This window comes from Cyanistes caeruleus, chromosome 6, assembly GCF_971803275.1.
Source record: "Cyanistes caeruleus chromosome 6, bCyaCae1.hap1.1, whole genome shotgun sequence".
NCBI classification, from domain to species: Eukaryota; Metazoa; Chordata; class Aves; order Passeriformes; family Paridae; genus Cyanistes; species Cyanistes caeruleus.
Window position 1 is genome coordinate 40,865,506 of NC_141706.1, and position 144,179 is coordinate 41,009,684.

At 35.3% G+C, this 144,179-nt stretch overlaps 1 long non-coding RNA gene across 1 annotated transcript; it reads right to left on the bottom strand.

Moving 5' to 3' along the window:
• Positions 1–26,080: 26,080 nt before the first annotated feature.
• Positions 26,081–89,504, bottom strand: LOC111930351 (uncharacterized). The gene is made up of 5 exons (XR_002865140.2): positions 87,457–89,504; positions 84,135–84,306; positions 78,104–78,254; positions 50,746–50,930; positions 26,081–31,012 (listed from the first exon to the last, which is right to left on the bottom strand). It is a non-coding gene; the product is annotated as an uncharacterized LOC111930351 (long non-coding RNA).
• Positions 89,505–144,179: the final 54,675 nt, after the last annotated feature.

Below are 144,179 nucleotides of genomic sequence, written 5' to 3' on the forward strand. Positions count from 1 at the left end.
TTGATCTTATGACTGTCATCTGCTTTGCCATCACAAAATAAAATTACTGCTGGTTAACACTAAAAGTATTTGACACCAAAATAGAGTTTAGGACTAGTCAAGGGATAAGTTTATTTTAGTAAATTTTTCCTGTGTATTTCCTTGTATAATGTTCAAACAGTGCCAATATAATCCTCCAAGGCTTTTAAAATATAATTTTGGGCATTTAGAAACAAAAGAGTTATGAAACTGCCCCACTCATAGTTTGCCCTTTTCTCTCTTAATTCTGGACAGATCGCAGAGGATTTTGTAGCAGGCATTGCAACCTTGTTGATTCTGGAAAAAATTAAAACATCAGTCTACAACTGTTTTAGCTGTACAACTAATAAACTTAACCAAAGGCATTCTCTTTCCTCTTGTTTCTATTTCCCCGGGCTTATGCTTATGTTTCTATATGTGACATATACTGAAAGTGAAAGAGCAAAATAAGCTGTGTAATGGAAGTATTGACTGGAAATCGGGGTGGGCATTTCTAAAGACACATTTGTATTTTGCCTATTTATGGCTTGCTTTTGGGGGCTTTGTGCTGGTGTTTGTGCTAGTTTGGAACTTTTATTTGTTCATAAAGGGCTTTCAACAGAGGAGTAAGGCACTGAGTGAACTGTCTCCCATCTGAGCTTTACCAGGCATACTCCAGGTAATGAGCAATTAGTAACCACTATGCTCCTTCCTCCACTGCTCCTGAAAAGCGAAAGAACAGGAAGTTCCTTCTTTCAAAAAAGATCTCCTACACAGGGCTGAAATTTGAAATAACATATACATCCAGCCCAAAAAGTCTAAATAAAGTAATCATTTGCTCAAAATCCGTGTTTGAAAAATGAGTCATAAAGCCATTCATTTTTATTAATTGCAGTGATAGAACTAAAGTTGTGAGCTTGTTGTTAAAAGCACACAGAGTTCAGTGCAGACATGGCATACTTTAATTTTTTACCCTGCCAAACCTGAAGCAATTGATAACTTCTGTATCTCATTCAGCTGGGAAGCTTAAGGGGTAAAACTTTGTAGAGTTCTTCCACGCTCCTTACAGGTTTCATAGACAAAGGTATGAACCAGCAGGATGGGCACAGCACAAGAGGCTTTGCCGAAACACAGCAAAACCCAGCCCTGATGCATTCACCAAAAGACACAGAAATGAGACCCTAAATCAGCTCTTTACTCTTATCCTGGTCTAACATACTTCACAGCAAAATTTCTTTGAAGATTATGCAAGCAGACATCTGTGAAACGACTTCATCTGGTGCAGAAATGGCAGGGGTACGATGTCCTGATGTTTCATCTGAATGGATGTTGCAGACAAAACACTTGCCAGGATACACTCTGCTTTAAGAGCAATGAAAAGGCAATAACAGAATCTTTAGGAAAATGTTATACATGTAGAGATTGTTTGAATCCAGGGTTCATATGACCCAACTCAAGACACCTGTCACGGTAGAGACATACAACTCTTTTCAATTTAAAACAACATTTGAAACTGAAAAGAGGGAAGCAAAATTTATAACAATTTTTTTCTACCTACAAAAGGTCCTTTTTTATATTAAGTTTTTATCACAGAGGAAAACAAATTATGTAAATTTGTTTGCTCAAACCACTCGTTTAGCCTCTAAACCAATAAACTGGAAGATAATATTGTTTACAAAGTGGGAAAAACCTGTCAGAAAACAGGACTGAAATATACTTGGCTGTATCAAATATTATCATGAAAATATAATGTTTAAAATTTAAACAATACATTCATTTAATTTTTTTGTTAAAAAGCAGAGAAATAAACCCTCCAGTTAGGTAAAATAGAGGCATACAGAACACTCATCCAAATCTCAGTGAAACTTTGAACACTTTCTCTTTAAAAATCATTCATGAAAATGAAGAACTAAAAGAAAATTGATTAATTTAAAAAGTATGTATTGTTCATTAAAATAGGTGGTAGAAAGCAGAAGGTGGTCTACTTCTATAAAATTCATAGTTATTAAGAATTATTTTAATAACAGCAAATATTCAGCTGTAATACTCTGAATGGAGTGCTAGAAGACACCAAGGATTCTCTTCCCAGAAGGATATATATTCTAAATATCTGACATATTTACAATCCAGTTAATCCCCAAGACAAAGAAGGCCATCATGAACCTTCAGGTTCAGGTTTGCTCTTCAGTACGATTTATCAGTCCTTCGCTCATCCAAGACTCACAGCAGACTCTGTCAGAAATAAAAAACTACATCCAAAACTTTCTTGAGATTGCTGGGAGAATTTCAACAAGTAGTCCCAGGAGAGTTCAGGATCCTTCTCCAGGCAAATGCTACAAATAATTTTGCCAAATAAATATGTGGTTAAATGATTCTTTTAAAATTGTCTCAACTTTTTAACGATATACAGGAAATAAGGCAGGCATAGCATAGAAAGGAGTAAATAGGACTTTAAAGCCTTTTTCATTGATTCACAACAGATGAATTTTATTGGGAAAAAAAAGATACTTAGTGTATTCTGATATTCTAGAAAAGCTAAATGCATGGAGGAAAACCAAGACAGAAGAGACTTGTGAGATAGAAGTCTGACTGAAATGTCAGTGTGTTGCCACCATTATTTTCATACTGAATCCAAAATACAGCACTAGACCAGAAAGAAGAAATTAACTTTATTCTAGCCAAAAGCAGGATGATGTTTTATATACAAAGTTGTGATATTAATTTTATTGTACTAATTTTGCCATATAATGTGTTCAAAAACAATACAGCAGTCTGGTTCAGAGTCTCTACTAAATTTGTATTCTAATTGGATATCATCCACTTAAAGTTTGATATTGTCATAGTGGAGGTTCAGTGCTCTTTCATAGAAAGAAAATTACAGAGCAAATTTTTTCTTAGCTGATTTTCACTCAGCTACTTCACATGTTTGAATTGGTTTGGTTTAGTTTTAAGGGAAGATGAAAATAGGCTTTTGTTTCCTACTAGAAAAAATGGTTCTAAGATGAAAGAACATCAAGGGGATAGCAAAGTGCTGAAAATAAGTTCAATTTTAGCTGCTTCTAGTCGAATTTCTCCTTCTCTTTTCCCTGTGAGGTAGAAATGAATCAGATGCAATGATAGAATGTAACAGAGGTATACAATAGTCCCTTTTCAAGTGGAAGCCACTGTATCAGTAATCACTGTATGATTCCTGGGACAGTAAAAATATGAAGAGAGGCCAGAAACTCAATTCAGAATTGTTTTATTTCTCTTTGGATCATATTTACAAGCACTTTTTCTCCTTTCTTTTCCCTTGAAGAAAAAAATAAAAGGGGTTGTTTGGAGGGTTTTTTGTTGGGTTTTTTGTTTGTTTGTTTTTTAAGTTATTATTCTATTTTGTTCTATTTCACTTGCCCCAGTCTTTGAGCCAGGAAGAGGGAGTTACTACATTGGTGAGACTGTCTGCCATGTGGATCCATATGCTCTCGGAGAGGTAGCAGAAAATCCTGTGTGTCTATGATGGGCTCCAGCTTGAGACCTGTGCCTTGCTCTTACAGAGTTAGTATTTTCAGATTTTCAGGGCCTGGATGTGTAGGCTTCCTTCCCATTAAGATTTGGATTACCCCAAGGGTAATCATGAGGCTGTAACTTTTCCTAGGAATGGGCTTCCTTCCTTGGTACACTCATCTATTGCCACTTTTATCATCTTTATTTGTAATCCGCAACAAAGCACTACTCTCAAATGAACGAAGATGTTTGTCTTAAAGATACCCATGAAATATGGATGCTAAATCTGAGCCAGAGTGCCTGTAGTTATTGCAGGCCACATAGCTCTCAGGCCTGACTGAAGCCTAGCCTGGGAAATTCATGAGAAGGAATTAAAACAATTCTCAGAGATACTAAACAGCCTTGCAGGTGTTGTTTTGCAACCTGTTGTTTCTCCTTGCAGGAGAAAGTCAGGTGGGCAGTGTGCCCCTGACCAATGATAGTGATGTAGTACTTTGTTAACCAATAAGAGTTTCCTTTCTGTACTTTTCCACGTATCTGTCTATAAGACAGGGCTGAAACAATAAACTAAGAATTCTCGTGTCGTGACTCCCATGAGAGTGCATGGTCGTTCCTTTCTAGCCGTTCCCAATCGGAGCGACAATGAAAGGCTATTTATCTTGGGATACTTATTGAAACTAAGTATTCTGCAAATCATATGGGCAGAGATTAAGTTACCCATATTTAGACAGTTATATATTTTTAAGTGAATACTAAATCACACAGAAAATTTCTGAAGTAAGAGTACTCAAAGCTCCATTTAAATTAAGGTATTTTTTGTCATTAATGTTATCTGTTTCAAATTACTAGGTTGTCATGTAATGAATTAATGCAAAATCAAGGGGAATGTTTTAATTTATATTGGACTGTATGTTGACAATTGGTGTGTTGAATCTCCTAAAATATTAAATAAGTGAAGCATATGACCATAAAAACAGCAAATAAGACTTTATAGAGGACATCCTGTTTTTCATAACCATACACAAAATTTGCAATGTGTCATATTAAAATTGTCATATGATAAAAATCCATGGACTTGAGAACTCCAAAATGTTAAAAATTGCCTCAAACATCCTATTCACATTCCTAGTGCATACAAATATTTTATTTTGAAGCGTAGAAAAGAAGTCTCTTCAAATATGCACATTTTCTCTGTGAGAATTTTGGTTTTGTGAAGATATGGGAAAATGTTGGCAACAATGCCATCTCTATCTTACCTCTCTTCTCAGTAGTCACTGGCTGAATGTCAATCCATTGGTGAATATCAATTTAGTGGCTCAGGTGATTTTTTTAAAATAATTTAATCATAAATTCATCCATCCCATGCTTCCTCAACATAAGAAGGAATAGAAATGGGAAAGAAATTCTTACAAAAGGACCTTTCAAGGAACATTATAAAGACCGTTTTCCACTTTTCTTCAGAACAAGTGATTTCAACGTTGAGGCAAATCAGTTTGGTCTAACTTTGATACATTCATATCATTCTGATACATTTTGGCTGTAGCAGCATGTTTGAAAGGGGTAGAAATACATATTTTACAATTTTGCATGAGACTGAAGCCCTGGAAATTCTAACTCTTCCATTTTTAATTTAAGGAGGATAAGCATAATGTTAGGTTTTTTTTTAGTGTTAGGTCTGTCTGGTGAATGTTAGCCAGCCAATTTGGCTGGCTGGCCCTTCTCAGAGTTATGAAACACTCAGTGCAGCAAAGAATCCTCCTGGTTGCCTGGTGCTACACTGTGTTGACTTGGTAGATGCCTGGGTGGTTGAAATCTCCTGTGCAGATGAGGCACAAATGGACAGCAGAAGTCCTCTGGCTGCCAGCCTTCATCCTTTGCATCCTGTTGAGAAGGTGGTTGGTAACAAGCACTCACAGCAGCAATGCCAGTGCTTTTCCCCCCCTCTTTAACAGCTGTGTCTGGCTTTATACTGGAACTCTGTGTGGTCCAAAAGGTACTTACATGGAAGATAAATACCTTTTTAGCAGTGAAACCTGACTTTTTTTGGTATTTCACTTCATCATTCATTACCATTGCATACAGTATTGTCTACACAAGTCAGCATTATGAATTGGATTATTGTAACATTAGATGCCTTTCCATGATTTGCTAAGATCAATATTTTGTAATATTTGTTTTGTGAAAGCTGTTTGAAATAAAAATAAATGCCTAGAACAACAGAAAAAAAAATGACTTTTGAACTCTTTCATTAGTTTAGGGGGCTGCAAGTAAGACTGAACTGACAGTAGGTTAGAAATTGAAAGATGGAATTGTATTGGAAGGAATTCATTGACTGTGATGTCAGTTCACTAAGAAAAATCAGACAAAACATTTTTTCCCCTGAGGGTAACATGAAAGTCAATGGTTCAAGAAAGAAAAAATTAAATGTTTTAACATTTCTATATCACCATATTTAAGGAGAGGTGGAATTTTCCAGTTTACATATTAAATTTTTTTATCTCATTTAGGACTTAGCTGCAGACAACTCTTCACTAAAACAGAATGGTTTTCTAAACTATATGGCCAAACAACATCACAAAGTGTTTCCTAGATATCTTGTCTGATGTTATTATCAGAAATTATGTATCAAAAAAATAAGAGCTTCATGCAATCTATTTACATGGAATCAAAGATTCACATAATAACTTAGGCTGAGAGGGATCTCAGGTTTTCTCCTTCAACCCACATCTCTGAGCAGGTGTGAAGTAGATCAGATTTTTTAATGTCTTTAACAACAGTATACTTGTTCCAATCACTGACTACTCTCATTGCATTTTCCTCCCTTGATATCTAATTAGATTTTTACTGCCATAGATACAGAACTTTTTTTTTTTTGTAGTTTTAAGTTCTTCTAAACTGAAGGAATCAAAACTCTTGACACAGTATTTCCATTGTAGCCTGGATGTCCGAGTCAGTATTTTCACTTCTCCATTTGGCCTCCTAGTTTCACAGATGTCAGAATCATAGGGGGGAAAGATTAAACATGTGTGCATTTTGAGAGGTTAATACAAATATATAAATGATGTGAGTCTTCTCTGCTTATTATCCAATTGAGCTCAACAAGTATGTTCAAATAATAAAGCAGAGCTAACCCTACACATATTGCTTAGGGACAATGGGAAGGCTTTTCACTTCATTGTCTCACCAGCTGCAGACAAAGCCTTGTCATTTCTGTCTGTCACGCATTTTCTTTGCCATTTTTGAAATCACACTTCAGCTTCATCTCCATCTGGGGCAGAAGAAGGGCTGCTGTAATATTGCAAGAAAAAGTGCTTTTTTAGTATTTTTAGCATGATTGGATGATGAGAGCTCTGAAAATGCTGTGACATAAACTGGTCTTTTGATGGTTATAGAGAAAGTTTGCAGGTGCAATAGGCTGACCAACTGCACAGCAAAAAGCAGCTTAGGATGACAAGTACTACATTAGCACAACTCATATGGGAAATGACATTTTTCTAACAGAGATAGATATGCCCTGCATGCTGCAGCCAAGTAGGGATTCTTCAGATCTGTTCTTTGGCTCTTTGAATATGTATTCAATTTTATACATGTCATTAGCACATTTTGTGTAAAAACAGGAGAAATGGTAAATCAAATTATGCCCCAAAATACAAATGTAGATCAAGATTTTGGCTGTGTATATGAAATTCAGAAGTTAAACTTACACAAAATGAATGGGAGATGATTACTCAGTGTTAATTACACTGAATTAAATTGTCCTTAGATCAGGCTAATAGTGATATTAAGGTAATATTTTACTTTTATGAATTAGTAAACATCAATCTTATAATATTATTGCACATCTGAACTTCTGGTAATTTGCCAGATTTATATGAGGAACATACATTTTCTTTACCTCACCCCTTTCAACTCATCATAGAATTGGAAGCAGTGAAAGAATTTCTGCTATTCTTTAACCTGGACATGGTTATTTATCAGGAAGGTCAGGAACTGAACTATATTTATCTCAAAATATAGTTGCTGATTGTAGTGGAAATGAAAAAACTTGTGATTCTGTAGATATTTGCTGGGTTCCTGAAATGAATCTGTTGGATTTCCTAAGAACATATCTAAGCTCTACAGCAAGTGTTTTGAATCAATTTTTTTGTTAAACTCTTTCTTGATCTACTAGAGAAAAGTAACTGCGCATTGAAAATCAAACCAACATCTCTCTTAACATAAATGTATGATTTTATTATTTTATTTTAAATTATAAGTCTAGAAAAAAATTAAAACAAATGTCTCAGAAAAGTAGTAATTGGACAATGGAATAGCAACATGGACAACAGAAAACCAACAAAAACTTTGTTCTGAAATATTTTCAAACACTTCTGAAAAAGATCATTCCTTAAGTCTTTCATAGAAAATACTTCAACTAAAATTTAACAAAAACCCAAATATTCAGAAATACCATTGAATACTAACTCAACAAAAGATTTACCATAGTTCTAAATTATCTGATTTTCCACAAACTCAAGATGATGGCCATATCTTTAAATAGATGTCACCTTTGTCAGTCATATGTCTTGACAAAGACTAGAGGCTCTAATACTGCCAGCTTTCCACTAAACAATGAAACAAAGACACAATTTTATCTTTAAATTAGTACAAGAAGATCATGTTCATTGTTAGTATGCAACAATATAGAGACACCTAAATTCTCATTTTTATATGATCAAGAACAGCTCATAGCTAGCTACTCTATAATTAGCTGACTTTATTTTGACTGATCCTGGACTGTATCTTTAAAGTTTTTATAAATAAAACCTATTTCATGATAGATTGAAGTGTACCAAAACCTTACTATTTTATAGTATTTTAATTTTGAAAGAAGTATCTGAGGGTTGCTACATTGATGAACAATAATGTCTAAAATATCAAAATAAATATCACCCTGGAAAATGCATAGTGAGAACTACAGGAAAGTAAAGACTGCAGCCCTTAAGGCTCAACAAACACAAATTACTTACAATTCATAAAACTGATAGAATTACCTAAAATCCATTTTCAAAAGTGAATTATCAATGACAATAATTATTATTATTATTATTATTTACTCTCACTTTTAGTACTTTTAAAATCTCAAAACTCTCCATTTTGGCTAAATTCATTCTCAGAAAAATCTTTTTGAGAAACAAATCTCATGAAGCAATTCCCCATTATTATCAAATATCAAGAATCCTTTTACTACACACTCAAAATGTTGGAAGAAAACAAAGTTTCTTAGGATTTTTCAGTGTTTTAGAAAATCTGGTGAGCTGCTTCATGGTTTTGCTCAACTCTGTTTACATTTGGAGAATAATGCCATAGAACAGTCATGTTTATGTAAGACACAGGGTTTTCTTCTTATGCACTCAAATTTAAAGCAGTGATCATCTTTGTCAGGAAAGATCAGTAAAGTCACGCATTATTAATTCCAGATCCAGTCCTTGCATATCAATATATTAACCAAAAAAAAATAAAAACCACAAATTTATCCTGTCATAAATTAGGTAATATGTTTCATGAAGTTTACCATAGTTTTATCAGCCTGGATCTGAAAACATTTTCCTTTCTTACCCTTAAGCTTTTTAACAATTCTGTGGCTGCTGAATTTGTGCAGTGCCTAGAACTGTTATCACCATAGCCACTAAAATGTGAATGAAAAAATGAGAAATAAAATATATAAATGTTTAAAAAACAGGTCAGTTAAAAAATTCTCAAGATCATAAAATAAAAGCTAGTCAGAGAATAAGAAACAAGATCTGAATTCTAGAGAGAGAAAAGAATATACTTAAAAAACTTTTAAATCATTATGTGAATTAAATTTTCTCCCTAACAGGTCCAGACAGTCAAAACACATTGCAAGCTTCAAAATAAAATAACATGTGAGAAAATATGCTACCTTTAAAAGCATAATCAAGAATAAATGACATATGTACGCTGTAAACGGCGCTGTGGCAGATGGACGACAGTTCAACTGCACACTTAGTATAAACTACAAGAAAATTCTAGAGTGTCTCTCATATCATATTTTTAAATTGCTTCAATACAGGTTTTTTTTCATATGCCAAGTCTTTTATCTTTCATGCTCAGTTGGTAGTAATACAGCACTATATTCTTTTAGCAGTGTACCATCAGTTGACATCATAAATACGGACAGCAGAACACAACTTGCTTACCTTCTTCCCAAGACAAATTAAGTCCAACAGTTAGTGTTAAATAATAAGAACTATTATTTCAGTTTCCTGCAGGATTTTGTAATCTAGTATATCAGCTTTGCACAGAAAAGACAAAATCATTAGCTATTACTAACTAAACCCTAAACAATCAGACCCTGATGGTCTGAAACATTGAATTCTAGCCATCGATTTAGTTGTTGCTCTTATGTCAACAGCCATCTCTTGCACTATGGATAGATTTCTTTAACATCTAGGTTTATTTTTAAACTCAGCTTTGTTTGTAATGGAAACCCACCACCTTTAGCTGTTGAAAAATAAGAAAATGTTCAGCACTGTTTATGATTTTGTTAATAACTGCAACTACTGGTTGCTTGTAGATTAATTGGTTTATATGTTGCCATGTAAAATATATTCTCACACTTCCTAAACTGATAAATGGCTCAGAGTGTGGTTTATTACATTTTCAGTTCAGGCTAGTTTTGTGGTTTGAATCAGTAAGCTATAATGAATTCAGAGCATAAATGAAACAAACTTACAGAAATAACTAAATGCTATGTTGATAAAAAAGATCAAAAATAAGGTTAGGAAGAAGTAAAAAATTATATGGGGCAAGTGAATTAGTGTACAGTTCTGAGAAAGAATAAGATGCAGTAACAGTCCAATTTGGTTAACTTTATTAGTAAATTTGGGTTGGAGACTAAATGATAGACCATAAACATGTGGATTAGATTCCTTTGCCAGAAGCATAATATAAAGCTTTCTAAAACTGCAGATTTAATAGTTCCCTTCAAAACTTGTTGACTTCTAGACGGAATGTTTTGACAATTATATCCCTCTTCCAATGAGTTGTCCAACTAGACCTATCTTGTCACATTGTTACTGTGTTCCCACCTAAGAGTCCTACCATGTCTGCTGTCATTTCCCTGAGGTATAGCAGTATATTCTGCTGGGGCAGAATGAACGGGAGCAGAAATGACTGGAGCAAGGAACACTGACTGAGGAGGGGAGGCTAATATATATTTTGCCCAAGAAATAATGTGAGACAACCACTAGCAGTCTAATGTTCACAAATCAAACAGGTGCTTGCAACCACTTGAAATGTTTTTCTTCATTCTCTTGGAAATCATTCACTAATTCAGACAGTTTTCTTGAACTATGCAGGAGGGTGTCTATATCCTGCAGATTATAAACCAACCATAAAGTCAAAGATTGATTAGTCAGTGTATTTCAAGCAGAAAATGCGAAAACTTCACTTGGCAACAGAACTCAGCTGTGATTGTGAGGGCCTTGGCAGGTTTGAGCAGGGGTCTTTTTCAGTTATTCTGCCTTTAGAAGGACTCTTGTCATCACATGCCAGATGGTCACAGGCATTGAGAGTCTGTGTATGACCACTCTTGCCCAAAAGCTTTTAGAGTGGGGTTATTTTTGGTATATTGAGACAAGTTGTAACTTCCAAGAGATGCTTTTCAGCAAATATTTCGTCAGGCATTCCCATTACAACTGAAAAAACCCATATTCAAAAACTAGATAAGGGTAATGTAGAATTGTCTGTCATTCCTCCCTCTCAGCTTTTTGGAGCCTTCATTCTTTTATTTTTTCTGATAAAAACTGTCAGCTCCTTGGTGGCATCCATTCCAGGGTGACTTTAGAGAGGGAGGTGACTGGTGTGATAAGAGAGAACTTAAAGTTTTTACTGTTCCTTCTGCTTGAAGAAAAACCTTAATTTCAGGAAGACCCCTTTTGTGTACTGGTTAGATGTCCACAGAATCTGTCATGTTAGGAATTGTCTTGGGAGGAAGGGTGGAGTAAAGAAGACAGCTGAGGTCTCCTAAAGCCAGCTTTTTCTTTAGCTACTATATCAGTCACCTATTGTGTGGTGTAGGCTCATAGGGTCTTTAAAGAGCAGTCACAGACAACAAATATGTACCCTCATCCACTATATATATTTATTTAGGAACAAATCTAATATTCCATTTGACAAGTGTTAGCAAGTTAATCTGTCTCAGCATCTTAAAAATTCTCTGCTCTTGTTGTTGACTTTTGGCATCCAGGAGGCAGAAAATAGCTGCTGAGTCCTACTAACTCAGCTCAGTGTTTGTGGAAGGTCAGTATGACATAGATATCTACAGTCTTTCCATGAGGCAAGTGTCTAAAGATAAATGTACATTGAGGAGAAGTACATCTCTAAAAAAGATGTTTTAGAGACTTTTGGGATGGGTCACATAAACAGCAGCTGTATCCAATGGTCATGAATCCTTCTTTCTGACCTTAGAAATGGGCTTGGCCATTATTCATAAGCTTTTCAATACATGTTGGTACCCAGACTATTTAGCCTATTCTCTCTCACTTCAAAACTGAAAAGCAAGCTTTGATTTTGTTTGAGAATGGACAGCCTGCAGACTAAAATTAAACCATATTACATCTCGCTTTCTTTCCTGCTGGGAGGAATTAGTCATGAATGACAAATTAAATGTAAATTAGTGTTTCTTAACAGACAAGTGAGTCTTTTTATTTTGCACCATAACATGGTCTAGCCTTACATTTGCCTCAAATAACTGGTCGGTAGTAATATAATCAGATTAAATTTGTATGCTTAATTTTATATACTATTGTTGTTCCTGCTGCTGGTGTTGTCTCAGAGACAAATCACTATTCCAGGGAACACTGGAAGACTATCAGCCTCCTAGGACATAAACTGTCCACTAATTTTTCCCAGCTATTTCAGAAAAGAAGTAGCAAAAAGAACAATTTTGGGAAAACTCACAGTACAAAGGAAGGCAGCTTGTTCCTTTTTCATCAGTTTAATTGACTTTTACCCTGAAGAAAGCACTTTCATATCATGTCTATAAATCTTTGTGTTTGATGTAAGAATAAATATTACAACTAATCATTAACATAGTTCCGCCCTTCTTGAAATTCTATCCTGCTGTCAGTGATAGCTCCTACAGAAAATAAGAACTCAATTACCAATGCAATTGCTATCAATCAGACCCCTGAAGAACAAACTGAAGTTTGGACTCCAACAATTTCACAATGAAATATGTCCACTGTTCTTCTGTAACAATATGATCAAATAGGTTTATAGGTCCAGTTGGGGGTTGACAACTCACTATTGGGGTGGTTTTATGGGAAATTCCAACCTCCAAGTTACTCCATCTCCACCTGGTACAACATTAAGGATTAATAATTTTTCATTAATTTTTGAGCTACTGGTAAAAAGAAGTTGAAGCCTGCATCTGTTTCTAGAGCTTTTCTTTTCATAGTGGTAGCAGCAGCACACACCCTCCACTGATGTGGAGAATATATGAAGTGCTAGCAGAAAGGAATATCACTCATACAGGTGTATAGCAGGGCTGGATATAAATGCAGCTTGGTAATGGCTGCCTATTGCCAGGACCAGAGTGTCTTCCTGGGTTTTGTGAGCCAAGTTTTACTTACTGCTCCAGTGTCTGAGAGAAACAAAGTAGGAGAACACAATATAGAACTCTGTTGAGAAGCCTTGGACTTTGACTCAATCTCTTAATCTGCTAATTATTTTTTCACAGAATTGCATTATAGGTTAGGGATCTCTGAAAATCATTACTTAGCCTAGTCATCTTGCTCAGTGGAGGGCAAACTAGAGCAGATTTCTCAGGATCATATCCAATTAGGTTTCAAAACTCTCCAGGAATATACACTCACCAACCTTTCTCAGCAACCTACTGCAGACTATAATCACCTTCATACTTGCTTCAGTATGTCAACATCTGTGTTGTACTGTAGTGTCACCAATTCTGAGCAAGGGAGAATAAACTTCCCTGCAGGGAAGTAATGCTCTTCCCAATTTAAGCCAGGGTAACACAGGACTTCTTTGTGCAATAGTATCCTCAGCTCCCTTTCTGCAAAATTGATTTCCAGACTCCAAAATATTCATATTGGCCCATTTGTTGGTTTTCTGAGGTCTCACTGAACAGCAGCACCCCCATCTAGTGTTTCGGTCCTCTCAATTTTGCATCACCTGCAAACCTTCAGAGAGTGTGTTCTGTTCCACCATCCACGTCATTAATGAAGTCGTTAAAGGATATTGATACCAGGATGAAACCTTGAGGTAAGCCATTAGTGACTGTCTTTCTGCAGTCATTTAGTCCTGGCAGTTCAGCCATTTCTCAAACCACTTCATTGCTCATTTGTCTAAGCCATTTTTCATCATTGTCAACAAGGTTGTTATGAGCAAGTGTTGAAAACTGCTCAAGTTAAGATAAACCTCTACTGCTCTTCTCTTGTCCACTGACAAGTTATCTCATCAAAAGGTATCAGGAAGGTCAAGAATGATTTCTTGGTCAATCAGTGCTGCCAACTCCTAATCATGTTCCTGTCCTTCATTTGTTTGTAAACGGCTTTCAGAAGGATTTGCTCCATCACCTTCCTAGGGATCAAGGTTAGGCTGGCTGCTCTGTACCTCTGGTTCACTCTTTTTTCCCTTTCTCACAGTCCCCAGGAACCTCCACCTTCTGACAGAACCTTTTCATGATAATCAAGAATCACCTGGAAATGACATCAGCAAATTCTCTCAGCCCTCATTACTGTATCCCATCATTTCCCACAGACTTATGCTCAGTTGCTTTAAATGTTCACCAGATGCTTATCTACATAGCATAAACCTTCCTTGCTCAAGACTTTCCCAGAGATCTGGGATTCCTGCAGGTAACTCTAACCAGTAAAGATCTATATGAAGAAGGCATCTTTCATATCAGATTTCACTAGTTCATTACATTCAGCAGTGGAGACACTATTTTCTTAATCTCTGTTTGACTGCTGAATTACCCTTCTTGCTGCTCTTCACACTGCTTTCAAGCCTTGGCTGGAGGTGGGCTTTTGCTTTCCCAGTCGCATCCCTGCACACTTGGGAAATGTTTCCATATTCCTGACTGTGTTTCAACCAATGGTATCAGTTTTCATGTGTCCTGGTTTTGTCAGCAGCTCCATCTATCCTATCATCTTTCTTGACTTTCTGATCATTGAAACAGACCATTCTTGAGTTTGGGGGAGATGAGCACTGAAAAATCTATCAGTAATTCTAAACCTATCTTCTCTGCAAAACTGCCTGCTGTGGCATTCTTCAAAGCAGGTCTCTGCATAGGCCAAATTCTGCTGTCCTGAATTCCAAGACTATGATCCTATTTTTTTCCTGATTTCCTCATCTCAGGGTACTGCACTTTAGCATTGCATGGTGTACTGGATCTGGCTTGGATAGTTATTTGTCTTCAGTGCAGTCTGATCGATTCTAAGCCCCTCCAGGACATCAGAGTGGTTGAAGTCCTCTATGAGGATCAGGGCCCATGACGAATGCGCTTCTATTCAGTTATGACTGCAAGTTTTCCTAGTTCATTTGGAATATTGACTGGAAGTCATGTAACTTGCAAATATTTGTTGTTTAATGAGATACCTCTTGGAAGTGTATTAGTAAAAAATTGGAAAAATGCATGCATGAAACCCATAATTACTTGAAGTCTAGTGACCAATTGCACTGGCAAGTTACATATATAACAAACAACATAAACAAGTTGATGTTTGCAGGAATGCTGTTATAATTGTAGAAATCAGCTTTTCCTTTGTGATGACAGTATTTCTGTAGGTACCCAAAAGAAGCTTTTCCTCCTAATATAAGAAAAGGACAAGAGAGAAAATGTTTCTTTTATTTTCTTTCTCCTTCTTGCTTTTTAAACACATAATTCTATGATTGGCTGAAATTCTTTCAAAATCCTATTCAGATTGCAGGAGACATGTCTACCAAAGTTAATATTTCCCTCAGAGTCTAATACCGGAGAGCCTCAGGCAATGCTGTGTAACCCCCTGAAGCTTCTTGTTACCAGGCTGTGTATTATGCAAACTTACATTTTCATAGTTGAGTTAACAAGTCAAAGAGACATTGGTACCTTGCATCTAGTTTTGCACTCCATTTGAATATCTTTAACTGTTTCATTTGAGACTTTAAGCTCTTTGTATGCAATTCTATTTGCAAGTATTTGGCCCCCAGGTTTCTCCTTGAATCCGTCCTCCACTGTCTCTTTCTGCTCTTGTTTCCAGTGACATTTTCTACACCATAGCTCCCAGCTATCCCTCAACCACAAAGGTAGTTGAAGCAGCTTCCAAAAATACCAGCTCCCAGGAGCAGCCCTTCTGCGCTTAGAGCATAAAACAAGTCTCCATTCTGTGTAATAAATGAATTCATGATTCTCAATTCCCAGCTGACATTAATAGCAGCAAGGAGCAAGAAGCGAGTTAATGTTAATTTCTGCAGGTAATGCGTGGAAGCAGATAGGAGAAGCTTGAAAGGTCAGCATCTGCTGTCATGTAGGAAAGCTGCAATATTTGATTGGCTAGTAAATGTCAACACCATGTTCAAAAATCTACATGCTATCCTTTTCAATTTAATCTTAGCTTGCAGCCCAACTAGAAATCATGCAGCATGTTTCAAAAACCCTTGAGTTAGAAAACGGGGTTGTATGATTGCCTTCCCATGGCAATAAGGCACTTGTAAATTACAAACTTGTCATTTAATCAGAATAGTAGGTAGTACAACGCCTGTGACTTTTTATATCAATTTTTAGGGAATGCTGAAGAATCCATAGTGATTATATACCATAAAGAACTGCAGTTCCAACTGTTGCCATGGTATTATGCACTCCTCTCTTTTAAAAGCAGTGACTAGAATGTAAAACAGATGATGAATCTAATTGATTGTCCCCTGTAACTCAGAGATGCTTTATTTTTGTCTCTGCTTTGTTCTGTTTTGTCTCACGATATATCAGACACCGAACTGCATTGTTTAGTACATTGATGGCATTAATTTAGAGGAAAACAGATGTACTTTCTAAAGCAGAAATATGATGACCAGCCCTAAACAAACGAGAATGAAAATGTTATATTCTTTGTCTAGATGGCAAATAGCAGTGGCTGATGGAAAACCTATCCTCAGCTTATGTTTATGTAAAACCTTCTGTAAAGAATAAGGCAGTATTGTACTAAAGGAAGCTAGAAATAGAGGAAAGGAGAGAGTGCATGTGTCCACATACAGATAGCATGGGTGATTATGCACAGCTTCAGCAGTAAAATGTGGCTGCAAGCTCTTGACTCTGAACGTAGCTTAAATTACTGTGCTAAGTGTCATACTGTATTATTTGTAAGGTTGCACAATAAAGATGATTTGGGGTACAGGAAGTTTCGTGTTCTCTGAGGAAATGCCATGTCTTGTTATACCTGTCTTTTCTGGACTTTGCTCTATATCACCTAACACTGACATGTTTTTACAGTTCTATGGCTTGCTTCAAATGTACCATGACTTAACTTGCTCGACCCATTTGACATAGCGGTAAGAAGGAGAGCTAAAGAAGAGCTACATTGTGTTCTTAGCAAACCAGAGATAAATAGTGATGTGAGCCAATGGCAGAGGGAATAGAAGAGAGGACTGGCAAATCTCGTAAGTGCTTGGTGGTACCATCTCCACAGTATGCCTTCATGGGGGAAACTACATGGTTTCAAACTTCCCAGAAAGTGACAATAAGCTGGGGAATGGAGTGTACTGATGTAAGAGAGTTACAAACCAAACTTCCAGAAGTTTCTGAGAGCTCTTGAAAATTTTATCCAAATTGTCTCGAAAAAAGGCCACTGAAGTACCTGATGTGACAACTTTCATTTTTTAGTATCAATTTAATGAGAGACCTCCAATAGACAGCTGTGCACAAATCAATCCAGATAAGCCCAAGATGCTGTTACTTTTGTGTATTGCTTAGGTAAAGGAACTATGTCTTGGATTTCTATACATATTCACAGCGTCCTACAGTTGGTGTATCTTTCAAAGCAGAGATGCAATTGAGAATGAAATCATGCAGCAGTTATTATCAGTTCAAAGACTTGCATAAAAAAAAAAAAAAAGATACTCTCAAACCTGAAGATAAAAATCTCAGATGTTTGATTTTAAAGGAAACCTGCTACATATATTTGTATTTTTCTTATCATAAGCATATGGAAATAAAAAACAAGAAAATCACAGCCATACCATTTGGGAATTCCAGAAAGCAGGAGTATAATTAAATTTCCACCTTTTTCTTCATTCCTTCATTGCACACTGCTACTCCATGTGATATATGACATATGTTTTTAAAAATATGTGAAAAGTCAAACAAGTCAAACAAGTTATCAAGGCTTTTAAACACAGATGATTTTCAAAATTTCCTATCTTTTTAAAATAAATGCTTATAGAATGACAAGTATTCCAATATTAATACAAGATTATCTATTGTGAGAGTAAATAATGAAGACCAAGTGAGAATTAAATACACATTTTTGTGGTCACATTCTTGAGGAAAATAAATAGTCTTCCACACACCCCTGACTCCTCTTTCTGAGGTCATCCTGAAGCAAAGTATTCCCCACCAGTGATATTGTTTTGCATATCTTGTCATCAATACATCAGTGTACCTGAAAGAGCTATTCAGGTCCCATAAAGTGTTTCTTCACAGAGACTGCCCACCTATGGCAATGCCAGTGAAGTTCTTGAAGGGATTACAAAAGTTATGCTGCAACATGTAACTGATATATTGGTTAACATAGAAACAGAATTTCCTTATGTCCTTAGACATTGTTTTACTTTTCCTTTATCTTAATGGCACTGCATTTCCTATGGCCTCACTGAAAAACACCAAAAGAGTAGGACTAAGTCTTTGGCACAAGCTTCTTATGCTGCCATTTCTTTTGCCTCCCATTGATCTACTAATACTTGCCAAGTCAGTCATGCATGGTTACACTAATAGCTCCTCTCATCACTTGTCCACCGTATCTCAACCACAATCACTGAAGCGAAGAATCTTAATCTACCTTTTAAATATAATTAGAGCAGTAATTTGTATACAGATCTACTCATTATTGATTTTCTTTAAAACTCCCTCTCCCCCAAAGTTATGTGTGGTAGAAATGGTGCATCTGCCCACACCTACATTTAGATTGTTAACAATTCTTTTGGACATCTGTTATACTGCTACTGAACAGTTGTGGTTTCTTTAAGAAGGCACAAGGGACCCAACCTGCACCACCTCAGTCTTGACTATTTTGGGGGGAAATACACCTCTGGGAGCTATTTTTATATATGCTGCCATATTGACACAAACTTATGCTCACCATTCTATCACTTCTTTCCCATTATGTTATTGATCAGTCTGTGCTTTTATTCGCTACTGGAACACTATGTTACATTTTTGTTTCATCACTTCCCAATCAGACATGCTGAATATTAAAATGCCACAATTGCAAAGCCCCTTAGTCAAAAAAGATATGTGTCTGAACAACAAGTAGGATGAGAACTGCACATCAGAAAACTAATCTGGGCTAGGAGGCACCAGTAGAAATTTTTATGATAATGTGTCAAAGAAACAAAAAGTAACCAACCGTATTTTTCTGTGGGTAACATCACATATTCACAAGCAACAGGGTTTGCTGAAAGTCCAATAAAAAAAAAGAGTTTAAACTGAAATCAATCAGACCAGAAGCTACTTTAATCTAAGAGAGGTGAGGTATGCTGCTCTCAATTGTAAAGTGTGATGAAGCAAAACACTGCAGAATTTCTTTTCTCAATTCTCAAACAAATTCTCTGTAATATATATTCTGAAAAATAGTTAAGAGCTCAAGAGATTTTGCATTTTTTTTCTTGCTGGTTACACTATGTAAGTAAACAGTGCAGTGATTTCTGTAGAAGAATCAGTATGAGCATCACTGTTGATTTGTAGGATAGATTTCTATATCTAATAATTGACTGCTTGTTTTCACCACAAAAGACTCTGAAGCCCCTGTTCAACGTTGATAAAAATGGAAAGAATACAGAGGGGGGAAAATAACACTTTCTGTATGTTATTCCTAGCGTAGCCATACTCTGATCTGAAGAAAACATTTAAATAAAAGCTAGCCAACTGGAAATTCATCTATCAGATACAAATGTTTAACACTTGGAAGCCTCTATTCTTATGTTTGGAGATGGGAAGGAAACAGCCTTAGCAGACTTGATAAATGATGATGGGCAGACATCCATTCTTGTCTTTCACAGCTTTTCTGCAACATTAACTCTCTCAACACTAAAATTACTTTTTTTCTGCCTGACAGAAATGCCAGGAATCAAGTGAATTACTTACATGATTTAGGGCCTTCCCGAGGAATGTACGCAAAATGTATACCAAGAAAACTCCAGCTTCAGATATTTCTCATTTGACAAGGTTCCATGGGGAACAGTTCTCTCTCCTGCCTGATGTTTTTCTAAAAGTTTTAAAAGAGCTATTTAGGTAAAATGCTGAAAGGTATAAATTCTGGTAAAATGCATATAAAACACAGCTGCCTATAGTTTTCATCATGCATGACTGTTTGACTACTAATATTATGATTTAATGCCCAAATAAGATGAGTTATACTTGATTAAAACTTATCTATTGAAAGACAAAATTGTTACAGGCTTAAAAGTTAGGATTACTGAATTTTCTGCCTAATTTACTGCCAGAGGTGTTTAAAAGAAGAGTACACCACTACAGTAGAGTATCTCTTGACTCAAAATAGCTCTTTTTACTTTAGTGGGGTGTTGGAGGCTCTGGTAAATTAAAACTCAGGCTTACAATGTCTGTTCCTTCTGCAAGAAAGTACCAAAGATGTACACCCAATATTCTCTGCAGCATCAGATGCAATGGAAATTGATATGAGACCAGACAGATTATTCTGAGGGACGATACAATGAGGGTTCATATTTTAGACTGCCAATTTTGAATTTCACAGATGACTTTAGCACAGAGTAAATATTAAAGAGACATTTTAATTATGTAATGTGCATGTTATTTTGTTCATTCTCTTGAGTATTCTTGGGTAAAATGTACAGATTTTACTCATCTTTTATTTGATGGTCAATTCTTGAAGTGTATAAAGACTGCTGAAATAAATCTGTAACTGAGGTAAATTGGTGAAAGTCAGCTATAACTAAAGCTTCATGTGACTTTAACCCCTCTTTCGTGATCTCATATAAATTACCACTCAGAAATAACTCAATATATTACTACTACACATAAATACATGCAATCATTCAAAACTAAAAGTATGTAGTGAAATATTGTGGAAAAAAATCATTAAAGCGGCTGAGCAAAAATATCAAGGCATTTTCAGCTATCTGTCTTCAGTTCCCAAATGCTTGACCTTTTAGCTTTGTCTGCTAAATTATAGATATTTGCACTACCTGGGCATTAATATTTTTAACTCTGACTTTTGCCATACCTGACTGGTGTAGATGTACTTTAAATATCTCATTCCTGTCTTTAATCCATATTTATTGGAAGCACAAGAATACCACATTTTAGCTATATATCTTTAATTGTCTGTTCACCTTTTTGATCTGCCTGATTAAGCACTGGGAGTTAAGTGACATTGCAATACTTAACTTCTGTTCCATTTGTGAGAGTAATTCCATTAAGTTGTGAGAGACTTATGCCAAGGACTCCTGCAAGTGGAGGCAAAGAATTTTCAAGTGGAAGTAAACGACAGACTTTACTCCATTCCAGAAAAGAATTAACAGTACAGCCATTTTATTTTGCAAATTAATTAGAAACCATTCTTCCAGCACATTTCAACTTTCAGAACACTGTTACAGTCCATGTTTAACAGCAATCTTAGAGGCCAAGCCATCTTCTGTTCCAGAAGGAGTTACATGAAATCCTGACGGAATATAGAAATGTCTTCAAGGGAAGGAAAGAATATAGCTAGAAAATGATTAATTCTGCCAGTGTCTTCCCTACAGAATGTTAAATTAGAATCTGTGTGAAACACTGTGTATATCAAAATTCTTTCTGTACCTGGTGGTTTTCACCATGTGTCCATGTGAAACCTCAATATGCCTCAAGCCATTTTATTCATATAAATAACTCATATTTGTATGGCACCTTTCAGCTGTGAAAGCAGAATTGCAATCCCTGGTGGATGAATGAGTTATAAAACTGCCAGTATAGGATTATAAATGAAAGCATGCATTATGTCTCTGTAAAAATAATAAGTATATAAAAAAATCTTAATTAGTCATGATGAATCACCATAGATATCACCCATGATGGGATAAAGGATTTTGAGTCACAGTTTATTTTTTCTATTTCCATAAGCAACTAGTTCTTTTTCTAGTTTGTTAAGAAAATATTGACCAATATTTTTATTGGAAAACTAGCCAAGTTCATATTTTGTGGTGTCCTCTATAGATGTTGTTTAACTTAGTTGTAGAAAAGTCATCTTAGAATGTCTCTATATGCGAGGAGCTCTTCTGTAGTTTCTTAACTAAATTTAAAAAAATTTTAGTTTGCCTTTTTCTGCTATACACCATGTATTTACAGAAAACAGCACAAATAAAGAGCCTCCCTCTGTCCAATATGTTGCTTAGTAGTGGGGAAATTTTGTATACAGATATGTTTTAAGTTGAAAGGAAAAAAAAAAAAACCAAGGGAAATCTTATCTCCCCTTTCTACCACCTTACTGTTTTTTTTCCTGATCATTCTCACCATATAGAAAGGGGATTTTGTTTGGCTTTCCTTTCATAAATCCTACAGCCAAGAGAGGATTAAAATTTCAAATAAAATATGCTTTCTTTTTAATTGTGGCTGCAGCACTTACACCAAGAGATTGTACTATGACAAGTTTAAAAGTGAAACTGACTTTAACTAAAATGGGACTGACATTCAATTTTCATTGCCTGAGATAAGAGAAGACCTGCATGAGGAAGAAGGAGGAAATTGCATTTTCAGGTTCTGTTAGCTTGAATAGATGAAATAGCTATTAGAGACAAAATAAGAAGGAAATTTTCTTGTTTATAATGCAAAATAGATTTAACAGTGTCTATTGAAGAAACAATTAAACTTGATGCTGTTCTTGAAATTCAGTATCAGGACCAACTGGTAAGTCAGTTTCTAGGTACGTGTAGTAAAATAGAATGAATCTCTGAGCACTACCAACTGAAGTAATAAAATTAATTTTTGTTAATACTTATTAGGTACTCTTAGAGTTCAGTGATGAACTACAGTAATAAAAGTTCTTAAAAACACAATACAATGCTGTTTGCACCAGATTTCAGAAGAATTTTCTCCTCCTATAGACTAGGGCCTAATTATATGGCATTCAGTATCATCTGAGAAGTTGCATTGAATTCAACCCACTTTTTAGAGCTAGAGTTGAACAAGCTTCCTCTCTCAACCCTGTATTTTGTCAACAATAGAAACATTTTACATGATCCAGTTTATTTAATTAAAGGTGTTTTTCTGGGGAAAAGACCTACAAAAATTGGAAACACCTTTTACTTGGAGCTTCTTTCTTTCTTAAATAATTAGAATTGCACAAATACTCTTTCTCAACAGAATACTTCACTAGCAGATAAAAGAAAATTAAGGATTCTATTTTTGGTGAACAGAAGATTACACTAATCTGTTTAGATAATCCTACAGTATCAGTGAGAGGCTATAACCACTTCCATTATCCTCTCACATTGTTGTGTGGAATTCCATTGAAAGGTACTAGAAACTGGCAAAAAAACCCCAAAGAAAGGCCTTTACACAGAGAATGTTATTTAATTTAAACACCAAGAAAACAAACAGTAAAGGAAAAGCATAGAAGGCAAAGTCTTACCCATTAATAAAGCACCAGAGGCTACCAGTGCTGCCATGAAATCCAGCCTCTACAAAGCAGCAAGCAAGGCAGTGTAATCATTTGCTTCATACACTTGGTGAGGCAGAGGGGTGAGAAGTCCCTGAGCCCGTGTCCTGCTCTGGAGCAGGAGGAGCACAGCTCTCACTGGAGCAGCATCCTTGCTCTCCTGCTGCCTTCCAACACCAGTAAATGGCAGTCTGTAATATATTAGTAAGTTGAGGGACAAACACAGGACACATAACACATTGTCATGCAAGAAGCAGGTCCTTCCTTCCCATTGCATAAGAAATTTCCTTCTTTTTCACTGAGGTATTTTTTTTTGTTTCCCATGAGAATAACCATAGGGAAATACTATACCTGTGCCCAGTCATTGTCAGTACAACTGTGGTAGCTATACCTCAGCACAATAACTTCTACTTTTTGTAATACTTTTTTTAAAGAAAATATGCTGAGAACATTCAGATCTTCAACATAATTTCCCAACGTAGAAAAAGATCTTTTTTCCCTTCTTCTTTTTTCTTTCTTTTTTCTTTCTTTTTTCTTTTCACCCTAAGAAAATGCTGAAAACAATTAGGCCAAATTTTAGATTTGTCTGATATTCTTCTGTTTTCAAGGAAACAACATGGTCTATGTGTAACTATTTGACTATGTATATTTTAAGAGACTTATTTTATTGCAGAATGATTTATCAAAATAGAGGGTTTATTTTTGATTTTTTTATTTTTTTTATAAATACATTAAAGAAATATAAGGTCACATAAGGTTATATATTTGCACTAACACTATAGAAAAAAAGAAAATGGATATAAATATGCACAAAATATTTCAGGATATATAGCCTTTTATATACTTTGGATCACAGAGAAAAAATCTTCTTAAAGTACACCCTGTTTCCTAAACTAACATTAAAGAACTGATCATACTGGGTGTGAAGCACTTTTCCATTTGACAGATTCAGAAAAGTGTGCCTTGAGGAAAACTGAGCTGTGTTGTGAGGAGATCTTTGAAAGCCACATTCCAACTGCTGAGCTGCAGCCTTAGACACATCTTGTGTTTCATGGAAGTGACGGGTATGAATTCCTGTCCTGACTAAGTAGCTATGATTTCATCTGATGTGGATGTACACCGACTCTGCTCACTGTCTCTTGAAATCAGAGCACTTAGAAAGCTATTTATCATCCATTTAAGGAACTTCAAAAACTTTTGAAGCACAACAGTGCAGAGTATTTCCTGTACAGCAAAGTAAATACTTTGGACATACTGAATAATAATTAATCTGATAGACCACTGGGTTAGAGGAAATTCTAGAGAACACTTTGTGTGTATTGCAATGATCCTGCAAGAGTGACCACACACTTAAAACTGTACAAGCAAACTAAAACAATTTTAAAAGGCATTCTTTCCCATAATAAGTAAAATTTATTCCATTGATTAAGATTTTTATTAACACTATTTTCAGTATTGAACTTAGCTTGAAAAGTCTGGATAACAAAAGTTTGTCGTGACAAACCATGACAAAAGTTTGGATACTGAGATCAAATTGTCCTAGGCAGTGTTACACCTTCCATTATATTAATACCTGGAATGGGCAAAAAATCCTCTGCTGTTTAAGAAAATGGGCTGCTTAACTTGTACTATAAAAATACTTCCAGTACCCATCTTTCTCAAAATAATGAATTTGAACCTTCCCACCTAGGGCTATTAGACAGTCCAAACTAGGACTATTTCAATTGGAAATAATTAAGAAAGCACCAGTTTTCTCACTTACTCTGGAATACTCTCAACTGCTTTGTTTTGATATAGAAAACACAGCAAAGAGTTAATAGAAAAAAATTACCCATTAAGAAAAATAATTTAATTGGACTTTTAAGATGTCTTTGAAAAAATACTTCACAGGAGATTATTAAGAAAACAGGAACCATAGAATAAATTATAAAACTTCTGTTTCATATTATAAAATGGCTCAGAGATAGGAAACCAAAGAATAGATATAAGTGTTCATTTTCAATGTGGAAGAAGGTTAATAAAGAGATGCCCCTGAATTCTTTCTAACCATAGTGGTACTTGACACATTTATTACACACTTATTAATGTCTTGAATAAAAAGATAAATAGAAAGATGGACTGAAATCTCTTTCTGAAAATGATGTAGGTCAAGAATTGAAAAAACAACAAAGAATCTCATGCATAAACAAGACAGACAATTAGCTTTCATATCAATAAAGAAAATTCCTAAAGCAGAAGCAAAGGTGAGTGTTGGATTTAGCTACTTTATATTAATTTATCCATATTGACACCTCCTAAATCAACATCAATCACTAAGAAAAATAATAGATTCATGATGGGCAATTTATTTAAGAAACACTTTATGTGCAATGTATTTAATTCTTCAGTGTACCTAGGAAAAAATAAAAATGCAAAGCAAATAAAACGCTAATTTCTATTGAAGAAGAATAGAACATTGAAAATGTGTTACCACATTTTTGTGAATTGCTGGCTGCCATTAGAAAAGCTCTGGAGATGATACAAAAGAACATGAAAATGAGATATGGGGGAAGATTTAACAGTTAGAACTATACTTTTGTGATGTAAATTATACAGATATTTTGTTGTAAAATTATTGTAAATAATGGACAAGTTGAACAACTCATAATAATTCATACTACCAGGAGAAATTTCACCCAAGCAAGCAAAAAAGACAACAAATTTAAAATTCATACCAACAAAGTATTTGTTTATTCATACACTAACATATATACATCTAAATTGCCTATTGTTACATTACACTGGTTATTGTGATTAGGTCATAAAAACAATTCCAAACTCTTTTAGTTACACTAGAAAGATTTTCACAAAGCACAAAAAAAATCTTTTTAAGAGTATAATGAACTCGTGGAATGTGTTGCTGTGGAGACTGTGGAATCTCCATCACTGGGCGTTGTACAAGCATCTGTCAAAAATATCCCACTGTTCTTCTCTGCAGGTGTAAGAAAATTAAATCACCTTCTGAGTTTTCCTCCAGCTGTATCATACGATTAATTTGGTCTGCTCTTTTGGCACTAGAAACCAAACAACACAAGAAATCAAAAATCTCTTAGAGTCAACAACCATAGACTCTGTTAGTGTAGTAGAGTCTAGGCACACAGAGAGCTCTCTTAAAATAATCAGATAATAGATTTTTTTAATCTCAGCAAAAAAGAGATTAAAGTCTTGGGGGGTAGGTGATTAACTTTATATGACTAGAAAATTTGAGAAGCAGAAGATGTTTCAGGAGAAGGAATTTCATATGTTTATTGATGAATTATTGCAAGAGTATTTAATGAAATGTTTTTCACTATCTCAGTAAGCTTCATCTTATTATACCCACTAAAGAGACAAAAATTGGTTTTATAAATTAAATCCAGCTAAATTCAATGAGAATTTGTTTGGCAAACAGAATGAACTAAATTTCCCTGCAATGCAGAGGTATTTTTATTCTTTCGCATCAGACCAAAATTTTTCTGTTAATACTGAAAATATTTAAACAAACACTCCACACGTGCAGTCAACAGTGTTCCATTTTAAACAGACTTCTATGTGAAATTTCACATTTACTCTTTACAAATACTCAAGAAAGTACGTATTTTAATTAAGGTCAAAATGTTACCATTTCCATCAGTGAACACACTGTAGTAGATATTTTTGGATCTGAAATCTCAAGTGATTTTTAAAAAGCTGCTATGATTCAGCTTGAATTTCTATTTGCATGTTTGCCTGAAGGGCTTCTGGATATTCTTAATATGGATAATTCATAGGTTTTGTTTTCTGGATGTTTACTCAGTTACTCATGAGAGTTCAGTTATTTGGAATACTTATGGTCAATGTCATCTCTGTTAACACTAAGGTCCAAGTGAAGGTGAGTAGTTTGAGAGGAGTTTGAATAGTTGCATCTCAGAAGGTCTGGATGAAAGTCCAAAACTGGGATACCAAACCAAATCTTGAAATACAAATCATCTTTCTCTGTTTTTGTCTTGGTCAGATATGTTGAAAATGAGTGTAGTAAATAGATGAATAGATTACTATGAATCAAAATATCTTTTTAAAGAGCTCTCCAAAAAGTGAAAAGAAACTGTTGGAAAAACAGTAGAAAAATTAAAATAAATTAAATTAAATAACAATAACTTATTTTTTTCCTGGAATAGGTCATTACAGAAATGGTAATTACAGACCATTTGGTTATGCAAAGAATTAAATCCTGCTTGGTTGTAGTTTATTTGTTTTACAGTGAAACTTTATTTTCTCAGTTGGTGTTCAGTTTATTTTTTCTCCTACAGTAAACACGCACCACTGGAAAATTAGGTGGAAATGCGAAAATTTTTAATATAAGGACTCTAAAATCTAGGAAGATGAGTACATACTTAACCAACTGAATAAATGACAATTTCAGAAGGCAAAAACCTTGTTTTCTGACTAACACATTATACAATACCAGGAAAAAAAAGCTGTATCATATAGACAGTTCAGATCCTTCTGGATCAAATTCTTCTCTAGAGAACTACAACTGATGTCAGTGGATTTGTGCCAAGGTTGAATTTGACCCAATATTATTTTCAAACTGAGATTAGAGAGCAAGTGAACCAGCAAAAGACAATTAAGTCAGTGATGCACTTACTATCTTGAGTACGCAAGCAATCTGAAAGCCAGCATAATGCAGTTCTTATTCACCAGGCATGCAAATAAATCAACTTTAATGTCAATAAAGTCAGTAATGACAGATTTTATCACTAAGTTATAACTAAGCAATAATGATTGGGAAAAAGGCAAGTAGCTCACAGCAGCTGAAGTGATTTTTTATTTTGTCCTAGGTGAAGCCAAGGGTAACTGAAAGGACTGGCCTTTACTCCCTCTATTATTAACTGCAAATCATTCTTGTCATGTTAGAAGGCAGATCACTTTTTTCTTCCCAAGTATTACTCACTGTTGTGGTGTGCCTCACACTAAGACCTCCTTCAGAGGTCCTGAAGTCCATTTCCAATTAGTCTCTGCATATTAGTGAGATGCAGTTTAATTTTAAGAGGGTCAGAAAAAAGACACATTTTTATTTATTCTGTAAATATAGTTAGTGATTTAATTCATCCATCAGCAGATACCAGAGAACAAAAAATTATGATTTAATGCTTTACAAGGAGCAGCCCTATGCTGCATACTGTTAGACATATACAGCATTCCATTTGTAGTGGCTGCATTTCAGTGAGAAATAAAATTAGAGATGATAAGAGCCTTATTTCAAAAGTTTCTAAACTATATGATTGAAGGGCATAATAAAAATGCCAGATATTGTTTTCCTTGATGTGTAGAAGGAGGTCCTCAGCATATAAATATTTTTAAAACAGTATTATATTAAGTAGGCAGATGAGTAATTGAAACTCACACAGACATTTTAAAAGCAAACAAACTTTTTCAGCTCTTTGCAATGCAGTTTATATGAGTTGGTACAATCATTTTTCTGTCTCTGCATCTTAACCAAAATGTTACACATTTTTGTTATGCATGTAGTTGTTCTCCCCATGGGAGATGTTTAACAATGGTCAATTACTATGATTCAGTAGTTTTGGCTGACATTCAACAAATGTCTGAGCAGCTAATAACGCATTTAGTTCTGTTAGTCCACCCATCTGTCCATCACATCTGCCTGTCCTCATAAAGGCTGTCATTAAGCAGCATAGCATTTCTCTAACATCCTCTCACTATTCACTTGCTTTCCGAATGCCTGGAAGGTAAACAATGTGTGCTCACAATTATATCTTTTCATAAGCTAAAGATAAATATACACTTCCTTATAAATAAGCAACAAACAAAGCATTTCTCTTATTATTTTATTAGTGGCACTTTAATCCATCAAATTTATATGATTATTAGTCAACATTCAATTAAAATAGCTTGAAAACATGAGAAGACAACTTTCTCTTGTCCATAAAATTTTACAGCTACTCACCAGTAACATAACATCCAAAAACACTGTTTCAAGAAAAATAACAATTATTAAGCTTGGCATTTGGTATCTATTCTCGACCTCACATTGTGGATGTCTGTTACAGTCCTGTGGTGGTTACTAACTGCTTCTACAAACTATTTTAGCACCTCTGCAGCTTTTCCCATATGGGAGAGTCAGAGGGATATGGCTTATAAAAACAAAGATGCTGTTGTATTGGTGTGTATTCTTGCTCATGCTACATTTGAAATTATCATTATTCCTAAAGATTCAAATTCATCTTTTACTGCACACCAGTAGGAAAATTCTGACTATTAATCACAATTCTACTGATTCTTAATTAACGTGTTAGTTTTTTAGGAGGTTGAAAAGACAATAATATTGTGAGATTACTTTATAGTTAGGAGTTTTCTTCTCATTCTTTCTTTTTTCCTTTGTACTCATGATTGGCCAGCCTGGTCAATCGTTCTTTCGAGTTCAGAGATGTTCTCCGTTTATCTTGATTATTGAAACTTCTTGGTTTAGATTTAGCCTTAGAATAAAATACAAGTGTTATCACTAAATACAAAATCTTTAGATTTGATTAGAATAGAGAAAACACAGAACTGTCAGCATTTGATGAGAAGAGTGTCAGAAGAACTGAGGAGATGAAAAATATATAACCTGTACCTGAGTAGACCTTGTTACATTCACTTACAGAGTGTGCAAAGCTTTGCAAATGCTTAGTTAAGGTACTTGACCTAATTATAAAGACCTCCTCAGTTTGTAAAGCTAGACAAGGGGAAAAAAAGCCAGCCCATGAAGAAGGTGTATATATCCAAGAGGCTGAGCAGCACTACTGCCTATCCCTGGTACAGTTAGAATGAGGAACACCACGTGGAGAGTGGCAGCCATCCACAACAGCGAATCAGCAATTCTAAGGTAGAAGCCATCACTTACTAATAGTTCTTAGCAACTGCTAATAGTAACTACTTCTTAGTTCTTAGTAACTACAATAGTAACTACTCTGTTCCCCTCTCCCTGCCCTTCTTTAATTTGTTTTTGTTTCCCCTTGGCTGAAATGTAGTGTGCTTTTAGCAGTTCAGTTGAAGGACTTGAGAAAACCTTGACTGTTTACTTCCAAGCTTATTCCCGATATCTGCAGCAAAGGTGAGCTATGACAACCACAAATTTCTTGTTGGGATGTTCTCACCCTAGCATGAAACAACTCTTACAATACATCATTTTCAAACATAGACTTGGTACTCTGAAAAAGTCTTCAAGGAAGACCTTATGGTTTGCACCATTCCAAAGGCCATTTGCCTTTTCTCCTCGTTTACAGAAGAAACCTGTTAAAGGAGAAGGAGGAGCAGCTTCAGAAAAGACATGATAACAGCCACAGCACTGGTGACAGTCCAGTCTTTGAGTCCTACTAATATATATTAGGTATTGAATGTCAGATTGAGTAAACTGGCACTGAAAACAAAAGCCAGTATGTCCTCTGTTCCTTTTTACCATTTGTGCCATGGGTACATGGAAGAGAGGGAGGCAGGTAGTGAGGAGCTCATTCCTTCTGCCATAGCATGGTGCAGTTGTCATGTTGGTCACCATGGAGAAGACAGATGAACGCCTTCACATGGGTTACATTTTGCATTGGTCTCCCAAAAATACCTGGTATTATGAAGCCAGTAATAACCTCCTGAAAGTAAAAAATGGTAATGTACATTTATTCAGTTTGAAAAAGAAAAAATTTCTAATTACTTGGAAAGTTTTCTGTCACTTTCAGTCAGCAGATAAAAAGAACCCCCCAAAAAAATGTCAGATAAATGCAGATATTTTTATCTAAAGATAAAAATAAACTCAAACCAGAAAAAAACCAGCTCTTTTAGTATGCCTTTTCTTTCAGATATTTTTCTCTTTCACTCAGTTAAACTTTTTTTGATGATCTGGTAAGATTCTGAGTGTTTTCATCTTAAGAAGGTAAGGTTTGATGTCAGTAGGAGCAGGGCACAAGAAATAACTTTTTCATTAGTAGTTGACCATTGTAACTTCTGACTACAATCCAATTGGAGTGTTCATTTTATTGTTGATTTTATGTAAAGGAAGAAGTAAATATAAATGCAAATGCATAAAAATATACATAAAATTATGTCTCTAAATAAAACAAAAATTTAAAATAATATAACAATGGACATATAAAATCACTTATCCTTACATTAAAAAACCCCCATAAATATGTGTAAGCTATTAAAAATATATCTATAAAAGTAACCATCCACAAAGAATATTTGAGAACCAGAGAAATGTCTGGATGCCTTGGCCCTCCTTTCAGTTGAAAAGCAGTTACGTAATTTAAAATGCTACTCTTCTTTTTCAGAGCAATGGAAGGCTTTGCTGAGCCTTTTATAGGACACATGACACAGAGAAAATTTTTCCCAGCTCGGGCTCAGAGGGATATCTGGAGCCACTGGAGTCAAAGTGCAAAGCACAAATACAAAAACATTCTTTTGCATCAGCTACTTTCTCTTCCTTTTTTGTCCTTCTTTATTCAGATGGAGCTGCTTGTTCAGTCTTCCAAGTTCAGTCATGCTGTTTGATTTTCTTTTTGAAGGAGAAAAAGACTCTGGCACCAGAATCACTGGTATTTTTTGTGTCAATGTAAATGAGGGTAGAAGTCAGCTTAAGCATCCAGTTGGGGCATTTCCCTGAATAGGAGCAACTTGGGGTGACACAGAACTGCCAAAATGTAACAATTCCCTACCCTTCATCTCTGACATGAAGAACAGGCACAGTGAAGAGGACATGATCAAAGCATTCAGCCTTCATTGATCACCCACAGAAATCTGTTTAAAGCAAAACGATCCAGAGCCACAATATTTCATCTCAAGAACCAAGCTGAGTGTAAGGCAGCCACCTCTTTGGTGATTTTGCTTATTTGGCAAGATTTTACTTCTTTCTTAATTAATGTAAAGATTAACCTACAATGGCTACTAGTTAGAACCTCTTGACTAAAATGAAGCTGCAATGTCATGCTCACTGTGCACTCTTTGCATACATCCTTATGATTCTAAAATTCTTGCTGTTTCAAAAAGTTTTTCAAATTTTGCAGGTGTTTGATAAAATGAATTTCATTTCCTCAGTTGTGGTCATGTCAGCTCAGCTTCCTTGTTATCACCTAACTATAAACACAAAAGGTCATATACCTCATACAGAGTGGGACCTGCATGGCTGTTCTATTCTGAGTTATAAATTTAACATTACAACTTTTCAAAAAGAAAAATATCCAGAAAAGCACACTTAAAATACTGATTAAATTCAATGATACATACATTTTTCTTAAAATGTCACTCTACACATACTTGAAAAGAAACTCAAAAACATTACATGACTTCAAGATTGCCCTTGCAACCTTCATCAGCATCAAGTTTACAAGTACAAATGCAAGATCTCCCAAACATTCTCACCAAGAAAACTTAATTCCTCAGAGGAATTATGTTTACATTGTCCATTCCACCTGGAAAGCACTCAGAAATAATGCTGATGGCTGGCACTGTACAAGGGGAAAAAAAGTAGAGAATCTGCTGTGCATTAAATTTTGAGTTCTATTTTGTGAGGAGAGAAGGGAAGGGGAAGGGGAAGGGGAAGGGGAAGGGGAAGGGGAAGGGGAAGGGGAAGGGGAAGGGGAAGGGGAAGGGGAAGGGGAAGGGGAAGGGGAAGGGGAAGGGGAAGGGGAAGGGGAAGGGGAAGGGGAAGGGGAAGTTCACCAGAGCTTTTCTTGAGAAATTATAGCACATTTTCCTGCCCTAGTCTATCTAGAGCATATAGTTGGGTACCTAATGCTTATGTTTTGCATTAGTTTAACCACAGCTTCCAGATTTTGAAACCATTTGCATACTTCTAGTTAGGTATGTTGTAGATGTTCATCAGTGGACTATTACTTCCCTGTTCTCTTGTTCTGGAAAGTGCTCCATGACTGTGACAGCATGAACAATGAAAATAATTGCTACTGGATTTTATCCTGTGCTTGCTGAATATAACTCAAAAATTTGCTTTTGAAAACCATTGCCAATAAAAATTTGACACCCCTAATTTCCTTCAAAACTTGGTTTTGAAGTATTTGGGATGGTCTTATACAAATAATATACTAAAAACTAACTTACAAGTTGTTTAACTATTGAAAAACACTGAATATCCTAAGGCAACACAATGTTTTCTCATCTTTTTCATCTTTTGATCATGTATTGTCATCTTTAGCTTGCAGCAGTTGCTCACTCTTGAAGAACATACTGAATAGAGAAATAATTCTGGGGGTTTTTTCCTTGTTTGAGGTAAGCAATCAAGAAGCTTCATTCAAGAAGCTTCACTTGTATTTTAGTTACCTAATAGTAATCTCAAGAGTTCTTCCACGGTTGTAAATGTGGAACATTCACCTAATCATTAGATATGTACCTGTCTGATTTCAGCCTGGACGGGGTTAATTTTTGGCAGTAGCTGGGAGGGGCATGGCTGAATGGACATGGCCAGGGTCCAGATGTTTTTCTATACCCTATATATATATATATCACTGCAGGTGTGGGAGGGAAGGGACTGGCTTCCACAGAGAAGGATGTTCCTTTTGGGTGGAATTGTCTGGGATTTTATTTGATGTGTTAATTCTTTCTTTGCTTTATAGCTCTTTATAGATCTTGTTATCAATATTGTTGCTGTTATTCTTCTTTTTTTTATGTCATTGTTATTTCAAGTGAATTGTTCTTATCTCAACCCCTGATCCATGCTTGTTGTGTCTCCCATTGGAGGTGGAGATGGGAGCCACAGGTGGTCTTTTTAGTGGGAGTGCTAAACTGGAGAAGGCCACTCCTAACCACAACAGTATTGCACAGACTTTATAAAGTTTGTAATGAGTAAGAGTTTTGAAAATATTACTTTTCTTGTTATTGAAAATGCTATTATTATTATTTTATATAGAATGTATGTTTTATTTAGAACTGAACAACACATTTTTTTTATTTTAAAAATAGGTATTCATTTAAATTAGAAGTAAAAAACAAGCCAAAAACAGACCACTTGGCATTTCAGACTCATTTGTTATTTTATTTCCATAATGTTTGTTGATTATGATAATTGATCACTCCAAAATTTCAAAGATATAATTAATTGGTAAAAGTAAGTTCATTGCCTTTTATGTGAAATATTTTAATTAACAAAGAACATTTAAATAAATTACCATAATATTGAAGGTCACACAAATATTAGCTGCAGTTGTGCTCGCTGTTGCATAGATACATATTTCTATATAAAGACAGAAGGAATAAAATTAATTTTATTAAAATGAGATTAATATATTTCATTTGGAGTTTCGCTTCAAGCATCCTATTGTCCCTGGCCTTTTAGCTAAGATTAAATCTAATGTCAGTTTAATACTATATATGACAATGTAATTTAATCTGCTTAGTACTTTGGCAAAGCTGGAGCAACAACTTAATTTGGTCTGTCCTTTCTTCAAATACTGTAACTCTATTTTCTGTAAAATCAAGCAAATGTGATAGGAAAGTGACCTACCAAGAATTACCACAATGACTGCTGACATCTATTGTACACAATAGCACTAACACAGATATTTTTCTCGCCACCGTTTTCTTATCAAAATTTGTGGGAATTCACCCAGTGCTTTCTTGGGCATCTGGTAATAAAACTTCTTCAGGCAGACTAAAGAGAGAACTTCGTATCTGTAATTTCCCAGGTGGTGGCAGAGCCATTACTGTTGGCAGCTGAAAAGATGTAAGGATGATTACTTTCTTCTTCACTGTGTATTTAAATGAAAACTTAGTTGTTATAGCACTTTGTATGGAGCTGAACCATCAAGTTAAACATCTTTTTAGAAAGATCTCTTGCAAACAATTTAGGAAAAGCATTGGTTGTGGGGTTCCTAGATCAAAATTTAAAAATTGTGTATAGTAAAAGCAAAATACTAGAGATCATTTTGTCTAACATCTATTCTATACATATTAAATACTAGACTTTCAAATCAAGATTAGAATCAATTTCAGCTAAAGTTGTGACCTTCTGTAGCTGAAGAAAAAAGTGTTAGGTTGATGACAAGATTAATGATATTTACATGGCAAATGACAGAACTAAAGCTAGAGTACTGATTAAAGATAATTAGTCAGTGTAATGCCATTTTGAACCTATGCAAAATTGTATAAAATCAACAAATAGTCAGAATTTGGTTATGTTCTGAATTCATAAGCAGTAAGGACATATTTGCAAAGGTTCTGTCATTTGTACTTATTTGTTTTCTTATGAAGATCATTTTTTCTTCTGCTCTTTCAGTAGGTCCTGAGTGTTGCTATGAATTCTGCTATAGTTCTGGAGAGAAAATATTTATAAAAATCACCCTTGTATAATATATCCCCTTGAAAAAGCAAATCAAACTGTTCATCAACTCTAGAACAAATAAAGCAACATTTTTACATGCATTAGTAACCTGGCTTTGAATTTCTTACGCAAGAGTCTAGGTCTAATTGAAACTTTTTTCATGGTATCTGTGCTACTTTTTGCTAGGATGTCTGAAAAATTTTCTTCTGACAGGAAATTGACATGGTCTGTCTAATCTGCTTGCCCACATATTACCAAAAATTAATAAGAATGTTATTACCTTTGACTCTATAATCACCCTGCTAAAAAATTCAGAAAATACCTCATTAAGTTCAAAAGGAAAGGGCTCATCCATAGAAAAAGTGAGTTTTTCTTTGCTTAGTTTCCACAAGAAGTCAGGTTATAAAATAATGAGGAACTTTCAAAAGTACTTTCTGTTCTAATTTGATCATTTCCTCACAGAAATCAAAGGGAATTAACACATACCTAAATACACAAAGGCTTTGTAGCTGTGACAATGAAAGTATATAAAAGTATCAAAATATTCAGGGAGAAAGTGTTTTAATTGGCAAACCATTAGTGTCAGGAAAAGACACATTTTCAGTCACATTAGCCCTCCTGTGAAACACCCCCCTGGCTGCATTTGCCAACAGATAAACCAAATAGAAGGAGAAGGTGTCACTCCTTCTTTCATGCTTTCATACTTTCATACAGTTTTTCTTACATTCATACTTTGTGATCTGTTTCTGTGTCACTTAAACGTCTGCAAACATGTCATTCATATGAAGGGGATTAATGGAAATCCTAGCTCTGTTAAGTCTTTCAGCCAGAGAGCTAAACAACTATTCTAGAGGTTTTTGACTAAAATGCTTCAAAAACAACAGTTTTATATATTATCAAGTAGAAATCCTCAGCCTAAGGAGCGAACACTGCTTTGGAGGTAAACTGAATTTTTCACCTGGCTCATTGCACACATTACCCTGATCTTTCGGATTCCTAACAGTGCCATTAAAGACATATTTAACTCTTTCTGATCAAGAAAAAGAAAACATACTGTAATCCTTCACTGAACAGACATTTCCAGGCTATAACAATGATAAAAAAGGCAGAATATTAAAATTAAACTATTAAATTTCATTAATCTTTTATAAATCAGATGGGCTTAACAGCAAGAAAAAAAGAAAAGCAGTCATTAAGACAAAACAAAGCCCTATATAATTTATACTTTGGAATAAGCCTGGTTTGTACAGGTGCCAAACAGAATTTACTCAGACTACAGAAACATCAACACAAATACTAAATGGAAGAAAATTCAATGCATTGTTAGCTCATTAGTCTCACAGCAAATTAATGATTCTAGTAACTGCAGAATTAGAAATATGAATTTGTGGACAATCTTTGTTGACCTCATATTAATTTACAAAATGAGACAAGAAAATATAGAGAAAATTTTGCTCCCCAAAGTTACTTTGCATAATATACAGAGTAAATTGCATCTGTAAAAATAAAGAAAAGTATCTGTCTATCATTTATAAAAGGCAGAGCTACAAACCAAAACCCATTATTAACCATTAAGTCAGAACTATTAAATCCTGGAAATTACTACCTTCACATGAAACATTTCTCTTTCAGTGGGGTTAAACCAATAAAATCATACCTTCCTGGGCTGGGGAGAAAATGTGTATTGTATTTTCAATTTTTACAGTAATAAGAGATTAGGTAGGAAAACATATCTTCATATCAGGAGATATGTCACTGCAGCTGGACCTTTCAAAGTCTCTTTAGAGCAGGCTTCCTTGATCTCCGTGAGGAGCAGAGACCTGAGGAGAATGGTATAGCTAAAGGGGCTTGATCTTGCAAGCTCTCTAAGCCTTACTGTAAGAAGTACAAAAAGTCAAATAATCACCACTGAAAACTTCAGATGGATTGTGAACCCTTTTTCATACCAGTAAGCAATCAGATGTGATGTTAGAGCCAGTGTTGGCTCCTGTCCGAGAAAACATTTCAGTATGTGCTGAGTTTGAAGTCAGTGGGGCTTAAATATGCCCAGCAGGATTTCCCTGAACAGAGACAGACCCTTAATAAAAAAATGATTCTCGGTGAAAGGAGATTCACAATCTGGTCTTATTGCTTACTAGTTTTTCAGAGTAAGAAACTTGCATAAATTGTGGGAAACTAGGACATTATTGATCATCCAAATATTCCTCTGGTAAATTTTAAAAACTGAGGAGAAAAAGCAACCTTTTATAGTAGAGGGATAGATACAATCTGCACTACATACAGGGCTTACAGTGACTCTGTATATATAAATAGGAGCCATTTTTAGAGTTTTTAGGCATTTCTACTGTCAACAGTAAGATGTGTTCTTGATTGTGCTGCAGAAAATGGGAGTAAGGGCAGCTGCGCAGTGCAGCCTCTGAAAGAAATGCTTTCAAAGTTTCCTTTGAAAGGGCTGCTTCTCAAAGGCAGCTGCTCAGTGCCTCATGATGCATTCCAGGCACAGCCTCGTTGCTTGGCCCATCACCCCGCTGCACCTGCTCCTCTCAGCTCACTTCACCTGAGTAGATTGTGACAAGAGTAACAAAGCGCTGCGCTCCAGCCTCCTACAGAAAGCTCAGCCATGCTTTCCCTGCCTCCTAAGCTGTGCCACTGCAGAGCCAAGCTCCTGGTTATACACTGTATTCGCTCAGAGCATCAGGTGCAAGCTGGCTGTCTGCCTTCATTCCTCCCTGCTGCAATTTCTCTCCTACTCCTGTATGAGAAGGGCCTTGTCACTGCTCAGAATTTCAGTACAGCGCCTGAGATCTTTCTTCCATTGCACGTCTCAGAGGATGCTATTAATATCCCACTAATTTCAGACAGCTTTACATTTGGCAAAAGTACTACCAGGCAAATTACAAGTATATTGGTAAATGAAAACATTTATCATCAAGATCTATTGAAAGATGTCCACAATATTCATTTGCTGCAGTCACTGGACTTATCACCCTGTGCACCTCCATCAGATTTACGTAAGATGAAGTCTAGACTCCTCTTTCAAAATCCCTGCTTTTATTCAGGCCACACAGTGTCATCTCTGCATAGCAGGTGCCAGAGGCTAGAACATTTACCCTGGGATTTCCAAAGTATCAGTAATTTCTATCCTGTCACCTGATAATTACTATTTCACTTTTTGTTGTGTCCAGAATGATAGTATGGATTCCAAATGTTTCAAAATAAAATTCCCAAAGTTTCAAATTCCATATGTTTCAAAATAAAAAGTATCAAATTAAATAAGAACAGCAGAAACTAGAAATTTGTAACTCATTATAAATCAAAGTTGAAACATGCAGTTTTGCTGTGTTTTGCATTACTTTTGGCACTTGCAGTTCTCTTTTCCAAATAATCTTCAAGATTTGATCTAAGGAAGGGGTTTTTTTTGTTTTTATCAGAAGGATTTAATCTTTCAGAGATGATTCCCATTGGTTATGTTATTATTATTATTATTATTGGTTATGTTGCTGATACAACTCAAGCAATTAGAGTGCAAGGATTGCAAAAGTTCAAAAAGAAGATGGTTTACATGGATTTAGAACATTTATGATTTATTATTTTATTAGCTGAAAAGCTATAAAGGAACTTCTAATCTGATATAAAATTCAGCTTGCATAAACCATGTTTCCATAGGATTTGCTATATTGACCACATATCACATACAGATGTACTTCAGTTTGCCTCCATTCTTGCACAATTTTATGTGTAAATTTTTCTACAGTTTGAATAAACTAAAACAACACTTGAAACAGTAAAGACTGATTTATTTTAAAATACCCATGCAACTGATTTTGCAGGGCTCCATCCCTTGTCCAGAGAAGAGCTGAGTTCTGTTCAGAATAATTTGGGCAGTAAGCAAACTGTGTACACAGATTGAGACAGTGGAGATTTAAATGGTAAATAAGTCATATATTGTGCAAATTCACACACTTCTAAGAAGAATTATTCTCCAGGTTGCAGTTCAGAATCTCTCTGATGAAAAATACATGTATTGCAACAATCAGAAAAGGATCACACTGTGCCTTTAAAATTTCCTGTCCCTTTCAGGATTTTACAGGGGAGGTTCAGGCAAGTCTGGTGTATTTTTTTCAGCAAGGAACCAAGAAGATTCTCCTAGATCCTTTCTGTATCAAGAAATAACACTGGAGCTTTTGTTGGAACTTCAAATCACTAGACTGGAGTGCCTGAACTTTCCAGTATCTGAAGCAAATAAACAATCTCTGTAACTATTTTTCTGCAGGACTTCATAATTTTTTCAGAATGTCATGGCAAATCTGCTATGATATTTTACTGTGTCTCTCAAAGGAAAACTAAAACCTGGGGACCCATGAGAAGAAAAAAAGTTAGGGGGGAGTATTCTATCTGGAACTACACAGGAGGCACAAAAAAAAGATTGAGATTATTTTCTCACAGAAATCTAAGATTCTAGAAAAATGCACCCTGGACCTTGCTCTATCCATTGGCTGCTTCTACTATCCAGATACAGAGCTTTTATTTATGGAGATATAAAAATAATGAAATTCATACCTCTGGAAAGAAAGTTGCAGAAAGAAAGAATTAAAAATCACTATAAAAATCAGGTAGTAGCAGTACTCAGTTATAATCCTTTCTCTAGAGAGTCCTCAGTGTTGAGAGTAGCTGCGGTAGTGTCTTAGAGCAAACAAGATTTTCAGGCTTCCAAAATGAGTGCTTTATTTTTCATTATCAAGATCTTCCTCTTATTTTTCTGCAGGAGCCTGAGTGTATATTTCAAAAATATCACGGTTTTGTTATTCAGCACTTATTCTGGCAAAACTACAATGGATTGGCCATTCATTTCAAAAATATTTCATTATGCAATTTGTGAGAACTCAGAGGATCACATTCAACAGTCAGAGGCATCTGGTTGGAACAGGTGTTGCAGAAAATTACAATCCTACCTTGATTAAAACTGTTGGGGTTTTTTACCACCACCCTCCAGTTATGCATGACAAGTATCCAAATGATAAAATGTATAGAGTCAGAAGTAACAATCTGAGGTATTGTCAGGAGAAATATCAGGAATAACTTCAAGCTTGTGAACCAAAAGAATTTGCTTTTCAGGGAGTAAAATTTTCACAAAAATCTTCCTCTACTCATGGATTTTCTGGAAAATGAAGGTTTGTTTCTAACAGCTTGGTTTCACTGTTCATTTTCAAAACAGCTTTCACATGAAGAAAAATTTTGAACATGCAATAAAAATTACTCAATATCGAAGACATTGTAACAGTTGAGTAAGGGAGATTAAAGCCTAGTTTAATGCAGTCTAAAGCCTTTATTTTTTTCTCAATGATACAAGCAGTAAAAACATGAAGCTCAAGTATGGAGTTGAAGCTTGAATATTCTGATCTTCCCCCAGTCTTAAGGTGACGAGATACACTGGCTGCCTCATTTGGTATTGGTTTGGACCAACTTAAGGCTTCATAAAGGAAACTGATCTTAGGAAAATTCAGAGGTCCCATTCAGTGAAATCAAATACCTTTCAAAAGCTTCACTGTATTGTCATAAAGCAATCTGTGGGCTCCCTGCCATCAAAGGAGAAAACAGTTTTCATGACAACTGATATCTAATGCCTATGGGGGGTTTTCTCAGTTTTTTCTTAGATTGGGAAGGGTAGAGAAATGAGTTACCCACAGAAGTAGGACTCTGCTTCTGTCCACACACTTTGTAGCATTGCAAATAAAACCAGAAATGAAGCTTTAGCAGCTGTAAATCCCAGCAGGAAAGTTCTGAAAGGAGAAGGTGTAGCAGTAGCACACATCAGGGCAAAAAGTGACTCTGTTAAGGGGCACTGAGACACCCACTTGATGGCCTGAGAGGGAGCCCTGAGAGTTGCTCCTGGAGAGATTCTGGTTGGTTACAAGAGGAAAATTTTCACAAAGACAACAATCAGCCACTGGAATAATCTCCCAAGGGAGTGATGAGTTCCCTGACACTTTTAAGTTAGCCAGACAGTGCTGGACCATCTTGTCTAGACCATCTTTTCAGAGAGAAAGTCTGGAACAAAGCAGGTATTCTGTGATTTTTAGATAGTGAAAGTAAAATAAAGACCAGTTTGTTTCATACATGATCTGTCTTTACTTTTTATAGATTACTAAATATGAGGGAGCAACTAGGTTTTTTTAGTGAAAGTCTGCATTTTCCGACCGAATTGAAAAAAATGCAGGAAAACACGGTGTTCAAGGAGGACAGCAATTGCTATTTCCATCCCCAGGAAAAAAATGAACAGGAAAAACTAGATAGTGCAGATAAAATTTCAAAAGCCAGCAAGATGAATGCACTGTAATACATTTTACAGTTTCACAGCACTTCACAGTACCACAAAATCACCTAGACTGTAAAAGACTTTGGAGATCATCAAGTCCATCTAATCCTTCAGCTCCAGTACTGGAGTTTTGTAGAGCTGCAGCTTGTCCCTGAGCCAACCCCTTTGACTTTAACTTGTTTTCTTCTTTCACAAAAGAAGACAAGGTTCAGATGGCTTATGGCCTGGTTTTCAATGGTTTCAAAGACTTGCAATTCCAACTGAAATCATGAGAATTGAACTGTCTTGATCAGCAAAATGAGACCAGAGGTTGAATTACTGTTTGTATCATCTGTCCATAATATAGCATTGATAGAAAAGAATCCACCCCACCCCCTCAGTCAGACAAAAGTCAAATAAAATTGAGCATAAAGTGTACTGAATATAAAGTGAGTGAGGAGCATCAAGCAGTGGGGGTTTTCTCCCTCCTAGCACAAGACAATTATGCAAGATAAGCTTCTTGACAGTCAATATTTGACCTGTATTTGTAGATTTAACTCTGATACCTATGATTACACACTCTTGGCATATTTTCATTTCAATTTTATTTATTTATTTATTTTAGGGGTTAACAGCTTTATTGGCACCATGCACAGTAGTTATCCAGATGGTCATCTGTTGTAAGGTCAAGCAAAATAAACAAAAGGACTTTTATGCATTCCTTCCATGAAAGCTAAATGGTGCCATTACTATTGTCTCTATTCTGATATTTTTATATATATATATATATTTATATTATATATATATATATTTAGATATATACATTTATTTATATATTTTTGCAGTATTATAAAAGACCATAAAACTGAGTTACTTCTGGGGAAGTTTAATTTATCCTGAAATTTCAGAATAAATTACAGAATCAAAAAATTTTCTGTGTTTCAGAGGACCCCCAAGGATCATCAAGTCCAATCCAGAAGTGAAAGGTTAGGACTGGGATTGAACCCACAACCCTGGTGTTATTAGCACCCAGCTCTAACCAACTGAACGAGTCTCAGGGTCAATGGACAAATGTGCTTTTTACTGCTGGAAAAGCTCTGATCTAATTATACATTATATTTTGGTACTGTATAATCCTATGAAACAGAAAAACAAGGTCTTGCACACTTTAATTCTACTGAAGTAATTTGCTCATATTATTAGCTTTACAAAATGATGTGATGTTGTACTGATAACATACTACTCATTCACCCTGATAGAAAGCAGACATTTTAAAACCCCATTACCTATTTTGGCTGTCGAAAGTAAAAATTAATAGAATAATGTTCTATCAATGTACAGATTATTTCTTTAATCATGAAGAAGCAGAGAGAGCAGAGGAACTTTCTTAATTACTCTTTATCTGGCTATATCAAGATCTTAGAATTATCATCTATACTTGGGCCCATTTCCAAGAGCCTTTTTGAAGAAATAATTATATAATTATTTCAGATAAGAGAAGTAATTTATGAGATGTGAAGTATTCCATTTTCCAAGACTTGAAGTACTGAAGGCAATTCTGTCTTACTAAAAAATGTGCACTCTCATGAGAAGTAAAGGAAAATAAAGAACTTCCTCTTCCCATTTTTCTCAGCTAACAGGTGTAGGGGGCTGAAAAACTGCTTCTACTGTTGTAAATGTTTGTTTTTCTAACATGAGGAAAAATAACTGTATGACAAAACACCTAATCTAAAAGTCATTGTCACATATAATCTACACTTTGCAAAAGGCAAGCTGTCCTCGCATGCTGGGTGTTGACATGGAATCAGAGATTAGTTCTATTAAGTACAGGAAATAAAGCATGTAATTCCATCTCAGCTTAATGTCACCTATATCCAACACTCTGTGATACAATTATCCTTCATTACTCTCAGCCTCTTTGCTTTCTCTCTCTGCTAATTATTCACATTTTTGAGACCAGGGAGCGAGACCTTTTAGGAAGCTGATCCAGCTCAAAACTAACCACCAAAAGTAAATTATTAGTACCAAAGAAAAGGATACTTCTATTTTATGATGACTTACCATAACAACAACAGAATTCAGTCAATATTTAAATTGAGCAGGTTCTGTGATATGATTCATAAGTGTCAAATCAAAATGTACATATTTTTCATTTGACTAGCAGCAGAAGTGACACTGATCAGCATTTGTGCAAACACACCAATATTCTTTAGCTGTACCCTTTGGTTGTACTTAAATTGCTGCAGATTAAGCACAGAAATTAGGAAATATGGTCACAGCTATTCTGGTAAACAACTTTTAAGATAAAATAAGGACTAGTGACAACACCACAGTCAAGTTTGAAGTGCTTATTCATGTCTTGAATATATCTTCTAAACAATGGTTCTCAGAACTTAGAATAAAATCAAAATTTTATTGAGCCATAGGACAATTTACTGGGACTGTTTGTTGAATTGTTTAGTATCAAAACTCTATTGTAAATTAACTTTCAAAATTCAGAAAAATACCTTTTTTACAATGATATGAAAGTGTTTATCTTAAAGATAAACTGGTTATCAGAGTTAAGGCCTATATTTACTTTAGAATATTATTTATTAATCTATTTTTCCCTTTAATAATTTTCTAACTTTATTTTGTAGATGAAGCAGTAGAAGCAACTTTTTTTACTATTCTTTGGGTTTCAGTAAGGTTTGGGTTGTTTTCAGTATTACATCTTTCATTTTAACTTTCCTGTTTTCCAGAGAATTTGAACTAAAATAGAAAAAAAATCTTTTATTGCTTCTCTTTAAGTAAAGGTATATTTATAATAAAAAAATCTGCATTGCATGTAGAATAAATTTCAGGTAAAGGACCCTATGCTCTTACTAGTCAGGTATGATTCCAAAATGGAAGCACAAAAGATTAACTAAAAAAATCCAAAGACTTTCCATTTTAAGATGAACTGTAAATTGCTTTGAAGCTTTATGAGCATGAAGTATGCTTCTTTGCCTTTAATCTGTGTTTGAAAGCACCATAAAGAGCAATTAGAATTGATATTTACCTTCTCTGAAACAATATGTAGTTTTAGATGTATTTAATAAGTCCTTTATGGAATTTTTTTATCAATTTAGCAACTAATATATCTCAGGAGCTCTAGTAAAATATTTATTCATGCTAAATTTTTAAACATCATTTAGTGACTGATTCAATAAAAAATATGCCAACCACTTTTTCAAATAAGAAACAGAATTTAAGTGGGCTTTAATATTTTCTGCTTACATATATGTGCATCCAGCAGATGTTGTTCACACATTTCTTACACACTTTTCAGTCATTTATATTTAGTGTCTTATGTAATTAAAAGGATGACAATTTCTATTGTAGAATTATTTTTAAGGAAATACTAAAATGTTCTATGTTCTTATTTAAATTATATATTATATATATGCAATTGGACATAGATGAATAAACAAAAGAATTCTATGCTGCTAACAGTTCCTCAAAGACATTCTCCCTGGAACTGGGATAAATGTCCAGTTAAAGACATGCTGTTTTCTTCTATGTACAAACATAATGGTCATTGAATCATTTATATATACATGTTATAGCAAGGACTGAAGTCTTATTTCAAAACAAATTAAAAAGCCACACAGCAGATAAATCTGAAAAATACCATTATCTCTTCCTTCCTGAACTAAGCCCCACCATCAAGAAACTGAGATGGTTTTTTTGCGGTTTTTTCTGAGGGGGACACAGATTCCTGAAGAGTCATTTCCTCCCAAAATCAATGCAGTACTTGTACCACACATACTGGAAAAAGGATTTTGATGCTGTAGCTGGAAAGAAAGTCACACGGTACCAAATGCATCAAACTCTATAGTTTCACTTCATTTTTGCCATCATGTTTGCCAAGTTTCATGATGGCAAGTGTTCTTGTCAAGCATTTTGCTTCAATTCTAGCCTTGAAAATACAGAAGCCTTCTGCAAAAATAAACGAAGTCACCTTGCTCACTGCAGCCTCACAGACTTTCCATTTGATATCCATACAATAAGACTCTTCAATTTGCCTACTGGCATCCAGCTACCTCTGATCTCTTTCCCTCCCATTTTATACCATAACAACAAATTACCATAGATAAAAGGACTCCAGCTGGTAGTAGTAAAAACTGACTAGGCAAGTTTTAGGTGATGGACATTCTGAATAGCAAACTCTTCCCTAGGCATTATACACACTCTCTCTCTATCCAAAAGATGGGACTGCAGAATTTAGTATCAGGAGCAACTTTTTTGGCTTGAGATCTTTTCCTTTTGTGGCTCAAAGCCAGAGTTGCAAGCCATAACATTCCTTTCAACAGGCCTATGAGTTTTTAAAGGTGCCATTTTCCAATTACAAATGTCTCCCGTCCTTTACACAACTCTGAAAGTTTATTGTCTCAGCTTTTGTGACACAAGGCATATGAAGGGAATCTTGTCAGGGTTGATATTTAGATGTGTTTCTCTCAGGAGCACGTTCTCATCCTTTACATTAGGTATGTTTAATTAGATTTAGAGAATCCATTAGGTTAAAATCAGAAGGAACCATTTTCATGATCTCATCTGATTTAATATATATAGCAGAGATCCCTAAATTTCTCCACTCTACCTTGCACCTCACTAACACCTATCTTCTACAAAGGTTGAGAGACTTGAACTGAAACCCTCAAGAGACACTGAATTCAGCATTCTCTTTATTAGTTTGTTCCAGGAGTTAATTAACTGTTCTCTACTCATTTTTAGTTTTGATATGTCCGGCACTTTCTATTGAACATTTTTATTTGTTCTCCTGTTAGACCACATGGTCCTTTGGTATTCATCTTTCTCCCTCCACACTTATACAGTGTGATCACACCAGTTCTCAAAACTCTTCAATAAACTACACAGAATTATCTTTTTGTTTCTTGATGTGAATTTTTTTTTTTTAAATCTCTGTACTGGTTTCCACTTTGAAATGCAAAAACAATTAGTATTTTACATAGTAGTACAATGTAAAGCATTTTAATACTATTTTACCCATCTACAGGGATAAATGTTCCTATCCCTACTCACTAGTCTCGGATATAATAATCGGATATTACATTTTTGCTTTGTGTTATGGAATTATTTTGAGAGCTGTTGCTGAATTATCTACCCATTATGAGCTGGGACACTTTCTGAGCCATTATCTCAGGCTGCAGTAGATGTAGCCATTTCTAATGGTTAGGTATATAATTTTAGATTTTTTTGTTAAACATTTTTTCTAATTAGTTTAGTCTGCAATATTTTTCATTTAATTTTGTATACCTTGTTTTTTCTTTTCATTTCCACACTTGCCATTGAGTCAATTCTTAAGATGGTCATAGAAGTTATCATTGAGTTTTATATAGAAACACATTTAGGTTGCATTTGGAAAGATACCATTTTTATATCTATCAGCTAATTCTTAATCCATTCCATTTTTTTCTTTTACTAATACAGTAATAGTGATACCAGAAGAAAAGTGCTCTTTCTTCCTATTAATGATGAGATGATAAAAACATAATCAGAAACTTCACAAGAGATTCAGAATTGTATCTGGAAGTATTCAGTGCCTACAGTAAAGCATGGAATGGATTAAAAGGGCTGCAATGAAAAACTGCTGCTTGCTTTTGTGGCCAGCAAACACCTGGTTACCCATGTGAGCACAGAGCTGCCTAATATTACTTGACTTTAAAGTTATATTCTCTCTATAAATTCCACTTTTGGCACAAGCTTAATATTGTACCAGTATAAGCAGCTGAGTATTTCTTATACCTAAGCCTCCAGGAGATGTAGAAATAAGTGTGGATTAACCTCACTGGACTTCAGATGTCTGCTGTACAGATGTTTCATCCAAGCCAGTCACTCACTGTTTCAAGAGCAAAATAGATAAGTTTAGAGAACAGTTTTCCAGTTCACTACAGAAGCCTAGACATAGGATGAGATGCTCTTTTCTGTTCAGTAATGAAGAGACTGGATGATTCTGTCAATAGGCATCTACATTTGGTTATGAGGAATCCATATTTAGCTGCTACATAGCCTTGAGAGCTGTGATGCAATTCTCATATTCTCAGTGTTTTATTGTTTACCATAGGGGGATGAAAATATTTATTTAAAAAAGATTCTCTTATCTGCTTTCGATATTAGCTCAAAATCTAGAGGATTGCACTCACAGAAGCATGTGAAGTTGTTTCAGTCCCATCCTCAGTCTGACAGAAGTATCTCTTTATATCTAAGAATTTTCCCTCAAAATGAAAGGAGCTCAGAATTGTGATTTCTTCCAGACTTAGATTTCTTGGACAGTAGTTTGGATTTTGATAGTATCATATATTTCCTCTCTGTTACCCAGCTCCTGACAATCAAGCAACTGGACATATGGATATATCCTCATGCAATACAGGATGGCAATGATACATGATGCCTCGTACATGCAAATCTCCAACTTGAAAGTAATTCAAAAAGGTAATTAGAGTTAAACAAAGGAAAAATTTTGTCAATCAAACAGATAAAAACACACACACAAATCCAATTCACCACAGTTCCAAACTTAATTGTGCAAGCTGTTAAAACACTTGCAAAATATTGGTAAACTAAACTCCATTTTACTTTTTATAGCCTCTGCTTTGCTGTGCACATGCTTGTTAGTTCATTTACATAGAAATGAGTCTCAGAGACATAAAGCTTTTCATTTTCACTGAATACAACTTACAAGCATTATGCATGCTGAATTGGAAAGAGAAAGACTTCTGAAAAAAAGAAAAGTTATATAGCTCTGTGATATATTGAAACAGAATTTTCAATTAAACCTGGAAATTTCTGGGTGATTGTGTGTTTCTGCTATACCTAAGCTGACATCTTATTGAAACGATAGTGTTTCCGTACTGTGATTTGCAGAGTCCGTCAAGTTATTACATTATTAAAAATATAGAGATGGAAGCCTAACTTCTGTAAAAGGAGTGAGTTCTATGGAAAAGATATGCTCATATATTGTCCCCAAGAAAACATCCCAACATACCTTAATCTTCCCTAGGAAGAACTAAGTCATTCCTGTGTGACAAGGAAGACGGCTGATAAAGGGTATCCTTCTGAGGCTGTCCTGACTAATGGAATCCATGAGCAACACAGAACAGAGTACAGTCATAGAATCAGACAGTAGTTTGACTTGGAAGAGACTTTTTAAGATCACATAGTCCAGCCCTGCTGCAGCAAGCAGGGATATCTTCAACTGGATCAGGTTGCTTAGAGCCCAGTCAAATCTGACCTTGAATGTTTCCTGGGTGGGACATCTAATAACTCTCTGGGCAGCCTGTGACTGTGTCTCACCACCCACATCAAAATAAAACTTCTTTCTTATATCTAATATCTAATATATAATATCTAATATCATCTAATATCTAACCTAAATCTACCCTCTTTTTTGTTTAAAACTGTTACCCCTTGTCATATCGCAATAGATCCTGCTAAAAAGTGCCAGTCTTTCTTACAAGGCCTCCTTTAGGTACTGGATGGATGCAATGAGATCACCCCAAAGCCTTCTCTTCTCCAAGTTGAACACTGACTCTCAGCCTTTTCCCACTGAGGAAGAGGATTCTCTATCCCTCTGATCATCTTCAAGGCCCTCCTCTGGACTCTCTCCAGCAGCTCCATGTCCTTGCTGTGCTGGCACCCCAGAGCTGGTGCAGCCCTGCAGGTGGGGTCTCAGCAGAGCAGAGCAGAGGGGCAGAATCCCCTCCCTGCCCTGCTGCCCACGCTGCTCTGGATGCAGCCCAGGACACCTTTGGCTCTCTGGGCTGGCAGTGCCCATGGCTGGGTCATGCCCAGCCTCTCACCCAGCAGCACCCCCAAGTCCTGCTGGGCAGGGCTGCTCTGATCTGTCCATCCCCAGCCTGTGCTGGTACCGGGTGCTGCCCTGACCCAGGTGCAGCACCAGCACTTGGGCTTGTTAAAAGCTCTTGTAGTTGACAGATTGAAATCTTTTCCCATCTTTTAGTTGTGATTCCGCCCCCCCCCCCAGCTTCTCTTTCTCCTAATTGTTTACCTGGTGTCAAGTTACCATGGTTACTGAAGTTTCTCTCCTCAGCTCCACTGCGAGAGGCCGGATAGAGCAAAGACAGGACCCGGCTGGCATTTCCAGATGCTTGAAGTTTCTTTAGCCCAGGAGACCCTTCTTTCCAACACGGAAGTTTGTAACTCTGTTTTTCCTGTCCCAGAGTGCCTCTGAGCTATGGAAACTGGTAGGACATTCTTACCTTCCCTTTCTTTCCCTCCTGCCTTGCCAGGAAACCTCCCCCCTCTGCCCCTCTGTGGAGAATACTCCTACACCTTTGTGGGCATTTGAAGAAGTTGATGTCTGTTATTTCTTATCTTGGTGTGTGTAACCTTGATTTGTAGAAAGTTAATAAGATGTACTAACTGAGAAAAATAATTGGTTCTCTCTCTGATGTTCCCTCCCTCCGAGAAACCCTGTTGAAAAGAGACCCCCAGATGCCAAATCCTTTGTCTTTTGCCCTTTGGATTCCCCTTCACAGAAATAAACTGTGGAATGCAAACCAGAGAGAGAGAGTCCCCCCCTGATTTCTTTACTCGCTCTATAGACTTGAATTCCTGAAGAAAATCAGTGAACCCCACAAACATTTGCTGGCTCGAACCCAGAGTGAAGAGAAACCTCATCACTGAGCTAGCCGGGTCACTCTTGAGAAGATCGAGTCAAAAACCCATGAGATTCCCACAGGCACACTTCTTGAACTTACCTAGGTCCCTCTTGAATTCCATCCCTCTAGTGTATCAACCACACCACTCAGCTTGGTGTCCTCAGGTTTGAGTTGGGGACAAAAGCCTTTTTTTTGCTGTCCTATTGGAAGTTCCATGGCTTTACTCTTTTATTCTATGTCTGCTTAGACAGCTTATAAAACCATTTGACAAGTTTTACTGATGCCTGTAAGAGACCAATATAAGAGAAGAAATACGTGAGCAGGAATTTCTAGTAATCATCTGGTAATGCAGATAGAAACTCAACATTGCTCTGGCATCCTTATGTAAGTAAACCAAAGGAAACACAAACAACAAGTTAAATCAATAAAATTTGGAATTCTTCTAATATTAGCAATATTATTTTTGAATACTTGCCTCTAAAATATTTCTCTTTGGTGAGAGTGGTAACTATATGTGATGGATAGATTACAAAAAATAGATTAAGAGCCAATAAACATCAAAGGCTGAAGAAAGGAAATGTTCAGTCACATATATACTTTTTCTTGTTATATTTGTCAGGTCAAGTCAGATCAATTGAACACGAGTTTAAATATCTTTAAAATATTATATATATAATTTTTGTATGTTCCAAGTTAGAATATATTTTAATGATGAATTGCATGCATAGATATGTAGTCTATGTGTGACTGGTTTTCTTCGGGGATAAAACAAGTTTATTTTTTTTTAACAAATTTCTATTTCAAATCATTTTAAAATATTTTCTAGAATTTTTAGGATAAACTTCCTTCTTTTAAAACACAAATGTAGAATTATATATCTCATTTTACATAAATCCAGTACTTTAAACTTATACTTGCATTGCAAATATATTCAGTATGACTACAGACATTGAATTACATAGTTATCATGTACTATGTAATATTATAATATTATAATTTTAATAATATTAATAATATAATAATTATATTACTGTAATAATGCGATACATTATTATATCACATATGATATAATAATCATAGTTATTCATAGTATGTATGAATACTGCTTTTTATCACAATGTATTTTCAAGAAAGGTAGTTTTAGAACCTTGCCAGTTATAAGTTTTTATGAATAAGAATAGTAGAAGTTTACCTAGATGCTAAGAATTTTCCTTTTTTTACTGAGCTGGAATCAGACTTTGTGATGATGTTATTTTATGTTATTCTGTGGTCACAATTCTAAAATGATTCCTAAATTCAAGTCAATTCAAGATTTATCCAATTCACTTTGGATACAACCTCACCCTATAAACTGTCAAAGAGAGTGCTGTAAATGATAGCATGATGGCTTCCATAAGTGAGCAAAATAACGAAGTATAAAATACTGTAAATAATTAATGCTTATGCTATGTATGGCTATGTCTATCTGCCTTACTAATTTTGTCATTTTCATCTAACTTAATATGCAGCTTCTTGCAGTAGTAAAAATATAAATAATTATATATATATATAAATATATATATATAAAAAAAATATGCTGCCTGATAAACTGATATAATAGCTACCAAGATTTTGACGTCTTATGTCATTGAAATAAGACATGTATTGTAACATGAGCAGGCATCTTTGCATGTATAATACATTACTGACCCTGCACTATTAGCATTATCAGCATAGGTATCTGTTGGATCTTTCTAGCAAAACACAGGTACACACCTCCTAGGGTAGGTAATACTCAAGGATGATAACTGGACAGAAGAGTGATGAGTTTCTAACCACCTTATATACCACTTTAGACATCTAGTGGATGTGACTCAGCTGAATCAAGAGTTTCTATTCCTGCTGTCACCTAAAGGAAAAATTTCAAAGAGTATTAGATTGGTATTTTCTCTCCTCTAGTATTTTCTTATGTAAACAAAACCCTCTGCTCTGTTCTGATTTCTGTCTCCAGACAGCAGCAGTTATTAGTCATTCTAGAGCCAGATGTTTATTGGGTGTAAATCAGCATAAGGTTTTATAGAAACATAGTGATCTAAGCAACCTGAGGTTTTTGCTGCCCTTGAGCTATGTCTCAGAGTTATACTAGAATAAGAATCAGAAAACAGCAGAGAGTCAAAAACCATAGTGGGAAAGAGAAAGACCAAAAAGTGTTTGGCTAACTCACAAAGATTCTGTCTTTGTAAATTCTGGAGATATAAACAGTGGCTAAAACAGACCTCTTTTTCTTTAATTTACACAATATATTTATTATCCTTAAGCCATTCATAAAGAGATGCCTTACAGACTCATGTAGGGAGTGAGAAGGAAAGATACCTATGTCATTTTCACAGCATTTTTTTAAAATAAGATTTTCCATATACAGTATGTAAAACATTAACACTTTTTCAGCACACAAGACACGAACAGGGTCCTGAACTTGCTGTAGCACTTAGAAAGCATTTTAGAAAAGCAGAAAATTTTAATTATTAAAAGGTTACATGGGTGGTTCTGCTCTGTTTGTCCATAACACTCTCAATATGGCGTAATTGTCTCTGCATTCCAACACCCAGCAGCAGCAGCAAACTGTGCTGCTACCACACTAAACCAGGATGTTTTCCAGCAGTCAGCTAATTGGAAAATTGTAATAAAGTGTAAAGCATGTATTACAGCCCCATATGATTCCAGCTTATGCCAGCACTTCCCTTGCTTCTTCCTGATTTGTTGTAGTTCTCCTTCCATAGTCTCTTGGATTCATAAACTGATCTCACACATACCAGCATTTTAGTCTGTTTAAACATCCTTTTATGTGAAATTAACACAGTATTTCATGGCAATCACCTTTCTTTTTATGTGCTTTACTATTTAAGTAGTTTCCAGTGATTACAGAATGCCCAATCATAATGCTAAAGGGTTGAATCACATAGCCTATAATTTATAGGAGCTACATTATCATGTGGAAAAAATTACTCAATACTCCACACTGTTACTGTTATTATGACTGCCCTCACAATAGCTGCTTAGTTGCAATTCTTTAACTCTGAAAGCTTAAATTTAAGCATCATCATTCCAGCATTCCCTGGTGAAGTAAGTGAGTATCCAAATGAAGAATTCTCAAGTCACAGCTAAAGAAGTAGTTATCCTTTCAGGATAAAATACAGTAACTGCTTTATAGCACTCAGCAGGAATCTGTGTAGGCAAAATGCAGAATAATGGAACAAAATAATGAGCCAGAGATGAAATTTATCCAGAACTGAATTTAATATCTTCCCCTGACAGAGAGAGACAAAGCTGTACCTCACCACACATTACATACCTTTTTTATGGTATGACTTCACACGGACTCATGGGAAGGTGCTACTTACCGTGTTACCAAATCTACTTCCATCTGCAACTGGTTGTTACTCAAATTTCTAAACTCAAAGTGCAGTGCTGGCCCAGCCGTGGCCTTTCTAATTTATAAAATCTGAAGAGACTACACTATATGGCTGTACTGCAGCAGTAGCTTGTTGACTTTACTACTCAATAACTGAGTCAATTGTTTTCCGTATCTTTCCATTTTCTTTGAATTAATCCATCTTGCTTAGATTCAGTAAATAGCCTGTTTCATCCAGCCCTTTCCACACTACTCCAGAGATCTGCACTTCTGAAATTCAGGTGAAACATTTTTCAGCTGCTTATACATTATCTCCAAGAGCAGCTCCTTCACCTTTGTTCACATCCTTATCTAATTGCACTGACCTTGAAAGCCCAGGCAGGTCGATCTGCTTAATCAAGAATTGGCAAATATTATAAACAACACAAACCCCAAATGTTCTAAATCTATCCCATTGACATCTTATTCACCTTCCTGTACTGAAGAGCACTGGAGCTTGAAAATAGCCCTGAAGAAATTCCACCACTGATAGGAAGTTGGTGTTACTACTATTCATTTTGTCATGTTGTATAGAACAACAATATTGATTTGTGTGCCATGATTATGAAAAAAGGCTGCCTTTTACTGAGAATGTACTTGAAATTTTTGACAAAAAAAGAAGAAAAGACATTTCCTCACTCCTGCTGGGAATGCTCCACTGCAACTTTAAAGCAAACTTAACATCTTCATGTCATGAACATTTTGATATATTTTGCATTTCCAATTGCAAGGAGGTTTCAGAATAATTTGCTAAGGCAGGCATTACCATCATTTTTGAAGAAATTGGCTTGACAACCTGTAAGGCACATGGAAGGAGGGTAAGACCAAATCTCATTCATTCCATTCAGTCATCTTCCATGGCCTAATTATTCTGGATCTACTAAAGTCTAATTTAGGTTTAGTGCAATAGTATACATAATATCACCATACTGAGAAATCTATAGTACAGAGTAATAAAAAAATATAGAGTGCAATGTAACACTTGCTTTTAATACAGAAACATGAGCACCATATAACTCACGGTTTATGCTTTTCCATGTACAGACTTTTGTTGGGGAGCAGTCTGAAGAGACATAATTTTCACTTAGTGCTAATTTAATGGAAGCTGAACATGTTTATGCCAATTTTGAATTAAGTTCTCCATTTCTATTTTAAAGCAATTAGCATGCTTTTGTGCTATTCTATTACTTGCAAAATCAATCAAATAAGCTTTCCATTATTTTCCTTTTTCTTAAGTCAGAGACATTCTCCACAAGGAAACAAAGACAGGTTCAGTCTCTTTCGTTTTGCCTTTATTTCATAGGCAGTTCTTTGTTCATGGGAAACTTCTTTTGTGTTTTTTTTATGGAAAATGGACATGGTTTTGCTCTGAGGAGCAATGAACCCTGGTTCCTTACAGGCAGTCAATAATTGCCTTCTACAAAAGGGAAGAACAATACCTCCCATCACTCTTTACAGACATTATTAAAAATAATAGCTATGTTTTCCATTAGTTATTTTTATTATGGTAAATTACCACACGTAGCTGGAAAATCTCATTTAATTTGGAGAAAGAATTGTTCAACATAGACATTTCACAGTATCCTTTATCTGATGACTGTCAAAACCAGTACCTAAGTGGCTAGGTTGGACTAAAATACAGTCACCTAAAACCAAAGCCCTAAATTCTGACTGATCAGCACCTTGGATTCAACCTTACTATTCTCCATTTTCCTAATGGTACATGAGCAAAAATAGGTCAATTTTGGTCAAGTCAAATTCTTACCTATTAATCTACAGTTTGGAGTTTCCTCTGCTTATGTCCCTGTGTGGTTTAACCTGGGAGCTGCTGCTCTCAGAGGAAACCTAATCAGTAGAGTCCATTACCGTATGAAGGTGCTGCTGCTGTTTTCTTCTTAAACTTGATGATTGGCACATATAGTAACTACTTATTGACTAGGTGACACACTATATTGAAGCTTAATCTTCACTCACTTTCCATTGCCTAAAATTATCCAAGGATGTCTCTAAGCTTAGAGGGGTTCTGTTGCTTTAGAGGAATATAACAGTGGCTGTTGTCTCAGTTTAAAAGACTGATGAGCTCTAAAACAGAGATGATGTCAGACTTCTCCTGGACTTCTAATCTTTATACCAGAAAATCCCATGTGTCTTGCCCATTGTCTCAAAAACCACAGATCTTGCAGATGTGCCTTAACAGCAAGTCTTTATAAAGAAGAGTGAAAAGAATTTTTTCTGACCAAGACCGTAAGATCAACCTTCTCTGGAATTTTAAGGGACCCTCCTGTCACCAAGACTACCCCTATGTGCACAGTTAATAATGTGAAACTCTCTGAATATTGTGGATACTTTGAAATGCCATTCTGAAATACCTTATTCACCTCCCCTACTAGGATCCCAGGAACTTTAGAGCAATTTCTAGATTTTTACCATGGAGACTAAACCTCTAAAAGCTATAAACCATTTAGCATCGTGACTAATGCAATCACCTATGTCATTTAGTCCACGGGCTTTGCCTGTCCAAGGGACCGTGTATTCTTGAGCACCATCTAGCGGGATTCTCATGGTTTACAGATGCACAGATTTAAAACTCTAACGTCACAGCTCTTTGCTACATTAGAAAGGATTTAAACCATCAACCCGTACTTTGGCTAAATTTTCACTGCTGTTAGAGAGCCTCGGGCTTTCTTTTTCTCCTGAGTGCGAAAGGGAGTAAAGAACTCCGAGCTATTATGATAATTTGCTGGTCTGTTTCCAGGATACCTGTTTAACTAAGAGATGTTTTGCCTGGTTTTCTGGGGCTTTTTTTAGGAAAAATTAAAAACGGTTTTCAGGTTTCTGAAAACACACACAAAAAAAAAAAAACCCACAAAAATAAGAGACAGTATAAGTTGGAAACTTTGTGCCTGGAAGTGGAATCTAAGAGAAAGAAAACTGTTTCCTGAGAAATCATCAATTGAAATCCGTCAACTGAGTTTACAGTAGGAATAAAAATCTTCTGAACACATAATAAACCCAGCATTTTAAACTGATCTAAAACTTAATTTATACACATTTCCAGCCACTTTCCCATTTCCAGATACTTTTCCACAGAAAAATATAAGTTAATATCTTAACAAAAGTCTTGTTTACAGAAACAATGAAGTAGGATACAGCATCTGTTTACTTTCTGGTTGTTCTTAAAGACTTGTTCTTCTGCACCATTCCTTTCATTGTATTTGAGGCTTCCTTGCAATGGGACAGCCTGGTTTTAGCATCTCAAAATGGCTTAGAATTGAGGGAAAATATATGTGAAAAATACTTGTAACTGACATGACAAATGAGAGAAATAAAATTCTTTTCTGTAGTTTTTTCATAGGCAAATTTTGAGCAGGAATATATTAGTAGTTTACAAAATTTAGTGGTGTGGGCAAAATTTAGCCTTTTCATAAATAAGCTAAATCTTGTTCCTCTATTTACTCTTAAGTATTCATGGTATCCAAGAAAACAAGTTTAGAATATGTTCTAATAGGAAATCGCTTAAAATATCCCTTTATTCCCTGAGAAAAATGTGGAAATAACACATTTAAACTCAACTGTTTTAGCACATTTAAAGTTTGCTGTAGGATTTTCCTAAAATTATCTCTAAACAAAGAAAACCTCCAAAACCTCTTGCTTTTTGACTTTATTTAGTCTTTGTTTTGGAAGAGAATAATATGGCCTGGAGTTCATCAGAACTTGCCATCATAACATGCTTAGATGATGAATTATAACAAGATTAAAATTAGAGTTTTAGTACTCTTATTGTATATCCAGATACAGTAATTTACCTGTATTAATGAATAGAAGACCTTTCATGACCCTCAAGCATGTATTTATTTCTTTTTTTTCCAAGCAGAAAAAGGGATATCATAATTTCTCTCTGAAATATAATGTAAAACTTCCATGTAGGGGAACCCATCTATACAGAAAGGGGACACCATGCACTATATTTTGCATAAAGGGCAAAAGTCAAAAGAAAAATATATTTTTTTCTGCAAAGTTCTTCTTTATTGGAGAACTATTTCCTTAGAACCTGAAAATATGATGAGAAAATAAGAGAGATGCTCTCTAGCAATCAATAGTAAAATTACAACCAGTGTCAATGTCATCATTTCCCTGCATTTTTTAGCATAAAATAATAGCATAAGCTCATTGAAATTTTCCTGTGTCAAAACTATAGGTGTTTATAAGGGACAGATGCACTGTGGCACACTGACGGATAAATGTCAGGATTTTGGTTATTTATTCACATGTCTGCAAGAGGATTACATGTACACAGAAACAGCTTGCCCAGTTGATGTAATTTATCACATTATTTATTACCAGCCACAATTTTTTTTTTTGTTTTGTTTTACCTCTTTAGTGTTTGGAGGTGTATTTTTGATAAGGCAAACTAAATTTTAACAGCCAGTGAAATTTTCCGGCCTTGAACCTGTTAAAAATGGTGAGGATATGAGTTTTAGTTCAGCACTCTTAGCCTTATTAAAAACTGGTTGCATTTGACAAATCTTGGCTCTTTTGGGGGCTTATCTGAGAATATATCTGTTCTGCTTGTGTTAGGTGTTTGCTGTTTGCTGGAAAAGTCAAAGGTTCACATTATCCAACATTCAGCCATTATCCATTATCCAGGCTTTTATTTTGGCATATCCCAGTTTCCAGAGATCAGACACAAAGCCCTTAAGGTGCTAACTGAGAAGTTAGCAGCACCTCCAGAACTCACCATCCTGAGCAGTTAGTCTGAGCCAGTGGTCTCACTCTACTGCTTCAATTTTATCATGGCTTGTCTTGTTCTCTGCTACTTAACAAAACGAGTCAGCCTATGTGGAAGACAGAATGCTTTATTTTTTGTCATGAAATAAGAACTAAGGAGTGCTCCTTTAAACACTCAGGCAACTGAAAAATTTAATTAACTTATTAACTTTTAAAATTAAACTAAAATAACTGTATTTAATCTATGAATCTTAGAGCTACAGGATATCGTGGAAATCAAAAACATGCATAAGTCTAAGAAGTCATTTGTAAAACTTCAGGAAGTTGTCAAGAATTGGTAGATATTGAGCCTGAGAAGATTAAGAGACTGTGTTTGTTTATAGCATCCTTGAAAAGATCACATATTTTAAGCAGGGGAAAAAATGTCTTTTCATTTTCCTGATATTGATTCAAACAAGAGCTGTTATTAGTGGAAGAAACATTTGGCCATTTGGTATATGATCCATATGGAAGCTTTGTTCTTCCCTATAAATGGTTTTGATGTTTCAACAGTAGGACATCAGAGCAGCAGTGATCTGAGTAATTTCTATTGTACAGTAATGGCATCTGTCATTATTCACATCTGCTTTGGAAAGGAGATTATTTCTGTTAGTCATTTTAGTCATTTTAATCCACATATTAAATATTAAAAGTAATCATTAAAAAGCTTATCTAGTTGAGATTGATCCTTTATTAATATTCTCACGACTCAATCCATCCCCAATGCTAGATAAATTAATCATTCCTTCCTAGTTTTCATGTATCAGAATAATCTCCTTCAAGATTTCCTGACTATACAGCTTCAGGGTAATCAGCTTTACCCAGATTCCTTTTTACTCTATTTCAACTTCTGCAAGGCAAAAGGACTGAAATTCAATATATTTGTTTTGGAACAGTTGTTACTAAAAATTTTTTGTGCCACTAATATTATCATTCCTTTGTGTGTCCAAAGATGATGTTATTTTGAAGCCTGGAGTACACTAATTAACAAGCACAAAAAAATGGTGGCATCTTCAGTAAATACCTGTATGCAGAGTTTGATGGAAAAGGTGATGGATTCCTCATTATTTCCTACAGAAAATATTAATCCCATGATATTTGTTATAAGAGAACATTTTTCATTTTTAGAATGCAGGCTAGTTAACACTGAACTCTCTCCCATGTTAAATAGCTGGTTCCAGCAACATCAAATGAGCCTCACTACATAGCAGGCTTCAGGTGCTTCAAGCTCCCTGCCACAGAGGCAGAAAAGCCTAAACTCTGTTCTGTATCTTGAACTAGAACTCCAGCAGTTCCAATAGAGTGACCTGGAAGTTAAAAAGTCTTTGTCTTCTTAAAAAAAATTTAAAGAGTAAAAAAAAAAAATACAATTTCTGAACAGCAGACTCAGGCAATCACAATTCCAGGAAACATACTTTCAGAACAGAAATACTTGTTTCAATGATAGCTAAACAATGCTTCTTATCCTGTGTTACTTTGTAGGATCTTTTTGTCACTTGGTTTTGATTTAGAATGGGTCCAGATTTTGACATCTCAATGTTTTTGAGAAATAGAATTCTCAAGTTCAAGCCAATTCTATTAGCAGTTCAAAATTACTAACCTCAGCATGTTCAGAAAGTGGAAGAGTGGAAGAGAGAGAAAAGTTGCTTCAGGAAAACCTAGGAAAAGCTGACATGCAGTGCAAGAAACAAATAGGCATGAAAAAGACGTTTTGCTTCAGTGTCTATTTTCAGGGGAAAAAAATCTCAGAAAGGGTCCAGAAAGTTAGAATAGTTTTATTCAATATGGACAACCCCTGTATGTAAGAGCATTAGTATTCTCTGATGAATATGTCACATTATGGACTCTGAATACATAATATTTGAGTCCTTTTGATCACTGACTCTCTCCTGAAGATGGAAAGTCTTGTAGCAGTGATGAGTGGAATCTGAAGGTTTATCTGTTTTGAGTACCAATATGATACTGGAAATATTAATTTCTGACTCCTGTGACGTAAGTATAGATACAGACCTGCATGTTGACCCTTCCATATTCATTGATGGGAATATTCCTTTCTTACCATAAGTAGTTCCACTGGCTTTAGTAAGACTCACGTGGCCTAATTCAATGCATTAAAGCTTAGAAATCTAAAATATCTATAGACATGAAAAATTAACCAATAAAACACCTCTGTCTGCTGCTTCTTTTATAACATCTACAAATTCTGAGCTTATTAAATTTAAATGAGCCTAAAGCTTTTAGCTACACTGTTCATTTTTTTTCTATGTGTGCCTTTGTGCCACAGCAGGAGTGTTGCATGCCTTTGCAATATTAATATTTCTAAACATCTGGCATCTCCTATATGACTTCACAGATTATCTGTAGAGGAAGCCAAATGAAAAAAAAAAAAAAAAAAAAAGTGAAACTCTAGTTTTAAACAAGTTTCCAGAAATAAATCTCTGCTAGCAGCATTCTCTGAAATGTAACAGTTTCAATAATGTGCCTCTTTCCATTGGAGGTGTTTTAAAAAGGTGAATTAAATTAATTGAAGAGACAAACTCCAGCAGTGTGAAATGATCCAGCAAAGAACATATAACCCTGTATAATCTTTATTTTCACCTCACAAGATTACGATTTATGTTTATAAATTTTCAGCCAGACTTGGAGGAGAGATTTTCAAATTAAACTCACAGAGACACATATACACATATGCATTCAGCTCTGCCTTTGGGGATTTACACAGAAAAATGGCATTGAACAGCACACTGTAACCGTGTCACCTTGTAGTTATTGGGAGTTTTAAACCCATTAAACCAAAAGGGAGATAGTTCTTATTGCTGACCAAAAGAAAAAAAAAAATAAAAATAGGAGAAAGACCTGTTTCAGAAACTGTTTTGTACTAAGTATTTAAATTGCATGTTTATTATAAGATGTAAAATGGACCTTTATATTGTGCTGTGAATATTTGATTCCAGCACAGGAAACCTAAGCACACTAAAAGTAATTATAAATGCCCCAAGTAAATGTTTATCTCCATTCTGTATTTTAATTAGTTTAGTGCTTTGTTTTTACTGCTTTTCATGAAAACTGTTCAATGGCACATTGATTGAAAACATTATTCAATTCCCAGCGTCCATTGCTTTCAGCATGATTATATTTAGAAACCAGCTCATATCACCCCATTGGATTACGACTTGTTTAATTTCCTAAGTATTAATTTTCAAAATATTATAGAAACTAAGGGCTTTGGTATTAACATTTATAAACTTAATAATTTTCATGCTCACTATAATCAAGATAAAACTTGTAAGACAGAAGCATATCTTGGCTTTTGCACATACAACAATAATTATTCTTGATACTGTATATATGTGGGTTTGACTTTCAGTAATTTCTTTTGTTTTGTTCAATGTATTTTTTCTTTTTGAAAGCAGTCTTTGCCCTTGATCTAGTCTTCTTCAGGTAAAGTAGGTAAACCTCAGCTGCATCTCTGCTGATTCCTGTGTTGCCTCCATTCGTCACCTCTTTATGTAGATGCAGACATTTGGAAAATTCATCTTTCCTTTCACAGGTAATTTCCAAAGCATAAAAGGTCTAGAAGAAGAATGGTTGTAAATGATGGGACAGTGTGAAACAGTACACCAGAAGTGAGCACAACCAGATGGATTAATCACAGCACAGAAATTCTAGCCTGCTGGAGAATTTCCCCCATAGTCAACTTTGGAAGTGTTTTAAAAACCACCAACTAGTAGAACTTGCTTTTTCAAGGAGAGGAGGAAAGAAATATTACCTAATGAGTCCAGTAGAGCTGTATTTTATCTCTGTCTCACATCTGCATGGGGGAAGTGAGGTGTACAGATGGTGCATTGATCAAACCATTTTAATTCCATATTTTTCATTAATATATTGAATTTTAAATTATTTAGTTCAAGTAGAGACATTATAAATTTATGACTTGTATCAATCAAGTAGAATTATGGACAAATCCCATACAGTTAAGCACCAGTTTTGCAGTTAAAGCACAGACTCAGTAGATCCAATTTCACACAAATGTGAGTGAGAAAAAACAGCAATCCTTTCCAAATTTGAGCATTTATCTTTCATAGATGAAATTGAATTTGATGAGGTTTTACAAGTAAATTGGTGGCTAATTTACCATCATAGTAATGATGAAATTTGTTTCCTTGCAGAAATTCAATGGGGTTTTTTTTTGGTTGGTATTTTTGGATTTTGAACCAGATAGTAATATTACAGTGGTTTTGGGTAGAATATCTATGGATGTATACACTTTGATATGTACTTATACAGATCCCAGATCCCAGATACATGTTTTGAACAACGGAGAAAATAAGCAGGAACTTAATGTTTCTTTGAACATAAAAGATAGGAGATTTAGTCCAAAAGTAGCAGAATTAAAACAGGGTGTGATAATTCCTTGTATAAGCTGCAGCTATCATACAGAGCTCATTGCTACATCTTACCTGCTATAAGCAGCACAAGTCCTCACAGAGGATGAAAACAGATTCATGGAAGAATTTTCTATACAATATCCACCAAATAACCACCTATCAAATAGGTCTATCAAGAACTATGTAAATATTATATCCAGTATAAAAAGTCCTGGATTACTAGAAGCTGGAGGTGAGGTTTCAGTCTGTTCTTGTCCTGTATTCACAGGCTCCCTAGTGACTTCTGCTAGAGCTAGAGAACTGGAATAAGATGAACACTTTGGTGTAGCCCAAGTTAACCAATATGGTTTTCTTTATACAGATTTAATTACTAGAATGTTGTTGAAATGGCAAGCTTCTTTTGAAGAAGGGATAAGGTGAAGATTTGATTAAATAATCAGATAATAAGTGTTGTATAACAACATTTGCTTTTGATATTCTTTTTAATAAAAATTTCCTTTTAAATTAGGCTGAAGAGTAGCACTTTCATCAGGCAATTCCACATTGAAAGGTCTGTTACGTATGATTTCCATATTTCCTTATTTTTGTGAGGTAAATACATGCTTTCTTCTGTGTGATGCTCCTTTCTTCAGACTCTTTTTTTCCTTTCATTGCACTCAAGAAGGCTAAAGAAGACTAAAGACTAAAGGGCAGATTAACTTTCTCTAACAACTACCCTAAAAATCAGTTCCTCTCAATTGTTTTCAGCTGTAGAAAATACAGAAAACACCTTTTGAAAGAGATGGCTCCATTCTACTTGTTTAATTCATAAATCTTTTCAGACGGAGGTCACCAGGAAAACAAAAAATACAAAAACAAAACAAAACAAAAAACCAAAAAAAAAGCAAGAGGAAAGAAAAAAATGGAAGGGTAGTCAAAAACTAAATTTTTTAAGGGTGAGAAATGGTTACAACTTTTTTTAAAATCCCAGGTTGTCAAAGTTAGAACAGTTACATTACACCAGAGGCATGCAGCAGAATAGGAATCTTCCCAGAGGCCTACCTACATCCTGCCAACCTAACATCTGTAGATCTGACAGTTCACATCCTTTGCCACATCATTTTTTGGGCTATTCTTGGGACTCTTTAATATCACGTGGTTTTTAGTTGTATGCATTACTCACAAAGTGTACCTGTGTTATTTAAAATACAAATAAATAAGTAAATAAATAAAATAAATTTTTTAAAAAGGCAGCTACGTATTCAAACCAGTTTGGGGTTTTTTTAAGCAAAGTAGCACACGCTAAAAACCAGCAACTGAGCATCTCGGGCCCAGGTATGGCATTCTGTTGGGAGCACAAAGCAAAGGGAGGGGTGGATGCCAGGCATGCACAAGGTGTGCAGGGCTCCTGGAGCTACAGGCAGGAAGTTTCCTGGGGGAACAGCAAGGTTGCATTCATCTCCCTGTCCAGCTAACACCAGAGAGGGGTGGGCAGCTCTCACTTGGCACTGTAGATGCTCCTGGTGTCCCAGAGGCTTTGCTCAGGGCTGCATTTTACACAGAGAGCTGTGAATACAAAGGTGGCACCACGAGTCTCTAGCCCAGCCTGGAGTGACTCAAAGGTCAAGGACTTCCACCCACACCCATGTCAGGATTTGGCTGCTCAGCCTGAGGTCTCAGGGCTCTCCTGCACCCCACACTGTGGTGGAGAGCAGCATGCATGACTTTCAGGGACTCCAGACTACTTTGGTGGGTGGCATAAACAGGAGAGAACAAGCTCTTCATGGCAATCTCCAAGTGCAGAGCCCAGAGGACACCAGGCATGGGAAGAAGAGCCATCACATCTGCTGAAGCAGGCACACAGGGAGCCTTGCAATGCAGAGCCTGGACTGCCTCGTGACTTGTATCAGTGCTGATTTCAAGAACTTCATTATTTCTAAATATACAATATGTTTCTGGGGTAAAGCAAACATGTAGATTAATTTTCCTCTAAACAGAAAAAAACTGATTTTTTTCTGTTTGTTGTCTTCTTCCTAGAGTAATCCTTTTAGACAAGTTGACTACATGAGGTGGTCTTTTTAACTCTGCAGGTGCAGATTTTCACTATACAAACCAGTAACTGAGAAATCATCAAAATAAGAGACGTGGGAAATGTAGTTGTGGAAAACTTGGAATATTTTCAAACTTAGAGTTTGCAGGTGGGTAGCCTCTCTGAAAATTTTAATACCCAAACACTCATTTCTTATACTTGGAGACTTACTTTTCCTTTATAAGTCCCAACAGGAAAGGAAGGCTATTCACAAATAGATGCTGTTTGTTAGAAAAAATGTGCTGTGAATGTACTATCTTAATTTAAAATAACCTGATTTAGATCAACCTACTTAATGAAGAATACTCAGAGGTCACTAAAACTTTGATTTTCCAGTTATCCTATTTTATAGCTAGTGCTTCAGAAGCCATCAAAACTATAAGGAGATAGATGAATCAGATTGTTTTTATTGGTCTACTGTGTACATTTTAATATAGGTAACAAGAGTATCCACTAAATCAGACTTTGGAGGAATTTGCACTATCCCATGGCATAGCTTTAACCTTGACACTACTAGAAAGATCACCAGTTTGATAATTAATCAATACATATTTTCATCTGAACAATATACCTCATTAAAATTTACTTTTTTTAAGAACTTAAAACTATATTATGTTGATAATAGATTTCTCTATAGGTCTTTGAATCTACTGCAGTATTTTTATTAAGAGTTGTGAAAGGCTGTAATTAGCAGCTAGGTCACAATAAAAAGACTGGGATTTTCTGTATAATTAATTTTGTATTTTATTTTTGAAAAATAAATTAAAATATTTTTGAAGATACATAAATAAAATTAGATTCCCATGACTGATGAATCGTTTTCATGCACTATTAGAAAGGTTTCATTTGTTCTTAGAAAGTCTATATAAGTTAAGTCTCCAAGTGATGCATATGCCAATTACTGAAATTAAAGACTGGAGCATTGAAAAAACTCAGTCGGAAAATTATTTAATGTTTTCCATGGACCTGACACTTACTGAACACCATAAATGTCCTTTTGATTGTTGCAGAAATCTTTGAACATGAAATAATGTAGACCAGAACGGACAGACACACGTGTGTGTAAACACAGTGGATATAAGATATTTTTCTATTATAGAATCAAATTTGACAGCCTCAGAACTAATAGTCTCATCACCAAAATATAAGATTTGCTTTTAAAAAACGTTTGCTCAATACTGAAGATTTCCTGCATTCTAGTGGTTTAGTTTCCTATGTTTACATGTAAACTTGTCCACAACAGTCACTGCCTCAAAACATACTGTGACATTAGCTCTAACTGCACTGTAAATGCTAGAAAATATTGATAATGTGTGTATATATCTCTAAGTTATATTCTCATTTTGATGTCATTTTTGTCTCAGGAAAGGTTATGTGAGCACCTGTGGATCTTACAGGAGGGAAAGGCCAGGTTGCCAATTTGTATTAGGCTCCAGTCCATTATTTGACTATTATAAACACAGTGATAAAGTGTAGCAGAGTAGTTGACAGAAAAGACTCAGTCAGGCACGAGAGATGTGACACTGATTATGTGGATGGTTAAGTTTAGGCTTATCACTAATACAGAATCTAAATATTGCCAGTGAAGTACATAATATAAACACATAATAACACGTCTAAAGGGTTATAAGCAGGTTCAGCTGGAAACACATAGGTTTACAGTCTTTGGCCTTGCAGGATGCACAACTACAAAGCAGGAAAACACCTGTGTAGCTCTGTTAGGATTTTATCTCCGTATGTGAACAGACCTCAGCGCTTTTATTCACCTGTCTAAAAGTGAGTATTCCCCATCTGGCTGGACATACCCTGCAGAAGTCCCTGCTGGGAAAGAGTATGGGGTGAGACACTCAGAAGCTGCTTGACACCTTGAGGGATTAGCTGGCCGAGTGTCCAGCAGCACTTGAAGGCTGATGGGTAACAAAGTCAACCATCACAGGTCACCCATCTCTGGAACACATCAATTGTGTGAGCATCCAGATGGCTCCTCCTGCAATTCCCACCTGGTGCTCTCACTCTAGGACAAACCACATTGCCCACCAGAGACAATTTCAATGGAGGGGGGGGAATGTGTGCCAAGACCCAACTATCATCGCTATCACACAGAAATTCAAGAGAGCAAAAACACTTTCCACTCCATACAAAGAAATGGGAGTGGGACTGCACCTACTGTCCCACACAGATTGGTGCATGGGTTAGTGGCAGGAATGGCAATTTATGCATTTTTGTTTACCAGGGGTACGGTTTGTGAATTATGAGCACACATCATGCAAGATCAGACCTCTGACTAGTGACAGGTTATGAGTGAATTCTGCAACATATATTCTTCTGGAAGTGCTTTAACAAGGAAATCTTGTTACCAGGTGGGAAGGCAGGATAACATACTGTATAAACCTACAGGACACAATAATCTTAGCTACTGATGCAAAAGATGAAATCAGAGTTACCTTAAAGGTATTAGCCTTAAAGTTTAGTTTGCAACCTCAAGGTTACTGCTCTCCTCCAAATAAAATTCTACAAAAAGGTGAGCTTAGTAAGGTAGCTTAAATGAAGAAATAAAACTCCACTCGTCTGTGGTGCAAATAAGCTGCCCATGTTACCCAAGTAAAATGAGTCCCCTGCCATGCCCAATACCAAATGACAGCTGTAAACAAAGCTGAGGGAGGACTTTTGGAAGAGTAACCCAAGCAAAACATCAGAGAAAAATTAGGAGTGAATAGTGCCATGCAGACACCACTGGTGATGGCATGAATGGTGGATATGAAAAGCTACCAAAAGGTTTGTCATAAGCTGACACTGACAGCTAAAAATCTGCTGCAGACTTGAAAGGGGTCTTTCATATTACCAAAAACAAGTACTGAAGAAGAGAGTGAGAATTTATAGTGCAGGATGTGAAATGTACTACTTTTAAAATATTAAAAATCCAACATTCGTGGTGGGTGGTCATTCTATATATGAAATTACACTAACCACTACCTCTAATTTACTAGTATTGGTAAATACTAGTGCTGAAATCACTAAAATACTAGTATTGCACAGAAAAAGGCTTATTCTACTAGAATTTTCTGCAGAATATATAGATCTCCAAGGAAATTCTAGAAGATACATGATCTCTGCATGAGTTATTTCCTAAGGTAGCTTCAAACACTATGATGGCATATAATATTGTGCATTTGGACTTCTAAGAGTAAAGGGATGTATGACAGCATAAATATCCCAGCACCAATTTATGCTTATCAGAATCCTGTTTCAGTGAGGACCAAAGACTGAGGAGGTATAATCAGTTAAAGGCACTTAGTAGGAAAATAATCTGGTGGAAAAGTTAGATTAGCTACGCTGGAAACTACCTCCACATTGTCTCAGAGCCTCTGAGGAGAACAGAGGTTAGAAACTGTGGATTGCACATTCACTTGACTTAAGAGGAACAGCCCTAAAGGCAAAGAGAAAAGGTAATATGTGGTCTTATACTATGCTAACATGCTCTCCAGTACTTTTGGCAGTACTTTTACAGATGTGATCAAGTGAACCACTGAATTGTCATGAAACCAGGCAGTATTTCTGTGGGACAATCCTACATCAGATTTCCCCCAATGACTCAGGTAGTTGTGTGAGTCATGGTGAATTTTAATGTGCCAAAGAAGAGGCTAATTAAATAATCACCTTGGACTTCTTCAATTACATTTGTAAAAAATGCCCAGTGGAGTTGTGGCTGTGAGCTTTAATTTGTAGAGAGTTCAGAAAAGCTCCTCACATTCACACAATAGATGTCAAACAAAAATATGTCCATAGTTGGATTTGATCCCTGGCTATCATTTTAGCAAACTTGCACCTGAGGATTCAAGTAAAGCTGCTTTTTATGATTCACTATTGATTGTCCCAAAAGTTTAGAATGCCCTTTCATTTATGAATGTATCTGTGTCTTTGGATAAATTATAAGGTTAAGTAACAAAGGAGATAATTTCCTTCTTGTTGAAGGAAGGGGAAAGAAAAAAGGGAAAAAAATTAAGTTATTCAGTGGTTTTGGTTTTTGTTTGTTTGTTTGTTTTTTGGGGTTTTTTTAAGAGTTACAATTAAGCTTGCAGGAAGCCTTCATCACCTTTTCAGTAAATATGATAGGTGCAAGCAGCTAAAATTTCAAGTCTGAAAACTTGAAAATCCCTGTTAAGCTGGAGAAACATTACTGTTTGTAGGCATGATGATTTGAAGTATCTCTAACAGTTTATTTTCTGGCTTATTTGTTAGACAAGGGTGTGTGTTTCATTCACTTGGCTTCACATATCTGTCTATCTAAGGAACGTAAATGGTTAAATCAGAGCTTTGCAAAACAGCTTAAAATAGTTTTTTCTTAAGAAAACCAGCTGGAACTTACATAGGGGAAAGTCTACAGCAATATTATAAAGTGAGAAAGAGTCTGAAAAGATGTCTTAGAGCCTAAAAGAAGCAATAACTGGAATCCCCTGGGGAAATTTTTAATAGGTGCTGGAAGATACTAGTTGTTTAACATAAACAGCTATGTTTTCAGCAGAATGAGTTACAAACAGTTATAATACCATGTTGTTAGGATGTTGTTTGCCCAGCCTTACTGGCTCAGCATAAGTAGCTGGTTTAAATGAAACTTTGAAGCTGAACCTGTCTCTGGAGATGGTTTTTGTCTGGCATGGAGTTAATTTTCTGAATAATTTTCCTAGTAGCTGGTACAATGCTATGTTTTGTCTTTAGTACAAGAACACTGATAACACACTGGTGTTTTGATTGTTGCTAGGTAATGGTTATCCTAAATCTAGAGCATTTTTTTGTTTCCCGTGCTCTGCCAGAGAGCAGGGGCATCAGGAGTGCAGACAGGAGAGACTATTGGAGACTACAGCAGCCAGCAGAAGCTGCAGCTCCTCAAGATAAGAGCAGCCTACCTGCACAGACATAGGGAAAGAACCCAATAAAGTGGAAGGAAACCACCGTGGGACCACGAGGTCATGAGCAAGGCATGTGAGGGTCAGGTGTAGAAGTCATAAGGATATAATTGCCCAGGGACTTCTTTGTTCCAGGACACATGGAAGTAGTTGATAATAAGGAACTCAGAATACTGACTGTATGTACAAGAGATAATTATAGACTATGTCTGTAATGTTCTTTGCAAAGTAAACTCAGATATTGATTCCCCACTGAAAGATTTCTATTGCAAGTGGAATTTCCCCAACAGTATAGTTCAAATCTTATGAAACTTCCTCCAAAATAGACTTGACTAGGCATCACACAGACTAGCACAGATGATAACTTTCATATCACTATTTCTAGCAAAGGCATCTGAGATAGATCTTAAAATACTGAAAAAGGTCAGCAATTTTTTGACTCAAGAATGCATAAACTAAAAGCTGTCTAGAACTACACCAGAAAGAAACAGTCACCTACTGTGACCCATCACAGAATAAGAAAGGTAAAAATTGGTAAATGCTTGTTCAGCCCTTTAATGAGTTCTCTAAACACAGGATGAACTATAAAGTACAAACAACTTCCCAGAAGGCATGAAGAGCAATATTAAACAAGAAATAGAAACAGGCCCTGGATTAATTGTATTGTTCTCTGTACAAGCACATGAGTAAATATGACAAGAATGTAAACAAAAGTTTATTTGAGAGTTCATAGCATATGAAGAACATTGAGTATTCTGTTAAAATTGGTCCCATTAGATTAAAAAACATGATTAACCATCTGCAGTCTGGGAGTTGCAAGCAGAATCACACAAAGACCTGATGTTTATTAAGACAAAAAGGTACTATTGTTTATTTCTCTGTTTATATCTGTTTTAAGATCTATTAATTAATAGGTGTTGTCATTAAAAAATACTAAACCTTTTTCAAAACAAACCCAAAACACACACACAGAAGAAACCCACAGGAAAAAAAATCCACAACTGCAGAAGACAAGCTGCTTATCTATCTTTCAACATCTGGCAATACGTACATGTTGGCAATATATTTATGGAGTATTCTTTTTCAATTTTTTTTAAGTAATAATGAAGACCTAGTGCTTCAGTCTCTATTAATATTTAAATTATATTAAAGTCCACATCTGTGGGGTAAAAATTCTAAAATTCAAACCAAGCGGCTACAAGAATTCACATTCAGTAAGTGCAAGAAAAAGATAAAAAATTTTTAGAAGTGTTGTGTCTGACACAGGTCCCTCTGACAGGTCTAGGCATATAGCATGTTAAATCTAAAAGCTGCTGGAGTATAGCTAAATGCTGTTATCCAAGCTGTCATAACTGTATTGCAGTTTAAAGATATTTCTTGACAAGAAAATTGAGAAAGCTGTCTGGCTAGTAAATCAAAACCTTCCTCCTCTTTCAGTGGCCAATGAACAGATGCAGTTTAGGTCACAGATGGTGTTTTTCACCTTTTGGTCACCATGCACATTTTCAGCACAAGTACTTGCTTTCTTTATCACTAGGAGCGAAAAGTACCACTATCCACAAAGCACTGTTATTTCAGAAGGCAAAAAGCTGCTGAGCAGATAAGGTTCAGAAGTGCAGATTGTTTTTTAATGACCTCATAATTTAAGATGGTAGTGCATTTTTCTGTGGAACATATTATTATATATATGGTTATCTTCCTTTGGGAAGATAATAAAGAAAAAAAAAAGAAAATACCCCCAAAAACAAAAGATATATTGAGATGAATGCCAAAAGGAAAAAAAAAAAAAAAAAAAAAAGACACAATATGCAAGCATTTGTTGGTTTGAGATACTAAGTTAAAGCTTCCAAGTGGGTTCAACACTGCCCTTATAATGGCCACTTATTTCTCTCATTTTACCTTTACAACCTACAAGTCTGGTTAGCTTCTCTCCTGTGCTGCCTGCAAGGGGCCTCTGCTTCACACAGGAGTGTGTCAGAAGGGTTAGTACAGGCTGCTCTGGCCAGCATCCTCCCTGGTCAGGGCCTGGATCAGCCTTTCCAGGGTCCCTTATCAGGGCAGCACAGAACCAGCATCAGCTCCAAAGGCTATCTCTGATCTGAATGTGAGTTTTCAAAGATGTAAAACTCTGGACTAAGTATCAAGAAGTGTTCATCACTGTGGCACTGTTTTCATAAAAGTGTCTCCAGAACGCTTAACTTAAATGGATTTGCCATTTCTTTTTTTTTCACACTTTTTCAGATCAGTGCTCACTGCTGAAGTTGAACAAATTCATTTTCTTTCTTATTGCAAAGAGTAACTGGTTGAGAACATGTTATTTAAACCAAATGATGTTTTGGGCAAACTTTGCATAAGGTGTCCATAAGAAAATGTAAAAAAGAACCCTGAGGAAGTCAAAAGTTGGTAGCTATACATGACTATACTATACTATACCAGTGGGATTCTGCAACAGTCTGTGGAAGCAAATGCTTGATTTTTCCAAAAGTGATCTCAGAGTCAGGGGAGCTCAACAAGTTTATGAAAAGATTCTTCATTAACAGCCAACTGAGTTCAATGACTTGACAAGTATTTTCTGAACCTATACTTCTTTAAGAGAGAAAAGCTTGCTAGACAAAATTCCAATTTAAATTTAAACAAATCTAGAGCAAATTTCATTAACTAAGTCTCTCATTCTGTGCAAGGAATTAATTAAAGCTATTTTTGTTAAAAGTAATTCAAGTAATTACTTCACAAATCTTGTGAAGCAAGAGGAAGATGAAGATCACTGATGAGCTATCAGGTGCATCTTATTCCCAATTCAAAATTATGAAGGAATGAAATAACCTAAATATTCATTTACCATACTGGAAGATAAGTACTGGAAGTGTATACACTGTTGAAAACACTATTGGTTCTGATTCTCCTATACATAATCGCTTATGCACATTCATTTTTTAACTGAACTTGTAAATTTTAGTCTGTATTAGTATTCTGTAAATTTCCATGAAAAAATGGGAGTGTGCTGAACATAGAGAAAAATTCTTTGAATGTTTTGTTCATCACAGTTCAAATAGCCAATACTTGGACTGTAAGTAGTTTAACTACAAAGAATGAATACCCTGTGAGAGAAGTGGGAGGTATTTTATTCTTCTGGAAGATGAAAGGATGAACTCTGTCAAGAATTCTTTTCTTAGTTTTGCCACCAACATCCTGCAGGAACTCTTGACAAAATTCTCCAGAATTTTATGGTCAAATCTTCAATTCCTACATCCTAGATCCCTAGAACCATCTAACTACTGGACTCATGTATACAGACAGATTACTTCATTTTAGTCTTTGCAGAATTAGAAACAAGTCTTTTGCTTCCAGATCTTCAAAGAACTTTTGACACCTAATTTCCATAAAAATCAATTAATGACACTAAGACTAAAATAAATAGCTGCTTTCTGGTGACTTTGAGATAAATCCTCAATCACATACTCAGATATTTTAAAAACCTAATAAATTAAGACATTATTATAATTTTTAAAAATACTGAGAAAGAGTTAATTTTCCAGTGCCCTAGAGAATGGTAAAGAAAATTATATATGCAGTACTGTGACAAATAGGGATTATTTCAAGGTCAATATATAAATAAAATTTATGTCATGGGTTTCCATTAATTATTTTTCATTGGTCTTTTCTGAATGACATGTTCATTGACATTAGAAACAAATGTTTCAATAAACCTGATGGTTCATATTCAATATACTGTACAGTTATACATTTCCATCCTGTGGAATCAAGTGGTCTCTAAGCAACTGCCTGAAAAAAAAATGAGAGTGGATGAAGGGGCTTAAATGAACATGAACCTATATACTTAAATAATTCTCAATTTATGACACTCATATATAGGTCAAATTAGAAGAAATGTTTATCCATTGATAAATTTCCCTGTTAAAAAATGTCCTACAAAACTAATTTATTCCCAAGAGTCGTGACAGCATTTCTGGAGAATTCAAAGCATCTAAACTAAAGAACATAGTCACAACAAAATCCCAAAAGGAGTCCCTCAAAGAAAAGAAAATCAACAAAAGAGATAAAAATTTAGCTATTTTAGCTTTCATGGAAGTTGGGAAATTTGCAGAGGACTTTCTCTGACTCAACAGGCTTGAGGTGTCTATTGCACTCAATCAAACACTCAGAAATCCATTCAAGGAGCAAGCAAAGCACACAGACTACAAAAAGGCCTAGAGGTACAAGGAATAGCTTTCTTTTGGAGAGAGTATAGTAAGAAGGGTGGAAGTAGCACCTTTTTTACAAAATCATCATGTTGGAATCTTATAACAAGTGCAGAATCAGGATTATGAGGGGATTTGATTTGTATGACAGACTTGGAAACAAAAATCAGCAAGGCCACACTTTCTCAGCTGTGGTCACAGAACTTCTCTCTGACCTTTAATTTAGCAAAAACCCCACAAAATTTAAAAGAGAATGAAGCCTTCACAAAGAAGAAATAATTTTGTTTCATGACCAGCCCTTTTCAGGTAACCATTTGTGATGCAAATACAGGAGTGCAAGTAAAGGTGCAAAAGGAGCATTTTGAGTTTTCTAAAGCTAAAGATTATGACAAATCCTAGACATACACACACACACACACCACACACACACTTTCTTCATTTCTGAACTTCCCCATTGAGAAATTTAACAAAATAACTCAGCTTTATAAGGAGCACAGTGGAGAAGTAATATTGACCTTAAAATGCCTTGGACAAGGGTCATAGAAGGAAAAAAACCTAAGACAGAGATTTTAGGCTGGCAGCAATAGTTTATTCTCTGACAATGCAGATAAACCTGAGCTGTCAGGCCCCTAGAAAAATACCACTGTCGTTCTGATTGGGAACGGCGATAAAGAACGACATGGACTCTCTAGGAGTCACAACAGGAGAATCCCTCTAGTTTATTGCTCTAGGCTTGTCTTATAGACAGATACGTGGAAAAGTACAGAAAAGAAACTCTTATTGGTTAGCAAAGTGCTACATCACCATCATTGGTCAGTGGGGCACAACACCCCCCTGACTCTCTCCTGCAAGGAAAACAAGAGGACAGACAAACAGCACCTGGCAGTTGTTTTCTGTCTCTGAGGATTGTTTTGAAATCCTCCTATGAATTTCTCAGGCTAGCTTCTCAGGCAGGACTGAGAGGCCATGGACCTGCAGCCTGCTCCAAAGCTAGCATCCATATACCACCTCAGTCAATGTCAAGCTCTGTTATTTCAAATGATGCTGGGTTTGGTTGGTTGAAGTTCCAGTTGTGCTCATTTCCTCCACAAGAAAGTACAGGAGGAGCTAGTTACTAGTTACTCCCTGACACAAAAAAAGTACATTTTTTACCAATGATAGTCATAAATACACAAAAGGTGCATTTTATTTTGAGAGAAGAAGAAACATCTCTTTGTCTCTAGTTGGAACCTTCTGCAATTTCTCTGAGTAAGCATGATTTTTAATTGGCAAAATGCAACATTTTTCTTTCTGCTAATGTATGAACCATCTAATGAAACATTTAAACACTTACAGATGGTTACAGTGGGGTTTCCTTTCCACTGTAACATATTCCAGTGCAGTACTTTGTTTTTCTAATATACTCTAGAAATTCACAAAACTGTGAATCATTTAAGCATGGGTTGTAATATGAAGTATCCTAGTTGCTTCATCACTAATAAACCAGCAGAGGTTCCCATGGAGTATAGTTTTTTTTTCTGTGGGAGACTTCAATAAGGGTTAAGAATTAACCATACACTGTATGCTTTGTAGAATCTTACATAAGAAAATGCACCCCAAAAATTTAGCTAGAAATACAATCCTAGTTCCTCAATTTCCAGAGCTCCTTTCTGCAATTCAATTTTTAACCACAAACAACCAAATAAGATTTTACAGGCTTCTCTCCAGCATGCTATTTCTCCCATAGTTTGCATTTCTCAAGCATTGGAAAGCCTCATATGCTTTACAAGGCTAACTGTTTAAATTACAATGGAAACTGTTTCCAAATGTGTTCATTTCAATACATGTTATTCTTAGAGTATTTTAGCCGACCTTAAGAATCTTTCACCCTCCTTTAAGGAGAAGTAGCAGGATACCATAAATCATAAAACAGCATAAAACTCTAGCATTTGCTGTAAGTTAGAACTATGATTTTCCTCATGCTTCTTAGTAGGAAGACTTTCTACAATTTATTTCATGATAATTTATTTGGTTTAAAAAGCAGAATGTAATTTAATGGAATTTAAAATGCTGCACTTACTGGAATACTTTATTCCTCACAAGGTCTAGGGGTTTAGAATTGACTAATAGACAGCAATGATGATAAATCAATGTAGCAGAGTTAGTTTCTTAGAGTTGAATTGGATTTAGTCACTCAGCCCTCAGAATAATGAAATTGCATGACCAAATCTCCCGCTTCTCAGAGAATTTGGGGATAAAGGACCTCAGCTAATATTTTATTTTTTTTTGAGAGAGAGACTTTCTAATGGTATTGAAAAAATAAACCTATGTAAGTCATAGCAGTTTAATTCATCATCTTCCTTTTCTGTTGAAATTTCAATTAAAATCACAGTTCATAATGTTCCATGCACAGAATTAATTTCTTTTATTGGACAATCTAAAAATATATGTACCTAGTTAGTGTACCAACTTCAGCATACATCTAGAGAGAAGTTGTAAGCAATAAATTAGTTGCTTCCCTAAAAAAATTCCCAAGAATTTCCTAAGTAAAAGTAGTTTAAACACTTCAAAAACCAAGAAAACTATTTTTTTTGCCACTAGAAAAATTTCATTTTGGTCTTGTGTGTAGTTCACATTAATAAATAAAAAAAAAAATCATTATGTGTCTCAGCTCACTAACAGTAGAAACTAAATTAAAATTTAACCTTAACATTTTGTTGTAATGTTTCTTGAATTCCCTGTGTGTAGAAATACATATGCCTGATTTCCATTCCAAGTTTACATTTTTCTCTCTAATTAGAACAATGAATCTTAGCAGTCAGCTGAACTGTCAGAGCTACTTGTGTTATGCTTTGCCTATTTCTATTTAGGTTGGTTAAAGACTTTCATAATAGAACTCTGGCCATGCCAAAATAATCCCTTCCTCCACGCCTCTTCAGCACCAGCCCAAATCTACACGACCTTTGGCTGGCCAGAACAGCAGACAAGCACGTGGAAAGTTCTGCTGAGTATGATTCAGTGGTACTCTTTTGGGGGGTCACTTATTTAAAAAGTGAAACCTGAGTGTGTATAATATCCCCCTTCTATGGGCAGCTATAAGAGCCATGGTAGATGAGATGTGAACAGCTGCTTTACCTGAAGAAGAAATCCACATGGGTGTTCTGATCGTTTAAGTTCTCTACACAAACCTTCTCTGTGTGAAATGCATTTTATGCAGCCACCTGTACCCAGTGGGAATCCTTTCTGTGTTACATGGACTGTCACGTCTTGAAATAGAAACACAGGAGGTTTCTATTCTATTTTTATTTAAAAGACACATACTTAACTACAATGGATTTGTTAGTGATGGTATTCATATTAAAACTTTTCAGGAGTGCACTTTTTAATGTACTTTATAAATTAATAGAGCCAGAAAGATTTCTACATTATAACGGGAAATGCATCTCTGCCACAATTCCAAAATCTTGGGGGATTTTGCTGGTCAGTGTTTCCTTCTCTTATCCTAATTTAAAATACTGTAATAAACAAATGTAAATAATCAAACACATGTACCAAACACCCTTTAGCCTCAGATGCTACAGATCAAAATTTTTTGTCATTTATATTTCTATTTCTTCATCCCTAGGCTTTATACTGGAAACTGCATTCCTCCACATTTGACAGATTATAATGACTATCTTTCTCCAGCACTTTTTAAATGACTCCAATTATGATTTCATTACCTTTATTCCTCCTCTTCTCTTTGGGTTCACAGTCTAGAACAACAGCCTTGGTAAACAATGCTTCACAGTAAGCCATCAGCTTCCAGTATGAGAAATTCTTATAACTGCACCAGTGCTAGCATACTGTTGAGCACTAGCTTCCAGGAAAATCCTGCAATAGATACAAGAAATTAATATGTCTTCATACCCTATTTAGAAACATAAAGCTCAAATATCAAATTTCATCCATTTGTGTTCAGGAAGTGAGAAGCATCAGTTCATCACACCCATGTGTTATTGTGCACAACATCCATTATAATCCCCCCACAGATAAAACTTAATAAAACATACACCATCATTCAAGAGTTGCCATGTCACCTGTCCATGATGTTTCTAGAGTTCAGCTAGCCTTGCCACATTACATTCCAAGAATACTTAATTCCAGCTCAATAGCTACTTGGGGGGAAGGGGGGAAATAAATTTATAAATAATCCCTTACTAAAATCACCCGATGTGATTGAAGTTCTTTTCTTCTAGGTGGTGTAGAAAAATTTTCCATTAAAAATAGAGTAGATTACACATAATGGGATCCTTACTGCCTTTTTGTGTCCATCAGCCAAAGAGGGACTGCAGTTGGTTGAAGTAGGCTGGTTAATGCTCTGCTATCATTAAAAGAAGCGTAACAGTGTGATTGTACATTTGGAAAAAAAAAACCACAGGCATCTTTGCTATCATTTTCAAAGTGGAAGCTCTGTAACTGCTAGATTCCGTCATTACTACATCTACTAGCACTGAAAATTTGTTGAAGTTGTGTATATGGATGAATTAATCCAACATCAAGTTTTAATAATTCATGATGCAGTACCTGCTACTAATACAGAAACACTTCAACTGCTCAAAAAAACCTTACAGATTCTAGGAAAGATGTGAAGCATTTTGAAAATTTTATTCCTTGGCAAGAATAATTTTTCACCTCAGTCAGGACTGACAGCTGTAATTCTTATTCCTCAAAGGCAGAAGCAATGACATAGTCTCCCTGAAGCAAGGAGGAAATGAAATGAGCCTTAGTATATGCACACATTTCATAAGCTCTGCATGGGAAACTACGATTTTGCCTTTTTGTCTGCACTGGTTCCAGACAGAACCAGTTCATTTTTGCAGTAGCTGAGACCAAGACTAATGTTATTCAATACCACCTCATGTCATTGCCAGGGTTGGCAGAAAGGGAATCTCTCTCTCCCTTCCAAAAGTGTTCCTTCTGGTTGGATAAAGGGGGCAGAGTGAGGGAGCCATCCCATAATGTTCTTTGTCCTGGGTTCCCAGAATGTGCCAAGCATTTTTGCATGTGAATCACTCTCTCTTGTACACTTTGTAACTCTATTTGTTTTCTTATCTCATTCCTGTTTCCAGTAATTTGTTCTTGTCTCCACTTGTGCTCTTCATGGTTTTTGCCTCCAATTCTCACCTCTGTGCCACCACAGCAGGAAGTGGAAGAGGGAGAGAGAAGGAGAGAGAACATGCAGACTTGGGAGAGTGTTTGTGGTAGCACTGATCTGGGGAATACCATGAAACCACAAGTGAGAGAGGAGCAAATCCTGGAGGGGTTGGTCATGCTTGGTGCCCTCATCAGCAAAGGTGGTACCAAGCAGTAGTGTAGATGATCTGAAAGCTCAAGACAATAATCAGCTGTGTCAGACTTTGTCAGGTCTGACACTTCTCTTATCAAGCATGAAGCATACAAGCGCATTTGTGTGGAATACACAGATGAGTTTTTTCATACTGATGAACTCATAAAGGTACGAGATGTGTGCATCAGCAATAACAAACAGGTCAGCATAATGAAATTCTTAGTACTGCCATGGCAACTTAATGATGATGCAATAAGCAAATTAAAATTGTACCAAATTATCCTTCTTATATTTTGGTTACTCTTGGCAGAAAACATTAAAGAGAAGAAAATATATAACAGTATATATTTTTCGATTAATAAATTCAAAATTTCTTTTCTTAAACATATAATCATGCCATATATAGCAAGACTAAATATCATGGATTACTAATATAACCTTTATGTATTCACTAGGTTTTATTGCTTTTCTGTATTTAATTTTCAGTTGTGATAAGACATATTCTTCTTCTCTACCGTAGTTTCACGGTAGAACTTATAGATACTCATGTATCCAATGTAATAAAAATCAGCAATATCTGATATTTCACTTCTTTTGCTTGATCTCAAATTTGTTAAATGTTTATTTAATCTGCTGAATATACCAGTATTCAACCTTGTCATTTTTCTTTAAAAAACCCTAAACCTTTCCATTTTTCCTTAAAAAAATGGGTAAGGTGAACTGTTCATTTATTTTTCTATATTTACAAAAAAGTCCAAATTCTGAAGTATAATTACACAAAGACAATCAGAACAATTCAAAACTGAAGTCCTGTTAAATAGCAATTATTTTACTGCAAATGTATTATCAAAACTAATTTTAGCAGCTGCCACTAAACACGCGCTTTTTGTTAAATTGTATGTTTGAGAACAGTAACTTACAAACTTAGATGAAGATTCAGGTGATTTCTAAACAAAACTTTTCCAGATTGTGAGGACTGACTACAGCCAGAGGGGAAACAAAGCATCATTTGAACAGTGCTCAATACGAACAATTGCATTATATTGAAGACAAACCTTATCTAAAGTCCCAGTTCAGCCACCACCCCTGTCACTGCTAAGCTCTGTGATCCAGTTTTTCATCTCAGTGCTCATTTAAGGACTACAAATAGTTTTTTTGAGGACTTTTTTATTTCTTCATATTCAAAAATATTCAGTTTTGGTTTCCTACAGGCCTATGAGGGTTCTTCATGGACCAGTTTCATTATACATTACACAGACATTAAAGATCAAAAACATGATTTGGGAAACCCTGGAGGTACAGGTATAACACAGATAATGGACCTTGTTCAAAGTTTTTTGTCACATTTTTCCAACAATGAGCACAGGAAATGTTTACAATTATCACATGTCCTTTCAGCAACACATTTTCTTAAGAGAGAAGAAAATGCATCTACCTTTCTTGCTTGTCTTTTCTTGCCCTTCCTTTAGGGGCATGGTTTAGGTCTTAAATTGACAGATACTAGTAAACAACACAACTTTAAACTGATATTTTCTTGCTCACCATTTCAGGTAACTTTTCTGAAGTTTTGAGTGCTGGGATATTTTTTACCATTTAATCAGTCAACACAGCAATCCAGATAAATTACTCAAATACCAAACACACAAACAAATTTATTTATCAGCTGCCCATGGAGCTTTTAATAACCATATCTCAGATTAAATCTTCAGGAGCCAAGAATATTGTAAATTATTTTCCCTTTCACTCACATTCATTCACTTCACAGTATAATTTCAGTTCTCTTTCAAATGCTAGGGCCAAAAAAAATTGTCACTACTGGTTTGGGTTTGCCTTTTCCCCTTCAGACATATGAGGCTTTTGCTAGTCATGGAAAATACATCATAATACTTTAGAGAAAATGGAATTTAATGTTTTGCAGTTCAAAGATTTCAGTCTAATAGTGTTATTTTGTAGTTTTAAAATTGTTTTAAAACATCTCAACACCAAAAATGTCAATAGCATTGCTACACAGAAGACAGCTATGGATATATTGTCATAAAAGGCTTATTTTAGTCTGTTTCCAGAAGAAAAAAAAAACAAAAACATTTTGAGATCATAATGTCTCTTTCCATCTTCAGCTCAGAACTTCATCTTATTCCATTTTTATCCCATCTCACCAATTCAAAGGAAAAATATATTCTCAAAAACAATTATGTTCCCACAAGTTTTCTTGAAAATTCCATGAATGGGAAGGAAGAGGATCAAATTAATGCTTTCATATGGAAAAAGATTGTCAGAACTCTGATATTACACACAACATCAGCTGCCTGGTCAAGTCGTGTGAACCCAGTTGCTGGTCATTTGGCGTGTCCATAGCTCAATATTACTTCTTTTATTGTACCTCTTGCCCACAAATATTAACATTACAGCAGTGAGGATGGAAATTATTCAGACCTATAAAAAGAAGCCATCATCACTTGAACAGTTCTTCAAACAAACTTGTTCAGTGCTTACTCCTATACTTTAAAAAAAATCCCAACCTAATATTGAACTTTCTCTGTCAAATTGTGGATTCAATATAATATAAAAAAATTCATTTGCTGATACCTTGATATTTTTTTGTTGCAGCCAACTGAGAGTTTGCTGATAAAGCTGAAAGTGTCAGTTACTCTGTAATGCCATAAAATAATAAATGCAGTACATTATACTGGATGTAGAAGGTGATTGATAATTACTTGCCATCATGATTTGTAAGTTCCCAAATCAGTGATTTTGAATAGATACATGAGTGATTCAGCATTCATATTCAGGTACCATTAAATCCCTGTAGTCCTTGAAGTTTGCAGACCCCCTGATTTTCACTAGTATTGATTTATTTTGTTCTGAAGTTATTTTGTAGCAGCTAGGGGAATTATATAAGTTCCAGTCTTTCTAAAAACACTGATACAGCTGCTTCCTGAGAACCTTTGAATTTCCTATTTCATCAAACTGTTTGCTACAACCATCACTTAATAAATAAACTCTCTCCAATATTTGATAGTAATGAAAACAATTGATTCCATTGAGGAACACTGATGTGCAAAGAAGGGTCAGATTTTAGACATTATCCTAGTAAAATAATCCTAGGGGAAAAAAAAGGGATAGAAATAGGAAAACAACTACACAAGCATCGCTGCAGATAGGAGTTCCACCAATATGCCTATCCACATTAATATTAGCCTCCTTGCTAGACAAGCCATTTTCCTGTAGCAATGAGGCTGGTGTTTGCGGCAGTTCGTGTATCTGGGGAGGACTGACCTCCTAACCTGTGCAATGCTGTAAAAGAAAGCCCAAATGCTGGAAAATTCTAATTCTTCATAATACCTCCCAGCATTTTCATTTCATTTAATAGAGGCAATAAAAATTCATTTCAACTGAATAGGAAAAGATGGTGCATTTAAGCTTTCCCTTAGTATCCAACCAAAATAAAAGCTTCCTTATATGATCAGTAAGTCAGTTGTGGTCTTTATTATTTCCAAAGGATCACTGAGGCTGGAAGTGACCTCTGGAGATCATCTAGTCTTAGTTCTGTGTTCAAAACAGCTGGCTGCTCAGGAGCACCAGTCAGCTTTCAAATATTTCTAGAGATGCTGACAGCCTCCACCTCCTCTTTCATCAACCTGTTCAAGTCTTTGACTACCTTCAGAATTAAAAAGTTGTTTGTTAGATTAAAGCAGAATTTTCTGTATTTCAATTTGTGCCTACTACTGAACACAGCACTTCACGTGCAATCCCACAAGCCCTGAGGGGAAGCATCACTTCCCCTGACCTGTTGGTGACAATGTTCGTACAAACCCAGCACCAGGTTGAACATGTAAAGTCTGCAGCAGGAGGTTGATTCACATACAAGAATTCTAATATTTAGTAACTAAAGTCCTTCCAAGACAATCTGTAATGTAACATAATAGACCTCTCATCTGACACCAATACTCTATGCACAAAAGAAAATATATCCTTCATATTTGTGGGCTTCCTCTTAGTCACACCTTGAAAGACATTTTCTCCAGTGAATATGTGGATCCAACATCCAAATGTCTCAAAAATAATTCAACAGAATATAAAATAAAATCAGATTAGTTTGTGATTAATATGTTGGGGGTTTTTTGCCTACAATGAATTTTTATTACATGGAGTTGAAGCATGGAATAAAAAGCACCTGAACATGAGAAATCAATAAAATGTTATTATTAGCCATTTGCATACCCCTATGACTTTTCATGAAAACACAGCTGCAAGAGGTACAAGCAACAGATAGATGGCACCAAAAAAATCCCATACAGAGGTCATAGTTCCAGCTATCCTTATTCTAAGATGAATTTTAAAAGTTAAATTTCACACTGTCCTGACTTAATAAATCTGCATTCTACTGCATTAAATTAATATTCAACCCCGAAATTTTAATTTACCTGTTCTGAGGACTTGAGGTGACATATTAAATTTAAAATACTGAAACAGTTTAAGGTCCACAAATTGTATGATCAATAACTTCCAGGTTTAAACTTAATTCTTGCTTGTTCTTTATTCTGTAGCAGTGGTCATACCCAGTCACTGTACTTCATCTCAGCTGGTTCCCAGGGACTCGGGGCAGAAGGAGAGCAGACAGTTACATAGAGCACAAACCTATTAATATTTAACATTCAAAGCCTTAAGTAAAATGAAGTGTTTCAGAAATGCAGTTGCAGTTTAGAAACACAGAGTCCAGCCTGCACTGGCACAGTGACAAATTTGTTCCCTTCTTCCTTCAGTGCTTCACCTCAGTGAAACTAAACATTGCAATGTATTAAAGCTGAGCAGCCAGTCCACCATTCCTGCACTCTCTGCCTTGGCTTGTGCCTGTCTCCAGCAGAAAACACATGCAGAACACCACACCAGCCAAGCAGGAGACCTGAGGCCACGAAATGAGCGCACTTCCCTTTTATCTTCACTGCAGCAGCAGTCCCACATTGTGTTACTGCACTTAGGAGCCTGATTCCAGCAGTGCTGCCTTGACAAGAGCAGAGCAAGATGTGAGCAGAGATGGAGACTCAGTTATGGGGGGTCATGATCAGCCATCACTGGGGCTGAAATGCTTCTCTCAACTCTACAATCAGTTTGAGATGACATTTTTCAACTACTTCCACAACATGGAGTTCTACCACCATAAAGAGCAAGTAAATAATGAAAAATAATATTATGCAATCTTCATGCCTATAGGAGACACAGCTCTTTCTGTGTAGAAAATGAAGAATCATGGATAGTTCTGATATGTTCCAAAATTATTTCACTTTATTTTTCATTCTGGAAGCTTTCTTTTTTATATACACTGGAAAACAATTATACATAGCTGTTTGGTGTGGAATGTCACACTGCTTGCAGGAAATCAACAAAAGATGTAGAATATAAGGCGTACACTGAGCTCACAGGCTGGTGGTTCACATTTAATTTGGTTAATTCCTGCCAAACACACATGACAATAATTATGATTTCTAATTTATAAATGTGAATTAAGCATTAACATTGCAGACAAAGAGCTTTAAATACCAGGGTTTCCTAGAGATACTACAATTGATGTGTAGGAGACCACATTGGTGGAATGACCAAAGCCAAGTCCTCCATCTTATTTTTGCTACTTTTTGCTTCTCCTATACATCAATATATGTAGAAATGGAAGCAAAAATATAAATGATAAGACTAGAAGAAAATTACGAAGTTTGGTCTAGCTTTTTATCCTCTGCCAGTAAAAGCCATGTAAGAACATTTTTCAGGGAGGATCAGTGCATTCTGCCTCATATGACCATGAAAGTACCTAGACAGTTATAACAAAACTTGTAATGGTGCTTCACTTTAGTCTTTAACATTAGTGTTGAGAATCATGAACACCAAAGATTACAGAAAAAATATGTTTAAAGAATTAAAATGGAAACTATCATTAGTAAGAAAAATTGAGTTCTATGCTAACATTTCTCTAAAAGTTTCAAAAATACTGTGAAAGCCCTTTCAAAACAAGTCCTTCTTTGCCAGAAAAAGCAAAACAAGCTGAAAACACCTGTGACAGATGCTTTGCCAGAGTAAAAAATCACATTTGAACTTTAGATGGTAAATTCTGTTTCAAGTCTGAAATCCCTCACACACTTGAGTGAGCTCTGAGTGAAATGAGATCTTCTGCTTCTATATGTATCAGGCAGGGTCATCTCTTATCTCTACCAGCCACAGCTCACTCTTTGAAATTCATCAAGCATTAATTAACTGGCATTCCATTAAATGCCTAAGATTTTCAAAGCATTCCCCAATCAGACCACATTAGGTTAACCTGGTGTGGTCAAATATGCTCTTCCATAATACATTTCCACATACTGCTCCACTTCATATTGGTTAAAAGTGATAAACATAAAAGTAGCCAAATATGAACCCAAACTCATGCAGTCAGTTAATTAAGCATCTCAACTAAGAGTGAAATATGTATGACATTTTGACCTTTGCTATCAAACTTTCCTTCTCTTTTCCTTCATAAAAATAGCATTAGTAAAACATTAAAAAAAAATCAATAATAAGAGAGAGAATTGTTGTGTTTTGTACTTGCATTTTATATGCTCCTAATTCCAGCTGACTGCTATTTTGTGAGGGGGCAACTGACAGTTCCCTAGCAACAGATTAATTGATTACAGCTTTAAATCCACCTCCTTCAACTCATTTCTCCTATTCCTCACTTATGGGTGTACACATGCACATCTGCCAGGTAAAAGATAGAACATAGAAATCTAAAGCACAAAGAGAGAAGGATCTGACCACAATTTATTCCAGAAGTGTTTTAAATTTCAGAAAAAATATACTGTAATATCAGGATTAAAAATTAATTAAAAATTATTTCAGCATATTTTCAGTCATGTCCTTTTCATGCTATTCTTTAATACAGGGATCAATAAATCTTTTCATTCCCTATTACAGTAATGAACACGGATTAATTCCAAATTTACATATAAAATTTTACCTGTCTGGTAATGTTAGAAGCTATAATGGAAAAAAGAAATTTAGAGATAGAAGGCTGAATGCCATAAAGTAGGTCCAAGAGCTAATCTCCACTCATATAACAATAATGTCTGTCCCAATAACTTATTATTACCAAAGCATAGGGAATTTTTGCTCCATTTGTTTTAGAGCTAGCTCTCTTTTATATATATTATCAAAGGGAAATATTTTCAGTACCAAAATAGGAAATAGGTGTGAAAATGGTCTTAGGTAGGTTTCCAGACCCTAAATCCAGCCCAAAACCTCTGCTAAACTCAAATTCATAAACTTTTCAGCTGCTGCAGTTTCTGACTTAAATGCTTGAAACTTCTGGCAGAAACAAGCATCAGGGTGATGTTTTGAATAAATTGTAAGGTCTTAGGGTCTTCTTAAAGAATGAAAGTGAGTATTGAGAGCAAGAAAATGTGAAAAAGTGAAATTGAGAGCAAGAAGGAATGAGTCCAGGACTGGTAGGGAAGAAAAGAGCTCTAAGGAAATGTTTGTTGATTGCTTCTCCTATGCTGGAAGTACAGACTCACTGCAATTTCTCTGGGAAATTTTGATCTCTTCTATTAAGAGCAAATTAAGTGAATTGCCATGTCACTAATCTCCAATAGGCAAGATCAAGACATGGCATTGTCTCAACATAGTAATTATTAATCTGAATTCAGGGCTCCCCACTCCCCTTCTTGGAGCAGAGATGCCTTCTTTTCTCAGACTGTTATTGGAAACATGCAAACCCACCTCTTCCATAAGAAAGCCAGAGCCATCAAGGTATGGTTTGGGTAGAATTATGGTATTTTTCTTTCCATTTGAAGTGGTTCAAAGTTTTTTAGTCTGCAGCAAAGCTCAACAATTGCCCAAGCCTGCAAGAACAGGTAAAACAGGCTTAAAAAGTTCTGTAAAGCTGATCAGAAACAGGAGAGGTGAATTCTTTTTTCTTCCAGTTTTCCTTCCTGATTTGCCCTAAACTACGACACTTCAATATTTAAATAAAAAATAAAAATAAAAAAAAATTAAAATTTTTCATGTAAAATATATAAACAGGCCTGGGAACATGGTAATCAGCTCCCCACACTTATAGCCATAACTACTAGATTCCAAGTCAGGCACTGCATACTAAATGTCTGCTTACCTGATCATCCACATCACCAGATACTATGTTTCTTTCTCTACCACTATATCTGTAGAAAACTTAGAATTCTTTACTCTGTGAGGAATCCATTTTAAAATTTTGGCTTAGGGTAATCTAACATTGAAGTCCCTATTAGGTCTGTCCTTAAAATATTAAGTTCTGAGACAGACTGAGTCAGAAGAAATTTGCAGCTTTGTAAATTTAATTTGTAAAATACATAGCAATTGTTTTAACTAACTGCAGAACTGCTCAACTAGGGCATTTATTTTGAATATTTAGCCAACAAGCATGAAAAATATTTAACTTTAGACATTTTATTTAACTTTATATTTAACTTTTTATTTAACTTGATATTTAACTTTAGAGATTTTTCCACATGTAAATAACATGAATATAAGAGTTTGCAAATGCTAAGCATCTAAAGATAACTCAGTAATATTTCCATTCTAATTTAAAGCACCTATGTATAAGTCTCTGTCCCCTACTTGCAACATCCTACCCCTTTCTTTACCTATTGTTATTTACTAAATAATAATTTTTTTTAATTGTTTAAAGTTATTCACTGGATGTGACATTAAAGGGATTTGGATACTCATTCTCTTCTTAAGAAAGTGTATTTCCAGTGGGAAGCTGCTAGCATGATCTTGGAAGTAAACCTTGGCAACACGAATCATAACATTCTCAAACATTATTCTAGCCTCTTGGCAGGGAAGAGACACCTACAATCACATCGTAGCTAACAAATACATACCATGGCTTAGAGATTAATGAAAATAGTAAATAAATGGTCAGGAATGTATTTTATGTATGCTGCAAGTGTCTGGTTTAAATATAAATTTAGATATTATAGGAGTAATTGGAAAGGAACATATATATGTTGCCTGCCTTAATTTAAAAATACAGAAGACACATATTAAAGATAATTTCCATACTTACCTTCTATTTCACCCAGCAACACAGAACATTTATCTCTCAAGTGGTCCTTATCATAAAATAAATTAATTTGGTCCCAAGATCAACGTGACACACAAATCAACTCATTTTTATCACTCTCCATTATGTAAATTGAAAATGAAGAAAAATCATATTGAAGATATAGAAAGGCTTCCTGACAGTTAGAGGTAGGATTTCTAGAATATTATGTCTTCCGCATCTTTTGCCCCCAAATTTGAGTCTTAAGTAAAATCTTTATGTACCATATTTTGACATTTGGAAGTTTGTGGTGTATTCTCCAGAAAGGTTTCTAGGCCTTGCATGGAAATTTTGAGCAGATTTTTTTTATTGGCAATATTTCATATAGAAAAAGGATCTCCATGAATTTCTGTGAGCATGCACTACCTGTAATAATTACTTTTTCCAAAAATTACCTCTCAGGTGCCAAGCGTATTAACTTCTACTGCTTTACAAGCATCATATTTGTCACATACAGCAGAATTTATGCCTTTACTCCACCACCATCCACTCTTGCTCCCTTAAGAGAATCCTTTCTCCTAAGTACCAGAATCACTGTGCTATTATGCTAGTCATGAACCATTACATATCCTGCCTCCCTAGTCCAATAAATTTTGTATTTTATGCAAAGAAGGCAATCGCCAGCTGAAGAAGTTAAGCATGACACACATAAAGATAGCCTCATTGGACAAAGTTTTAGAGAATTACTCTGTACATTTTAGAGCAGAATTTTTTAATTCTTACTGTTCTGAAATGCTTGCAAGCAGGCCATGTAACTATTTCAATAATTTCAAGCAAAAAAAAAAAAGCCCTGGGAATTTTCACTCATGAAATGATATTTGCCTGATTATTGTCATCTTCTGTTTCCATTTTGTTAGAACTTTAAGCCAAATAGTCCATCTGGCATTTTCTCTCACTTGTCATTTTTAAGTTATAAAAATACAGTATATTTTAAAATTCTAGATCATCAGTTTTATTTTCTCACATAAGTACTGAGCATAAGAACTCAAATACTTTTACAGAATATTTTATGAAATAAACCTCTTCAACTACAGCTGAGATCTGCATCTGGACTCTGTTTCAGTATCTTACTGACTGACTGCTGACAGTAATGGTCAGGGAGAAGGAGTGCATTGGGCTTGAACGTAAATGGATGTTTCACAAAATCACCTCAAAATATCCAAAGAGTACAGAGGATTTAACTACATATCTTCCATTGGAATCAGCACGTGTATTGTGTGTAAGAGAGAAAGAGGCTTAAGTTGTTCTTCATATGGTCTTCAGTGTGCATTCTGCCTGCTTCAAAAAAACATAAAATAATTGCAGAATGTATTCAACAGACTGGTGAGCACCTCCACAAGCACAATCAACATGAGCTGAGAGGGTCTCACTTTACTTCATGAATAGACTTACATTACATCTTGTGAAATTACTGAGCAGCTGTTAGAGAGAAAAGAAAACATGATCAGTATTCTTTTGTAGGGACTTACTGAGGATAAATCATCAAATACACATGGTAAATAGAAATGAAGTCTTGAATAGGTGATAAGCAATCAACTACAAACAAAAGTGAGACACTGTGACCTTACATTCAGCATGAGTAGTGAATTAACATATCTGTGCAGTACACTAGGAAATTAAGAGGACAATAAGGACATAATAAATGTAAAACCAGGCATAGGCTACATAAATCCAAAATACCTAATCTAGTTTAATTATAGTATATTTTAAATCCCACATCCCAAACCTTGGCCATCTAATCTTTTCACCAGCAACCAGCATAGTTAAGTTTACAGACTTAACCTATATATTTAAACAAGGCATATGACATGGTCTAGTCATGAAGAAGACAGAAAAGTGATTCAGAAAATGGGCTCAGTTAACTTATCTTTGTCCATTGTGCAGAATTTTAACCCTTCTATTATATACAATGCCAATCCCTCAAGATCTCTTCTGCCCTGCCTAACCTTCATGAAGAACCTGCAACCATCTGGCAGGGCAGTTCCGTCACAGGACTCATCCCTCCACTTTCACTCATGCCAATGATGTCAGATCTCTGGGAGTGGGCCAAAGGTTCCAGCTCCTCTTGTTTGTTCCTCATGCTGTGGGCATTAGTGTAGGAACATTTCAGGTGTGGTACTTTGTGGCCAACACCTGGTGAAGCAGGTTGAGGGATCCCATTAGTGCTCATTTCCTCCAGTTTTGGCACACCATCCCATCCTTCATCACTGGTTTTATCCCTTTCCCCCTTTGTCCCTTTCCCCCTTCCACTGTTTAGCAGTACAATATAAAATTACAAGTAGTTACTCAGAATTTATGCATTATGCATTTCCAGCCATAGACAATTGCAAATTTCCATAAAGAAATTTAATACAAAAGAAGAAAAAACTGGTGGGCGTTTCTCTAGATTTCTTTATGTTCTAGGCTGGTCCATAGATGCACTGACTGATCTGTGCTGCAGATTAAGCAGATGTGAAAGGTGTCTGAGAGGTTTAGGATGTTTCACACTCATGGCCCTTGTGCTACATCACACAAATGTTCTTACAAATTTGTCAGTGGAACTAGTGACACCACAAACTCCTGTGACAAAGAAAAGAATCAACAAGAAATCATCTAATTTGCAGTTTATTGGGAAAGTGTTATAAATCTGTTTAGATCGTTTAGAGACTTCATGCTGCACATATTAAACTAAGGTAAAAAGTGAGTAGGAGGTCAAAAATGGTAATAGAAAGGGAATTCTTCTGCAATGATGAGTGAGAGCCTGTCAAAGCCTTTCGTTAGATATCAGCACAATCTAGTGAAGACCACTCCATTTACTTTAATGGACCTACACCAGCTCATACAAGTGAACTTGAGTCATGCTGCTATTTTTACTTGCAATAACATGCGTCTATGTTTCTTTTGCTTGTTCATACAGTTATTTTTTTCACATTTCCTTAAGGAGAAGGAACAAATGCACAACAGACTTGTTGCTTTTCCTCAGGATATAGGTGCCTTATTTAATGTGCGCTAACAGGCAACATTTGTTTGGAATTGTAGAGAATGCAAAGAAAAGAAAAGCCACAGAATCACAGAATATTCTGATTTGGAAGGATAATCAAGTCATCTATGAATAAATTACAAAAGTTATGCTGATGTCAAGCATTGGAGTATTACTGGCACTTGCTTTCATTTTCAAGTCATGCAGTAATAGTATGATTTAACACCTTTAATAATAGTATCATTTTAGTGATAATGGTCAACAGACAGAAATTAGACAAAATTTACAGAGGCAGGAAGTTTCTTCTTTTGGGTTAACCATACCAACTGGAGAAACAAAATCAAATCAGCTCTTGAGGATGCCAGCTCTTCTCCCGGTCTTCCTAAAACATACCATATTTCAAGCATATTGCTTCAGAATGTCATTCACTGTTGGAGTAAGCAAGAGGCCTCTTTCTTCCAGGGCCTGGAAACTAGTCCTCGTATTTCACATAAACCTCAAAGTAAGAACTGAGTATCTAAATTTATAATTCTCTTTAGTGAACCACTACACAAAAGTACAAAATTAGAGAGGAAAAGAACTTCAATGATTTTTCTTCTGCTTTAACTTTGCTGACTCTCAACTTCTTTGTACTTTGTGCTTCCCTGCTCCAATAAAGAGCAAACTGAAGTACCACTACATGCATGTGCACGTGCGTGTGTGCACACCTACAGACATTTTCACCACTTATTTCAAGAATGTGCATTGCTCTCAGGCTAAATCATAAGCAGGATGTCTCTTGCCTTCACAATTTAAGGGATATAATGAAAGGGCTTTTAGGATAATGAACTGTCCTGTACCAGAAAATAGGGTTCATTCTTTTAGATGCATTACCTTCCACACCAGTGCCAAATGAACAAAATTGTTTGAGTGGATGGAAGTCAAATTGTAAGGATAAGAGGTCTTTTTATGTGTATACCTGGGAAAGAAATACTCCATTATGGATTTTTAATCACTCTGTGATCATATGACTATAATGTATCCCTGGAATAGTATTCAAGGGATGCATTATATTTTAAATGTTCCATCCAAAACGCTGTGCAAATGGCTTTTCTTTCCCCTCAGTATTAAATTCCTTTTTGGCTGATTGGAAATAAATAGACAGCATAGAACTCTCAATAACTGATTTGATTTCTAAGCTTTTTATCATGTAAGCTATAATAAATTATTCCTTGTGACAGAAAGCACATCATATATTTCCTGTGAATCTGCTGGAAAATGCAAATGCACCATTACTTCAGACACATTCTCTTTGCAAATCAAACACTGCACCTGATAGTTTCTAAGTTTCTCCAGAGTTACAAAAATGTCACAGTTATATCAAGAGCTGCCTAAAATTTGCAAACTTTAAGTTATAGTAACAAAAATATATCAATTTTGATTAAAAAGGCAATTTTTGTGAAAATATTTTGTTCAGAGAGAAAACCTAATGTTACAGATTAAAATTTAAAAGGTTCAGTCCAATATCTACATAATGAACAACTTTGATGTTGTTCAGACATGCTCAACAAAGTGTGCATGCTGTGTTCAATTCCATCTCAAAAATGCAATACATTAAAAAGATCCACTCTGCTATTTTGAATGCAGTCCTTGGTTTGACCTGGAGTTCCCTCTAAAACACAAACATCACTATCAATAATACCAATTTGTCCTTTGATCAGATAAAAGCATACCACTGGAAGTTTCTTCCTGAGATTTTTGGAAGACTATATCCATCAGAACTGCCATCTCCCCTGTTGGAAAAGGAACAGTTTGTTTGTTGTATGGCCTCTTTTCCCAAAAGTGCTGAAATATTCTCAGTCGGTGCTAGAATAAAAGACCGTTCCGTGAGCTTCAGCAGTTAAGTCTTTGCTGTCATATCTGAGATAGACATTCCAGCAGAATCATTATTGGGAGCATAAATAGCAATAAAATAAACATATGAAACAATGTTTTCAGAATAAATATTCTTCAAATTAGTTTCAAAGATAAATTATAGCTTTTAATTTATCATTTTCTTCACTCATAATTTTTTCCTCAAATGTACTAGCTTGGAAAACTGTCAGATAATTTACATGTACCCAGTGAATCTGAGAAGGAATATTTTAATGATGTCTGCATCTTGAGGACCAACAGTTATTGCTATGAACCAAAATTTTTCATTGGGCTATTAAGAGCTAAAACTAGTTCTATGTGAGCACCTCACACTGCAGTTTTATCCCAAGAAAACATGGTGATATAGAAGTAGAAAACTGACATCCAAAGTGTGCAAATCAATCAATCAACTTCAAAGTATTTTCAGAAAGTTAAAAAAAAAAAAAAAAAAAAAAAAAACTATGAAAGATTAGCAAACAATTATATTTGCCATTTTAGTCCTATTTTTTCCATCTCCTTTTTCTAAGGGAAATTATACATTTTTTTAAAAATGAATTCACATTTGAAAATTTCTATTAAAAACTACATGTAAAATAAAAATATGTTCTTTCACAATTTCCAACTAAAACTCAGAACATTTCAAGAACCTTTTATTCTGTGACAAAATTTAATCACAAACGTATTGTTCTGGCAACAAGTTTTCCCAATTGTTATAAGTTAAAATTTAGCTTTTTTCACTTTTATCATGATTTTTTGAGTTCAACGAGGGCAATTACAAAAATGGCATCTGTTTATAAACCCTGCAAAAAAAAAGCTTATAGTACTTGACACTGCAAATTCTGGATATAAACACACTGAAATGAACAATTTGATTGAAGTTTCGTTTTTCAAAGTACAACAGTTGGAAAGCAGTAGTAGTTTTCTAACCACTAGCATGAAAATTTCATGTCACTTACTAATTTTATAGAATTTTGAAGATACATAATCCTTCCTACTGCTTCTCTTTAAAGTAATTGTATTAATTTCTCTTTTGTTTTCCACTGGATTGTCAGTTTTAAGAAGTGGGTTACTTGATATATGTTTCAAGTAGCTCTTCTCTTGGTTACTTTAAAGCTGGAGTCATTCCTCTTCCATCATTATTCCAAACATTTTCTCATCCCCCAGCACATTCTCTAAATATCTCTTTAGATATGTCAGTTTGGGGCAATGACAGACATTTCCACAACTGTCTAATGAAAGTAAATACAAGGCTTGTCTGCACATGAAAGTGGAAAGATTAAGCTACTTTGAAGTAAGGCACCTTGTTCTTCATGGGTGCCTCCAGACTTTAGTTTTTATATATTGACTTCACACCTTGGCAGTCTTCCTGCAGTCCTGATCTCAAGCATGAATAACCATAAAATGTTAAAACTATTATTCTGAGAACAGTGGTACTTTACAAAGCCCCTTTTCCCAAGAGATTTGTGGTCAGTGGTGCTCCCGTGTGGATTTTTTGATACCAGATTAATTTACCAATTGCATTCATATCTTCACAAGAACATTACTAAGCACCTTTTTTTTTTTAGACACTTATTCTAGTCCCAAAACATACAGAAAAACACTGTCTTTTCAGACACTTGGTGTATTTGTCTGAAACTGTGCACAAGGCTAAAATTAAAGGTAAGATCTAGACACAAGCCTATAAATATATATAGAAACACAACTTGCTAAATTACTCTTTTAGCAAAGCAGATTGGAAAAGAAAGAAACATCTCAGAATTGTATCATGGAGTAACACAAGACTCCTTTCGTTTGTCTGCTGGACTTGTACAATCAGATTTTTAATTAATTTACATCTGTGTAAAATTGACAAAATATTCCTTCAGCCAAACCTTGGTATGTCCCAAATAATTAGCAATTAAACTTTTCAGAGCATGGATTATTTTTCACAACAAAAATCATAGTTTGGAACCCCACAATTCAACAACAGCAAAGTAAATAAGAAAACTTTGTATAGTGTAATCCCCTAAAATTTCTACTATAGGAGTGTTTAACTAAAAAATAGAACAAACAAAAACAAGCAAACAAAAAACCTCCACAAGCAAATGAGGAAAATAACACAATGTGGGAATATAACATGCACAGGACTGGATTTGGAACAATTATCAATATTTAGAGCTTCATAAATAATTGACACGTGGGAAAGCATTTAATTTTTTGTCTGCCCAGCCCCCAAATGGGAAGAAATAATAGAGATGGCATGGATTTTAGCTGAAATTAGCTATGCATCTGTTTCTAAGCAGAGTAAAAGTCTATCACTTCTGGAAATGATCAGAAACAGGATGTAGCAGAAAGACGTTTCCTATTTCTGTGCTGTGTGGATTGGGTTTTTAGGCTGCTTGGAGGAAGTTTTCCATCAGACCATATCCAGGCAAGATCTAAGAACAGAAAGTAATCAGTAGGAGGAGGAAAAATTGTTAGAAATGTAGGCTTTAAGGATCACTTAAAAATGAAAAGGTGAGTTCATTGTGTTCCAAATCCTGGTTGTTTTCATGTATGGGGACAGTAGCTATTTTCAACATTAGAAGCTCTTGTGGATTAGATAAGCAAGTAACAAACTATATCAAACTGAGATCCTTACTTTTTATAGAATGGAATTGGGTAAATTGGGGCAAGAAGGGGTGATAATGTTCTTGCAGAACTTATCCAGACTCACAGGAGGAGGGCAGTATCCTAGAGAGCAAGCACTGCCCAGTGATGGAGAGTGCATGTTCTATGTGCTGATTCACAAATGTGGACTAGGTTTGAGCCAGGTTACAAATTTTTGATTCAGTAGTAATTGAAGATCTGAAGCTAAAACACTAATAGAGGGAAAATTTCTATTGATTGCTGTTTCCAGGATGGGTAATAAAGCATTTTGAAAGGACTGAAGTGTTTCCTTTTTTCCACAAGTTCTAAATAGAGGACAAAAATGCATGATATATCCTGACAACAGTAAAGGCTGTATCTAAATGACCAGATATTTTCACTCTGCCCTGCTCCCTGTATTGCTATGTACCCCAGCTTAAAATAAGGTATAGAATATCAAATTTAGACATAGTTTTATTTCATACGACTTCTCAGCAAATTCTTTCAAAATTACTTCATAATAAAACTAATGAAAATCTTTTAAATACAAACTGTCACAATGGGGGCTTTGCTGGAATAGGAGCATTTGAAATTACCTGAAACAGTAGATCTTAGTTGTTCTGTTTTGCAGACAGCAAAAATGCAGATTTGCCCAAAAAGTTACTGTCTGAAAGCCACTAATCTGTATATTGTCCCTATGGCTAAGGGGACATTATTTATATATTTTTCTCCAAATTATTTTTCTCAATAATTTTGAGAAAAACAGCTTGTATTTTCAATTATACCCTTTCTATTGATATATTACTCTAGTTTAAAAAATATAGTTGATAGCGGAAATTAAATGTTCTGTTATTCATACAGTGATAGACCCTACTTTTTTTGCTCTGTAATCTTTGAGCATCAAAGTAATGACCACAATTTTTGCTCAGAAGGGAATATTTTTCTCAGTGCTGTGTTGCAAGTGCAACTTTTAGAGTCTTTGTGGGTACAGCTTGTATATTTGATAAAGTTAGCCATAGAAGGCATACTCTAAGCTCCATGGTTTTCCCTGTGTCAAGTGTCATTGGCATAATGTCTTTCAAAAAATTTTTAAATTCCTGAAGAGTGAAATAACAACAGTGCAGGAGATTACCTTGAGCTCCTTGTCCTCTCCTCACAGTATCTCAGGATACTCCATGTCAATCAAGTTCAGAGCTGCGTTAGTGGTGCCATATATTACCAACTCTAAAAAAGAAGTTCAAGGCAAACTGCTGTTTTGATTCTCTCAGCAGGGAGCAACACTTTTAATAGGCGTGTACATCTGCTGCACATAGAATGGAAATATCCTTGGCTAGTTGCTTTCATGCCCATCTGTCGGGATGGCGCGCTGCCTGCTAACAGGTCGCTCACATCATTGCCACATGGCATAAATGCCAGGAGAGGGACAACTTATTTGGCCAGCCTGCTTGTCAGTAAAAGTGAGCAGAGCTTCTGCAGGACATCATTACAAATGCTAGCAGCGCCACTTTGATGACAACTGTTCAAACTTGGTGTCTGCTTAATGTATTTTCATGCTGCAGTACCTAGACCTCAGATATTTCCACAAGTGCCTTTCGCACAGGTGGCAGTCAGTCCCTTGGTGAAGATTAGCATAATTGAAGTATACTATAAAACATTTGCACTCTCCTTTTAGCACAAAATACTTGTAAAAACAGTAAATACTTTTTATGGAAATTCCATACCATCATCTTGTGCCTAGTGGTGTAGATATTAGGTTGAACCTTCCCCTCTGCTGCTCACTTACTGCCTTCTGACTCTGAAGAGTTCCCTGTCTTGACATTTACAAAATTACAGTTTCCCTTTCTGAATAGCAGAAACAGCTATTTTGCTATGTTTCCCAAAATAGCAACATTCCTCTTTGATCTCTTACTATTGAGAAATGCTGACTTTTTTCTGAGAATAAACACAGATGATCCTTTTTGTGTACTTCATTTGAATCAATAGTTAGATGAATAAAAAGACCCTTTACTAACGAATTTGCAGATTCTGTTATAACATCATTTACAAATAAAGTAGAAGCAACATCAAATTTCCCATTTTCAGGAAATGATTTATGGAATAAAATTATTTTATTTATAATTTATTTTTACATTTTATTTTTTGATTGTTTAAGATCTTTCTGATACTTCCTCAAAAAACTCTAGTCTGTGAGCAAGCAGACAAGCTCCTACTAAAGACAAGGTATGTATTAGTAGAAGTTGAAAATGGCAAAAGTAAATTATTTACATAGATAGGAATCTTTTTATAGAGTTTTGGTATAAAGTAATGCACATAAGGTCAAAATCATCACTTAAACTTGAAAAATACATTGCTTGAAACAAACCCATGGAATTTCTCAGGACAATTATGTCATTATTCATCAAATAAATATAAGGAAGTATATCCAGAACAAATACTGCAGTGCTCATTGGAGAAAGACAGAAGTAAGGTAATGTAATATTTTCATCAATATTATGTGCATTTTTATATTACTTCTCTATGAATGTTGTTTGGTTTATGGACCCTCATCTGTTTGAAAACAAATAATTAAAGGACAAGCTAAATTCAGCACCTGAAAGCATATATCTGCATTATTAGAGTTCTAATTATACAAATAAGTAATCTCATTGGATTAAATCCAGTGCAGAAGGAAGTAGATGAACATATCAGATAGGCTAAACGCTGCTTGAATTTCGAGGCAAACAGGAGGATAAAAGTAGCCTGTATAGAGCTTTGTGATATCAGAAGCTGAGGGGTGGAGCACAAGGTCTGGCTTCCTCACCTCTGTGATGGATGAGTGGCTCACACTGCTGTGCCATGTCCTGTGGTGGTGCTGTGAAGCATCTCCATGGGGGCCAGTCCATGGAAGGTGGCTTCTGTGCCAAGGCAGCAGGATTCTATTCATCTAAGACCCTACCTAGAGTTCTGTGTGCAGCTCTGGAGCTCCCAGGGCAAGGAACACATCCTGTTAGGTGTTCTAACACAAGACCTGTTAGAACAGTTCCAGAGAAGGACCACAAAAATTATAAGAGAGCTGGAACACCTCTCCTATAAAAAAACTAAACAGCTGAACCTCAGAGACCCAGCACAACCTCTCTCTGCCTGAGGAACAGAAGGCTCCAGGCAGGCCAGTTTATAAAGGCAGTTTGTAAGGAAAATGGAGAGAGACCCTTTACCAAGGTTTATAGTGACAGAACAAGGGGCAATGGTTTTAAACTGAAAGCAGGTAGATTTATGTCAGATACAAGAAAGAATTTTTTTACAGTGAGGGTGTTGAGACACTGGGACAAGTTGCCCAGAGAATTTTCTCAACCGTTTACCTTTGTAAACCACACATTTGTACTGTTTGTATCTGCAGTGTCATCTACTTTATTGCTGCTGAATATGAACAGTCATTTGCAAAAGTATTTGTACTAAACAAAAATAGTATGAGTATTGTAGTAAATGTTCAGAAAATAATTTAATACCTTAGATCCCCATCTTGATAATGAAATGTTTGGATATACAATAAAAAGTGAAGTGCAATAATATGCAAACAAACTACATAATGCAAACTCAGAACCATTTTTAGCTTACAATGTACAAACCTTCATTAAGCTGAACTCTTCTCACTGGAATTTTTTTGTAGAATTTATTTCTTGATGGAACATTTTTTTTGGGCTGGGGTTGGATTTTTTTGCAGTTATTGCTTTCTTTATGGTTAAAAATCAATAGAAATCAAAGCATGTAAACCGATTTCTCAGGAAAGACATTGAAAGTTGACTCACAGTCCAGAACGGTGTTAACAGTGCTAATACACTGTATTTTAGATATCTAATCACACCTAGCTGTTGGGTCAAGATCTGTAATCTAGATTCCCAGCAATGGATGAATTACATCATGGTACATAGCACATCATACAAAAGATAAACATAGTTGTGGAGGGATGACTCCAACAGGGTAGTGGCAGTATTTTGGAACAGACAAAAAAAATTACCTTGAAACCACAGCAACTTTTCAAGTACAATATTATTTTTATCAGGAAGGTTTTATTTCAGACAGCACTATATGGCAACCAACCTGAACTTTTGTATAGAAACTGTACTTGAAAATTGGAATAGGATATTTCTAGACACTTTTCTCACAGGCATACCCTTATTATTTTAATTTCTGTAGTGCTCACATATTTCTTTCTTAATAATGATTTTTTTTTATTAATATCATGGCCTATTTGCAAACGCATTTACTTCTACCAGTAGACAGATAAGAAGCAATTAAGAACTTTTTCTAATTGCAGTAAATTTCAATATGGTAAGAAATGCAACTTCTCAGATGCCTATGATGAGTTAAATACAAATTTAATCTAAATCATACACTAAGCAGAATCGTGTACTCTTATATTCTATTGTAAGAAGTGTTAGCATATGATTTTTAGGACCTGCTTCATTAATAGCAAATAGGTTTATGAGATGTCCCATGAAGACACTTTGGAGTTTTTCAGAGCAAATTACAGAAGATAAAATACAAAGTTTTCATATAATTAAAAATAAAATCAGCAACAACATCACCGATGCTGGTGCATATGAAAATTTAACAGAATATGTTTTCATAATGCTGATGTGATAGAAATGTAATGACAATAAATTAATTTGAAAGTTTGTTTCTGTGTTGTTCCATTTGTTTCATAGGAAAGATATTTCTTCAGACTTCTGTGTTATGACAGAGGTAGTAAGAACAGATTATAAATTACATGCACAAGTTAGTGAGTACACTTGGATATCACAAGTAGATGCCTATAAGGCAATACTGGAAAAAGAGCTTGAAAATCAGGACAAAATCAAATCATGCAAGCTGTAGAAAACTGAAATGCACCAACTAAGTCAATTTTACTAAAATTTTCATTATTGAGTGTTTTTTACAGTGAAAGTAACACAGTAATGCAGGTTTTCACATTCACCTTTGTAATTTAACTTCACTAAAAGGTGAGGGAATTTTTTTTGCTAAAAGTCATAAAGCACAAAGCCAAGATTCTGTGCTGCAAGTATGATAGTTTAGGGTTTTTTAGGTTTTAGGTGTTTTTTACTGAAAACCATAAAGCAGAGCTACAAATATATTGTTATAAGGTAGCCTAAGCCCATATAATTTTTATTCAATCTCCATATATATTTTAAAGTAAGGCTGCCAGTACTCACACATAAAATATGTGACCACTATAGTAAATAACAAGATCCTCACCCATAAATTGTCATAGATAAGGTATTACAACTTTCCAAGAAGTTGTTTCACTCAGCAGTTTCACTTGTATGAAAAACAGTAAACTAAGGATGGTTTGTTTCTCTATACTGTGTATTTCTTACTCTGAAAGAATAGTCTCCTCAAAGAATAAAAATCTCACATGGAGTTTTGGAACAGGAGAAACTATATGTATTTAAATATGGACAAGGAATCAATAAGAACCAGAAGAGTAACACAGCAATTTTAGTACATTATTGTAGCAAATTGAAGTTCCTGAAAGTCAATGAATGTTTCTTTCTGTAAGAAACAAAAACCAGAGCAAAATGATGTCAAAGTAAGGGTGTCACTTCCAGCCATCAAGCCAAGATGAGCAGAATAAAAATAATTATTTAGCATTGTATCCACTGTCCTTTTATTCTATAGCAATATTTTGAAAATATACATTAGAATTGAATAAAAAAAGAAAGTCAGTAAGAAGGAGTTGTTACAATATTGCTGGATTTCACTTTTAAAAAATTTCAATTTATTTTATATAGAATATTTCCATTAAAAAATAATTAACTAAGAAGCCTTGTTACAAAAAATAAAAAATCTTTTCATTCTGCTTGAGGCATCCCAACAATTGTCTTATCCAGTGACTTATTCTATTAATTAATTAATCTTAAAAATTCATAATTTCTGGAGATAAAATTAAAAATATAGGCTGTGCTGATGATTTCAACCAGTTGTCACAGTCCAGAAATAGAATATTACACCAGTAGAAACCCAAGACCACCTCACATCATGAGGGCTTTCTTAATGGGATAACTGGTATTAACCAGTATGACTAAAAGTGTTGCGATTTAGTCAAAGTCAGAATTAAAGTTAATGAAATTTGGTGCAATTGCACTGGAAGAGAGTTCTTACTGGAGCACCCTAGGTAACATAAGCACCACATTCATCTATGGCAATGTCTGTCTGGCTGTGCACATTCACTGCTCACCATCAGGGAGATCTCATTTCTTTCACAAGAGACCATTCCAGTCAGATTTACCATTCTCACCTCCATTCCAGGAAACTTTCTTCTACCTGGTGTATAAGATAGATTTCTCTTATTAGCGCAGCAGCCTACAGAGATTTCACTGAGTGATGCTCAGTTATATCCATGCCAAATTACCTCTGAACACACTTTTCAAAACACAGAGTGAAAATAAAGACTGAACTTGGGGAAGCATGAGCTAGCACTTCCGGTGAAATTACTCATTAAAACCAATTTCTTTGTGAAGAAAACAGTGATAAAAGGAGGTTTCAAGTGTGACCAGGGAAAACGAAGCCAGCTGCAGAATGAAACACCAGATTGAAAATGGACAGCAAAAATTGCCAATGGATATCAGCATTTACAGGGGGCAAAGTTTCTTTTCAGTCTGGATTAGAACTCCAGCACTGTGACATCACTACTATGCAAAAATTAGTTCAGGAAAGACAATTAAAAGACTATTGTTAGGTAATGGAAGAAACTGATTTATGAGAAGAGAATAAAAGAGGTATATTCCTATAATTTTATTAAGTGATCACCTACATACTGTAGGTGGATACAGGCACAGAAGAAGGAAAGGAATTATTTCAAGTATCACAACAGACAGTAACTACCTAAAGAAGTAATAGCTTACATTGAGAAAAGGATAATTTTAGATGTATATTAGAAAATACCTTCTGATCCATTAGACTCTAATATAATCTTCTGATGAGAGTGCTGAAATCCTGGTTATTTAAGAAATTTAGCAATTAGACTGAAAGGAGTAACAGGCATATGCTTAGAAGAACAGTACAGAACCTGCAAGAAATTGAAAAAAGTTCTATCAGGTCATCTAATTCACCTTAATTTCTATGAAAATTAATGTTTGCTCTTTTCCCTTGGTTTAAATTTTGCTCATCCAGTCATGAAACCTTTTAAATCTCTGGACTCTAAAAATGTCTTTCATTCAGGCAGCAGTGCCTCAAAGCTATTCACGCTAATTAGCCAAGGTCATTTAAATACATTTTTCATGAAGCACCTTAAATGCAGTGTGCCATTTCATATATTTATCAAATTGCTAATCAATATGCTATACCACAGTTACCACTGGGCCTCTAGTTACACACAGAATGCTGCACGAATTTAAATTGTGCAAGCTGCTGTCTGCATAAATGAAATTAAAGTGTATGCATTGATCATTATTCACAATAGAAAAGAAGTGGCCTAAATACATTCACATCAGAAATCTGTATTTTAAGTAAATCTTAACTGTATTGTTGGTGGTTTTTTTATATGTTTTTTAACAAGCCTCGTATTAAACCAGCTTTGATTTCACTTTCTTTCTCCAGCATATTACCTCCACTGTATTGGTAAAGTAATTTATTCCATCCTCTGTGGAGACCCTGGATCTCATTTGCCAGCATATTTATCTTTCCTGCCACTGCACTGTCATTCATCTGCAATCTCCACAGAATACCAGACCTGTGCAGAATTTCAATTAGGATTGATTCAACTAAATCCAGGCCACAGAACTGAGGCTGACAGGGTGACCCCCTGAGAATTTAATATGTTGAATCCAAAAAAAAAAAAGCCCAGTAAGACAGCAAAACAGAAAACAGATCAAGTTTAACACCCTAATTCATTAACTCCTCTATACACTCAGTTTAATCTGTCTCAGATTAGTTTTTTTCAGATTCTTTGTATTGTTTACAGTAGTTTCGACTACCACAGGAAAGACATTAACATGAAAATCTCTTCTCTTCCTCTGAGGTCTAATCAACTAGACAGCTTGTAATGAACAGAAAAATTATTTCCAAAGAGGCTGAGCTACCCTAAGCTTTCTGTTCTGTATATTCATATATATACTCAAAAATCAGTACAGCATAGATATACAGGGTAAATAGCTTTTATCAGATCCCTGACTTCACAGACTTCCAAAGCTTTTCAGTGTAATCATTGACAGACTTCATCTGCTTGTCAGTTAAACATCCTAAAAAAATTTCTTAAATAATATGTGGTCACTAGAACAGCTTGTAGGTTTCAAGGCAGCTAAACTAGAGAACAGGAGTCTGAGACCTTTTTTTTTTAGTGTAGTATGTAAGTATCCACCATTTGAGTTTTAACTTTACCTTAGTTGTACACAACTTGAGACTTACTTTGATCATACACCAGAAGCAGGCATAAGTACATACTCAGTTTTACGGAAAGTATTACAATAGAATAGAGAAATTACAACAATTCCACATTTAATTAGGTCCTTTGTTGTTACTAAAGAATTATATTGAATGTGTTTTCCCTAAAGATCAAATTTAACCACTGAAAAACATTAATTTCTACTTCACTTAATGTGAAAGGTAAGATAAGAACTCATATATTAAACACTTACCAAACATTAAATCAAACAAAAGAATAGAAATGGAGTTGGGAAATACTGACACATGCACGTAATAATGTTAAATAGAACATGGGTCTGCTAGAATTGGATGAAATAATTAAAAAGAGGCATTGATTTGTTTGTGAATAGAGATACAACATCAATGAGTCTAGCATAGCAAGAAATTAATTTATATTTGGGGGGGGGGGAAATGTCGTATTATTTTAACTTGACTAAACTAAAAGATATTTCACATATGAAAAATACTTTGGAGTCCTTTATCTCTCACAGTCAGAAATTTCTCAGTGATTAGGATTATTTTGAAGAAGAAGTACAATTATCAGCAATTAAAGTTAATAGCTATACAATGTCCAGAAAGAACCCCCTATAAGGTAGATTTCTTTCTGAAATTTGGTCACAATATCTATGTGTAACTACAGTAAAGAGGAAACTGCATTAATACATACTTTATTGCATCAATGTAATAGATCTGTGCCTTTGGTTTATAAACATATTGTAGGGTAGTGGAGGTACAAAAAAGTCCTGTTCCCAATATATTCTTCGATAATTAGTCCTTTCCAAGGTTGTTCTGAGGTACCAGATTATGACTCTAATCAATTACAATTTTGCTCCAGTACTACAGATATATATAGAGATGCTACAATAAACACATAAACACAAAGCATAAATATTTTTCATTAGCCTTTCTTTGGGGAGTGGGTGAAGAAACACAGATGTGTTGCTACGCTACTTACAGCTGTCATGCGGATACAAGAGAGAATGTTCAAGTATGAGAACATAATAATGAGATTCAAATTAAATTGGAGAGGATACAGGGGAATTTTGTCATCTTCCTTCATTTGTCTTGATTTGATCCATTTCTTCACTGATCATAAACCAGATTTTCCATACACTGGGCATTTATCTGGCTAATAGTCTTTTATTCCCCAGTTCACAACCTGAAAATAAGATCCAGTTGTCCTATTGAAAAGTTTGTTTCAGTACTTGGAAGGGTTTATGTGCTATAGTTAGAAAGAATAATAAGCAAAAATACTAAAAGAAACTACTGCTGGTGGAAATTTTAGCAGCTCATTTACTACATCATGTTTCTTGCCTTATGACATAACACCAGAGACGAGAAGATCAAGCCTTTATTTTCCCACTTGTGATCAACTTATAGTTAACCTGACCAAAGCCCCACTACTGAAAGTCACCCTAGGTAGTGTCTCATAAACTGCCTAATCATTTCACTTACCTACATTTCATTTCACCCATTCATCTTCTATTATACCTCCTACAACCTTCAAATGTTTTAAGAATAAATCACCATGGATTTTTTTTTTTACAAATACTGTAGAAAAAGAACTCCATACATCTGTCTTCACTATGTTGCAAACTATTTTCTTTTCTTTCTGATGAGTAAAACATTTTGTTCTTTCAGTTTGTTTATGCAGTCTTTATTATTACATTTTATTGCTTGAAACTGTTCCTTGTGACTTATCTGATTGGTTGATTATACTTATTCTACCACCTTACATTCAGACCTTTTCCATTCTTATGTAACTTCTGTTTGTTTTCCAAGTCCCTAAAGTAATCTCATAAAGTAACATAGATATTTTGCTGTATTTTCTATCTATATTTCTCACCAGGAAATTTCACTGTTATGCTTTTAATAAGGTTCTTTACTTTGACTGACACTTCAACTATACAACTTTAGCCCTACATCATATTCCCAAGACTCCTTTTTTTTATTTTCAGTGATTTTATTGAGATCTTTGTTTGGATTTGTTGTCACTTTTATGACATCACTATATTTAAAATATTCAGAAATTGCACTTCTACATGTACAAATCAAAGTAAATAACCCAAGAGAAGAAAAGTGACCTTTTAACTTTCATCTATCTAGACACACCTAGTCCTGATAAGTCTCATTATATTTCTATCATTCTTGCTATTTCAATCAGTTTCTGATCATATATTGTATTCATAATAAATGTCAGTTATATAAGTCATTTTTAGAGACATTTTGCAGCTACTGTTTGTTCAGAATGGAATTTTCAGATACATCGACACTGTTTACTTTCCCAGTTGAAACTCACTTTATTGCTGAATGTTTGGGGCTTTTTGCATTAAATATAATCTTTTCAATATAAAGGAAATCCTCTTGTTAATGTCCATAGCAATTTTATATTTGCCTCAGTGGTCCTGGATTGGGTATCAGCCATAGGGAAGCTGTGAACAGGTAAAGATGAAATAAGGATAATGTCTGAGGCCGTAAAGTTTCTAAGCATTTTGTCTACTAGCATCTCTGCCCAATCCTCACTGCTCTGCTCTTCCTTTAACTTTTAAATAGGTAGAACAGTGACTTCATCAAATGTGCTAGAACACTTTCAGAATACACTGCATAATACAGTGTGTTCCTGGAATCTATGTACAGCACAAACACTTCCCTATTTGAAGCCAGGTTGATAGATATACGTGGCATAATTTTTGTCTCATTACTTTTCCATAACTGTGTAGCTTAATTTCATTCTAGAGCTTTACCCATCTATGAAAATACTAAAAAAAAAAAAAAAAAAGTAGGCACATTATTCTAGGCTGTTCCCATACCCACAGCAAGACTAGTAGAGGGAAGAGAGAGGAGCCAGAAATACTGCAATGATGGACAATTCAGGACATTGGACATCTGTTGATTGGCTCTAGGATCATTATTTCTGCCATTTACTGAATGAATTGTTGGGGATTGTTTTCCTTTGGAGATATTTTTGAAAAAGAACGATGCAGCTACAGAAATAGCTGTATGATGGCATGGCCCCACCTGTTATTTGTTCCCTATCCAATACTTAAAGCACCAGAGTTTCACCATTCTACAGTTTAGTAAGACTTTATTTCTCACAGCCTGTGCTCCAAAGTACAGACTATTTATTTCATCTGAGCTCTGGAAACAAGTTTTGCATATTATCATTTAGCAACGCTTCGTCAATGCAGCTGGCAATGTGAAAACTCAAAAATGTCCAAGATGTCAATTAGACAAGATTATCGAGACATATCAGTTACCAGGGCTCCACTGCACTTGTCAATGTACTCACACATGAAGAAAATATGTCCTCCAAAATCAAATCCTTATAATCTTAATAGACAGGAGGAGATGCTGCCTGAATTATAAAACTATAAATAGTCAAAGCTCCTCATTAAATCTATATTAATTGCATGGTAATTCATAAATCAACATTTCCATAAAACACCCAGATTAAGATGCATATATTTAAACACTGCATACTTCAGTAACTTTTTTTTTTTTTTAATTGTAGACTACCTGATAGTAAATATTGTGAGTTTATATAATAAAATAATAAGGAATAAATAATTTAATTCCATATTCAGCTTTCTAATCTAATCATACCTAACTTGACAGTTAAAGTGTATGTCTAATGAAAACTGGGTATTTTGCTGCAGCTAAAGGAACAAGGAAGAATATACATGTTTTAAGACTAAAACCTCTGTGAAAAAATCATATGTACTTACTAAGTCTTTTCCTTAGTCACATTACTGTAAATTAAGCTCCAATGTGAATTTACAGCACACTAATGACACTACAGTGATTTCCCATGGGGACATTAGAAATGCACATTAACAGTATAATAAAAACAAATTGAATTGAATCCTTTCTCTGGTACAACAAAATTTAGAAGCTGACTTAGCTAAGGGAAAAACCACAGAAAAAACGGGGAAAAAAATCTGGAATAATCTATTTACATAAAATTATTTGAGCTTCTAAAATGTCAATTGAATAATACGTGTTCATTAATAATGCATTTGATAATTAACTGGGAAAAAAATTAACTCATATATTATTCACAAATATTATTCAAATATGTCTAAAACACATCCTGAACAAAAGATACGACTTCAAATCACCAGTGTGATCTGCAGTACCACATTCATAGTCCTATGAACCCTTACTGCTGCTGCTCCATTAGCTTTTTAGGAGTTGACACTGGAGAGTCAAACGTGTCCTAATTAGTGAGGTTCCATTATAATATTAAATTCTGTTAAAAAAACTCAGGGTTTGTCCCTCTATCTTTTATTTTTTTACACTCAGAAAGGGGTTATGCTTAATATATTTCAACAATTCAATATATCTTCCATATGGTCACTCAAACATAATTTTTTTTGCATAACAACAATACCAAAGCAGAAGAGACTCATTCAATAACTAATAACAGTCCTTACTTATTGCTAAAAAAATCCCCTTGATTTCAATTTCTTTACATTTTTGGTAGCGCACACTCAAATAATAGAAATTTTCAAGAAATATTTTCATGATTATTATTCCCACCTCATTGAAATTGAGTGTAATTCACACTTTCAAACAAGCTGGTATCTCTTTAATCATTATCTCCCAGCAAAAGTAGCTAGAACTTCTGTGTCAAGTATATCCCTCCTAAGCATAGATTTTCATGGCTTATGTGAGGTCTAGCTAATAAATGTCTCTGTTATAGACATGTACACACAGATTTTCGCACTGAGGACTGGAGAGATTATTCTTCACATTATTCTCTCTTCAGAATCACAGGGAAACCTTTGAGATTACAGTGCAAAGTGAGATTATCCATAAATTGTCCCATACACACACATACTCAGGTAAATACACAGTCTTTCACCGCCTTAAGTGAAAATTACACATTCAAAATAGCTGAAGTCAGCTCCTCTTTTAGCTAAAAATAATACATATTGGAAACATCTTATGTCAAACCTTGTCAAACATGAATCAAATATGTCATTTATATCCACATATATATCCTCCAGAGAACGGTAAACTCTTTGCATATAAGGAGACAAGGCCTCCATTCAAAAGGATTTTCTAATCTTGCTCCTAGAAAGAGCCATATGCATTCCAGTCTTCCCAAGAAGAAACAATGCTATTCTATTCCTTGGGATTACTCACATTCTCTCACTTATTTCTAGGCAACATGCTTTAGAAGCTAGGTAAATCGTAAGCAGATGGCAGACATAACTAACCTGTGAATAAGCTAGCACTAATGTTCAGAACAGATCTGCCTCTTTTGGACCCTTTGGATGTTGGTGCCAGTGAACTAAATTCTTCTTCTGAATGCCCATGTGGTGAATAATGTTTTAATTTTTCGTCTCATTCTCATTTTATGAAACTGTCATGGTAAAGTGCAAAGGAAGAAAAATAACAGGAAAATTGAAGAAGCTGATGAAAATTAATTTTTGAATGCTTGCTTGATCAGAGAGAAGAAAAGATATAACCAGCATAATTAATAGTCTTATCTTTAAAAACTTTTAATTAAAGTTGTGTATGTTCTTCCTGAATATAGGTAATAAATACTAACGAGGCACACAATAATCAGTAATACAATATATGGTTTAAACATCACAAATTTCTCAGGATATGGTTATTCACATCGTGTCTGAATTTGTCCCCAGCAATGTAAGATGGTTTTGATGTTCCAAATATTTGTGGAAAGAAATACCTAATGAATGATTTTGTGAATCCAAAGATGACAAAAAACATATTGTAGAAGACTGAAACTTTGATAGGAAATGTTGGGAGTTTTTTTGCTTTGACGGATTGGATAGCTTCCACATGGAAGAAACACATGCTAAATTATTTACAGATAATTACATCTCTGTGCTGTTGCTAAAATATTAAGACACCATTGTCCCACAGGAGAAACCGTGACAGACATTGGCACATCAGCTAATGAATAGCTGTGGGGTAATGGAAAAAAAAAAAGAGCTACCACAAGACCTAAGTATTAGGAAAGAGAATGTCTGTAAGTAATCCACACTCAGAGAAAAATTACACTTTCCTTTTTCCCCTCCCTCCTACTAATTACATATAGAGCAAATGTTCAACATTTGGTAGAACTTGCTTGAAGGTGATTTTTTTCTGGAAATAGTCTCAAGACCCTCTCCACTCTCTTTTCATTATAGCAAACTATGACCTAGAAATACAGAATAATTACCTTCAACCAAAGACATTTTCAAATACTCACAAAATTGGGCAGCTGTTTTGGAGGAAAATGTATCACTACTGACACAGGGATACACTTCTCATGCAATTTTTGGAGTAATGGAGGTTGTTGTTTCACATCACAAAGTGAAAAAAATGAGAAGAACATTCCCAGGACATACAGCCAGCATAAGAGCACCACAGAATTGAACAGAAAGTCTGCATTTTAAACAAATATTTGAACATTAAAACTAGCTATCAACTGGCAACTTTCACTCTTTATTTAAGTCAATTTAAAAAATATCTGGAATATTTTTACAGAAAAACTACATGGAAATTATTGAAAAGTAAGATTTGCAATATTTGTTTTCTCAACCATTATTGTGTTCTTAAGAAAAAAAATTCCTTTACCCTAGAATAAAGGGATTTAATATAGCCCAAAGGTACCCTTTAAAATAGGTGCCCACTTTCACAGGGCATACTGCAGTAAGGGAGAAAGGCATATCACTGATAATAAATAATCCTCATAAATCTGTCTAAATCTGCAGAACTGTGCCCAAGGATCTGTGTGGCTTCAGCTTGCCATAAGTGATAGGAATTCATCTTTAAGACACCATATTGTGTCATTTATCTAACATAATCATCACCTGCACAATTATAGTATTAGTACAAAAACAGTTCATAAAGATGTCATCTGTTCAGCACACAGATTAAATAGAGCCTCTACCAAAGCAAAATTAGATGTAAACACACCCTTGAAATACATACTTATGTTCTTTCCTGGATAGAACTTGAATGCTCAACAAGTTTAAATTTCTGATTTAGGAGTTTAACTAACTTTTTTTTTTAAGCCCAAAAGAATATATCAAAATACAAATGTGCAATGAGGCCTATAATTCCCCCTGGGAAGTAAAGTAAACGAGTCACCCAGCATCCAACTATTCCTTTGAATGTATGCCTCTAGAAAAGCACATTTTTGTGGCATTGAGATACAGATTCATGAGTTTGGACTACAGTGGTTAGAATATATCACTTACATCACAAGGTTAGAATTATAGAATAAGAATATCCTGGGTAAGAAAGGATCTACAAGGATCATTGATTCCAGCTTCTGGCCCTGCACAAAACTACCTCAAGAGTCATACCATGTGCCTGAGAGTATTTTCCAAATGCTTCTTGAAGTCTGGCAGGCTGGTGCTGTGACCATTGCTCTAGTGCCCAATCAGCCTCTGGGTGAAAATCCTTTTCCTAATACCCAAGCCTCATTTGACACAACTTCAGTCCAGACATCTCTCAGGTTCTGTCACTGGTAACTGAAGGGAAGAGTTCAGTGTCTGTCCCAGAGCCTGTAACTGGTGTTGAAGACCTAAGTGAAGAGAACATTAAACATCTCTCCTTTGCCTATGACCTGTTTTTGACTGTCCTCATCATAAAAATGGGATAATGCAATTTCTGGACTGCCTCTTGCTATTAACATATTTTTAAAAGCCTTTTTAATTGTCCCTCACAGTATTCTATTTGAACTTTGGCCACTTGAAAAAAATTCAACTGCTTCATGGAGACTGGCCAAGAGAGCTGTCAATCACTTCACTCATGACACCTTTGCTGTTAACAAGCATCAAATCAATCTCTTAGTACATGTGGCATGAAGTTGCCATCCGGGTGTTTTAGCAATCTTCTGAACCTGTTTGTACCAGCTGTGTGGTATTCCCACATTACACCTAGCAAATAGTCCCCAATAGGGACAGAGGCAGGTGATTTAGAGGTACCCCTCTGTTCCTGGAAGGAGGACACCTTCATCAGTGTCATCATCCTGGCAGGGCTGCCCACAGTAAGCTCTCACAATGGAATCCACTGTATCTGTTTGTCCCATCATCTTTATGGAGGCTCTCAACCATGCCATTACCAACTGCAAGGTGTTAATACAACTTGATATGGTGAAGCACAGGCAATTAGTAGAACAAGAAAATATTGCAGCAGAAAGCCGTGCAACTTTCAATATATTTCAAAGGTTGGGTGCATGACATTTCTTATTAAAGAAAATCTGGAGACACTAGAGATTTTTACCCTCCATTCAAAGTTAGACAGTATCTCCTTATACTTTTTGCTGTACATGACATGCTGCTTTGAGCTGGGTTTTATGATGCTGTTCTTTGTCTCGTGCATGTCATGATAAAATGTGACATGACCGTCAGTTTCGTTAGGTCATCAGGAATGAGCAAATATTCACATGGTTTGAATCTTTTTCTAACCTGGTAAATATTAGCCTATTGGCATATCCACCCTTCAGTAACACAAAAGAGCAGTTCATGCTCCATGGGGCACTCAAAAAACATTTGGAAAAAAGTCCTGCTCAAATACAAAACTTAACGTTTTTGTTCCTTGTCCAAGTTTGAATGAATGATAACCATAATTTTTTCCCCAGCTAGAGATTGTCATCCATCTTAGTGGGTTATGACTTCAGCTGAACATAAGGTAGAAAGAACAGATTTGTTCTGAAGAAAAAAAGACTCTTGCCTGTAAATATTTTTGTAAAAGAAACAGCAAGCCATACAGATAGAATATTTTCTCATTGCAGAGCCAGATTCATTGCAAGAAAGTGTTTGCCCACTAGTTGAAAAATAACTTCCTGACAGTTTTTACCATAGGATTCTTAAAATTGTCTACAAAATGAATGATCGTCTACTTTAATAAAATCTCCAGACAGGACAGAAGTTCAAATGTCTCCTACTCTTCCAAATAGATACTTTCCATGCTTTGTCTCTGCTGTCAAAAAACAGAAAAGGTGAGATTATACTGTAATACATGCATTAGCTACCTTGCTGAAAGTCCTCAGGGAGGCCAGGCGCTGCAGTTTTAAATGAGATAAACCAGCGGTGAGAAGAAGTGTTGACACCAGCTATATCAGAGAGAAGACTGCAGACGTGTGACCTTCACTTGGCTTCACAGTGAGCTGACAATGGCCAGTTACAGTGTCACATCTCTGCCATTTATGGCCCCGTGGAAAAAAGCACACCACATCAGCCAGTCTGAGACAGGACAGAAGATAAGTGAAGCGAGCTGTGCCCTGGCAGACACGATCTGAGGCTCATGAGAGAGGGAGAAGTCAGCCTGCAGTTAGTACTAATGTGAAGAGAGCTATGCCCAGGCCTTACTTTCCTTACCCCTCTTCTGAGCCTCTCATTAACTGCCTGAAATACACTTGCTCCCACTGGCTGAAGGTAGTACAGTCCAGGCTTTATTTCACTTTTATGAGTGAGAGAGAGAGACACTTTGATAGTTTTGTTCCTGCTGTTTTTTGCAGACTTTCAGCTACCTCAAGCAGTATTTTAAAGGGAACATTTCTGAGACACGTTGAAAACTGGAAACATATCCAGCCTGGAAGTCAATTTTTGGTTTTGAAGAATCTTCCTCCAAGAGTTAGGAGTCAGGACTGGTTCATTTATAGCCTCATGTATGTTCCATTTTCACTGCCCTGAAAACATGCCTTAGTATGTACATGCTCTATATATCTTTTCTTCTAATGTGTCAGCCTTTTAAAATGGATAAAGTACAATGTCAGACTGTAAATTTCATTACCACAAATACAGAGCAATACTCAAATGTACTCAGATTTAATAAGTGTGAAAGAGAGAAGAGGATAGACATGTAGGAATATAATCAGGACTCTTTTTGAGTGGGTATTAAAGTCTAGACTAAGATTTACTTGTCGGTGTCACTGATAAATAGGATAATTATTGACTCCTGAATTTCAGAGATAAAGGATGCTGTAGAATTTTATTAATTTTCTTGGAATAAGGTGCAATAATATATTACCCTTGTCTGAAGTTTCTGCTGTTGTGAAATTCTTTTCAGCCATTGCCCTGTGTAAAAATACCTAAAATCTACAAGCAAAATTCACAGTGTGCAGTTTGGAATAGTGTGTCTGGCAGTAATCTTTCTTGTGCATTTCCAATGATTTATGGTAAAAGTACTACTCAACATGTTCATCCACAGTATTTGATTATTCTTCCTGTATTTTAAAGCCATTGTGCAGAATCAGGCACAGAATTTGCTCATAACTTTTAAGTTTTGGCATGGATGCTGCAGGTATGTTCTCTGTGGAGGGATGTCAGGGTCTGCCCTGTGTCACTCACAGTCACCTACAAATGGGGGAAGTGAGTGGGTGGGAGTGGGAGTTTACTGGGTGGGAGTTTACCCTCTACCCAAAAACAGCTCACCACATCTAGCAAGAAATAATTGGATTGATGTGGTTTAAAATGCAAACACAAAAGTATTGAGGACTGAAAGCAATGAGAGCAAAGGAGATTCAAACGAGCTTTCTACCCAAAGCAAATTATTTTTGATCTCAAAATCTGGATAATATACTTGTATACTTAAAGTAAAGTTACATCAAAAACAAACTAATATTTTTCTTCCTTTCTGGAATGATGAAATAGTTCCCTTAAAGATAAAACAAAATTTCAAACACTTGGCTGTTTTTCTGACTTAATTACACAATTGGAATGTATAATCTTATTTGAATCAATAATCCTTTTTAGATAAGAAACAGTAATTAATTCTTTAAAAATAGAAAAGTAGTTTTTGTCTCCCCCCACCTGCCCCAGAAAAAAAAAAAAAAGGGCAGTTGTGAGTTAAGAAAAGCATACTCTACTATTATGTAATTCTTTGAATAACTTATTTTATTTATACCTAATTTTTCAAGTTTCAGTGAAGTGGTGAAGAGACATTTAGAAAATCTTTTTCCCTTTCTCTCAAATTTCCTTGCTTTTTAACACATTGAAGCAGTTATCAAATCACCATATCAAATCACATAAAACCATGTTTCTGGAAGTATAACTATAAAGTAGTTAAGAGGACCTGCAATTTTTATTAATTTGTAGTGCTGCTTCTCATTTTATTCCTTAGAAACAACTATACCATTAACAGCACTAAGCCACCACAAGTAAAAGCAAAACAAAGTAAACGCCATGGATATGGGATTTTTACATATGGCCAATAAAACTGGACATCATGTGGGCAGTGGGCAATGGTCATTGCATTGAATAAAGGAGAATAAGGTCTTGGGTCTGGCACTTCTTTGATCAACAGGTAACACTGACATGGGTATACTTCAAATATTTTATGGGAAATTTCGTCCTTTCCAGTTCCACCAATTTTTGATGTCATTAAGATAGACACCAGTGTAAAAAATCCACAAATTAAGCTTTTATAATGCCAATGTTTTGTCAAAAACTGTGGCTTGGCAGTATAATGAAAAATGAAAAACTGTATTCTTTCCTTCAAATCTGTAATCCTTAAACATAAACTGTACTACTGATCTTTCCTTATTGTCTTGTACTTCAATAACAAGTTATTTCCCTTAAAAAATAAAAGAAGTCCCACACAAAAATCATAATTTGCTTTAAAAAAATCCCCGCAAATTTTTATCAGAACAATTGCTAGAAAATATTAAGTACCAGGAATGAAAAGAAACAAAGACAGACAAGAGTGGCTACTCACTGTTTATGCAATGACAAAGCTTTGTTTCCACTTCACAACCTCAAGATAATTTCCCTGCAAATAATATAGTAAATCTTCCATTTTCCTTTCATTATAACCAATAGAAACTATAATCACTTCAAGTAGATGATAAGTGACTCTGTCAAATCACATTTGTTTTGATCAGTTGTTATTTTAGGAGATTTCTTGATCCCAACCTTTTTTTTTTTTTTTTTAGGTAATAATCTTTTTTAATTTGCACATCACTGCTTTCATACTTGATGGCCTCTCAGTTAATGCTCACTAAAACAGATAAATCGATTCTGCCATGCTGTTCCAACGGTGATAGTTTTTCCTTGTCCTACACATATGAGTATTTTGTCTCAATTCTGTACATTAATTGACCATGGAAGCACTTGCACAGCCCAAACCTAATTTCTACAACTCAGATAAGACCAGCTGCTGGGGCAGAAACACCAGTGAGAACAGGGTATTTAAATGGATCGCAATGTCTGAAATGTCATTTCTTCAATATTGATCAAGCTAAAGAACTGTCAGTTGGATTAAAACATAACTGGGGAACATCAAGGAGGCTTTTGAAACCAGAAAGAATTCAGTTTCAAAAGAAGCACAAAGTATGAAAATTTGTAACTGTGGAAAAGGCCTTGGAGCACAAACTGGAGCAGCACCCTCAAAGCCAGCCTGCAGAGCCAGGCGGAGCAGTGTCCCAGTGGAACAACACTGGCAGGGAGGTGATGCAGCAGAGACAGCATGCAGGGACACAGGCACAGGTGTGTCTGTGGAGGGAGCTTTGGTAGGGAACAGAGAGCAGGAGCACTCCCCACTTCAAGAAGAAGGCACGTGCTCCATAGGGTGGGAATGCTGGTTTCCCATTCTGCCAATGATGGAGCCAAGCAGGGGGTGCCTAGAAGATTTTGGTGTTGGTTTTCAAGGCTGCTTAGAAATTTGTAATGTTTTTAATAGATTGCAAGTACCTTGTATTTTCATTTGTCTGCTGTATTGCTGATGCAGAGCCTGAATATGTAGTTCACTGGTGGCTGGCTAATTGCGTGTTGTTGATGAATCAATAAACCACTTTGAGCATGATTTGATTTAAGCTGCATGAACTGAGCAGTGTTTTCCTGCAACAGTTGGTGTCTTCCTTTCTGTTCTGAACAAACAAGGAAGTGTGGAAGGTAGCTCTTATTAAGCAGAATACTGATATTTCAAATTGGAGAAACCTTCCGTTCATTATGAAAATCTCATGAATTATACTTTTAAAAGAATACTGAAACACTAAAAATTGTATCTTTAACAGCCTTACTAAAGCACAAAAATATAAGGAGCTAATTAGATTTGCAATTTTATCACAAATTGTGAAATATCTTAATCCCATCAACTCCTATTCTGTGAATGAACCTCAAAACCAGTCATTTACAGTAAATCTACAGAGTTAGTGAGATACACTGCAAGTCAACAATGCTAGTGCTTTGAGGCTTTTTCCACCAACCAGAGTTGAAACCCACACTCTCAGCACTCATATTCTGTTATGGAAACTTCACAAGCCTTCCTTCTGAGTGATGAAGTGTCTAGGTACTACTGTCCTCTTTGCACAGGCAGCTATGGGTGATGTGTACTGTGCATGAACATGCTGGATGTGGTTCAAAATCTTACCGTGCAGAGAAATCATTTTTTCTTTTTTAGTTTGGCAGTCAGGTTAAAAGAAATTGATTAATGTTTTAGCTAGATTAGAAGGTTCTTTATCATTTTCCAATATAAAGTGTTTACTTAGTTTCAATGTTAAATGAAGGAAAGTAATAGCTTATAAAACCTGATGTGAAAAGCATTATCTCACTTTTCTTAGTTTAGGATGTACTCTAAATCATATATGTTATGTTTGAGACCTGAATTAAAATCACTTCTCTGTCTAAATTAGAGAAAGTCATTCTGACAAGGGGATTTTACTGAGATATTCCCCACAGAAAGTAGTTTGATGTAATTGCTTAATTATTCACTGGACAAGACAGAAAAGTATGATTCAGACACTGCACTATGAGTATTAGCAAGCTCACCTCAGGGGCAGGACCCCAAGCTGGAGTACATCTTGGTCATGGCTCTTCATTATTTATACCCAGATCACTAGGGAACAAATATTCATTCATGGATATTACCCACACTGAAAATATAGCTGCAAAATATGGCCTCTATACAGTTTAAAGAGCTTCCATTGTGATGTTTTTATACAACATTCTTCTACCTCTTTTGTGGGTGCCCATGAATAACTGACATGTCATTTGAAAGTATTGATGCAATAATATTGTAGTATGTAGATATTATTTTTATTTTTTAAACATGCATTTTAGAGAGCTCTTTGCAAATTGCAATGATAGGCCAGTTCTCATGCTTTAGTCTGTCACAATCTTTTAAATTTTATCAGAAATTAAAACTAAGTAATTCAAGAAGCTTAATTGCAAAGGTAATGGGTTCAGGTCTATAATCCCAGTCCCTCAGCTCTGCAGTGTTATTACATTGTTCCTGTACAAGAAAAGTAAAATTAATGAAAGCTCTTAAGTTCATGGGATATTGACCTCCATTTATAAATCCACCATGAGCAGAATAGATTAATAAAGTGAAGATATTGGAATGCTTAAGAAAATTCTCATCTATGCATCCTCAGTTTAGCCAAATCTGCCTCCATGTAAAGTCAGCAGAGTGCAAGCATATTATAGGAATGACTCATAATGTGAAAAAATTTAGCCTAGCTGCACATTTTTGGGAGACCAGGATACAGAGAGTGAGAGAAGATGAACCAACATATGAGAGGTTTAAAATGTGAAATGATAAAATTATGCTGGTCCAGTCATATGTGCGAAATGAGATTTTGAGTGTGACCTACTCCTAAACTATCCCACAAAACATTATAAAGTATTGAAGAACAATAAATTATGAGCTACTCAAGGTCACAAAGAACATTTCCCCTGCCCTGATATTTCCTAATAGCCAAATATGCACTAATTCAATACTGGAATAAGACATTAATTAATATACCTAAAGACACAAAAAAATATTTCATAAATGGAGTGTGTGAAAATTGAAGGTTGAAATAAAAAAAACTATTCAGATTCATGATAGATGTAATTCTACACTAAAGGCCATGTCAAGGTCAAGAGCCTCGTTAACCAGTACTGGAGTTATACCTTTACAGGTAGGAATGGAGGAACTCTATCTTGATGAAGTAATTCCAGGATCTGGAGTTGGTGATGAATAATGGATTTAAGTCTGACCTTAAAGTGTAACTTCACAACCAAGACCTTAACACAAGTCACCTGTAAATGAATAAGAAACTAGTCAGTAGCCAAATAGATGAGACTTTACTCCCTTATATGAAGCAGGTGAGATAGATATTAGAATATTGTATCCTGTCATTATTTTAAAAATACTGAAAAGTAGGGAAATATTCAGAGGAAATTGAAAAGTGTATGCCAGGACTTCATGAACTTTATAGCAAAAGACAGTTTGTTCTCTTATCATGCAAAAAGTCTCTTAGTGTCATAAATAGACACAAAAATGTTTCATCTCAGAAAGACAAGATCGGATCAATTCAAGCTAGAAGTCAGTAATAGTATTTGAATGGTAAATAGGTTTCACCAGTAACATAACTAGCAGCAGAAGATTTTCTATTTGTCAGGAGAAAAAACAAAAGGATTTTTCCTAAATGTAAACCTTGATTCTTTATTTAAAAATACTTTTCTACCTTGGTTTCAAATAAAAAAAACTTCCTTATTTCAGTGTTCAATATTGTCTAAACATTCATGTCAATTAATAAATAAAACTACTATCAAAACTGAGCTATTTTATTTATTACAAATTAAATATATATATTAATTTTCCAAGATACTTGTCCATTTCCTATGCAGATGTCTATCTATCACATACATAATTTTATAGAAATGTGTTTTTTGCACCTATGCTTAGTGCTAGAGCAATTAATATGAATATATGTATTGACTTCAGCCATCATACAGAGATTTTTATGTGGGATAAGCCACAGATTTCTGCAAATATATAATGCAGGTGATCTCCACACCCAACACTCAACAGGCTTCTTTTCATAATACTCTCAAATGTTTATGAAACTTGGGGACTCCACATCCCTCTGTATCATAAATAACTTCTATTTCCTGCCTTCAAAATAATAACATGTAATAAATTTAAGATCTTGACTGTTTGATAACCATACCCCCAACCTCCACATTTTGTACTTCATCACATAGTTACTCAGATATAAGCAAACTACATTTTTGCAAGTTGTTTACCCATGTTAGAGACCTTGGGATTGACTTATGCAGGTTTTATTTTAGCTTTATTAATTGCTCTTTGGAAGAAGCAGGAACATAAATAAGAGAGTGATTGCTGTTGTAACAGGAAGAGATAATCTGCTCTTAGTCGTAAAAATTGGCAGCATAACAGAGAAAACTCCTGAAGAAAAATCAATCTAGAAAGAGTTCTCTACATTTGCTCATCACATCATTTACTCCAAAAGCCAAAGAATTTAAACACAGTTATAAAAGATGCATTAATTTTAAAAATCAAGTTTCTAAGTAAAAGTGAGGAAACTAAGGGGAAAGGATCTTAAAAGGATGGTGCCAGTACACAGTTATCATGCCTCTTCAGCAAAAGGATTGAATGATTTGTTTTGTTGAGGCCAAATCTATGGTAAAAGTACTTTGCATTAGCATGTGTCTCTAATGTAGATGCAAAACAATTCAACTTTCTTAAATCTCATTACACTCAAGAACTTGTTACAGATAAAATGTCAAGCAAAAAATTTACCTTTGGTGTAGTTTAAAAAAATTTTAAGCACAAACAAAATGCAACAAACAACTACTGCTATTAGTTCAGCTACAGAGGTAGGAACACACTTGAAATAAAAAATGTGTTGCTTAATGGTACTACAGGTAAAAGCTGTTACCCAGCAAGATCTCCCATTATACACCTCTTTTTTTGGTGTTATCTCCACTCCTCCACTGCTTCTTGGTCTTAAGGTCAACAGATTCAGTGAAGAGGCAAGATGTTTGGAAATATGGCAGAACCCTGGTGTCTTCAGCAGGTGTGGTGCTATTGACAGAGGCACAGGATGTTGCTATTGACAGTTTTCCCTTTCTCTGCACTCCTGGATCCGCTTGGGCACACTCTCATAAGGGGTTTTAATTCATTTTAGACCTTGATCTTCTTTACTGGTCCATAACTTCATGTTGCAAACAGTTTTCCTTAATAAGGTGCATTGTATATGTTAGACTATTATATTCACACTTTCTGTTACCCAAAAATTACCTTAGTTCAGCTTCTAAGTTTGTATTTCCTTTACTAATGTCCACTGGTGGATATTCATGGAGCCTCTGCTTATCAGCCTGTGTTCACACCTACAAGGTCTCTGCTGTCAACCTAACCTTTACACTAAGTCCCTCATACTGCATCAGCATCACACTGCAGAAATAACTCACTCTTACAGAGCACAGCTACTCGTTATGTCTGCTAGCACCAAAGCCATAAATGATAATTACTGCACACAGTTGTACAAAGTTAAATAGAACTGAAACTAGTTCTATTTAACTTATTCTAAATAAGAGGCACCCGGTCATTAAGCAGTTATTGCTACAGCTAAGTAAGCTAAACCTAAACTCCAAGAGAAAAAACCAGACAAAACAAGTCTGACAGCCACAAGTATGCTGATGCCTGTGCTGCTCAGTGACTTAATACTCTGATAGAAGGGATCTGGGTTCTGTCATACATAAACACACACTCGCATATGTATTCATAATAAAGCTTGTCTTAACAGAAAAAATTACACACAGCTATTCTTCATTAAAAGAATATTTTATATATATAATGTTCAAGGCATTCTAGCAATTAATCTAAATCTGTGACATGAGGTTATTAAAAGTAGCATAGAAAGTAAATATTTCTATGTTTGAAACCCCTTATTTAATTTAAGGACCATATCAACATTTTAACTAAACAGTTCTGAAGCTGCTAAAATCTCATTAAAATTATTCCAAATTTAAATATACCTTTTAAAGAGTACACTGGTATTAATTAAATATGAAGGTCCAGTTGGTAAGCACAAGTTTAAAAAACTAAGCTGAAAGAAACTGAACACCATGGTAGAGAATCATCACACCTCCTCAGCAAAAGGATAAAATAAATTATTTTGTTGGACTACAGTGACCCTTCTAATATTTTTTCTGCAGGAAGTGGGTTTGTAACAAAATTGTAATTTGTTACAAAGTGTAAGAGCATTTTGTGCATCCTGTGTATGTGAATGTCAATAAAGCCCCAAGTAATACAAATCTTTTCAGTTATAAACTAGGCCCTCACCACAGTCCAAGCTCCTTCATCAGCTCTCATAACTGAGAGTTAAGACTTGATCTTCCTAAACTATTTGGAACCAATATATTCACTGTTTAAGGGGATATTGCCCATGACTTAAAAAAAAATTATCTGATAGATTGTTCAGAGGTCTTTTACTTACTGGCAAATGCTAAATAGAAGGCAGAACACCTGACTGGCTCTTGGCTAATTTTTCTTCTCCATGGAAAATCTAACTTTTATTTGGGTTCTTAAAACACAGGCAACTGTTTCTCACAACATGGGCTCCTACCTGCACCACATCCCTACATATTTCCTGCAGTCTTGAGGCTAAAAGGCAGAAAAGAGTTTTAGCTATTTCTGCTTCCCTGAAGTAACAGCAGATATTCTGCTCTGTAGACAATAAGGAAGGAATCTGGAATTTTGACTTTCAGCTTAAATTTAGACAGGTTAAACCCTCTGTTCTGGTACAGACAGTATATACAATGTGGAAAAGCCTCAGAATAAGCCAGAAAAAAAAAAAAATCTGAATATGCTTTACCATCTCCTGGGAACTAGTATAATCTCTCTGCTCTAAAAATTTATGAAGTAAGTTTGCAAGAATATTTGGGAGGTGCATGCAATCAGTTGAGGCTTGCTTAATAAAGTTGTGGGTAGAATGTCCTGCAAGTAACACGGCTTTTCTATTACTAAAAATTTTTTCAAGTGATGACAAGAGAAACTTGCAGAATCAGAATTTCAATAACCTCCTCCATATGTCTGAACAGAAAAGAACTAGAACCAGAAGGAAATTAAAATTCATAGTGTTTCCTGTCTTTACTTCAATATTTGCAACCAGAAAAAGGCATTACAAAACAGGGTACAAAACTTTTCCTACATGCTGTTCTTGACATTTACAAAGTTTACATGAATGTGCGCAGGATGAGCCAAAAGACTGCAGATCGGAGAGTTCAAGGCAGATGCTAACGCACGAATGGCAGCCACGTATTGCCATACTGAGCCTTTTTCCAGAGGTCTCTGCAGGAACAGGATTGCTAACAGCAAATGATGGCATCAACATGGGCCTGTAAGAATCTCTACTAATAAAGTAGTGGTGAAGGTTGGGACTATAAACCAGGGTGGCATCCATTCTGGATGGTAAAGGGAAAATTGCCATTCTGGCAAGGCAAAAACAATGGAAATGGAAATGATTTCCTGATAACAAAAAGACTTAGCTGCAGACTTTTCAATAAAGTGCCAAAAATAATAATTCATTTTAGCTAGTCAAGGCAGGACTCAAGAGGAACAACAAGTCTTCTTTTAGCAGTCAATGACAGAATGATGCATAACCACCCTCACCTTTTTTGAGACAGTCTGGACATGTTCAGCAGAGTTGCCTGGTTTTAGGATATCAGTAAAATTCTACCACATATATTCATAAGCTTGATTCACATTGTAAAAATACAATTAATATTATACTCAAGTTAATACACTCTACATTCTTATTTCAAAGCTTGGATTTTAGAATTTAGCCTCTGATTCAACTGGTCTCAGTCATCCTTAGATACATACATATTCATATGTATTCATAACAAAGCTATATCTTCAGGAAAAAAAATTCATGCAGCCCTTCATCATAAAAATAGTCCTTACATATGCAATATTAAATCATCCCAATACTTTATCCAAAGCCATGATTTAAGATTGTTTATTTTAGAAAAATAGAAAGTAAATACTATTGCTATTCCAAAACCTTTATTTGATTTAAGAATCATGCCAATTATAATTAAATGGTACAGAAACAACTAATAATATCTCATTAAAACAACACTATAAAAGTTGAGTTTGCTGGGGAAAAAGATGCATTTGCATTATGTAAAATCACATCTCTCTGCCTGTTTTCCAAGGCTTTAAAAAGAAAAATTTTTTAGAAAGAAATTTTGTTGTGTTCATGGACCAGGAAAACAACTTGATGTTAAACATATGTCACTGTAACAGCACAAAAAGTTCAAGGTGAATCCTTCACAGTGAACACTTCCTTGATAGCATGGTTAAAAAAAAATCTTGTCATCTCTAAGAAAAATTGGTAACATTTTCAAATCACTCAGTATCATCAGAACCCTTGGTTTTTGCTCAGTCTTGAAAGCAATTTATTCTCTCATGCCCTTCAACTGATGTGTCCGGATGATCACTACCAAGTTCAAATTCAAATTAAACAAGACTGTTTCATTTTAATAAATATCAGTAAAGAAGGCACAGACATCCCCACAGATTATTCATTTTGTTTCCATCCAATTTTGCCCTTATTCTGAAATTTTGGGGCCTAGTTCCAAGATGCTGTGCTCAGTTGTGTTAAGATAAATATGAAATGCATAGGGTTTTTTTCATTATGAAGTCAACAAAACTATACTGATCTGTTATTACCTTAAAGTAAGCCAGGAATAGTCAGCTGATGAAAAATATTGATTATTCATGACAGATTCTGTGGGTTCTTAAAAATACTGTAATTTTGGTATGTGTATTTATTCTGGAAATGAATTTAAATAAACCAACAAACAAAAAGTCTTTCCAAGAGAATCACAAGTAACAGAGTATACATTTTAATACAACATGTTCCTCTTCTTTTCATTTTGCTTTGAGATTGGGGTTTTTTTAGTAATTGTTTATAGGGGGCAATAGGTGTTAAAGTACTTTCACACATCAGTTAAATCATAGGTGAATTAAAGAGAGTGCAGTTCTATTACACAAGCTGGAGAAAGTGTTTGATGCCTGCCAATTTTGATATAAGCCATCAGAAATGCCCTTCAAAAATCATTATATTCCAAGACTTGCAATTGACTGAAACAATTCTTGAAATCAAAAAGAAATACTTTATTTCAGAGTAGAGGGGACATAAATCCTAGTGGCTTGAACTTTTAAACACCTCCTTTTAATAAACTCCTTCAGTCAATTTTTATGAGCAGAGTAAAACAATGCTAGCCTCAGCCCATAAATTAGAGCTGAGGTTTAAGAATTGTTTTTCTTTAAACCTGAAATACAGTCAACCTAATTATGATCATCACTGTGCTTTTTCCTTTAAAAGAAAATATTGACCTTTCTTGTAGCTGACACTGGCAGAGCTTGGGTGCCTGTAGTGGCAGCTCTGGGGCACTTAGCATTCAAAGGACTGCAGATCACAATTCACTGAGAGGGGGAAAAAAGAGCAAAATTAAACATGAAAAGCAGAGATCTGCTCAAAGTCTCGACAATGCTGCATTCACACTGTGATGTGGGAGACCCAGCCACAGGTGATAGAAGCTAACCTTGGTCCCCTACAATAGCTGGTTTATAATAGGGGTGATGCCCTCAATCTCAGAGGCAGGGATTTGTGTAGCATCACTCACAAGCACTCTCTGGGAGCAAGTGTGCTGTACTACTCTGATCTTTCAGAAAAGTAAAAACTCCTGCAAAGGTAAGACTAGCTTGAACAATCTAGTTAAATGTATGTAAGGCTAGGAAGAAGAATTAAATGAGAGAGGATGGCAGTCCAGAATGCAGTGCTCAGAAAATGAATGGTACTAAGGAGATCAGTGAAATGCTCCATGCTTTAAAAAGAAACTTGCTCAAATATCCCTTCCAAATCCCCTATTACCAGAAACACCACTGTAAAAAAATATAAAATAGGCAGACAGCATTAATTTTAAAGGAGCTCCTCTGTTTCGTTTCTTCTAATATTATCTATACTCGTCTGGAGAATTTTTTAAATCAGGTTCACAGAGGAGAAAAACACACAGATATTAATTTAACTAAAGGAATTCCTGCATCTTTTTCCTTCAAAGAGTGATAAGTTTTAGGCATCTCTTTAAAGGAAAATATCATTCTGTACAAGTACACACATTTTTTAAGTGCTTGCTTTTTCCTCTGTGGAGGTCTCTTAAACACTGGAGTATCTGCAATCAGTAAATTTAAAAATGTTTTAACATCAGCTCAATTATATTGTTCACACCCTGACCAAAAAATATCCATGCAGTCACAAAGACATGGCATTACACACTCAGGAAATGGGAATGGGACACAGTGGGACACAATGTTCAAGGCCAGGCTGGATAAGGCTTTGAAAAACCTGGTCTAGTGAAAAGTGTCCCTGCCCATGGCTGTGGGGCTGGAACTAGATGATGTTTAAGGTTCCTTCCAAACCAAACCATTCTGCAATTCTGTTGTTGTCTTAAGCTCTTAATACTGATGTGTTTGTGTAATGAAATCTGCAAAGTGGGAATAAAACCTAGGAGACAATTTACTACACAGATTAGCTTCCTTATCTGATGTAAATCACTCTAGCCCTAGGTCACCAAAGGTTTTAAATAATTTTGCACCAGATGTTAAGTTGACAAAGCTTATTCTGCTACATAAACTAACAGTTTATTTTGAGAGCTTACTCTGATAGATTTGAATTCTGACAGCAGGTGGAAAGCACCACAGAACTGAGAGCTTGCTTGCTAAGTTCTGATCTGATCGAGTTGAAATGCATGGTCAAAGACAAGACATAAAAATAGCTTGAAGCTGTAACATTCTAAAATAAATTCTTCAACTCCTAATATTTTTAGAGGATTTGCATGTAGAAAAACTATGCATAACTTTTAGCTATTTTGATGATGATATAAACCAAGTAGCTCCATTTTAATCACAGTACAAGCCCTTTTTTAAAATAAGGCAAAGAATTTTCCTGTTTATTCCACTTCTGTTCCTGGTTTTCTTATTTCGCCCTAGAATATAAAGTGGTTTAATTTTTGGTTTCTATGATTAAGAAAACATTTTCTTTAAAAAATATAATAACAAGATAGCTAATTCTTATATTCAGCTCTTCAATCTCAGAATCTCTAATCCATTTTTGCTATCTTCAGTAGTTATGCTTGCTTTACTTCAAGATAGGGTTTAATTAAATACTCACAATATTTGCTGTAAAAATATTCCATAATTTCTGTGATGGCTAAAATAAGATTATAGTCATCCAACCTGTATTTCTGTGAAATGTTTAATTATCTCTGTACAAACAGGTGAAATCATAAAACATACTTTCCAAAGGAGATAACAAGCTTTAATTCACGATATTTACAACCAAGGGGAATCATATTAAGTGCAGATGTTAATTTACCATAACAAGACAGGTCTACTGCTAACTACCCCTTATTTTATAAAGAAAAACATTTGAAATAATTATTTTAACTGCAGGTGTTGGTAATGGCTCAGCAGGAACAAAAGTATTTAAAACCCATCCTATCTTTCAGCTGTGTTTGCAACCACAGCTTTATTCATTCCAACAATAGAAAAAACATTACTAAAAGCAGCTTGTTTACATCCTTGTCAACAGCAGCAGGCATAATTTGGGGCCCACGGCCCTGAAGTGCGCTTATTGTTCTGACTCAAAAGCCTTTCAAATATTCTGATCGAAATGACCATAGCCAAAAACCTATGGACAGAGGAAAAATAATATTTTTTGTTTGTTTTGTAGTTCTTTATATTATCCACTCATTTATATTGTGTTCTGACACCCTAAAATTTATCAATTTTAATTCATTTATTTTTATGCTGGGTTTTTTTCATCCTGATTAGCATGGAAATGAATTTGTTAGTCTCATGCTTCTCTTACCTGAATGCTAGCTGGAAAATGCACTGAACCATTTGGTCCAAGTCATCACAACTGAAAGATTCCTCTGAGGAGAGAACATAGAACTTGTAAAAAGTTTTCATTTTTTTTCTGAAGAAAACCAATATGGAACCTTAATAACATTCTTAAAATCATTTACTATAGAAGATTTAGCATTGGTAAGATAAAGAATAATTCTCATATGAAATAAAACTTCTAACTTGGAAAGTGTTTTCTAATTAGAAAATATATTTCTTCACAATTTCAGATTGTCATGTCCATCAAAGTAGCAATCTGCATAATAAATTAATAAATATAAATTTAAATGTTTACAAAGGCTAGGAAATACACTCACAATATTATTTGTATATTGCCTTACTTTACCTCCCCAAGCAAATGGATTACTGTTTAAAGTAAGACTTGAGATTCAAAACCATGCAATAATTATAGAAAATGTTGAGAAATGTTTTTTATCAGATTACTCTTGACTATTACAGGCTTCAGAAAATGGGGCTGATAATTGCTCATTTATGCATATATCCCCTTAGAAGGTATGAGGTTTATCTGAGCACACTATAAAACATGCTTTAAAACTGGTCACAACAGAGCAAACTAAAATCAACAATTTTAATGCAAGAGCTATAGAATTTTTTCCTGACCTCAATTTGCCATAAAGCTCAAGCTGTCCAACTCCAACTGATGGATCCACTTTGATGCTGACAGAATTGTAAAAGTTAAAGACTGTCCTCTGATAACATTTCATCAGCTGTCAGAATAAAATACAAAAATATAATCTCATGTTAAATAATAAGTTGAAAAATAACCAGAAATTCCATTGACAAGATCTATACAGAAAACACCTCGTGTTTTCTAGCTCTGGTTAAAGGAACATGAGGATTTCTCTCATATACCTTCATTATATTTTGTGTACTTCCACATCCTGGTCTGACCTCTTCATGTGCTTTTCTAGTCCCAAAGTTACAAATAAAATGGATTTGAATGGAACAATTGCCATAACTATGAGACCCCAGAAATTTAGTTGTATTTCTGATCCTTCAATGACAGATCTGCCATACTCACACAGCATTTCTTAGGACTTTTCTTGTCATATATAAAATTAAGCATTTGATACCTTTAAGCATTCAAATTTCATGTCAGTTAGTTTGTACTTTTGTAGATGAGTAACACAAACCATAGACAGAAATTTTAATAAGGAAATATTTAAATAGTAAGAACAATGGAATTAATTATAATTTACTGTCACTTGTATTCTTCCTCACTCTTATCTACACAAAATTAATATCAGCATAGAAAATCAAAATCAGAGTTTTCATTATTAGCATTTATATAACTAAGCCAGCATTTGAAAATCTACCAGTGTTTTTCTGCTTCACACTTCATCATCAACAATGACACCAAATTAGAACTTCATTTGAAACCCCTGAAGTTGTATAAATTATAGTTTTTCTGCAGAATAATAGAACTACAGAGTAAGACAGCACAAAACGTATGAAGTAATCAGGAGTACTCAGGAGCTGGCAAAACAGAAGTGGTAAGATTTTTCAGCAACAACTGTGAAAATATTTTTTCCTCAGGAAAATACAAATCCACCACAATACCTGTTGTGTTCTGCTTGCATTTTGCTGCCTAAAATCTGACTTTGATTTCTATCTCTTTTACCATATGCTTCTGTTCTCTATTAAGAAATACAAGGGAGCAGAATTAATTTCCAGTCCTGGCTGAACAAAATTCACATTAAAATGAATGTGATATTCTGTGCATTGGGTATGCTTTCAGATGATTATTCTCACAGCTTATTGAAGCAACTCAAAAAAATTACTTACTAACATTGCTATAGTAGTTGAATCAATAATTATGCTTGCTTTTCAGGATGTTAAATTTCAACAGAATAAATAACTATTTTTGGAGTCCACTCTATTCTGCAGCCCCTGTAGAACTTCCCATTCTCTTTCTCTTTCACTGTTATAGGAAAACAGGTATAATTTCTGCACTGTTTTCACACAGTGTAGGATATTCATTCTCCCTTCAGTGCTCCTGGGTGTACTATTCTGTTTTCCCCAAAGCGATCAATGACTTGAATTAGGCAAAGTGGAATGCTACAGTAATCAGAATCTCAGTTACCTCCTGCTAACCTGGATGCATTCCTAAATAGCTCCCACTATGGGCTTCAATCACATCTTGCATACCCAAATCTGATAGCCTAATCTCTTAACAGGTGGACACATCTGTTCTACTCTGCCAAATTCAACTGATGGTGATTGTGCTTTGAAATATTTGCATAGTGTTTTTCCATAAACTATGCACATCTGTTATGGTTCAGTTAAATAAAAAGTGACATTTTTAAATCTTTCAGTGATTGTACATATGTACATGTTTTAAAATGCCCTTCAAATATTTTAAAAGATCTTTACATTTCATGACCTTTGTTTCTGTTTTAGCCACTGAGTAGGTTATCTTCTTTATTTTAAAAAAACAAATAAGTACAAATAGAAATAATAAATGATAAATATTCATCTGCTAACAAACAGAGAAATCACCCATCATATGTGAAGGTTCATACTACAAACAGAATAGCTAGTATGCTTGAATACTGAGCATAAAATTAAAAATACTGAATATGCTTGAATATTGAGCATAAAAAAAAAAATAAATTATATCTATTATAATGAATAAGCAATTGTCCCATGTACGTTACTTTTTTCTGAAATATATGATAGGTATAGAAACGTGTCTAGATAAAGAAACAAGGGATAGGATAGGAGTAGAACAGAGGCAGTAGAGAATATGAAAAGTAACTTTGAGAGTTTCCATCACATTCTTCAGTGAACAGATATTTTTACCCAGAAATATTTTGAGAGATATAGCTGCATTTATTGGTTTGGTTCTTTATTTATATTAATTGGAGAAGATTCAATATTAGGTCAGTCACTGCAATTCCATACCTCTTGTTATTGAAAGATATCAAAACCAGTTTGTGAGAGGAGTGTGAAGAGGCTGTAAAAACTGTGACCCGTGGGCTTTGTCAGGCTGCAGCATGAAGTCTGTTAAGGCTGTGAGTCTCATTCAAGACAGTTCTTACAGGTCAATTAATAATTTGGAGATCAGATAGAATTAAATCCACAGAACACTTTAGCTGAGTGTTCTCACACTCAATCAATCTCACATTTTAGGTGGACAAATAAAGGACTGCAAACCTTAAAAACAGACAATAGATTTGTCTAAAATCTATTTAACCTAAAAACCTAAAAAAAAATAAAAAACAATAGATTTGTTGTTGCTCTACTCCGCAGGCACTTAAAACTTCTGTGCTGTTAGATCTTCAGGAATGAAAATTGTATTTGTCCAATATTTTCTGTATTTTGGCAAGGTTAGGAGTCTGGTATTTAACTTCTATTCAACATTGCAAGTAAAACTTTTCTACATTTATCTTATTGGGAGGGCCATCAGTCTACTAGATTTTGTCTAAAAAAACATAGCTTATTTTAGGAAGCTCGCTCCTTCTAATCCAAAATTTTGAAGGTTTATCCACAATTATCTCCCAAGCACTTTAGGGACAAAGACAATTTCTCTTGTTGAGACAGAACATGAAATAAAGGCAATAACATACCTATAACAGTATTGTAAAACTGCTTTGTGTGCAGTAGAGTTATAATGTTATAATGTTATATAGTTAACATTATTAAATAAATGTGTCTCCCTGAATGAAAAAAACAAGCAGGAATCAGGAGTACTCTTTATGCTGGGTGCAAGGGCTCTTGCCTGGGAAGAACTGCATGGCTTGTTCTACAATGGATACATGTACATCATTTCTGCACAGCATGAAACATGCTATGTTTTTCCATAAGCTGAGCAGTCTCAATGCTACATATTCACGCTAGTGGTTCCTCCTGCTCTTTCTAATTATTGTATGCTAGAAGAAGCTGCTCCAACAGAGCAGTCCTCAAAGGTACTCTTGTGAAAAGTGCACCAGAAGTTTTAATTTCACCACACTGAGACTTCACGTTACACTTCTCACCTTTTAAGTGTCATACACTAGCGATTGCCTGGGAGGCAGGCAGGCAGATTTACTAATGGGCTGAGGAAGCTGGTATCATTCTTTATGAAAATAAAGAACTCCTCATATCCACATTCAAGAGCCACAGCTCAGACTGGTGGATATCAGAACAAAGGAGAAAACCTGAAATATTTTTACATGTAGAGATGTAAAAAAGGAGGGTGCTAAGAGAGGGAGAGAAGATGTGCAAGACTGCTCACATTGCACCCATTTCCTAACAACTGTACTCAGCAGGTTTGCCATTCTCTTAGGCAAATCACTGAACCATATATTTTATACCTCATTTGGTAGACCTGTCTTAGTAGTAAGGTGTAGGAAAGTTCAGGAATTGCAACAAGATCTTGCAGTCCCGTGGGCAAGAGCCATCCTTGTATATCGGAATCTATACATTAAATCTCATATATCTGTATATTTAAAGAACTATCCCTCTAGTAAATCTCTGTGTCAGAAAAAGGTAATTTTTAACAGAAGTCTTCCGATGTATCTGAGGATGCACATCTCTTTCATTCCTCAGTGTCACATCAATTACATATGGCAGAAAATTCTGAATGTATTCCTAACCTAGCCTGGAAACAAAATTATCTGGAAACCAATATTCCAGGCAAAAAAAAAAGTAAACAAGGTTTCAGAAATTCTTTGCTCTGATTTACAGCAAAATCACAGCCTTGAAAAAATTATTTTTCATAGTTTATGAGAGCTGACTCCTATCAAGGTCAATGGATTTCATTTATAGCATAATAAAGTAATCATCACTGGTGTCCCAAACTCTAAGAAGAGATGTAAATTAGAATTCCAGCTACTTTTTTAACACTTATTTTCAGGTAAACAGAAATATTGGGACTGTGAGGGAAGAAAAATGGGACATTTATGGGATTAATTTTGTTCTCACTGGATTTGGGAATCTTTGATCCTTTGAAAATGTTGGAGAGTCTTTTGCCAAAATTACTGTTTCTTTGAAAGCTTTTGATATTTGAAGTACTTCAGACATTGGAATCTGAAGCCTATCCAAAATGCCTTGTATAACTTCAAGAGTTTCTTGTAGATCTCCAGATGTTGACTAATGAGTGTCTCACACAGGTAGCTAAACAAACTACAAGTCATCAAGAGCTCTCTCTTCAAGCCACCTGGACCTGTTACTTCAGCCAAGCTAATCCATTACACTTTCTATGCTAAAGACCTACATTACAAGGTGTAATTTTCTGATGAAAAAACCAGAACTGAATGGATGCCTACATTCATAGAAGGAGTCATGGACAGGCTCCTGTATCAGCACAAGAGCCCCTTGAAATGGTATGGCTGAACTAATAGGCTCCAGGTAGATGCAGGAATGTGCCTGACTTCACAATCAGATGGATTCATGTGCAGGTTCAAGGACCATAATTTTGCATCAAGGCAGTTGTTTCCTCACATGTATTTTTGGCTGCTTGAAACATCTCCTCAGATATAAAGTGATAGTTCCTTGTGTTTACATACATGCAATATAAGGGAATTACAATAAACTGTTACTATATGTTCCATTATACATTACATGGAGAAAACAGCCCAAAAAGCAAAGCTTTTTATAAAGTAAATTGCATAAACCAAACATTCTGAAGAATGAACATTCTAATAAAAAATAAAATTTTAAAAAAACTAAGCCTATCAACAAAGTACTTTTCATTCTATGTCTAAATTGTGTATATGACCCATGCTCTACTACACATGAAAAACAAGCAGAAGAATTGTCTCCCAAAGTCCCAATCTTGTTTCCCTCACAAGGCTTTTCACTTAGAGAGGCAGAAAAATACATATTAATTATTATGACTGGAGAGAGTTGCGGGAGCATTCACATATTCTGGATTTGTCCTGAATATCTGTCAGCACGTCATATGATATAAATTAATCACTTCAAAGATCCCTTGAGAAAATACTTGAGGAATATGACAGAAAAGAAAATTTAGCAAATATTTAATTTTACTTTTTTAGCGCAAACCGTATGTTGGTATATAAATATATATACATAGCTATATACATTAATATACAATACACTAAATATAATACTTACATTCTCTGTGATCTTTGACTAGATGGAAACATAAATTTGCCATGCAATATTTTTAAAGGTCAAGAAAGAAATCAGGTTTCAGCTAGGATTTTATCTTCCATGAAAAGTATTTCCAATTACTGTTTTGAGACAGCACTTAATATTAGAGCTGTGAAAATCCAGTACATTTTCACTATCGCACACCATTATTTGACAGTGAGATATATCACTCCTATCTAATTCATATATTTAATTTTTTGAAAATCTAATAACTCTCAAACCATTCCTTCACTCTGATGGCATAATTTGTTGATATATAAAAGAAACAAAGAAAAATCTTTCTAGTTTCAGAAAGTGATAAGAATCTTTCTCTCCACAATGTCCATGTGTATACAGGAATTTTTCAATACAAGCTAAATTTGCTCACTCATCCAGCTGGAATCATGTCAAAGATTAGAAGGTATGTTTCCATACCTAAGATATAAGGGAAAAAATGCGGTTAAAATTAGGCTTACATCCACTTTATAGAAAAAAACAAAATCTTTTCTCAAACATAAACTCACACACACATATCTGTCACAAGACTAAATACATTCAGTAAAGGATAAGAGATTCCTTTCTCTTAAAAAAATATCTTTCCATTTTTTGTAGAGAAAGAAACTCTGCTAGAACTGATCCCCAGTCTGGTATTAACTCAAGTTTCCCATCATATTTTAACACTTAAGCTCAGCATCAAAATGTTGAATTCCCACCGACATCTCTGGTATAGAGTATGTGGCACTATTCATGTCACCAAGTGGTTGTGAAGGTTAGAAGAAAGTCCATTACTTGCCTGTAAGCTCTCCAAAAACCAACAGAAGCCTCCAATTTATCCAATGTCTTTAGCCTAGCCTGCCAAGGTCAAAGTTCCACCGCGTCTTAAATACCCAAGAAATGTGCACAGCCGTGCACAAAGCCTGCATCTCAGCAGCTCTGGAAGCAAAACACTCTTTTTCCAACTGTGATTTATTTAACACCTTACTTTCATAAGGAACCTGCTGCAGCCCAAAATACGTTGGAAAAAAGTAGGTAACCTATCTCTGCAAAGAGTTTTCCACAAGAATTTTAGATGAAAGTAAAAATGATTAAAGGAAATTTAGCTTCTGATGTGAATGCAATTACAGATCTAATTCTGCTTTCCAGGCTTAGAATTTTATAATTCCATTTAATTCATTGTAATGATGATGAAATAAAATTAGACTAATAATACACTGGGGATGTTTGGACCAGTGGAATCCCTCAATAGCAGTGAAGAGAAACAGGCAATTATTGTCTAGCTGCTTGGAAGAACAAGGGAGGCAGAGATATTATTTAGAACAGATTAATAATATTAGAATTAAACTGGGAAAAAAACTTCAAGTCAGGCTTAATTTAAGGGAAAATACTATAAAGACTGTTGAATACCCCAACAAGCGAAATTAAACTATCTCGTGAGACTCTCTGGACAAAATTGCTGCTGACTTTCTGTGTCCATTGTGGAAGATCAGCTTTTAAAGATGTTCAGTAGCACATTATGAGAGACTGGAATCTTAATGCTTATAGATTCAAACACACCCATCACCAGAGGCTACAGCTAGGTGTTGAACAAGACAAGGAAAGAGACTGATAAGAGGCAAATCCTGTGAGGTGGAATAGTGTTTTTTATCATGCCAGAGTCCTTAAATCAGTGACTCAGCTGTGAAAATTCCCCTCTGGGGAAGTACCAGGACATCCACATATAGGCCTGAAGGTATTTGTTTCTCCTGAGGAAGCACAGTAGACTCAGCTATGCTGACATAAAGGCAGCTGTAACATCTTAGAAAGTGTCATCAACTATTAAAGACTCCCAAAGTGTCCTGTAATCCACAGCATTACATCATTCAGTGTGAAATTCCCTGAGCCAGGGAAGGCACTTAGGCATTCCCACCAAGCCTGAGCATAACATTAACACACTGCACTGTGTGTTTTTGGGCTTCCCCAGACAGATCAAGATTGTGACCATCACTTTCACAAAACTGGTACCATCACCTCGACTAGCAGACATAGAAATTGCAACAACCAGGTCTCATTGCTGGATCCACGAGAGGTGGCTCTTTACCTTTTTATTCTCTCTCTTCCTTCCTTCCTTCCTTCCTTCCTTCCTTCCTTCCTTCCTTCCTTCCTTCCTTCCTTCCTTCCTTCCTTCCTTCCTGCCTTCCTGCCTTCCTGCCTTCCTGCCTTCCTGCCTTCCTGCCTTCCTTCCTGCCTTCCTTCCTTCCTTCCTTCCTTCCTTCCTTCCTTCCTTCCTTCCTTCCTTCCTTCCTTCCTTCCTTCCTTCCTTCCTTCCTTCCTTCCTTCCTTCCTTCCTTCCTTCCTTCCTTCCTTCCTTCCTTCCTGCCTTCCTTCCTGCCTTCCTTCCTTCCTTCCTCCCTCCCTCCCTCCCTCGCTCCCTCGCTCCCTCTCTTCCCTTCCCGCACCTTCCCACACCTTCCCTTTCCTATTGTTTTATGCTTTTATGTTACAATAGATAAAAAACACAAGCAGCTGCATACCTGCTTTCCTTTGCAACCAAGTTGTTAGAAAATAAACATATATACATTTATAAAATAAATTAATATGTTCATAAAATAAACCTATATACATACATATACATATATATATATATATATATATAAACACTGACCATTCAATGTTCTTTCACTCTAAGCCACCCCAAGGAATCTATTAACAAGTACTTGGATTACTCTCACCTTCAGGTGCGGGTCGTAACACCCATTGTAACATTTCTTGGACTGGATTGCAAAATCTGATTATCTTCCTTACAGCAGGGGTGGACTTAGAGGGCTTTTGATAAAGAATGACGAATAATATTCTAAGTGAAGATGAGCTCTTTCATCTGCAGGCACTTCTTTAAACTCAAACTTGAAGATTAGTCAGTATTAAGATGGCTTTGACTTTTCAGTACCAGAATACTGTTTTCCAGTTCAGAATCCCTAGATGTTTGTCTTCTATCCAGCTGGGAACTCGACAAAAAGTGAGTAGAACTGAAAGGGTTACCTGGCCACTGCTTACTCAAACATATCTTCAGACTTTCTTTCCCCAACATAGCAGGTAATAACCTCAGATCAGCAGAAACTGAAACTGACTCATTGTGCTGTATCTTTTCTATCTTTACTGTCTCAGAATATTGGTAACTATTTGCTAATTTAATTTGTTGTGACTAATACATTGTTCCAGTGTTTCCTGCTGTTATAGTCTGCAGGAGAATTTAGTTATAATGATGGCTAAACTCAACAGCAAATTTTAACAGCAGGAATTATGGCACCATTATGCAGAAATGTCTAGGAAATTATGCAATTGCATCTACCACAATATAAATCTCAAATATATTAAACCTTTCCTTGTTTCTTTGAATCTGCTAGCCTGGGTGTCAGCCAAAATGTAAAATTCACAAAGGCTTTTTTTTAAAAAAAAAAAAAATCCCATGGGCATTTCAGAAGACTCTTAGCTGAAACTCTAGATCTGTATTACCTCTGCTGATAGAAAAATTGAATTTGTTTACATAAGCTGGATGCTTATCGCAGGTAATAAATAACATCCCAAATATGATTCAAATGTCTTAAAAATATTACTAATAGGCATGTAATTCAAAGTGATTTATAAATGCATAAAAATATCAGATTAGCAAATATGAGAACATTTACAAAATGAGCCAAAGAAGTAGCAAATGCTCGTCAGACACTGAAAGGCACTAGCAAATCTAACAAGCTTTCACTAAAATTGCATATGAATGCAAAAATAAAGAAAATAAAGGGAAGTGGGACTGTAATTTGATAACACTGCAAACATTATATAGTGTGCTAAATAATTTGCCAAGCGAGTGACGCATGTTGCAAATAGCAAGAGACAAACTTCAAAAGCTTTTCCAGCTCTCTGCGTACAAAGCACCCAAGTCTTTAATCAACTCTCTTCTACCCACTTTCCCTAATTTCCTTATCCTAAACTATTTCACACTTTACTAATCCCTACAGTTTGAATTCCCTGGGGTTTTTTTCAACCCCAAGTTCCTTCCACTGCCCTGTTCCCCTTCCAGCTCCACCACTCCTTTCATCTTTTCAAATATTCTTACTATAGGTCTTTGACAGAGTCTGCAATGACATTTCATAGGCTCCAAGAGGCAGGGGTTGCAAAGTTTAACTCCATGGAATTCTTCTACTGCCATAGTCAAAATGCACTACATGTCCCACAGCACATGAGAGAATAGGTCTGGAAGACGACAGAATGGCTGCATTCTTTCAATCATATCTATTGTGTCAATTTTTTTCCTTTTCTTCTTCGTGTTTTATCACCATCTGGTGGCAGAACCTCAAAACACTGCTCTGAGACGTCATGGATCCTACAGAGCTGCCAGTGCTGTGAATTGGTTGGGAAATCACCAACTGTGTGTCATCCCTAACTTACTCGTGGTTCTTCTGCTGCTGGCACATATTGCAGATACAATTAACATCAATTTCTACAAGAACTATCAACATCTAATTCTATCACACTCTGGTGAGGACCAGTTCTATACTTCTCAAAAAAATCAAAATTAAAGGGATACAATCATGTATTAAACACCACAACCTTTGCCACACTCTTCCAAGTTTTCCAGATTTACTCTGCACGCTTGACCCGCAGCAGATCATGACTTGACTATCATCTCTTCTTCCAACTAAATCTTTTTCAATTACTAGCAGAATGAAAAGAGCTGTGTGCAGAGAAGCAAAAATAAGAAAACCAAAAGGAGTTATGTAGCTTGAAGGATGTGACACTTGTGATAGAAATAAAAGGTATATTGTTGAAAGGAGATACATGAATAAGAGATAAATTGTGAGATTAAGTAAAGATAGTTCAATCTTGTTTTTATGGGTTTGTACCAGTCACGAGTGTGTGAGTAGCTACTCAGAAAACATATTTCCACAAAATAGTCTGTGTTTCAGCATTGTGGGCCTTTGACTTCAATCACATTCCAGGTGGCTTTCCAGCATGGGAATCAAGGTATGTTGGTAATTTCAGGTCACTTCCATGGTGACGTTTAAACAGTTTCTGTGCTTGCATTGGTTAGAAAATAGCAAGTGCAGCACTTATCTGGATAGTTGAAATTTAAATCTGTGAAAGTATTTCTTCACAAATCTATGCATTCAACATTTTTAAAAAAAAAAAAAGATTTTATTAATTTATTCACTAAGTTATATATTAGTACTGTCTCCAAGGACTCATTATGGGCCCTTTTCTGCACTCAAAATAAAAACAAGCATGTTTTCTTCCAGAAATACTATATTTGTATCATCTCCTGCAGAGAGAGATTATAAAGTACCACAATGATTTATTATAACAACTGTAATTTTTAATTTAGATTTGAACTATTTTTTTAAATATTATCAAAATTGTAAAGGGAATTCAATGTCCTACACTAACAAAGATTCTGTTGCCTGAATTTGTGAAGATCAGTCATTATTTACTTATTAATTATCAAAATCAGTCATTAGGAACAAATATTAGAGATATGGGGCTTTGTCTGTGTCTGTATATTTGCCTTTTAAATAAATTTAACTCTCTGGAAATAACAAGGGTTTGAAAACAACTAAAAAACAGTAACATTCTCATTTCAAGAAATTATTTAAATATTCTTATTTAAATCTATATACATAGTGTGCTAGAACCTGTAATATAGCCTGTCTATAAAGATTTGTCTAATGTCAAGTTTCTGCTCTGCCTTGGAAATTTGATAAATTGAGTGAGTAGAGAGAACACCAAGTAAAGAAAACTGAGTCTTATAGGGTAGCAACTGCACAGATAACAATAGGAGCAAAAAATAATATTTATCATAAATTTAAAATATGTATTTGGAAAGAAAATACACGACTCAACATGAAAATAATTCCTCATATGGTAACCTATATGGTGAATTCAAATAGAAACATGTTTTGATTAGAGACATTAGAATTGTTATCCTCTGTTTTTTCCTGACAGTTGTTGGACTATTGTTTGGGGTTTTTTTCCAAAGAGGAGGTTATGTAATTATTGTACATGACTTTTCATTACCCTTTAAAGATCTTCTGGACATGAATAACTTATTATTCAAAATTTCACATCATTGACATTTTACTTCTGAGGAATTATATCAATTTCTCATTCATTTTGAATTCTGTCATGTCCTTTTTTAAATTACAAAAATATCAGCTTTTATACTGCATTATTACTTATTTTTATGTTTCAACCAGAGGAAGATGAGTACATTTCCTGAAGTAAGAAAAGTCTTATTATTTATTGTATTGTCATTTATTATTATTTATAGACAAATCTAGCACTTTCTGAAGACTTCTCAGACAAAATAAAGACAGGAAAATAAAACTCTATGAAAGAACCAACAAAACCACCTAATTTTAAGTGGTGTTGAAAAGCAAAGGCTGTCAAACAGGGAAGAATAAGATCTCAATCTATAAATACTTTCTTCAAAATTAATGAAAGAAATGAATTAACTTATATAGATGTAAAGAAGAATTCTCCCCAATGAAGGAAATACTGGATGAAATTCTATGCCCTGTATTACCCATGAGGTCAGAGTAAAAATTTATCATAATGTCTTTCTGGTCTTAAGCCTGTAAATCAGACTAGCCAAGGATGAAAATTCAAAGAGGCTATTATACCTAAGGAGAAAACAGTTTAACTGAGATTTAAAAAGAAGAACTTCTTAATAGTAAGAGTCTGGATATCCACTTTTTTTACAATCCTTATCCTTCCTCCTTACCAATATTCAAGTTGAAAGCAGTTGCATGTCATACCTTTAGCAACTCAGAATCACAAACCATCAAAAAAGGTTAGATTTAATGGTTAGAGAGTATGTTGTATGGTTAACATTGCAGAATACAAAGGTCAGAGTAGGTGACCCAATGGACTTTTTTCTCTGCTTTTAATATCAGTGATTCACTGACCTGGCATTCTTCCAAAGATACTTCAACAATTCTTCATTCTTTGCTTCCATACATGTAACCAAAGTGGAAGGCAGTGATGTGATAATCCCAACTATAGCAAGAATAAAATTCAGAAATATTGTACATGTGGAAAGTGACAATACATATTTAAGTTATATATCAGGGGACAGATTTACAAAAGTATTTTATCTGCCAAAAATGCAAATATGTGCTTGCTGAGATTAATAGAAATAGTTAATTGGATACTATTGAAAATCTGCATCTTAATGTTTGTAAATACTCATGTTAATCCACTACTTAGAATTTGAGGTTTTCCCTGTGTAAAGAACAGAGCCTCTCTGGATGGTTTGCAGGTAAAATAAAGTGAAATTCAAATGGATGAGGGCATGCATGCACATGCAACAGTTTTGATTTGAAAAAATAGCAATATAGTGGGAGTATATAAATAATAGCTGTGCTTGAAGTATTATTTTCAATTCATGGATGTAATAGTGACAGTTAAGGTAGGAAATAAAATGTTGCTCTTTGGTATATGTCACTCTTCAAAACAGCCACAGAAACACAGCCTAACTGATCTTAACACTTAGCAGTTTGCTGAAAGAGAGGAGAGAATTTAAGAGAAAGGAATTCCAAGACTCAATGTAGTTAGTTGTTGCACTGTAACACAAATATACTTCCTTCCTGCTAAGAAGTACTAGTGTAGCATAAAATAGAACTTCCCAAGCTTCAGTCGTTGCACACCTTTGTCATGTTATTGTCTCAGTCTTACAATCTCATCTGAAGTAAAAGGCAATCATCCTTTTAATTACAAAAAATTACAAAAAAACAGCTTTTATACTACATCATTATTTACCTATTTTTATGTTTCAACCAGAGGAAGATAAATACACCTCTGAAATAAGAAAAGAAGTCTTGTTATTTATTTGTTGAGCATTTCATAGGCAAAGCAGAGAAATAGAAACATCTCCATATTCTCTCATTTCAGCAGGATAATCTTGTGTTTCTCAAGGTGCTTTTTAAAGGCTAGTTTTCAGGGTTCTTCAGAAACATTCTCTACAATTTACAGTTTCTTCTCAGTTTGATGTTCAGTCTGCATTTGCCCTTTCCTACCTTGCATGCACCTACAGCTACTACCCTTTCCTCTCACCAAAAGAGCTTCGTAGATGATTTTTTTGCCTGAGGAAGTTGCATGTTCTTCCCTTTGGGTAATCTGCAATGCAGTGGGACACACTGCAGCCTTTTTCTGCTAGAATGGATTTTACTGTAATTCTTTCCCTTTCTTCATGTAACTCTATCCATACCAGGGAATAAAAGTGCCTAGGAAGCAACTAGTCTGATATTTTGCTTTTGCCTGGCTGCTTGTAATGTCTGCCTGATTTTGTATTGCATGTTGATAAGATTCTTTAAGATTAGTAGGTGCTCTGCATAGTGAGATATAATACTTTCCTATGTAAACTCAGTCTTCTTTAAGCCTTCAGTTTTTTAAAAGCTGTTCAATTTTTTAAAGATGTTTTTAAAACATGTTCATTTGGATTTTTAGTTGGGAACAAAATTCGACCAGCAGATGCAAATCCACTTACAGGTCAGTAACTAGGTTTCTTTCAACTCAACTCTCTGAGAGGTTTCATCTTGTACATGTTCCAAGAGCTTTCTTAAAAAATACTAACCCCAGACATAAATCATAAGTTTATTTGGTATTTTGTTTAAAACATATCTGGAAATTATGTCAATTTTCAAAATAATAATATTATAAGGAGCTTGTTTAGAAAGGGGGAAAATTACTCCACTGCTCCCTTGAGCCCTGGGGAAAATATCTTACAGCTACATTTCTCATTTCCATGGGAAGGCTGTCACAAGGTTATGGAGTTCACTTTTGCAAAAAAGATTGACCATCACCTTACTCCCCCTGAGACTGTACCCAAAAAGATGTAAAGGATTCTTGTATCATGGTGATGGATAGAAACAAAAGGAAGACAAAATGTGTTTCTGCAGTGTAATGTTTAGCCTAGTGGCTAAACCTTCCAGAGATGAAAGAATAAAGACTAAGGATCCAAGGTACATTTCCTATGTAACAAAATATACATGCTAGGAGCAAGTATCAGAACAAAGGTATCTCTGCTCCAGCATAAATAAGATCTAATCTTATGAAGCCCTGACTGTCTCTTCTTTATGTTCTACTTCAACTTCTTTCACCAAAGTGAAAAGGTGACATATTACTTTATTATCTTTCTTCACAGGTCTTGAGCTGAAAGCAAGCAAGCTGATCATGAGGATCAGACTTTGACACACATATTAAAAATCAAAATGATCATAAATCAAAATAAGTGTTTCCTTTGGCCCAATACCTGCAAATAACCAGTGTTAACTTCAACTGCAGAGAATTACTGGGCACTGCACCTGAACTTTATTTCCCCCAAGTGGAAGGTTTCAGCTTTCATTTTCAAATTTTCCCTTGTGATTGAGTGAACATTGATAACTTCTACATCTGCTTGGAGGACTCTTCCCTGTGGCTGAAGAGGAAAACACCATCCAGTTCTCACACCAAGTGAGAACACTCTCTGTGGAGACATCTTTCATCATTGTCTTTCTGCCACAACATTTTTTCCTGTATTATTTAAGTTCTGACTGTATCGGGTCATCAGCTGTGCAGTCGTTTGTCAGAAAGCTGGCTTAAACTAATCAAATACAAAAGATTACAGCCTCACCGTTAGGGAATATCAGTGCAGGAAATCTGCTCAGTGCCACCTGTTCTCCTACAGCCATGTAGCTCTGTAATACACCATTGTCATTGATAGCAGCA